General features: G+C 32.6%; 7 protein-coding genes and 1 long non-coding RNA gene across 8 annotated transcripts; 7 read left to right on the top strand and 1 right to left on the bottom strand.

Moving 5' to 3' along the window:
• Positions 1-14,253: 14,253 nt before the first annotated feature.
• LOC102656245 (centromere protein F) lies at positions 14,254-18,174 on the bottom strand. Its single transcript, XM_026440873.1, has one exon. It carries the CDS (start codon positions 18,172-18,174, stop codon positions 14,254-14,256), a length of 3,921 nt encoding a protein of 1,306 aa, XP_026296658.1.
• Positions 18,175-22,340: 4,166 nt separating this feature from the next.
• LOC113218792 lies at positions 22,341-22,634 on the top strand. Its single transcript, XM_026440914.1, has one exon. It carries the CDS (start codon positions 22,404-22,406, stop codon positions 22,632-22,634), a length of 231 nt encoding a protein of 76 aa, XP_026296699.1. The 5' UTR covers positions 22,341-22,403.
• Positions 22,635-24,629: 1,995 nt separating this feature from the next.
• Positions 24,630-33,079, top strand: LOC724515 (centromere-associated protein E). Its single transcript, XM_026440913.1, has 7 exons — positions 24,630-25,110; positions 25,570-28,311; positions 28,586-30,440; positions 30,775-30,888; positions 32,029-32,240; positions 32,482-32,517; positions 32,601-33,079. Exons 1-7 carry the CDS (start codon positions 24,634-24,636, stop codon positions 32,907-32,909), a joined length of 5,745 nt encoding a protein of 1,914 aa, XP_026296698.1. The 5' UTR covers positions 24,630-24,633; the 3' UTR covers positions 32,910-33,079.
• A 1,654-nt stretch (positions 33,080-34,733) lies between these two features.
• On the top strand, positions 34,734-36,844 carry LOC100577683. Its single transcript, XM_016912378.2, has 4 exons — positions 34,734-34,878; positions 35,492-35,647; positions 35,821-35,976; positions 36,636-36,844. Exons 1-4 carry the CDS (start codon positions 34,774-34,776, stop codon positions 36,780-36,782), a joined length of 564 nt encoding a protein of 187 aa, XP_016767867.1. The 5' UTR covers positions 34,734-34,773; the 3' UTR covers positions 36,783-36,844.
• A 965-nt stretch (positions 36,845-37,809) lies between these two features.
• On the top strand, positions 37,810-39,895 carry LOC113218796. The gene is made up of 3 exons (XR_003304715.1): positions 37,810-38,237; positions 39,665-39,777; positions 39,856-39,895. It is a non-coding gene; the product is annotated as an uncharacterized LOC113218796 (long non-coding RNA).
• Positions 39,896-44,931: 5,036 nt separating this feature from the next.
• On the top strand, positions 44,932-48,406 carry LOC550965 (probable cytochrome P450 6a14). Its single transcript, XM_623359.6, has 5 exons — positions 44,932-45,435; positions 46,167-46,689; positions 46,900-47,121; positions 47,311-47,562; positions 47,674-48,406. The coding sequence occupies exons 1-5, from the start codon at positions 45,097-45,099 to the stop codon at positions 47,844-47,846; spliced, it is 1,509 nt and encodes a 502-aa protein (XP_623362.3). The 5' UTR covers positions 44,932-45,096; the 3' UTR covers positions 47,847-48,406.
• Positions 48,407-51,178: 2,772 nt separating this feature from the next.
• LOC412858 (hemicentin-2) lies at positions 51,179-96,901 on the top strand. The gene is made up of 10 exons (XM_396310.6): positions 51,179-52,721; positions 52,855-54,004; positions 84,706-85,050; positions 86,341-86,652; positions 87,072-87,223; positions 87,321-87,465; positions 88,424-88,717; positions 88,920-89,309; positions 90,126-90,443; positions 94,573-96,901. The coding sequence occupies exons 2-10, from the start codon at positions 53,920-53,922 to the stop codon at positions 95,121-95,123; spliced, it is 2,592 nt and encodes an 863-aa protein (XP_396310.3). The 5' UTR covers positions 51,179-52,721; positions 52,855-53,919; the 3' UTR covers positions 95,124-96,901.
• A 6,232-nt stretch (positions 96,902-103,133) lies between these two features.
• On the top strand, positions 103,134-104,859 carry LOC107964417. Its single transcript, XM_026440872.1, has 2 exons — positions 103,134-103,200; positions 104,214-104,859. The coding sequence occupies exons 1-2, from the start codon at positions 103,134-103,136 to the stop codon at positions 104,492-104,494; spliced, it is 348 nt and encodes a 115-aa protein (XP_026296657.1). The 3' UTR covers positions 104,495-104,859.
• Positions 104,860-134,011: the final 29,152 nt, after the last annotated feature.

Genomic DNA, 134,011 nt, shown 5'->3' with positions numbered 1-134,011 from the left:
CGTAGTACGTACATATTTTCTTTTATAATTAGATATTATTTAATTTTCGTATATTATCATTTAATTAATATGTTTTTTTGCTGAAATATTTAATTTTATTTCATCTAAATTGACGCGTCATTTACTATCGATATTCATATTGATTGAATGTTCCTTCTCCCCTCGAGGAAAAGTAGACTCGTCCAATATATATGAAATGAATATGGCCTGTTTGCTGCGTAGTACGTACATATTTCTTTTATAATTAGATATTATTTAATTTTCGTATATTATCATTTAATTAATATGTTTTTTTCTGAAATATTTAATTTTATTTCATCTAAATTGACGCGTCATTTACTATCGATATTCATATTGATTGGAATGTTCCTTCTCCCCTCGAGGAAAAGTGGACTCGTCCAATATATATGAAATGAATATGTCCTGTTTGCTGCGTAGTACATACATATTTTCTTTTATAATTACATGTTATTTAATTTTCGTATATTATCATTTAATTAATATATTTTTTTTACTGAAATATTTAATTTTATTTCATCTAAATTGACGCGTCATTGTACTATCGATATTCATATTGATTGAACTGTTCCATTCTCCCCTCGAGGAAAAATGGACTCGTCTCGAATCTGTATAAAATTAATATGACTTATTTGCTGCGTATTATATTGTTTTTACTGAAATTTTTAATAATAAATTGAAGATTCAAATTATTCGTTATTTTTTTATTTTCTTATTTGACGATTATAATTCCAATTAGTTTATATTATGACTTTTTAAAATGATATTGTATCTCGAGTATTATTTTATTTTAATGTGATCGATTAATTTTTATAAATTTTATATATTTATTTGTTAAAATTTTATTTTATTTATTTATTTATTTTTTTTTTTTTTGAACAGATTATTAGCTGATTTATGGTCCAACTTCAAATGTGGGAAAAATTTCAATTACGGATATCATTACATTTTTCAAAGAAAAATATGATTTTTCGCTCGTATGTATTATATGTATTTATTCTGTTTTTATTCGATCGCACTTATATAATATACTTCATTTCGAAATATATTTTATACTTTTATAATGAACATTTACTACAAATATTATTATTAAAATTAATAAAATAAGTCTTATTAAGTTAATTTGAGAAAAAAGTAGCAATATTTTCTGAAATAAATATTTGATAGAAAAAAGAAGGAAAATATTTTATTCTTCTTTATGGATCTCCCATTATTATAATACAGTTTCATTTTCAGATGATTTTTGTGACCGGCGCAATGCGGTCGGTAGATTCAGTGTTTGCTCCGTAATAGTTTTTTAATATTTAGAGCATAATAGCTCGAATTAAATTTATTATAATCGCGAAATTAGAGTCAGTGTTTTCCCGACTATTATAAATTAAACAAATGTGTAAATAGTTTTTTATTTATAATTTTTTTTATTTTCTTAAATATATTTAGAGCATAATAGCTTCAATTAAATTCATTATAATCGCGAAATTAGAGTCAGTGTTTGCTCGCTATTATAAATTAAATAAATGTGTTAATAATAGTTTTTTATTTATAATTTTTTTTTATTTTTCTTAAATATATTTATATATTTCATATTCGGTATATAGTAGAGTCAGTGCTTCTCAAGAGAATAAGGCGGTCATCCATCACGCGAAGAGGTAATTATTGTATATATTTTCCATTCATTTTATCTTTTCAAATGGATGAGCATTGTATTTAAATTATGTTATTTCATGTTTTGATATAGATTCATTTCCACGTACTTGGCGATGACATCCTATGGGTCACGGCACTTCTTCGCATCTATTGGTGAGTCGCATGCATTTATGTTCCTCCGATCATTCAATCATGTCGTAGGATGAAAGATCCAAATCGACACGAGTGATTGGTTGTATACGTAGATTTTTGCACGAGCACAATGACCGCGGGTAATAATTATACCCGTGAATAGTAACACTTCTTTTTCTTGTGTTTTATTTCTTAGATCAGGATAGATCTTCTTGCACGTCGCGTTTTTAAAATGATATTGATAGTTAATTTTATATTAAATAACATATTAATATAATACAATACATGTAATTATTATGAATGATATAAATGATTAAGTAAAGAATCATACAATAAAGAACCATGTTCATATAATATAATATAATACATAGAATTCATATAATATAATACATATAAATGCATAAATGTATTCACATATAAGTGTGAAAGAATAATTAATATTCGCATAAATGGAAATGAAATAACGATGAAATGATATGAATTAAATCTCTTGTAGTATAGAAGACGGATATCCTCCGACTTCATTACTCTAGAAATATCAATTGCCATACAATATTAGGTATTTTATTTGAAATATAAAAATAATAAATAGGTAGTTTATTTTTCACGTAAAAGAATGTATGAAATATGTGCAAGAAGATACTTCGCGACAGGTAGATTTCTAAATCAAAGCAAGAAATTTTGTACGTTTGTTTTATACTTTTAAAAACATGCTTTGATGAAGAGATCGCCTGAGGTTATTTTCATTAATATTCCATTTTGAAGTCAATTTCTTATTATTAATATTCATACATAATAAATTTTTCATTAATATTATAAATAAATTCCTTATATTTTACATACATTTCTTTCTTAAAAATAATAATAAAGAACCATATACATATAAATATATAAATGTATTTTGAAAGAAAATTAAATTGGCATAAATGAAAATGAATAATTTCAATTAAATCTCTAAAATAAATAAATATATATATATATAGTTGAAATGAAGTAAGCAAATATTGAATTGAAAGAACATTAATCCGTTAGAAATAAATACATTAATATTTTTTTTAGCTCAGGATTTCAGGTTAACCCTTTCCATGTCCATGCCAGGATCCATTCACGGCCCAGTGCTACTTGGGTGAGAGAAAGGCGATGGTATGATGATCATAGTTCATAAGTGCATAATAATAATTTTTCAGCGACTGACGATGCGTAGTGTATCGTGCACGACGTATTTCCACATTGTGTGTGTCGTTAGGCTGTGGAATTGCGTCGTTTCGTATATCATTCTATGCAATTTTAAATATTAATAAAATAAATTAAATAATTTTGAAATATTTAAGATATTCATGATTAATCTATTCTTGTTACAATTTCCAATAATAATATATACGGGATATTATAATTTTATTTTTATGTTGCAATTATATCAAATTAATGCCTTAAAAGGTATATCTTTTTATGAATAAATATTGATGGTATTAATTAAAATTATATTTGATTGAAATCAAAATATAAATCCTTTTATTACACTTTCGTTATTTATTATTAATTAATTATTAAATTACATTAATATAATTTATATTAGAAATACATGCGTTTTTATCGCATTTTCACGCAATGGTCACTAGCTATCGTCAGTCGATTTCAGGAAAATGGTACGTAAAGTTAGAGTATGCGAGTAGTGTGCCAAGCTCGGGTGTCGGAGGCGTCCCGGGACGTTTCCCTAGTTTAGGCTTTTGCGCCCGAGTATTATGTGTGAGAATCGTGGAATGAGTGTGTTGGTGTGCCTGTTTTGCCATTTTTAAATATAGGGCTAGGTAGGATAGGTAGTATACTTCTGATACGAATGTTAATTTAAGTAGGTAGGGCCGGGCAGGTTGTCACAGTCTCTGGTCGGGTAGGCGCGTTTTCGCGTGACAATCTGTTTCAGGGAATAAAATTTGAAAAAACGAGGGCAAAGCTGAGTCGAATGGACGACAATGTGCTGTTCGTCTCTGGTTTTGCTTGTCGATTTTTCGAGTTTCGTGGTCGCGGTCGCGATTTACTTTCGAAACGAACGTTGCGCCCGAGATTCTGTGCATGTACGAAGAACGATCATTGCGATCGTTGGTCGTCCATGCACTTAGTTTTCGCGATTTAGTTCTTTTTTTTTTTTGTTTTTTTTCTTTGGTTTACGATTAGTGAATCTCGAGCCTAGATATAAGTTTCAGCGGGCATTGCGCCCGAAGGAGGAAGACCGAAGAGGCCTCGACAAACTGTCACGAAGAGGGGCTGCACCGAATGGCTTCTCATCTTTTGGATCTGTTTTTTGGGTCCAAAGGATGGGAAGTCATTGTTACTATTTTGTCATTGTGCTCGTTTAGTAATATGTAGTAATTGTTGTTGTACTGTCTGGCCGATTTGCATGCCGGCCCATCATTCGGATCCAGTCATTATGGGCAACGCGATTTTTTTTATTAGTGTTGCGAATGATTAATTACGGATTGAATTAGAGTTGCGTTAAAATGAGAATCGCGTTTGCATTAGTGTTGCGTTAAAATGAGAATCGCGTTTGCATTAGGGTTGCATTAAAATGAGAATCGCATTTGCATTAGTGTTGCGACTTATAAAATATCGCGGTTTTTTTGTTATAAATTATTCATATTTCTCTAAATTTTTTATGTAATTGCTTTTTCTATTTTCAACTATTTTTTAAGTATTAAATATTATTTAATTACACTTTATTTCGTCAGAAATAATAATTTTGATTGAATTCATTTTTAAAACTAGTGTTGCGTTGTTAAATAATCGCGTTTATTCAAATAGTGTTGCGTTGATAAATAATCGCGTTTATTCAAATAGTGTTGCGAATATTGAATGCCCAAACATCTTCCATTGGAATTGTGGAAGTACTAATGTTCCTGAATCATCTTGAGTGGCTAAAACAGCTGCTAAGGTGATTATACGAGAAAGCAGTCAAAGAGACTGCAAGATAGCAGTCAAGGAGACTGCACGATAGCAGTCAAGGAGGCTGCACGATAGCAGTCAAGGAGGCTGCACTTGATTTTTCGACAATAGTAGTGTTGCGTTATTTAAATTTGAGTGCCTAGCTTTTGTAAATAATTGATCATTTTTATTTTTCAATGTTTTTTTTTTTTCATTGTAAATTAGTTAATATTTCAAATATAATAAAGCACTCATCGCGGTTGATTTAAAAATTTTTGATTCTATAAAAGAATATTAGCATAATTAGTGTTGCGAACAAAATGAATATTCCACTCTCGGTTTTGTTGCTCGGGTTTATATCGAGTGGAAAATATTTTTATTTTAGTAGTCCTTCTGACTACTAGTTGTATACTATTGTTTTTTCTTTTCAGCATTTATTATCATTGCATTTATTGCAAAAAATATTTCTATGGTATTTATGCTTACATTTCTCAACGGTAAGGATTTAATCTTTTTTGAAAAATCGAATTTAAAATTTTTTTTTTATATTGTTTTGAACGATAATGTTTCCATTGTATTTTTTTTTCTTATTATATTAATCTTTTGAATAATTTTATGTAAGTTTTAAATTTTTCAGATATACTATCTCTTGGACAACGTCACTTATATATTTGAAGAAAATATTATAGTTGAATCTATCATCGTTCAATAAATAATTATACGACAAATATAATTTTATTAATTATTTGTTTTCTTTTGTTTCAGATACCATTGAGAATTGTCACTTATGATTTATCTTATATATATTATTGCCATTGTTATATAATACCTCTTTTATTTTGTTATAATACAGTTTCATTTCCAGATGATTTTTGTGACCGCGCGCAATGCGGTCGATAGATTCAGTGTTTGCTCCGTAATAGTTTTTTAATATTTTAGAGCATAATAGCTCCAATTAAACTTACTCAATTTATAATCGCGAAATTAGAATCAGTGCTTGCTCGCCTATTATAAATTGAATATATACTATAATAATAAATTTACGATAATAATAAATTTTTTATTTATAATTTTTTTATATTTTTTATGTGTTTATTTATTCATATTCGGTATACGGTGGTAGAGTCAGTGATTCTCAGAGGAATAAAACGGTCATCCATCACGCGAAGAGGTAATTATTTTATTATATTTTCCATTTATTTTATCCTTTTAAATGAATGAGAATTGTGTTTAAATTAGGATATTCCATGTATTGATATAGATTTCATGTCCTTCTTCCTGGCGATGACATCCTATGGCACTGCAAACTTCTTCGCATCTATTGGTGAGTCGCATGCATTTATGTTCCTCCGATCACTCAATCATGTCGAAGGATGAAAGATCCGAATCGACACGAGTGATTGGTTGTATACTGGTTGTAGATTTTTGCACGAGCATAATGACCGTGGGTAATAATTATACCCGTGAATAGTAACATTTCTTTTTCTTGTGTTTTATTTCTTAGATCAGGATAGATCTTCTTGCACGTCGCGTTTTTAAAATGATATTGATAGTTAATTTTATATTAAATAACATACTAATGTAATACAATACATGTAATTATTATGAATGATATAAATGATTAAGTAAAGAATCATACAATAAAGAACCATGTTCATATAATATAATATAATACATAGAATTCATATAATATAATACATATAAATGCATAAATGTATTCACATATAAGTGTGAAAGAATAATTAATATTCGCATAAATGGAAATGAAATAACGATGAAATGATATGAATTAAATCTCTTGTAGTATAGAAGACGGATATCCTCCGACTTCATTACTCTAGAAATATCAATTGCCATACAATATTAGGTATTTTATTTGAAATATAAAAATAATAAATAGGTAGTTTATTTTTCACGTAAAAGAATGTATGAAATATGTGCAAGAAGATACTTCGCGACAGGTAGATTTCTAAATCAAAGCAAGAAATTTTGTACGTTTGTTTTATACTTTTAAAAACATGCTTTGATGAAGAGATCGCCTGAGGTTATTTTCATTAATATTCCATTTTTGAAGTCAATTTCTTATTATTAATATTCATACATAATAAATTTTCATTAATTATTATAAATAAATTCCTTATATTTTACATACATTTCTTTCTTAAAAATAATAATAAAGAACCATATACATATAAATATATAAATGTATTTGAAAGAAAAATTAATATTGGCATAAATGAAAATGAAATAATTTCAATTAAATCTCTAAAATAAATAAATATATATATATATAGTTTGAAATGAAGTAAGCAAATATTGAATTGAAAGAACATTAATCCGTTAGAAAATAAATACATTAATATTTTTTTTAGCTCAGGATTTTCAGGTTTAACCCTTTCCATGTCCATTGCCAGGATCTCATTCACGTGCCCAGGTGCTACTTGGGTGAGAGAAAGGCGATGGGTATGATGATCATAGTTCATAAGTGCATAATAATAATTTTTCAGCGACTGACGATGCGTAGTGTATCGTGCACGACGTATTTTCCACATTGTGTGTGTCGTTAGGCTGTGGAATTGCGTCGTTTCGTATATCATTCTATGCAATTTTAAATATTAATAAAATAAATTAAATAATTTTGAAATATTTAAGATATTCATGATTAATTCTATTCTTGTTTACAATTTCCAATAATAATATATACGGGATATTATAATTTTTATTTTTATGTTGCAATTATATCAAATTTAATTGCCTTAAAAGGTATATCTTTTTATGAATAAATATTGATGGTATTAATTAAAATTATATTTGATTGAAATCAAAATATAAATCCTTTTATTACACTTTTCGTTATTTTATTATTAATTAATTATTAAATTACATTAATATAATTTATATTAGAAATACATGCGTTTTTATCGCATTTTCACGCAATGGTCACTAGCTATCGTCAGTCGATTTCAGGAAAATGGTACGTAAAGTTAGAGTATGCGAGTAGTGTGCCAAGCTCGGGTGTCGGAGGCGTCCCGGGACGTTTCCCTAGTTTAGGCTTTTGCGCCCGAGTATTATGTGTGAGAATCGTGGAATGAGTGTGTTGGTGTGCCTGTTTTGCCATTTTTTAAATATAGGGCTAGGTAGGATAGGTAGTATACTTCTGATACGAATGTTAATTTTAAGTAGGTAGGGCCGGGCAGGTTGTCACAGTCTCTGGTCGGGTAGGCGCGTTTTCGCGTGACAATCTGTTTCAGGGAATAAAATTTGAAAAAACGAGGGCAAAGCTGAGTCGAATGGACGACAATGTGCTGTTCGTCTCTGGTTTTGCTTGTCGATTTTTCGAGTTTCGTGGTCGCGGTCGCGATTTACTTTCGAAACGAACGTTGCGCCCGAGATTCTGTGCATGTACGAAGAACGATCATTGCGATCGTTGGTCGTCCATGCACTTAGTTTTCGCGATTTAGTTCTTTTTTTTTTTTTGTTTTTTTCTTTGGTTTACGATTAGTGAATCTCGAGCCTAGATATAAGTTTCAGCGGGCATTGCGCCCGAAGGAGGAAGACCGAAGAGGCCTCGACAAACTGTCACGAAGAGGGGCTGCACCGAATGGCTTCTCATCTTTTGGATCTGTTTTTTGGGTCCAAAGGATGGGAAGTCATTGTTACTATTTTGTCATTGTGCTCGTTTTAGTAATATGTAGTAATTGTTGTTGTGCTGTCTGGCCGATTTGCATGCCGGCCCATCATTCGGATCCAGTCATTATGGGCAACGCGATTTTTTTTATTAGTGTTGCGAATGATTAATTACGGATTGAATTAGAGTTGCGTTAAAATGAGAATCGCGTTTGCATTAGTGTTGCGTTAAAATGAGAATCGCGTTTGCATTAGGGTTGCATTTAAATGAGATTCGCATTTGCATTAGTATTGCGAATTATAAAATATCGCGGTTTTTTTGTTATTAATTATTTTGTATTTCTATAAATTTTTATATTATAGCTTTTTTCTAAAATATATAATAATAAAATTTATATCTTTGCTTTATTATAATTCATTATTTTCAAGTATTTTTTTGACGATTAAATATTATTTAGTTACACTTTCTTTAATCAGAAATAATAATTTTGATTGAATTCATTTTTAAAACTAGTGTTGCGTTGTTAAATAATCGCGTTTATTCAAGTAGTGTTGCGAATATTGAATGCCCAAACATCTTCCATTGGAATTGTGGAAGTACTAATGTTCCTGAATCATCTTGAGTGGCTAAAAAAGCTGCTAAGGTGATTATATGAGAAAGCAGTCAAAGAGACTGCACGATAGCAGTCAAGGAGACTGCAAGATAGCAGTCAAGGAGACTGCAAGATAGCAGTCAAGGAGACTGCACGATAGCAGTCAAGGAGGCTGCACTTGATTTTTCGACAATAGTAGTGTTGCGTTATTTAAATTTGAGTGCCTAGCTTTTGTAAATAAATGATCATTTTTATTTTTCAATGTTTTTTTTTTTCATTGTAAATTAATTAATATTTCAAATATAATAAAGCACTCATCGCGGTTGATTTAAAATTTTTTGATTCTATAAAAGAATATTAGCATAATTAGTGTTGCGAAGCAAAATGAATATTCCACTCTCGGTTTTGTTGCTCGGGTTTATATCGAGTGGAAAATATTTTTATTTTAGTAGTCCTTCTGACTACTAATTGTTGTATACTATTTTTTTCTCTTTTCAGCATTCATTATCATTGCATTTATTGCAAAAAATATTGCTATGGTATTTATACTTATATTTCTCATTGGTAAGGTCTTAATCATTTTGGAAATTTCGAATTTAAAATTTTTTTTTTTTTTGGTACTCTACTAATCTTTTGAATAATTTTATGTAAGTTGTAAGTTTGTTTCAGATATATTGTCTCTCGGACAACGTCACTTATTTATTTGGAGAAATTGTTATAGTGGAATCTATCATTGATCAATAAATAATTACAATGTTCAATTAATTCAAATAATTACAACAAATACAATTGTATTAATTATTTATGTTTTAATTTGTTTCAGGTACCATTAAAAATTGTCAGTTGTCATTTATCTTTTTTATTTTTCTTCACTTTCTATTCTCTATTAGTATTTTTTTTTTTATTCCAAACAAATTTTATATTTTTACATAGGGAGACAATTCTTCCTTTAGAAATAGAAAGAAATTAAGTAAATAGGAATTATATAATTGTACTGTAACTAATTGGTAAGTAATTATATTTTATAAAATTTTTTATTAATTTTTTGTATTCTTTTTATTTCAGAAATATTTATTATATATTTATATATTATATATATATATATATATATATATATATTATATATTATATATTTAGTATAGAACTAATAAAAAATATTTTTATTTATTGCATTATTAAGATTTTTCTTTACATTTTTAAGTAGACTAAACAAATTTTTTAAAATTATTATTGGTTATAAGTAGAAAGTATTATTTTTAAATACGTATATATTATAGTTACGTGTATATTATAGTTAACAAGAATTAAAATAAATATTTAATTGCATTATGCATAGGGACTAAAAAATATCGTGAGTTCGTATAAAACTATTTTAGATCAAGGATATTCCTTAAAGTTCATATTAAATTATGTTTGCAATTAGAATATTTTTAAATTTGTTCAAGTTCATGAAATTTTTTTTTAAATGAAAATCTTTCTAAACGCTTTAAAATGTAAGTAGTTTGTTGTAAAATTGCTGCTATAGAAATGGTTAAAGTAGAATATAAATTAGAAAATGCATGCATGGTAATAATAGTGGAAATAGTAGTGTTAAAAATGATAGTGGTCAGTAAAATAAATAAAAAACTCTAAAAAAACTCTGTGTAAAATACATTTTACTTTTATTTTTATTTATTTATTTTTTTGATTTTGAACCTCATAATTATCAATATTTTATACATTTATTGTCATTTATGTCATAAAAATATAAAATATTGATGATATGTCTTAGTAATGTATTTGTGTTTCAAGTAGAGTTATATCCAATTAATTTAATTTTTATTTTCAAGTTTAGCTCAAGTTTCAAATCGCGTCGATTTTTCTTAGAATTCCTTTTACTTTTTGTTTTGTACAACGATCAAAGATTGAACGTTTTGCAAAGCTATATATAATATTTATAATATATAAAGGAATAATATATAATATATAAGGGAGTATATATATATGTATATATATATAATATATAAAGGAATAAAAAATTAAATAAATGATTATATAAGCGAAAAAATGCAAGGTATTTTTAATATACGAAGTAAATATATAAGTAAAAAAATAAATAGTTGAGTAAATAAAAACCATATATCATAAATGAATAAATAAGTGAGTATATAGTAAATAAATAAATAAATATATAATAAATAAATTAATGAATAGATAAAGGAATAAAGCAATAATATCACGGGAACAAATGCTGTTTTAATTTTAAAAAAATATATCATTTTTTTATTATAATAAATTATTCAGATCATATATAAACAATAAATGTTAAAAAATTTAATAAAAATTGATAAATTATCAATCATTATATTTAAGAAATTAGTTTCGATATTATATTTTCGTTAAACTGGATTGTCGCGTCTTATAAATACGAGGCGAATTACGCGAGAGCGATCATTTCCAAACGAACTTTCGTGGCAATAACATCGATGTTATAACATTTTAACTAAATTTAATTAAATTTTCAATCATTTATTTAATTAATTATTATATTAATATTTAAATTCTAAATTATATTAAATATTTTTATAATAATAGAATAATTTTATATGTTATTTATTCATTTCATATTTTAATTATCATTTTCTTATTGCTTGCATTTTTATTTATTTACTAATTTTTTAAATTTATTTATTTTATTTTTTTTTATTTATTTTTTTTATTTATTTTTGTTTTTAACTTTGAATTTTATTTAATTTCTTTTTTTTTTTTTTTTACTTTTAATTTAACTTTTAAGTTACTTTAATTTATTTTGCTTTAATTTTTAATTTTTATTATCTATTAATTTAATATATCTATTTATATATACTTTATATACTTTCTGTAATATAAATTTTATTGTTATTTTGTATTTTGTTTTTTTCAGGTGGGTCTCGACGCGTAGTCACCTCCTCGTGGGTGAGACCTGGTAATTGGCATCGCTTTTCAAATTTTGTTTTATAAATTTTTTCTGTTTAAAAAGATATCATACAAATATTTCATAAAAAATTTCGAAGTATAAAATATATTTCATCAGTAATAATTTTCGAAAAGCGATGACAAGCTAAGAACTACGCATACTTGCATTTTAGTTTTAAACATGATTTCCATTAATTTACTTTTTTTTATTTGATATTGTAATTTTTGTTTTATTTTTAATTTATTTTGCTTAATTTTTTATTTTTTATTTATCTTAATTATATAATTTTTAATTGTTATTATTATTAATTTAATTTGTGTATATATATGTATAATTTATATAACCCTTTATATATTATATTTTTATTTTTTTATTTATTCATTTTGTTTTTTCATTTATATAATTTATGTAATTTAATTATTTGAATTGTTTAATTATTTAATTGAATTATTTAATTATTAATTTTTTTATTTATATAATATTTTATTATATATTACATTTTTATCTTTTTATATATTGCTTTGTTTGTAGATTTATTTACTTGTTTATCTATTTATTCATTGATTTATCAATTAATTATTTTTAATTATTAGTATATGATATTAGTAAGAGGAACAGAAAGTATAAAATTAAGAAATTAGTTCCGATTGCAATGCTTTAAATAATGTTAATGTAATAGACGAATTGTACAATTAATGTGAGAATAGAAATAGAATAGAAATGTGGTTGTCAGCGCCATCTTCAGAGTGTCGCACACGAAGTTATCACAGGTAAGGATAATAAAGAGAAAGATAAAGTTAAAATAAGAATTGATTATCAGTGCCATCTGTTGAAGACAAAAGATTTTTCCAAAGATAAGATAGAGTGTGAATTGAGAACTATCGACATCTCTTGAGTATTTTTTGGAACATGATTCTTTGAAGAAATATTTTCAACATTGATGGCGCTGAAAGTCACTTTTATTCATATTATTCTATCTCTGTCTTTTTCTTAGTATTTACTCTCCTTCTCTATCATTATTTTACAAAATTACCTGATTAATTTTATTGCTTTCTTTCTCTTATCTAGTAATTAAAAATTTTTATTTAGTCTATTTGATTCTATTTTTACGTTATAAATATATACTTAAATATATACTACAAATATATACTATATTTGATAAAAGATTTAAAGATATAAAATAAGATATTTTTACAAATATAATAGTATATACAGTTCTGTCATTCTTGTTATTTTATTTTATAATTGAAATTCGTATTTTACATTTTACATTTCTTATTTGATTAGATTTAATTTTTTTCATTATATTATATAGAGTATTAATATATTGGTAGATTTTTAAACGATCGATTGTTGTTGGCGTATAATTAACTGAAGCCAATATTTGAATTATAAGCAATTAAAGTTTGAGACACAAAATTGAGATAAAGTAGTTCTATCTTCATCTTGTTCTGTCTCTGTCTCGCTTCATCTAACACAAGCTTAAATTGGTTATAATTTAATAAAGTAACTTAAATTTAACCGATAATTTTGCTTAGCAGTTTTTTTACTTGTTTTGACTTTTAGAATATATTCTTCATAAGTATTTCACGAATAAATTAATGCATTATATTTTGAGATGGTTTATTGAAATAATAATTCTATAAATCATATATATCGATATATTTATATAATATTTTTCTTTCTTTCGCTTAATCAATAATAAGTTTGGATATAATAAAAGATATAATTTACTGCAAAATTAAAAATAAATATCTTCGAATTTCAATTATTCACTTGATAATTATTTTCACAATCAATTATTCATAAATTATTGGCAATTATTCATAAAATTGATATCGATTTCGTTTAATATTAAATATTGTATCTTAATTTTTTTTTTTTCTTAGTCAAGTAATTAACACTATTACTCGATTCATTAATATCTTTTGATCATTGGATTGATCGGTAAATAATTATTTTAATAGATATTTATAAATTTGTTACATTCATCTTTTATCAGAACAATGTTCGAAGTATTTGGAAGAAACTTTTCGAAATAAATTAGTAATTAAATTAATTGGGTCTTGAAGTTTTTCTCACGAAACTTATGAGATTCTTCAAAACTTTTTTTAACAATTTAAAAGCATCATGTATCAGTGCAGCTTAGTCTCGTTACATTAGAGATTCAAGTGATTAATTATTTAGATTAGAAACTCGTAAATTTAATATTTAAGAAATTATATTTTAAACTGTTTGATAAAGTTATTAAAATTTGAAAATTTTTTTAAACTCACTTTAAATATTACATTTCTGTTCTCTTCTTTCTTAATTTTCATCTTTATTGTAATATAATTCACTTTAATACAACTTAATTTTATCGATATGCATTACCACACAATTTATTCATGTCGTTTCTATATCTATTCTTTGTTCAATCGATTGCAAAATTTCTTCGTTTGATATGTATTTCTTCAAAAGTACCTTCAATTCGTTATTACCTTTGATTTGCATGTGATCGCATAAAGTATATTTCTCTATCTTTTTAATTGCTTTCACGATACAATTTTCGAATACTAAATTCTTCTCCTTCGATTTTTGATAAGTGCTGTGTAAATCGCTTATCTTTTGTTTGAAATCCGAATTAATGTTCCTTATAGTATACAGTTCATTCTTCAAAGCAGCTTTCTCAGATTCTAACAGATCCAATTTCGCATTAGTCGTATTGAATTTAACTCGCAACGATTCTCTTTCGTCCCTCAGTTTCTTCAATTCCGATTTCAATGCTTGAATCTCGTCCGTGGCTATCCGTAGCTCTTTCTTCTTCTTCTCGTCTTCAGAGAAATTAATAATCAAGTTGCATCTCAAAGAGTTCACTTCCATTCTCAAGGCAATGTTCTCCACTTTCAATTTGTTCATTATTTCCAGTAATTTTTCGATGTCTATGTCCGACCCACGATTCATACCTTCATACAGGCATAAACTCGATTGGTCTATGTGCGTTACCGCCTCTGTATTCCTCAAACCACGAGACGAATAACTGTTAATCTCTTTGTAATAAAGATTCACGATCTCCAATTTATTCGAGATAGGTTTAATCGTCGTTTCATTCGTCTTTTTCTCCACGGCATTCGACTTTTGCCTTTGAATCTCTTCCTTCGTTTGATTCAATTGCGTTTTAATTTCGTAGTTTTGACTCCTCAAATTCAATATCTCGAATTTCAACGATTCATTTTCCATTATCAATTTCTTTATTACTTCTTTCTCCGGTACCTTTTCCTTTTTCGGCCGTTTCTCAAATTTCCCCTTTTCCGTTTCTTCGTTTTGCTCGGTGGAAACTGATTCGCTGCCCGACGTGATTCCTTCCTTCTCCATCCTCTCTATTCTCAATCTCTGCAGAGCGTTCATATATTCTTTTTCCAATAATTCTTTGTCCTTCTTCAACGTGCTATTCATCAATTCCAAGATCTTCAACTGATTCTCCAATATTCTGTACTCGCTGTGAATTTCATTCAGTTTCATTTTCAACTCGTTGTTCATTTCCTTCAACATTTCATTACATTGCCTTAACTCGTCCAATTGAGTGGTATTTTCCAATTTCACGTTATCATATTCCGTCTTGAGTTTAATCAACTCGACGTTTGTCGTTTTACTTTCCTTCAATTGATTTCTCAACATCTGGTTTTCCCCCTCCAATTTGTTAACGCGCGTTGCGAGGTCGTGGTTCTCCGACAAAAGCGTTTGTTCACGGGTTTCAAAAGCTTGTTCAAGGCTCGTCTTCTTCGCAGTCAATTCGTTCAGATCGCTATGAAGTTTCGAATTTTCAACCTCTAATTGTCTTATCTTATCTCCAGTTCCGTCCAATTGCGACTTCGTCTCCTCCAATTTGATGGTTAAAGTTTCCTTGGTCACCTTAAGATTTCTCACTTCTTCGAGCAGATTGTTGCGCTCATACTTGTATTTATCAATTTTATTTTCGAACGTGCAACACTTGCTTTGAACGAGTTCTAGAGATTTCTCTATCTGTTCCTTCTCCACCTTCAAATTCGTGAAATTCACGTTCAATTGTTCCTTCTCCATTTTCAGATTCACCTTCTCGACGTCTAATTCGACGTAATCTGATTTCAACTTGGTGATCTCTTTCAGCCTCTCGTCGGCGGTCGTTTTCTCGGCCCCCAATTGATACACCAGTATCTCCTTCTTCGATTCTAACTGAGCAACGCTCGATTCTAACTTGGTCTTTTCATCGGATAAATGTTCCAATTTAATTTTTAGATCGGCGATCTCTCGATTCGCATGATTGAAATCCTCCTTCGAAATTTTCAAATTTACCTTCAATAACTGTATCTCGTTGTTCATCTTCTCCGTTATATCCTTGAGGCGTCTCGCACTCTCGTTCTCCTTCTCGACGTTCGACGCTTCCCGCCTATATTTCATCCGTTCCAATTCGTTCACCTTATTCTGTAATTTTTCATTCTCCTTCGAACTGATCTGAAGATTCTTCGACAAATCCGCGATTTTCACGTTGAACACCCTCTCCATCGTATTCTTCTCGGCAAGAACGATCTTCGTCTCCTCGTTTTTCTTGTTCAAGGCGTCACGAATTTTCTGCATCTCGTTTAACAACTCCTCTTTGTCGTCCTGAAGATTTTGCAATTTCTTCTTCGTTAAATTTGCCTCGTGTTTCACGTATTGCAACTGTTCCAACTCCTTCTTTACGTCCTCGTGTTCGCATTGAAGCTCGGACGTCTTCTCCTCCATCACGTTCGTCTTCTCCTTCAACACTTTGTTCTCCTGTATCAGTATCGTGATCTCTTGCCGCGCGTCCTGCAACGCCACCATCTTTTGCTTCAACATACTGTCCGTGTCCACTAATTCCTGATCGAGGTCGGTCATGTGCGCCTCCTTATTGCTCAACTCGGTCTTCAACCGGACGATCGACTCCTCGAGCTGGTCGATCCTCTTGAACACGCTCAAACGATCGCTCGACACCACGATCACTTCCAACTGCTTGATCTCGTGACACACTCTGCCGACGAATTCCTCCAATTTTTCAATGTCCTTCGACTCGTTCGACTTCCCTTTCGAGCAACGATTCAACCTGTTCATCGCCGATTGTATCTCCTCGATTATCGCCTCGAGCTCCACTATCTTGTTCAAATACTCGAGTCCCTCGGAATCGCCGATTTTATAATGCCTTTTCACGTGATTGCTCTTCAACTTGTCGATCTCGTTGTTGATCTCTTTCAAGATCGAGTCCAACTTGGAAAGCTGTTTCATGTATTCGTTGTGCTCCATCAATTTCTCCGAAGTTCTATGCTCCTTGCCGATCGATTTTGCCAGGTCGATGTGCAATTGTCGCAAATTGATCCGCAACTCGATGATTTTCTGAATGTACATGAAACAATAGGGATCACCGCCGCCGAGCAGAGCCTCGTGATCGTTCCTCAGCTTGCACTTCAAATCGTTCACGAAACGTTCCACGTTTTTCAAGTTGGTGGACCCGATGCTCCACGAGCTCTCCTCGTAACTAACCTTGAACTTGTTCACTTCCGTTTTCAAACGTTTCGTCACATTGTCCAGCTCGACTATCCTTCTCTGGTAATCCATCAAGTTGCCGTTCTTGAATCTGAGCATAGCTTTCAATTTATCGATCTCCACGTAAAGATTGTCGTTCCTCATTTGCGATCTGTGCAAACGTTCGTTCACGTTCACCAACTCCTCGGACAAATTCGCTATAGTCTCGGCCACTTTGTTAACTATATCGGTGAATATAATCTCCATAGTGTAGTCGACCATCATGAAGTGCTTCAGCTTGCATTTTAAGTGTTCCACTTCCGAACTGTGTACATGACCCTCCTCGACCTCGTTCAACCGACTTTTCAGATACTGGATCTCGTTGTTCAAACGTTCCCTCTCCATCAAATACTCCTGCTCAACTTCCACGAGCTTGTCGTCGGATTTCCAATCCGTTTCCTGCGTCACGTACCCTTTACAGAGCAGACTCGATTTAATATTGGCAATCTCCTTCTTCAATTCCCTGTTGGTCGTCTCCAGTCGTTTGATTTCCTCTTTCTGTTGCTCGATCAATGGGTCAGCGTGGACACTGCTGTCCGTCTCCCTTCCAGCAACGCGTAACGCAAGCTTCAGACGCCATATGTTGGATCGCAATTTCATGCGATCGTCCCGCCAGTCTTTCATCTGCTTCATTATGCTGTTCAACCTGCACAATGTGGCAGCAGCTACTTCCGCTATCCTCGTTTTGTCTTTGAACACGTCATCGTTAGTTGGCTCGATCGAGTGGCAATTGTCGAGAAATTCGTTCATCTTCGGATTCTGTCGGGTATCGGTCAGGCAGAAATTTTCGATTTATTATTATTATTTTTGTTTTGATAGGAATTTGTTGAGATAATTGTTTATAATTCGGTTGGATAAGAGTTGTTTGCGAATGATTTTGTCTTTAATCGAAGAAGGAATCGGGAGTGCTGAAAATTGAAAACAACATTTACGTGATAAATCAATAAATTTAGATATTTGATCAAATTAATTCTGCAATGATTTCTGTTCCTTCGAAATAATTAAATATAGTTATGGTATTTTTCGTATGTTGAAATTGTTAAAAATTTAACAATATAATTTTGGACGATTAACATATTTGAAGCATTGTTAAATAAATTTTATATTTGTAATTATTTTGGGAGAATATAATATGAAAATGAGCATTCTTGTGAAATACTTCAATGTATCGTTGCAGGATTAATTAATGATCTTTGTAAATTGGTATAATATTCGAATTAATTCATTATTTGCATATAATAAATCATAGGAATAAATGGTATTGGGTTCTAAGAAGTTATATCGAGAATTTAATTTTTAATTAATTTTTTAGGTTAATCTTGTACACGGAAAATTAAATGATATAATTATTTTGATATTAGTTATACAATATTGTACCTTGAAATCAAACTCTGCACTAACATTTGTTAAACTTTTTTTTGCAGATTTAAATATAATTGCAGTAAAAAGATATTTCAAATGTCAGAAGGAATTATTATTTATTGCATCTTTACGTAATAATTTTCATCCTCTGAATGAAATTTTCATTTTTCTTGAAGCATATTACATTTTTACGGAACTTTTGAAAAAAATTTATGGTTTGAATGTTTGTGGTTACGTCACTGAAAATTCATTTGACACATATTTGTAGTTTCAGGTCGTAGAAATGATACATGTCTTTTGTTTAGAATAAATTATAGAATAATATATATATACATATTTTCTTTAATTCAACATCAATTGCAAGAATTATTAGCTAATATTTTCTCTTTTTCATACATAGATATAAAAGGAATATTATTCATTTTATATACATGAATAGAATATTTCATTATATTTATATAAACATTAGATTAAATTTTTATAAAATATTGAAAGATGATTTCATTGTCAATTTATCTAAAGTAAACATATTATTAAAAAGTAGGTAAAGAATAGAATAATAACAAATTTTTATAAAGATAGTTTATTGAATAAAATTATCATAAATTTAAATACAGAACATTTGTATTGATAATTATATTTATCTAGATTTAATCGTTTCTTTTTTTCTTTCTTTCTTTTTTCTTTTTCTTTTTCTTTTTTTTTTTTTTAATGTCAAATATTAGTTTTGCTACACTGTTTTAAATTTTCACTCTGCAGATTTAATTAAAAAGATACTCTCTCGTGTAATAAATTTACGAGTATAAGTAATTGAACCGAAGATAAATCTCTTTGCAATTGTTGGAAAACTTTCGTATCGTTGTATAAGTTTCTTAAAATTGGAACATCCAATATAATATTCTTAACGAGAGTTGGTGAATTGTAATTCAATTATCAATCGTTTAAATTGAACGTGAATCAAAAGTTTCGTAGCTGTGAACTAACTTTTACACGAGAGTTTAACGCATATCGATGATTCGTTTTAGTAGCTAGTTCTTGTTATATCGACTTGTTAATTAAAAAATATATAACAAAATTAATCATTCGACACTATTCGAGGAGAAATACACATTTAATGAAATAATTTTACTAATTTTAAAATAATCGTATATAAATAAATTAATCGAACGATTTGACAATCAATGATATTCCAGAAAAACTTCTTTTTCATACTTTAAAAGAATTCTTTGCTCGTTTTAACCTTTGAAATATCGTTTAATCGAAAATATTAAAATATATATATATATATATGCATATCCATCCAGATGATTATTCAAAACTTTTAATACACGGTATCGTTATCAATAATCCCTTCTACGATTTCTCGCGTTTATTGCCAATTCAAGGGAATTAATATAAATTGTTCAACTTCTCGAAAGATCGAACATCTTTATATTCCTCCTTTCAGTATACAGAGTTCTCTCTACGAAACTAATCATGACAAAACGGAATCGTCGTTCGTTTCATCCAAGTTTTTTTTTCTTTTTCTTTCTTTCTCCCCGGAAGTTTCATCCAAGTTTTATAATAAATATGTAAAAGTTAATATCGAAGCTTTAATAACGAAATTCTAACGGAGGCCTCCCCCCTAATTTAATTACGCGGAACATGGCGGAACTCCACGGATGAGGATACGATTCGAAAGTTTCCGCTTTCTTTCGAAACTTTTCGCCAAATCTGGATGATAAGTAACTGCTAAGTCGTGGACCAACGATTCCCTTTTTAACAACTTTCCTCCCCGATCCTTTTAATTACGTCTACCGATCGCCTGTATCGGTTGTACAAAGCGAAAATGACGGAAAGGGACTCGCAGTTTTCGCGTTTCGAAAGATGAGCTCGGTCGACGAGTTGCATACAAACTGGAATGTATTTTAATAACGCGGTTGTAATTAGATCTCTCTCGGAAACGTGTGCAACGTTAATGCTTAGATACCGGGCAGGATTCGAAATTCCTGAACCAATCCGCTTCGAATTGATTAAAAAAGAGATATTTCATCGCGTTTCGACGAAATTTTCATAAATTTCGTGTTTATCGAGAATATGAATATAAATCTAATTTCGGGAAATGAGAATATGTAAATATAACGTGTTTAAAAATTAGTGAGAGAATGATTCGGGTAAGCATACGTGGAAATTTATAGCAGTCTTAATTAATTACTATAAGTAAATCCTGTAATAAATACAACACTGAAATTTTGTATCTTTCTAAATTCGTGATAAAAATAAAATAGGATCTGTTTTATAATAGCATTTAAAGAATTAACAGGATTCATTTCATATTCAGATATTCGTTTGATGAAGAACAATCCAATGTATCTAATCAAATTACGAGTTCGAAAAGAAACGAATATAATCAATCGCGTGCAAAAGAAAATATTTTTTGGCCGATGTTCTGTAATTTAAAAATCGTTGCGGAAGTAATCGTAAATCGTGCTCGCACACCGAATCAATATTTCCAATAAATAAATAATATCGGTGAATGAAAAACGTTATCGTACCTAACCGTCATCGAGATTTGAACGAATTTATTTACGCGGCCCCAATAAAACAGACCGGTCTGACGTTAAATCAGATTATCGATCTTCATCGATGACCGCGGTCGTGTGGCAGCAAAAGTGTGACTGCCGCTGTGAAATATACATCACCCTAACCTGGCTTCCCCTTTCGCGTATACACGTATCACAGGCTAAATGTTTTGTCCTGCGTTGGGGCAGTTTCGCGCTTAGGCGCGACGAACTGTCTATAATCGGTTTACGATCGTAAATTCGCTTACATCGATGACTCTCGTCGCCATTTGCGGCCGAGGAGGAACAGTTACGTTACGGATAACCTGTGAAAATATGATACGGCGAATGGACGGAATGGGAATTTAGAGGATCGGGAACGAAGTAAGGATCACGATTCGATCGTTCGAATGCCTAAACGCGGTTTTTTTACGCTCCTTTAAAAGTGGCAAGCCTTGTACCGTAACCGTTGATAATGGTCTTGATGCGAATTCATAGCCCTTTCAGCCGCGGTTACGTTCCTTTATGAACGGACTTATGAATTATGTATTTTATTCAAGTCAAAGCGTTTATCTTTCTTGTCGTTTTTTTTTTTTTTTCCCTCCCCCTTTAACAATGTTTGGCCATTATCATCCCTCGTGGAGAAACTTTTGCCGCGAACGAACGTTGTAAGATTAAATACGAGCCTGTTATTTTACACGCCTGAAATTGAATGTTAAAGTGTTACTTACGATGAATTTAATTTATAATTTTTTAATATGCATCGAATGATCTTGCTCGATACGTTTATTATAAATTAATCTTAAATGTCGGAAATGGTTTAAAATAGAAAAATTAATAAAAAAGAAATTATTCATAGAATAGTGGATAACTGAATTGTTTAACCCTTAAAATAAATCAATCTATATATTAAAATTCCTTTTACGAGCATTTCTTTCAAATATTTTAATCGAGCTCTCCTTCAGCTTCTGAACCTCGGCCCTCCGTTTTTCCTTCTTATAGGTACAGATCGATCTTAAAATTCTCGTCTCGGTTTGCAATTACGTTGAAAAACTTGAAAAGATTAGCCGTAGGATAATGGCGTCGTTGGAATCGGACGATTTCCCGAACGAGCCGTGCTGTTGCTGCAGTTACAATCCCTTCAAAGACACTTCCAAAGAGTCGGAGATCCAGGACCTCTCGTTCGCCCTGAGGAAGCTCACGATAATGAAGTGTCAGATGAAGAAGTGGCGGATGGAAAGACTTCAGCTCGAGAGCGAAAATAGGTCTCTGAAACAAACCCTCCAGACATTCGGTATCGATGTATGATATTTCGTATCTTTCCCATTCCCCCTCCCTCTCTTTCTCTCTTTTCCCTCCTTTCTCTCTCTCTCTTCCTGCTTCGACTAGCAGGTGGCTCGCGCGAAATTGATTAATTGGAATTCTGTACGGATACCCTTTCGTTTCGAGTTTCTCCTCGTTCCCTTATGAATTAGTCGTTTAGTAGGGGATAGTCGTTCCGTGCAATTAGCGCTGCAAAAAGCAGAACGGGTGAAATTATACACACCGGGTGTCTCGTTTAATTTGATTATCTCGAAATTGTTCCCGTGTTGTCGACAATGCAAATTAATGCCTCGAAATGAATATTAAGATAGCTGCGGGGATTTATGAGCAATGCGCGGAATTATGAGCGGAATATTTTTATAGATATCATTTTGAAAGTGATAATGTAGTTATGAAAATTGTACAGATCGCGTATTCCGTTATTAAAAAGGGTAGAAAAAAAAATTCCCCAAAAAGAGTACAAAAATAAATGGAATGAATAATTTTTCTTACGTCTCTCCCTCCTATTTCCTTCAAAAAGTGCAGTGATCTCTCCGCTTCCACTATTCTTTCCCGTGCTATTTACACAATTTCCCCCGTATATCATGGATTATCACACATTTATCCTACACACATCCGCCTAGTAATAGCGATACAAACCGTTTCTTCGAACGGCAGATTCGGAAGACTTTCTCGCTTCAAGGATTTTCGCTCGAAAATTCAGAGAGCTCTCTTTCTTCGAGCTGTGTTGTATATCGAGATGTGCACGTGCATTGTTCCGAATGTTGCTAAAGATTAGATGTGTTTTTGTGTAGGTGTAAATGCGGATGAGATATTGAAGCCCGATCCACTGGTGGTGCACTCCCGGGAAGAAATCGAAAGGCTGCAAAATGCAAACGCGGCGCTCGAAGATAAAGTGAGGGATCTGGAGGAAACTCTCGCCGAACGAGACTGTTGCGACGATCCTGGCGCCACGATTTTCTTCCTCAGGGAGAAGATGAGATATTTTAGGGAGCGTTTCGCGCTTGAAAAGAAAGAGTACTGCTTGCCACTTTCTCTCCCTCGTAAACCTCGTAGATCTCGTTTAATCGTTTCCTATTCCGGTCGGCGAATTATTAGGAAAACGACGCGGTGCAGGGTGATGCGTTTCGGACGAATTCGCAAATAAATCGGCATTAAGCATTTGTGTTTTGTTTAAAAGTAATTTAAAAGAAATTAAAACGTGGTTTTCCAATCGGATTTCTTTAATATTTTATAATTTTCTGGTAATGTGTACGGCGTATATATGTTTTATATATATATATATATATTCGAAGAGTTAATTAATTAACGAATATTTCAATGTTTTTTCACAAGTATTGTTAAAATTTTTCTTTGGTGTATTCGCACAACGTTCTCGATAAATCTTGTTTGATTCATTCTTATATGTTTGTATGATTTATTTATGGATTAGATTATGTAAGACAATTAATTGATCTCTCTCAAAGCTTAGTTTGTGAATGTGTAATCATTCTTATATTGTTCATTAATATTCGATATTTTATTTTCTCTAAATAGATCTATCGTTTTTTATTCGCAATCCGTGTTTTTATTTCTTTTTAATATTCAAATTTATTTTACAATATCAATAATTGAAATACATACCAAAATATTACAACCTATATAGTTTTAGAAATTAATGATAAAAATATCAATTTAATTTTTCTTTTTGAATGATCCAGGATAGCTGATCTCTTAGCATACAGTAATGCTTTGAAAATTTAAAAACATAGAATTATCCATTTTATTTCATCTCCTTTATAGATACAAGTAAAATTCACTGTCTTTCGAAATCGAAATCGTTTTCTAGAAATTAAACTCTCTCACTCTGAATCGAAAACAAGTTGAATTATAAAACTTTAGAGCGACCGATCTGAAACTTTAAAAAAAAAAAACCTCGCATCCCTTCATTTTTTCTAAAAGTGTCAAAGGAACTTTTTCGCCCTTTCCCGACAGATTGCGAGACATGATATCGGAATTGAAGTTGAAATTGGCGCGGACCGAGGAGGAGGTCAGCTGCCCGGCGATACATCGTCTAAGGGCGAAGCTTCGTGACCTGATGAAAGGGGAGCCAATCGAGACGTTGGTGTCCATCTCGAAAAGCTGCGAAGATCTTCGTTCCGAGAACGACAGGCTTAAGGGCGAAATGACCGATTTGAAACGCGCGTTGGCCCAGTGCGAGCAAAAGATGAAAGACATAGAGGAGCCGAGGGAAGTGAAAGTGGTCGAGACGGTCACTGTGCCCGAGTACATCGATATCGAAGATTTGATGAACAAATTGAATAATTGCGAGCAAACGGTGGCCAATCTGACCAAAGAGTTGGAGGAGAAGAACAATAAAATCGACGCGTTGAAGAAAGAATTGGAACAGATGGCTATTTTGAAAAGTCTGGAGGAGCAAATAGCGATAATGAAACAGGATCTCAAAAAGAAAGACGAGAAGGTATAATGTTGAGAATGGTAGCAAACTTAAGGGAAGATGAGTTTTCCCTTTGCTGGCTAGAATTGATTTTTTTTTCTTTCTCTCTCTCTCTTTCTCCTTCGTGTTACAATACGTTCGTTTGAGGGTTTGTCGTTTGTTGAGATGGAAAGTTGCTAAGGAATGGGAAGTGTAAGTTAATTAGTATTCAGAGATTTTTTTTCAGAGAAAGAGAGAGATGATGTAAAAAGAATACAATCAGTGCAAAAAAAAAAGAATAGTTTTCTTTGTATTTTTTTCTTCTGAAACATCAACGTAATGGAAAAGTTTAGATGCCTTTATGTGTACAATTAATACGAAGATTACACGATTTCATTTGGAAGAAATATTCCGCAAATTAAAAAATTATGCGTTACAAAATCTTGCTTGTCTATGATTTGTATTATTCGCAAAAAAAAAAAAGAGATCTCCCTCCTCTTTCAGATTTCGGATCTTCTGAACACGTTGAGACAGTCGGAGATAAACTTGCTCGGTTTGGAAGGTTTGAAATCAAAGCTTGAACATCTGGAGCCGGAATTGTACGAGCTGAGGGAGTCGAAAGAAGAAATAATGGAGGAGTTGAACATGATGCGCGACACGTTGAAGGAGAGGAACGATCAAATAATACAGATATTGGAGGACAAGGCTAAGCTGGAGGAATATTACAAGAGCAAGGTTGAGACGTTGGAGGCGAAGCTCGATGAGCAGGCGAGTTTGAGCGCGGAGCTGGAGGATCTGAGAAACGAGTTGGAAGACCAGAGGGCGAAGAACAAAGAGCTCGAGGCGTGTTGCAAGGACATGGATGCCCTCGAGAAGAAGCTATCCGAGTTGGAGAAGAAGAGATCCGAGTTGGAGAAGGAGCTGGAGGATAACAGGGGCGAGCTCGAGAGATTGCAAAAGGAGAATTTGGATCTGAAGGACGTGATAGAGGTGGAAAGGGCGGAGAAGGATAAACTTCGCGACCTGTTGGAAGAGTCGAAAAAGTTGAAGGAGGACAACGAAAATTTATGGGCTCAGCTGGAGCGGTTGCGAGGCGAGAACGATGATCTGATGGGGCAGAAGAAGGCGCTCGAGGATTTGAATAAACAGTTAAACGAGGATAACGAGAGCATGAAGCGAACGATGGGCAATTTGGAGGCGCGAATCGACAGTCTCTCGAACGAATTGAGCAACGTGGAGCGAGAACGGGACGCGTTGCTGGACGAGAATGAGAGTGTGAAGAGGGAGCTGGAACGAACGTTGACGGAGAACGAGAATTTGAAGACGGAGTTGGACAAGGCCGATGAACAACTCGACAAACTGAAAACGGAGAGGAACGAGTTGCAGAGGAATTTCGACACGATGAAACTCGAGAACGAGACGTTGAAGGAGAACGTAAAGGCTTTGAAGGACGACCTTGAAGAGTCGAAGAGGGAGGTGGACGAGATGAAAGCGGTCGGTGATGCGTTAAAGGATAAGGAAGAGTTAAAGGACGCGGAGTTTCGAGAATTGCAACAAAATATGCAGAACTTGAAGACGGAAAATGGCGAGTTGAAGAAAGAAAACGACGATTTGAGGACGAGAAGTTCGGAATTGGAACACAAGTTGGACAACGTCAAGAAGGAATTGGACAAAGTGGAGTCGGAGAATGCCGATTTACGTGCTAAAATCGATAATTTGGAAAAGGAATTGGAAAAAGATAAGAAAGAGATCGAGCAATTGAAATTAGAGATATCTTCGTTGAAGGATGCTCTCGATAAATGCGTGGACGAGATGGAAAAACTGAAGGTTGAGAACGAGAAACTTAAAAAGGAGGGAATGAAGGTTGAAGCGACCTGGCTGGAGGAAAATGTGAATTTGAAAGCTAAAAACACGGAATTGGAAGAAAATTTGGCCAACACTGTAAATGAATTGGACAAAATGAGATCGGAAAACGCCGATTTACTCAGCGAGTTGAATCGTTTGAAGCAGGAATTGGAAAGCGGTAGGAAGGAGATCGATCAATTGAAATCCGAGATAGGTTCTATGAAAGATGCTCTCGGGAAGTGTGTTGACGAGATAGAAAAGCTAAAAACCGAGAACAAGGATCTTAAATCGGAAGTTCAAGGCTTAGAATCTGAGAGGGATCGTTTGACGAACGAGGTTGCCGATCTGAAACCAAAAATTTCAGAATTGCAAGAAAAATTAACCGACGCTAGCAAAAAGTTAGATGAAGCGAAGACGGAAGATAGCGATTTGCGTGCCGAGGTAGATCGTTTGAAAAAGGAACTGGAGAGTGCTGGGAAGGAGATCGATCAATTGAAAGCCGAGATGAACTCCTTGAAAAACGGTCTCAACAAATGTGTGGAGGAGATGGAAAAGTTGACAAATGAGAACAGCGAGCTGAAATCTCAAGTCCATGGACTTAGGGGCGAGGGGGACAGTTTAGCCAGTGAATTAACCAACGTGAAGGACGAAAATTCTGCCTTGAAGGATGAGAAAGATCAATTGAACAAGCAATTGGCGGAGAATAAGACGGAAAATGAAAGATTGAAAAAGCAGAATGACGAGTTAGAAAGTGAGAACACGAAGATAAAGAAAGAGTTGGAATCTTGCAAGAATGAAAATAACAATTTGAAGGAGGAAAATAACAAATTGAAGGAAGAACTTGAAAAATTGGGAGAACAATTGAAATCGTTGAACGATGAAACGAATAAATTAAGACGCGAGTTGAAGGAAGCCGAGGATAAAATTCAGATTTTGGAACCGCAGTTGTCGCGTGCACGAAGCGAGAACGAGAAATCGCAAAATGAATTGGCGGTTTTGAGAAACGAGGCGAACGAATTAAAAGTTAAATTGGATAGAGAAATGCTCGACAATACAAATATGCGAAACGCTTTGAAAATATTGGAGGATCAAGTGCTCGACTTGAATAAGAAACTGGACAATTGTAGAGAGGAGAACGATGCTTTGAAAGAGGAAAATAAAGATCTTAAAACGAAGTTATCGGACACGGGACAAGTTGTATTGAATTTGAAGACGGAATGTGATAATTTGAAAGAAGATATTGCCAGTTTGCAGAAAACAATCGAACAACTCAAGCAGAAAATCGCTGATCAGGAAGCGGAGATAGACCATTGGAAAGTGGAGCATTGCAAATTCGAATTGGATAATGAAAAATTAAAAGCTGATCTCGAGAAAGTGTTGAAAGATTTGAACGAATGTCAGGTAAAATAAATTATTCGCTCAATAAGTGAATGTAAATTTAATTTTTTTTATTTAATATAATTTTATTATTGTTATTCATTCACGGGAAATATTATATTTCATATAAAATATTTTCATCGCGATTAATAGAATAGAGACGAAATAAAATTTTTTACGAATCTTTAAGAGAAAAATTTTCAAAATATTGATACGATCTTTCATTCTTTCTAAACTTAAAATTAATATTACACCCTATACGTATCACGTTTTCAAATTTAATTGTAAATTTTTACAGATTGCGAAAAAAGCCATTGAATCAGATCTGATCAAACTGAAGAACGAGAAAGACGATCTGAATAAAAACATGACCGATTTAACGTCCCAATTGGACCGACAGAAGAGATCATTGGAAGCGGAAAAATCGGCCAAGGATAGGGGCGATGTACAAATCGCTTCCTTGAATTCCGAACTCGAAGCGTTGAAGAAAGAATTAGAGAAATTGAGAGCGGATAACAGCAAGTACAAAAGCGAGATAGACGATCTAGGAAAACAACTCGCATCGGCGAAGAACGAGTTGAATGATTGCAGAGAGGAAATCGTTGTGTTGAAAAACGCCAATAGCGCGTTAAGATCCGAGTTGGACCCTTTGAGGAGTTTGAAGGATGATTACAGTAGGCTGACGACCGAATTGGACGGTCTGAAATCCGAGAACACGAAGCTTCTTCAAGACAAGAGAAGTTTGGAGGACGAGTTCGGGAAATTGAGAGGGGAGGGTGATGGGCAGAGGGTGGAGATCGACAGATTGAGGACGACTTTGGACGCGGAGAAAACGGCCGCGGAAAAATTAAAGTCGGATCTTCAAAGTTGCAAGGATGAAAATGATAAATTGCAAACGCAAATCAACGAGATGAAGAGGAGTCTGGATAAAATGGGGACGGAGAATGATCGTCTGAAGAGAGAGGTCGACGAGTCGAGGAAGAAACTCGAGGATATGGAGGCGAAGGTAAAGTCTCTGGAAAATCAGCTATCGAATTTGTCGGCGGAGAAAGAGGAATTGGTGAAGGAGCTATATCGTACCCGTGAAGATTTGAACAATCTCAGAAACGAATTGGAGAAACAAACGGGTGTCAAAGATACAATGGAAAAGGAGTCGACCAATCTGAAGGAGGAGTTGAAAGCGTTGAAAGAGGAATTGAATAAGACTCGTGATGAAAACGACAGGCTAAAGAACGAGAATGACAAGCTGAACGCGGAAATAGCGAGATTGAACAAACAATTGGACGCGCTGAAAGATGAAAGTGCGAATCTGAAGAATGACATCGAGAATCTGAACGAGAGGAACGCGGAATTGTCTAAGGAATTAGCCGTGGCTAAAGATAATTTGATGGGCATGGAGACTCGATTGAGCAATCTGAAAAAAGAGAATGACGATATGAAAAATAAGATCATTACTCTGGAGGATTCGATACAGGAGGTTGATGATCTGAAGAGACAATTGAAAGAGGCTAAAAAGGAATTGGACAAACCGAGCCCGGAATTGGATACATTAAAATCGACCAATAAAAAATTGCAAGACGATTTAGACAATGCGAGAAACGAATCGTTAAATTTGAAGAATGATTTGGATAATTTGCAAAATGATTACAATAACTTGCAAACTGAACTTGCCGATGTGAAAGAGGAGAGAGATACATTTAGAGAACGTGCTGCCGCGTTGGAAAAAGATCTGGTCAGGGTGAAGAGGGAAAATGAGGAATTGGTAGAACAAAACGAGACGCTTAGAACAGAATTAGATGATTGCCGGGGGGAGAACAATAGATTGCTTAAAGAATTGGAGAAGTTGAAGTCGGAGAATGTGAAGTTGCAAGACAACTTGATCAATGCGAGAAGCGAAGGGGAGAGATTAAAAGAAGATTTGAACAAATTGAAAAAAGATTATTCCGACTTGCGGACCGATTTGACCAAAGCGAGGGAAGACAGGGACGTAAGAAAGGAAAAGGATATGGAGCTGGACAAAGAGATTGACGAGTTGAAGGCCGTAAATGCAAAATTGAAAAGCGATTTATACGATTGCCAGAAAGAGAACGAGAAATTGCGCAAGCAAGTGACTAAATTAAAAGCGGAAAATGACAAACTGAAGAAAGCTTTAGGTATGATAATTAATATACAGTAGCGTGTTTCAATTGTTCGAACTTTTCGATGCTGCAAATTTGCTAGTGACAGAGATCTATCTTTGCAAATTCGAGTAAAGATATTAGTAAAAAAATTGGGATGAAAATTTTTAATTTCACGTGTATTTTTTTCTTTCTTTTATAGATATTGTATTTATTATTAACGTTATTTTATTTAGAAATGAACAAGATCATTCGATAAATTTGGTTTTCCAATATTTAAAAAAATTTGCAAATATCTCCAATATCTTCAATATGAAAAAATTATTTTCTAGGAATTATTCATTATATGTATATATGTATGTGTGTGCAGATAAAGATTTGGATCAAAAAGAGACGGAAATTGATAAAGACATTCTGGATGATTGCAACGAGTATGTTGAAGCAAACAAAATACTGCGGAAAAATTTTGAAAATCAGCTAAAAGGTATAAAGAATAGAATAAAGATTTCTTTATTCTATGCATATGTATAAGAAATTATTTTTGTCGCTTTATTGCTTCTTCATTATCATTATTAATTGAGATTATTTACAATTTTTAATCGTTCACAATATCTGATTCCTTTGAATATTATAGACTCGAAGAAATATTTAAATGCAACATGCATCATACGTATCATTATATTCCTTTTCTTTTTGTAGAATTATAGAGTTCGTTTTATAGAGTTTTCTTTTTATAAGTGAAAATATATATTAAAATTTTATATTTAGTTTCTTATTATAAATATCTTTAATTCTGTATTAATTCGAATGAAAACAAAGTCTTTCTATTTTAAAATTTTTAAATAGCGTTCTCTTAAATAGCGTTAAAGCAAGGATGCTATTTAAAATTTCTTCATTTTAAATATTTATAAATACCTATTTTTATCTATCTTCTAATATTTATTTTTATTAACGTTACGTACATATTATAAATAATTTTTTTTTATTGAAAGATAAAAATAAAAATTCATATATAGTTCAAAGTCGAACAATTTTTATCTGTCATTGACTCGCATTAATCTATGTGTATATACATACATGCAGTACATATTATATGTACATATTTTGTACATGGTAATAAGTTTGACGTAATATCGTGCTAATTAATTTGATCAGAATCGATCGATTAGAAAACATATTACACGTATTATCTTCAAGTGCGTGTAAATATATCCATGTTTTAATCGCAGTTTACAATATCTGGCTAAACGTATCAGCATATTACTAGCTTAATATTACGAGCTTAATATTATCTTATGATAAGACATTAAACGATCCTGTGGTTCAAGCTAAAAACGAGAAATTATGCACGTGAATTACCGGATGTACGAAAATTAAAAAAAAACACATTGAACATTGAAATTATTAAAATTAAACATTGTATCGATTGGTCGACTGAGAATAATAAATAATAAGAAATAAAAAATAATAATAAGTTTTTAATAAAGATATGATAATATTGTTTTCAAATATTTTTCTGTATTTCATCTTCAAGATTTATATATACATAATAGTTTTATTTTTTCATTGAATTACATTTAAAAAAAATTATATTTTCCATCTTTAATTTCTTTTTTTAAAATAGGTGTACAACGTCTTCGAGATTACATCAATTATTTAGATGGTAAGGGTACAGAACCCAAAATGGCGGATAAATTGGAAGAATCAGAAATGAATAATCCAGTAAATGCAAAAAAGGATATTGAGGATTTGTTGAAGATGTCTCAAGATTTAAGTATCAATATTAATAAGGCGGAGCAAGAAATACAAAATCTTGCTAAATTACTAAAACCTGTGGTATGTACAATATTCACGATAAATCAAAAACTGTATCATTATATTTTAAATAATTAATAGCCATTTTGAAAGCAATATATAACAATATAATTTATGAAATGATACATATTATTATTTAAATATTTAAATATAATATTTAATTATAAAGAATATCGATTAAATTTATTTATACATTATCAATATTTATAATATTAAGAAAATACATATTCCACATATAATTTAATTATTTTGATATATTCAGGAACTTGGTGCCTTCGATCCTGATGGTTGGTTAAATGTAAGTGAAAGAATAACAATCATTAAATGTATCTATGAATTATACATTCGTCTAAATGACTCGTTTATCGCGTTTCATTTCAGTCGTTGACACTTACGCAATTGGCAGAACTTCATGACAAGATATGTGAATTGACATCAGACATGGTGCAACAAGATTCCAAAGCTGTTTCATGTGAAGCACCTCAACGATCGGAGAATTCGACCGATATTTTGAACAAACGTATAGCTGCTTTGCAGAAACAGATTGCGGAGAAACAAATGGAAGCAGGATGGAAGCTTCAGGAGTTGAAGAGAGCTCTTAGAAATGAGCAGGCTAATTTAATTCGATTGTCCAATGAGATGAATTTGGAGAGACAACGCAATTTTAATCTTCAATCTAGATTGGATTAATCTTTTTGTTTGAAGAGATGTAATTTTCTTTTCAAACAATTGTTTTCCAAAATATTTCATGTATCGGCATGCATTTGATCTTTGTTATTTATGATTATATCGATAAGTCTGTGTAAGTATGAATTGTATATCAATTATATATCTGTACTTCGTTCAATAACATAGTAATCATCGATGTAAATGTATATAAATGAAAAGTAAAGATTTAAATTTTTTCATACATAACTGTTTCAATTTTTCTATCTGTTTATACTTATGTATATCTAGTAATAAATTTATAAATTCCAGTGACTGACTATCTATAAGAAATCACATACACGTTAATTAAAGGAGAAAAATTAGATCAAATGTTATGTTAAAATGGGGATGAAAAATTCTATAATTGGGCAATTAAAAGAGGAGTCATATACCAAACAGTATTCCAGAAAGAATAGTGATCTGGAATACTTTGAAAAAATATTCCTTCTGAACACAGTTTATTAAACTTATCAAAATAACCTTTACAATTCTTTTACAATTATTGGAAGAGCTTTTATTCAGAATTAATAATGAATTATATTTAAGAGAATATACCTACTTTTATTACATTAAATTAAATTATAATCATTTATAATCATACAGCACAAATCATACGTATATATAACAATGATATATTTGGAATAAGAAATGATTAATTAAATGCCAAACATCTTTTCCCTCTCCTCTTCTTGTAACATGTTTGGCCAACACGTTGATATTTTTTCAATCGTTCAAATCGAGAATTTATCCTGAAAATATCGTTCTGGACGATCAAGCTGCTTCGCCATCGAATAAATTACTTCTATTCCAGTAATTTAATCGCGTCGCACCGGTTACATTCTAATTAATGAAGCGCGGAAGAGGAGAAGGAGGAGGAGGAGGAAACGAGAGGAACAGGAAGAAAAACCGTGGCCGGGGCCAATAACGAGCAACGTTCTGGAAAACAGTTACGGCTAATAACGGCCAATAGATTCGGCGTGGCCGCATTTGCTCGATTTCGCGCGCGACAACGCGATTTCCTGTTTCGTTTTGTGCCGCGGTGTTGTTCGATCGAGATTAATTCAATTGCATCGTGGACCGCATCCACTCCCACGACTTTATCAGGGAAACGGTCGATGCGGCTCGTGCGTGCACACCACGGCCGGATACCATTGGCAAAGAGTACGCATATAATTGAAATGCGCGGCTAGATCAAGTGGTAAATGAATTGACGAAATCCATTTAGCCGTATGCCCGCCCAGTCGGAATTGGAATAAGCTCGTGAAGCGTCCATCCCTTGTAACCTGGTGTATATTATCGAAGTGACGCTGCGTTGACATATTCCATCCCCTTTGGAAAGTGAAGCGAGCACGTTTTTCGTTCAGAAAGAAAATTTTGATCTTGATTCATTAATATCGAGAGTATTATTCGATGGATATATTGTGGAAAGAATGATACAGGTTCGTATTTTCGAAATTATCTTCTCCATTGATCCCATATTTTAGATTTAAACTGGGGAATTGAATGATTGATTTAATGAGCACAATTCGTTTAGGAAATTTTGAACCGATTGATCATTTTTTATTTAGAATTTTAGAAAATTTCAAAAAAATTTATGAATAATAATAATGATTTTATTTGTGTTTTTATGTAGATCTTGCTTCATGATTTATTAACAGTATATATAATAATAAAAATAGTTATATAATATATAATAAAAACGAGATATTTCAAATTGTTGTTCTTTCGTGTCAGTAATTATACGAGACAATGATTTCTGATAAAATCACATCTGATCTAATCACGTTATATATTCTCAGCTTTTTTCCTACAAACTTAATAAATGAAAAAAAAAAAATAGTGTTTAATGATAAATCGAATCGAGTACTTGTGTATTAGAATACAATACGTTTTGTGGATCAAGATGTTCTTGTGGTTGTTAACAGTTTGTATGTTACAAAGCACCGTACAGGTAAATATAATTAATTAATTTTTTATTACAAATGATTTATAGAATATGTATTACATAAAAATAAATTTCCCGTGAAATATTATATTTTATTAAAAAAAAAAAACGATATAGGAATAAAGTATAATAATAAAATGTCAGTTTTTATGTTTAATTTTAATAAAATATTTGATAATTTAAATTTATATAATTTTTTTTTCTTTCTTATTTATATGTATAGTGTATAATGTTGACAATCTACATATAAAATATCTATTAATTTTTAAATGTTTGATTAAATTATTAAAAATTTGATTATTAAAAATATTAAATTTTTGTTTTTCATCTTGAGAGTGAACTATAAAACTTGATAACAAAATTTATCTATTACAAGATGTTATATATGTATATTTATAGATTTTTGTTCTGATACGATGATCATAAAGTATATGTATTTTGTTATGTTTTGAAAGATCTTAAAATTTATATTGTTACTATAATTTATCACAAATATCAATGATCATAATTATTTGTACTATTTAAAAAGAAAGAAATATTTTACTTTTTATAAGAAAGTTTTTATTCATATTTACATATGAAATTCAATAAGAAAAATAATTTTTATTATTAATAAAAGGCAAGTTACGAGGTAGTATTCGAAGATGCTGAATGTTTCGATATAAACGAAAAATATGTAAAGGAATGTGAAATAAATGTAGACTACGATAGTACATATGGATCTAAAATGGATGCGTATCTGGAAATCCTTGAAATTCCTAATAATTTTATCGAAGTACGTATGAATTACTCGTAACATAATAAATAAAAATATTATATCTTGAAAAATTGAATAAGAAAATAAAATTAGTGAATTGAATATACTATAGCAAATTTTAATTGTATTCTATATCCAGATAAAAAATTCGAATCATTCATTCTTATCGTCATGTTTTTTTTTTCTCATAGGTGACAGTTGATACGTTCACCACTCAAATGGGTGAATATACACTTCCTATGGCACTTCACTTAGAAGGTGATTTATGCAAATTTGCAGAAGACAAAAATTCTATAGGATATTTATTTATAAAGTCAATAAATATAAATACTTGTCCTCCACAACCAGTATGTAAATATTTTAATTATTAAAAATATAAAATATATTGAAACATATATATATATATATATAGTATTAAAATTATAATAACATCATGATTAATCTTTAATCTCAATTTTTTTAAGTTTATTGATACAAGTGGAAAATGACTTGAGACATCCAGAAGCACAAATATAAATATAATTTAATTAAATGAACAAAATAAGTATTTGTATGTAGATAGATTAGATATGATTATCAATAAGAATTTTTTTTTATATAAAAAAGAGAAATATATTACTCATCTATATTCCATGGCAAATTTTTGAAACTCATATTTTTAATATATTTTTAATATATATATTATATATTATTATTAAATATATATATAATTATATATATTTATTTTTAATATATATATATATATATTATATATTGTGTTAGATTATATTTAAAAAAACAAAAGAATATTTAATTTATTGTGTAATATTGTTAAAATCTTTAAAAAAATCTATGTTAATTTTTTGGAATATTCTATAAACGAATTAGTTCTAAATATATATATTTTTATATCTTAAATAATAAACTATTATTATTTTATTATTGTAATAATATTATAATGAATACAAATTTTACATTATAAATATTTTAATAGGAATTAATTAATCATTGTTTAAATTTATTTTAGGGAATTTACAAACAAGAAAGATATGTACTTGATAACATGGATGCTTTACCACCTTCATTTCCCGAAGGTCATTATTTATTAAATGCAACGTTATCATCTAGTGATATCATATTATTTCGTATTAATTTATATGTAAGAGTATATTAATTAATTATTAAAACATAATTGTACGAAAATACCAAAATAAATTGACAGCATATATTAATTAATATTTCAAATATTTTTATTATCTTTATAAAAATATATAAAGATTTCATAGCATATTTGACAATAAATTAAAAAAAATGCCTCAGTAAAGTTAACGATAGGTGTGCCAGTACATTTAATTACACAGTTGCGTGCTTGTAACGTATACTTGATAGAATTATCTCCAGCGATCAAGAGATTATTTTTCAGGATTAAAATAATAACAATTCATATATAATGGCATTATTAAATGAGTCATTATATTAGCACAAGATTAATGTGCTTATGTAAGTAAATTCAATAGAAATTGAATTATTGTATTAATATTTCTTCATGAACTTTATGTGAATTTTTTTAATTTTGTTAATTCAAGAATCATAGAAAAATAATTGAATAAGTCTACATACTTAGACACTCAAGATCATTGCTGATAATATAATAGAATATTGAAACATTTTAACTTTATTGATTCATTCAACTTTGAAATAGATATCAATGAACATATTTCATGTGAAAGTTTCGACAAGTTAAAATGTATGTATGTTTCTCGATTGATCAATCAAATATCATTTACGTAATTTTACTCTAATCTCATGATTATTTTGTCAAGAAATGAAAAAAATTCTATATGACAAAAATGACAAAATTATTTGCAAATAAATATCGAATGAACAATTATGTATAAGATATGAACATATGAGCAATTATGCATATTTAATGAACATATTAATCCTTTCGTTGTTTATATATGTATTACGCATATATTTACGTACAAAGCCTTTCAATTGTATATATACATGGCGTGTCGCGTTGGCATATGAAATATAAATTAACAAACAATGCTCGAGATTGAACAATACAGAAATTGAAAAAGTTTCATCTCATTATGGAACACTTGATTCTATCTGATTATGATAAATTTGATAAAAAACGTTAAGATATATGAAAAAACTACTATAAGGATATATTATCATTCAACAAAATTATTAATTTAATCATATGAAGTAGAATCATATAAATTCATGGTTACACGAATTAAAAATTATGGTTGTAAATATAATAGCTAAAAATTTGTTCGAGATTCTTGATTGTCATTGATGGTTGGAAACAATTTAATCTGGACAAAATGTGGTAGTGTTTATACTAATAATGGTCGTTTTACATCCATTCTGTGAGTACGGTTACTCCATTATGGAGGGATTTCAGGCACTCATACGAAGCAAAGCTCCGGATGTACCGTGGATCCACTGCATAATTCATAGAGTTCAGGTCTTGCATCAATGTATCTGAGCTCTTCGGCGAATCTGGACCTGGTACAAGTAGTGAATTTTTAAGATACAAAATTTATAGAAACTCGGTTACCGAAGACAGGACTTTTCGAAGTACTATTCGAGAAGATATGTGTGGAACGAACACGTAAGTTTGTTCTACTAGTGTAATCTACCGTGGTTGTCACATGACAATGTGCCATGCCGTGAATTACAAGTTACGATAGAAACTTTACACCTGTTACAAGCTGGAAAAACTTGGAATATATAGAATACTAAATTTTTTTAACATTATCATTTTCATAATTATATCATATCATATGATTTGTTTCAAGAGATTGAATACTTTGAATGTTTTGTTTTGAAAATTTTGAAAATATAAAAGAAAGATTTTAACATTCAGATAAAAAAGAAGTACAATTATAAAGAAGAAGAGTGAAAATCATTGTTACGAGATATCATTTTTCTTCATTATAGTAATATGTAACGTATAATAAAGTTTCCTTTTTTCTATAACATAAGATCAATTTGATTTGAATAATATTTAAAAAATATTTTTTGAAAAAAAAAAAAATATTAAGAAGTTCTTACTCAAAGATTTCTTTAAAAAAAGAAAATTAAGATATTTTGCAATGATATAGAGAAAAGAAAATTTAACAATCTAGAACTAGTTACTATTAAAGAATGAATAATTATTGCAAAATACTAAATAACATATAATATAATGATATTAATGATCAATATATAGTAAAGAGATTTTTATATATATTATGTTGTTTAACTTGCACTCATTGGCAAATATATCATTAAATTCTGTTTAATTAACCTCGTGAACCTTTAGATATGTAATCATACATTAAACTAGTTCAAACCGATTCATCTTGTGTTGGTATAAACATAGTGTAATTTATCTTAAAATGAATGAAAGTTTATTTCTTTTCGATGTTTATTGTAATTTGCCAATTATGTTGCATGATCTTTGTCTTTAGATAACTGCAGATATTTCTACAAGAATTTTTTCAATATTTGATCAACATTTAATTTCTAAAATATTTTATTCGAATCAAATATATCGTAGTTCATGTAAAAATAGATTTATTTCGTTACTTTTAAAATTGTTTAAAAAATACAAATCTTTGAAAATTTTTTATTAATTTTGACAAACTTGATATATTAATCTCTCTTCTTTTATTCATAAAAAATACTATTCGAGTATTCAGAAAAAATACTTATCTGCATATTTATTATCGAAAATATTATTGCATTTTATCATACAAAGAAAAAATGGTTTTTATTTTTGAATTAATGAGAATGATAAAAAAAATTCTGCGATAAGAAGAATTATCATTCTTAATATTTTGATATGAAATTATAATTTTTTCTCAAAAAGAGATCATCAGAACGTAATATCTAATATGCATATCAAACTTTTCAAACCAGTTAATACAATTCAAATAGTATTTTTCCGTTACTGATTACTTTTATCAATATTTGATACGTAATGTACTCCTTACATTTTTGAATAATATTATCAATATTTACAAATAATATTAATATGTGTACTTTCTTTTACAGAATACTTCCATCATGTCTTATTGAAAGTGAGAAAAATTCAATTTTCTATAGTAAAAGCTGGCAATAGCATATGTAATGGAGCGAAAATATGAAGAAAAGGAGAAAAATATCATGTATGTATAAATATAATTTTTTTAAAATTAATCAATATATATTTTTCAAATTTAAATGTTTTTATTTTTATATTTTAGTTGCAAAAAGAAAAAAGGAAAAGAAATATTTTAATACAATGATGACAATTTAAAATTTTCTGAAAACGAAATTTCATATCTATTTAATATCTTTACGATATATCCTATAAGCTGGAAATATCTTTTAAAAAATTATTGTGGTATGTTTAATATTTTAGACTTATTTAAATTTCAAATCTTTTATGCTATTTTATGACGTTATAAAACGTTATAAAAGTATCATCCAAATATCCATATATATATCTATCAATTCAAAAAATATAAGCTCATTAATTTTTAATAAAATGCTCATTTTAGAATTAGGATGGAATGTTAAATTGTTTGTTAAATATCAATTTAGTATTGCGTTTGAAATGAATACAGCGAATATCGCATAAGTTGGTCGCTAAATGATACTTTACGTCTAGTGTATATCATGATAAATACAATATACTCTCTAAACATCCAGCGTGTACGTTTTATCCGCACTAAAAACTTATTTATTTCGTGCAATTGCAGACGATTCGATAAAATATTATTTACAGGGATAACGGATATAATCTGTGCCAAAGTGACATGGTTTACGTGCAATAAATGATACTTTATCACAAGTGCGCGCAATTGGTTGAAATAAATTCTGTAAAATATTTTCCACTTGTTATACGAAACAATATTTTATCGAAATAGGGAATTTGCATTGAAAGATAAAGTGGTTCTTTTTGCATTCGCGAAATTTTGCCAGTGTTATCGAATGCACAATGTATAATTATAATAATATTTATATAGTATTTAAATGATCTTATTAATCGGATGAAAGTTAATACAATAAATAAATATTATGATATATATCTATACTGATTAACAGTATCGTAAGTATATATTATATTATTATAAATTTTCTTTAATTTGTTAAATTAAATATTATATTAGATTGAATTCACTGTATAATTAATTTCTTTATACATATTTTATATTATTGTTTACAATAACAATAATAGAAACAAATAACAAATTTGTAAAGCCATGTTAACCATTAATAGATCTAAATTTAAAATTAGCAAATATATTCTGATTGATCATCATATTATAATACAATTTGCATACCATTGTAATTATACAATTATCATAATCACCTTATATATTATAAAAAAAAAAAAATAAAATTAATATATAATATCATATTATAATGATACAATTCGTATTCGTAATAATTATTCAGAAAAAAATTATTATCCAAAATTAGCTATCATTTACATCAGGAAAATATTGTTTATTTTACAAATTGAAAATTCATACATAATCCTTGCCCGCGATTTATCCTCTTAGACGAAATTTCGCCCGCGTTTTCCACCCTTCCCCTTTTGTTTTTTCGTTCCACGCACGTACCAACAATGGGGACGAATTAAATGACAATGCATATTAATTAACCCCCCGGAACGGGAGAGGACAATCTACGATAACGATCTCGGTGGGAAGTCAGCCATGGCGGGCCAGGACAACAAGGGGCAATTAGAGAAAATCAATGTTGCACAACACGTTTGCATGTTGCATTTAATAACGGTGCTTGAGTGGAACTCGATTCGCCCTTTGATGGCATAACGAACCACCATCGCGCGCCATCGCGCTTTTTCCACTTTAAACTGCTCCGTTTCAACGGAGAAGGAAGACGTAACAACACGAAGCGCGTTGCTCGCCACCGGATTACTTACCCTTTATTCCTTTTATACCTCTTCGCTCTTCTCCCTTACCACCCTTTTTTCTTCTTCTTTCTTTTTTTCTTTTTTTTTTTTGTTCTGTTCTCCCTTTCATTCTTATTTCCTCAGTCGAACCTGGCTAATTAAATGAATGCTGCGTCGCGAAGCGTATCGATTTACGTTACGCAGGGTTGGACATTAAAAGGGAGCGCGAGCTGCTTCTTTCTTTTCCCTTTATTGCGCGGCAAAAGGAATGTTTGATACTCGATTTTGGATCAAAGATTTTTATACGCGTTTTTTTTTATTTATCTCTTTAAATATATATCGATCTGTTGTGATTACGTATTGAGGGAATTCTTGTGCAATGAGGATAGGAATTTGTGAATGGGATAGAAAAGAATGATGTTGAGCGATTGATAAGATATTTTATTTTATATAATTTTAAGTTTTAAATGAGATTAGAAAGATTTGTGGACGATTGCGTAGTATGAAAGTAAATTGACGATGGATTAAGTATGAATTTGTGTCATTAATTTAGCAAATTGATTTTACGAATTTTATATATTTCATTGATTCCATGAAAATATTTATTCTTGTTAATTATTTCTATCTTATCGAAGAATGCTAAATATATCCATGGAAAGGAAATTAATTTTTCATATTATTTAGTTTTAAAATTGCTCCGCAATAATCTTTGTATTATTTTCTTAATTAATGTATTTCAAAATTCCAAATTTTCTGAATAATTATAAATAGAAATACGAGGTAAAATTAAGATTTAAAAGTTCCAAAAAATAGATATACAAACATCAATTTAGATTTTTAATAATATCATTATTATTTTAATTATAATATCATTATCATTTTAATTATTCATTAATTTCCTAATATAATATTATCTATCTTTTTTTAATTCAGTATATACAGTGGTATGTCTCCAGTGAAATATAAGAAAAAGTACATAAAGAAAAAGAAATGATAAGAGTTTTTTTCTCTTGTGTTTATAAACAACGGAAATATTTAAGTGGTTCAATTTGCATATTTTATTGTATATTAAAAACATATTCAATTAATTATATACAAAACAAATTATATATATATCTGTATTACCAAATTGAAAGATAAGTTTCATCAATGATATATATAAAATAGAAATGAAAAAACAATGATAATGATATAAAACAAAATAAATTCTGTTTAAGAATATTTTCTTAGGAAATATTTCTTTTTACAATCTTCGTTAATTATCATTAAAGTATTACATAATATTTACGTAATAATTGCGTTTAGCAAATATTGATATAATTTTTTTTTTTATTATTTCTTATCTTTTTAAATGTAATACTCATTTTAAAAATTTCCATTACGCTTATTTCTATTTTAAAAAATAGATATAAAAAATAAAATAATTTATATTTTATATTTTATTAATTATATAAATTGTCCAGATAATCCTTACAATTTTATTTCTTTTGATAAAAGAATATCATCTTGATATCTTTTACATAAATATCATTAAGAAATTCGATATTTAATTATCGAATTGTGAGATATTTCAAATTTCTTCTAGTAAGATATTTTATTTCAATTTTTTTCATAAATATTAATTATTATAGATATCTATAAATAAAATGAAACTTATTTTAATATTATAATAATCTTCTTTGCGACAAGATAAATATATCTCTTTAAATAATAAAATATTTAAAATGAATCATGAATAGATAATGGAATTAAAGAACTCAACATTTTTTAAGAAATATCATTTTTATTAAATATACAATTTTTATTTATTAAATACATTTCCTGAAACATATTTATTATCAATGCAATAATGTATCAGTATCTATATTATATTATAATCGATTATTTTAAATAATAATAAAATTTTGTCAAGTTTTCATATTTAATAAAAAATAAAAAATAATTAATTCATAGATAAGATATATCAATTATTTTCAATTATTGAAATTAGTAATATAAATAATATAAATAAAATATTCTCAAATACTTATTCTTATATTGTCGTGTTTTGCCTCAATCTATGAGATCTTATGAGATCAATATGTGTAATTCACGGTTCTGCCAATTCACTGACCTTTTCTACTAGATGATGTAAGACGATACATCGAGAGGATCATTGATAAATTACGGATTATCATTGAATATTTTTGTCGATTATGTGTTCATCTTTAATATATTTACATCATTATACATCATTATACGTCATTATATTTTCATCGAATTATGCAGAAAAACATAATATATTATAATATCATATCAAAACACGATTTTCATTATTTTTCATGCATTTCATATTCGCTCTCACTTTGATAAATATTCTGGAATATAGTGTAAAACAAAATTTCGTCGTTTATTTTCACTATTTTATTAATAATATAATAATATAATTTTATTAATATATGATAATATATTTAAAATAATTCCAAAATATTTCCTATAATAAATAATACAAAATCTAATTGAAAATTATTATAATTGTTCAACGTTTAATATTTTACAATCTATTTTACAATTCTCACTCCCTTAACAAAATGAAATCGGTTCATCGAACTCGTTCAAAATTCACACATCACGATCGTCAATTTTACTCGATGCTACGCGTTATTAATACATTTCCCTCTTATTGATCAAAAACAATCTTTAATATTTCAGTAAAGTTCAACGAATATTCTCGAACATATGAAATTCGTCGCGAGCCAGGGAAGCAGAAACGTGAAATTATTCAAGAGTCGCCTATCAGAATCTCCATCGTAACCGAGTTCCTATATACCCTGCATCGTGGTGGAACTATCAAAGGACAGCTTCAAGTAAATATCTAGTCGCACGAGTTTACATCTAAGCAATTCCCAAATGCATATTCTTCGAGTATTTGCATTCCCTGTATATCTTTTCTTTCAGCTCAAGTACCGGTTCAGGTTGAATATAAATGGTGTCCATTAAGAATCGGTTCTCCGATCGGGGCAAAGTATTTGCAACAACTTGTTGCTGTTTCGATATTGGAAATATGTTTCCCAGGCTAAAAATATTGTAATACAAACGATCGTTTATTCAATATGGATATTCAACATGGACATGGAATTGAATGTGGAGATGGATTAGTCGAAATGAATAATAAAGTTTTGATTGAGGAATTTGTGGAATATAAATTTTCGAAATCAAAAATCTGATTAACATATTTCATTCATAAGATTTTGCAAACGTTATCTAGAGTCTAAAATGTATGAATAATAAATATGGTGGTTATTGACACTACTTAGGAACTGTTTACAACGAATTGAAATGAATACATCGTTTACACATTAAACAGGGATATCGTATATTTTGATAAACTTCGACACTCGCCTATATATTTAAGCTCGCACGTTATCGGGTTTGTATTCTTCATGGCATCGTCGAAGCGAACGTTTCGTTAAAAAAATTGAAGAATTGATTAAAAGACTTTATTATTTATTTATTTTCTTTCGATTCGTGAATATTCTATTCTCTATTTATGTGTATATGTACATATATTCGATTTTTGCACAGAAAACTTAAAGAATAAACGATGTCTTGGTTAATGATAGAGACTGTTGGCCTAATCGCCACTGTATTTTTCCTACTGTATTATTATTCTATGTCGAAGTTGGATTATTGGCGGAAACGTGGCGTCAAAGGGCCAAAGCCTCTTCCGTTTCTGGGTAATTTCAAAGATGTGCTCCTGGCAAAAGAATCGACTATGGATTGTTTTGAAAGAGCGTACAAAGAGTTCAAGGATGAGCCAATGGTCGGAATGTATGGAAGTCATGAACCGTTGTTAATTTTAAGGGATTTAGATTTAATAAAAGACGTTCTTATTAAAGATTTCAACAAGTTCGCTCAAAGAACTCAGGGTGCTATACGAGAGGTACGTATAAAATATATGTTTCAATTATGTTAAAATGAGTTATAAAGTGAATTTTTTTTTAATTAAAGATTTTAAAATGAATGAATATTTTATTATAACATAGAAAGTAGCAATAATTTTAATTTATATTGAATGTTCGACAAATGGTTAAAAAAATTTTAAGAGATAAAGATGAAAATAAGAAATTAGAGATAAAAGTACAGAATGAAAATGTTAAAACTATATTTGACATTTTGTTCTTTTGTTATGTATTTAAAATGTATTACATTTCATGACTTTTTTAAAAGTAAGTTTAATTATTATCTTCATAATTATTAATCTCTACGTGATTGAGATTTCTTTTTATTTTGACTATATAATCTGTTCGTTAGTTGCGACATTATTTAGATATTAATTATTACACAATATAGTGAGAACATTGTGTAAAAGCATTTTTTATTTTTATAATAATTTCTTTTTATTTATTTTATAAATTTATATCTTATATATTTTCTATCATTATATTTTCCTTTTTTAAATTATTATATTTAATTGTAATATTATTTTTATGAATATATTTCCTCCAAGAAGTTATACAAGAAATTTAATATTTAAAAATTATTATAATTTATATTTTTATTCCGTGTGAAATTTTCTTCTGTCCTCATAGTATCAAAGATGAATGACAAATTAAATTTTTATAATTTATAATAATAATATATATATAATTAATATATAATATAATTTTTCAGGTTGAACCATTATCCGAACAACTTTTCCGACTGGATGCAGAAAGATGGAGACCCTTAAGACTCAAACTTTCATCTTTCTTTTCGTCAGGAAAGCTGAAGGAAATGTTCCACTTATTCGTAGAATGTTCCGATAATTTTGAAAAGTATTTGGAAAAAATGGTAGAGAAAGGAGGATTGGTCGAGTGCCGTGACGCTGCTGCAAAATTTAGTACTGACGTGATCGGTGCTTGTGCCTTCAGTATTCATACGAATGCACTTACAGATGAGAATAGCCAATTTCGCAAGATGGGCAAACAAGCTCTCGCTACAAACCTCCAACAATTTCTTAACGATAGATTGAGAGAATATCCTTTTCTATTTAAAATCTTTGGACGTTTCTTCGTTGATCACGAGGTCACTAATTTCTTTGCAAATTCCATAAAGGACGCCATGGATTATAGAATCCAGAACAATGTGCATTTACGAGATGTCATTGATATTCTGGCAGATATCAGAGAAAATCCAACGAAATGTGGTCTTAAAGGTATAATAATTTCTATATAATAAAATTTTGTGATTCTTTTGTTTTAATTAAATCTTTGAGTCTTTTTAAATCAAGAAAATAATACATATAGGGTATGTGTATGTTATCAATTAATTAATTTTTTTTTTTTAATGATGAACGAAAAAAAATATGAAACTCTGATGGATTTTGAACATGTTACAGAATATATAATATTGTTTATATTCGCAGAAGCGGACAATTTATTCCTGACATCACAGGCTGTTCTTTTCTTCCTTGCTGGTTTCGAAAATGCTTCATTAACGATCAGCAATGCTTTGTACGAGCTGGCATGGAAGCCAGAGATTCAAGAGAAAGCTCGCGCGGAAATAGTGAATGTTTTACAAAAATATGACGGAAAAATCACGTACGATGGTTTGGAAGAAATGAAATATTTGGAAGCGTGTATTTTTGGTATAATTATTCTCAATTTTTAGTAAAACATTATTCCATCATTAATTAAATATATATTTGTAAATATATTATTTGATTATTGATTAATTTTTAAAGTTAACTTTTTCATGCATGTACATTTTTGCTTAAGTAATTATTAAGATTCATTGAATGAATATTTTATGTGTGAATATTGTTTTTATTTTTTAGAAACATTGAGAATGTATCCAGTACTGCAATGGTTGTCGAGAGAAGCGATGGAAACTTACACGTTTACAGGAACAAAAGTTACCATTCCAAAGGGTCAACAAGTCTTCCTGCCAATCTATGCGATACAAAGAGATCCGGATATTTATCCAAATCCTGATAACTTTGATCCTGAAAGATTCACCGATGACAAAATTAAAACTAGACATTCGATGACCCATTTACCATTTGGAGATGGTCCAAGACATTGTAGTGGTAAAACATGCTTTTCTATAAAAATTTTTTATCAAATATATAGAAAATATTCAAATATAAAATATAATATAAAATTATTATTATTTTTTTTTTTAATATAAAATCTTTCAGGAATAAGATTGGCAAAGAAGCAATTAAAGGTAGGATTAGTCACAGTTTTATCAAAATTCAAAGTTGAAGTATGCGAGAAAACCCGTAAAATATATCAAAAAGACAAGAAACCACTATTTCTTCTTCAACCTGTTGACGGTATACATCTGAAAATATCAAAAGTTTCAGTTTAAAAACAAGATAAAAAAAAATAAGATAAGTATAATATTTTCCTTTCTCCTTTTTATCCTGTATCATTTATGATTATTTGCTACACGATTATTGCTCAAGAATTAATTGAATAAAACATCAATCTCACAGCTATATCTTGTTGTTTAAAATTGTACGTAAAATACAAAAATATGTATGAATATTGATTCTTGATAAATAATGATAAATAAAAAAATTGAATTGGAAAATAAATTCTTTTATATTTATTATCAATTATTAAAAAATTATAATGCTGGATGATAATGTTGTGAGATTAATGTTAAATTAACATAAATAATAAATAAATAAATAAAATGGTTTTGTATATATATATATCGTATACGTTTGTACAATTCTATCTCTAGTCTAATAATTTTTTTGTAAAATGCAAAATGAAATATTTCATCAAATAAAATATTGATCATATTGTTTTTTCGCAAATATTCAACTTTTTATTGTTTCGTTTCGAATCCAATATTCAATGAAAAAGTCACTGTAAACAAAATTGCTGGTATAAGTGGACATAATAAATGATTTTCCTTTATATCCTCTTTGATATAGTAACCGTATTCAATCCGTTCCACAAAAATTAATATCTTTCGAACATTGTAACTGTTATATTTATTATCGCAGTTACATCGACCAAGATACCAGGAGGATAGATTATTCCGAGTAAATCCGTTCTAAAACCGTTATAGTTTTTCAAGAATAAAAATCGTTAAACGAAAAATTCAACAATAGATCGATCCAAGAAATCCATCGTGATTCCAATATTTACCTCGAATCTGGATCTCCTCGATCCCTAGAGTTCGATTCAAGAACGAGGATTTCGTGTCAGCAAATCCGATATCCCATCTAACTGCTTTCTTGGTTCAAGAAACTGCTTTGATAAACGCCATGAAAAATCTATTGTATCCTTGGATTCTTGAAATATTGAAATATTTCCCTTCACTGAATCGTACAAACGTATACTTTATCGTCGTATATTTCAATCATAAGTAACTTTTCAGTGTAGTGCCGTATTTTGATTTGTCATATATGAAAATGAAATGTGGAATTTTATAATATTGTAATTATAATATACAATCAAGCTTTGATAACTTGAATCACAAGGAAAGCTTCAAGTTCGTCTTATCAAAGTTTTTGAATATGGAAAGTTTAAGAAATTTTGTACAAGTGTTAATATTTTTCCAATTGTGACAGAGTAATTCGTAAGTGGTCTTACCTCGTGACAGTGACATGAATAGTCACAGTGACTGAGATAAAAAGGAGATGACATTCGAGGCTAAGGAGTTGAAACGAGCAGCTCTCATCACACGGTTTTTCTCTTTCTTAAAGCTTTCCTTAAAAAATTCGTTTGTTTCAGCTATTTTTATCATTCTCTCGTTCTCTCGAAACGTGATATAAAATCCTTTTTTTATTTAAATATTGTATATTGTCTCTTCATCGTTTGCTGTCTTCCTTCTTTTATTTGAAGAAGAAAACGAATAATTTTCAATTTTAGAAGGTGAAATTCTATTTGTATGTAAGTATGAACATTCTTAACAAATAATTTCTTAATGACTGAGTTTAGTTCTAGTCAGAGTAATTTCTACAACAATTATGAATTGCGGAATGTGAAAGTTTCTTGAAATCTTTAAAAAAAAAAATTAAATTCTTTCTTATATTTGTTTTTAGCCATCTTCTATTGATAATTTTCTATATCGAAGTGAAAACGAATTATGAAAAATCAAGCATCTGTTGTATTATCACAATGAGATATCTTAAAATTCTCAGTACCCCACATCGCTTAGCCAGTGTGTATTTTGAACTTAACCCCTTTCTTAAGGTACGTCCTAGAAAACTTATTGCGGAAGCAATAAACTTCCTTCTCGAGCAGTCCATTGTCGACTTTTCTGGGCTTTTAGCAATCTCGTCGTAATTATGACGAGCGTGCTACCTCCTGTCTCATTCAATGAGATTCTTTGTACTCACCTCGACAGATTACAATCGAAGGGATAAGGGATAAGGAATTCTTTTTTAAATCGATGACTTCGAGTTTAAGATTTCTAAAGTGATATACCAGTTATGATCTTGGTAAGAAGCAAAGAAAATCGTTCGAATTGAAATTTTTCGATATATTTTCAAGTTATACTTTGTTGTAGTTTTCACATCACCTTGATTAGAAGTTTTAAAAAAATATATAATAAATCAGATCACAAAGATATCATATTGTGACATAATTTTTAACAAATATCAATTCTTGTTACAAGTTTCTCTTAATAGCATAATATTCGAAATTTCTAGTATACATTTTTACAATGATGTATAAGTGGACATGCAACATTAATTATCCGTGATCCGATAATCAAACTTGAGGAATTTGTTTGTATCTCCATGCTGTTCTCTCTATTTTTAGGGTGACGATAAAAAAAGAGATTGGAAACGAAAAGATGGGGAGGGGAAAAAAGTGTTATTCCCTTTATTCACGGGTTTACGACCATGAAAAAAAAGGCGAGAAAGCATCAACTCGCGATACATATTTATGAAAATGTTCATTCGAAAGTTCGACATTCAAATGGGACGGTTTTCAATTGCAGGCGGGAAAGTTTTTTCTCGGGTGGATGGAAAAAGCTGGCCACTGTTTGGATAACGGCTGGCTCGACTTTTCCCTTCAGAAATATTGCAACATTTCGGGACATACGAATCCATTTTTGCCCTTTCTACCCTGTTTTAATAGGTTTCCAGGCTTGTGTTTGCGTTTCAAAGGGCGATGAAAGTTTGGTAAAAATCGGCTGAGCGTGGTGGCCCGCTGTTAAGTTCATCGCAATGCCGATGGAGGGTGGTAGAGTAGCCATTTCCGGCAAACTGATACATAGTTTGTAACAGAAAGGGTAATGGAAATCAAATGTTTGCTATATTTAGTTTTAGTGCATCTGTAAATTAGATAAATTTTGAGTTGATAATTTCGAATGATTATTAATTGAGATTAAAGCAAGTTATTTGCAATTTGATAATGTAATTGTATTGTTTTTCATTTAGTGGAAGGAAGAAAATTATCATTTTTTTTTAAAGTACTTTTTGTACTTTTTTAATAATATATTGCATGATATTATTATTATTCTAAAAATGTTTCAAAATCGTTTTCTTTTAATTTAATCATTCGGTGTGAAATACATGAAATATATGAATTCGTATAAGAAGTATTCATTATTTCATAGAATAAAGTAAAAAATAATTTCAAAAATCATTGACGCAGCTAAATATCTTAAATATCTATAATATTTTAGTCGTATAAAATAAAGTGTTAAAAATATATTTTCTTAAAATCAAATATTTTTTCGCGCTTTCAAACATTTTAAAGAAATACTTTATTTCGGTAACAGTTCTATTCAAAATTATTTACGAATGCAGAGATTATTGATTGCTCGGGCCAAATGATAGATATAAAATTAAGGTGGTTGAAAACTTTATATATATTCGAAATGAAAATTTTGATAAACTTTGACGAAAGTTTACTTGTATTTTGTTAATTCATGTAGCAAGTTATTGATTTTCCATTTCTCACTTGTTATATTTTGTTTATATTCCTACATTGATTTATACATATTCATATTTTTTTTACAAAATATTCGAAATGCTCGATATTTAGTTACACCTTCTTCATGTTACAATTGATTTACCGTTGTACGGTTTGTTTTACGCGTTGTTTTCATATTACAATAATAAATTTAAAAATAATAAGTTGACTAAGAGTGACATACGAACATGTACATTATTGTATATTATACGATATTCAAGTATTGCGTTGCATGGCAAGTAATTCGAACAATAAAGCGCGTTATCGAAAGATTTCAATGAATTTTCAACGTTATCAAATGTTTCGCGTATAAATTATCTCATTGTACGAGTAAAAAATTTCAAAACGATATTTCTGAAATATTAATCTTGATTTTTAGATCACACTTTAATAAATAGAGTATGAGAAAAATTACCGATTTAATTTTCAACCGGATCATTAATCAAATCCAATAGAATTTATTTTCTCTATATTTGAAAAGAGTTTGAATTTTCTCACGTTTTTTCCATGATGAGCAAGATCAACGTTCCTATCTATTTATCGTCGGTTCATCATAACATGCACGCGCGGTGTGCGCTGCCCAAATAATCCGTAATCGATTTTAAACGGTTCCCTCCCCCCCTAATCCGATGGATAATGAATGAATAGTAAATACGGCATACGAGTTTCTCACACCATTTTCTAACATTTGTCTGTTCACTGGGGGTTGAACAAGGGGAATAGCCTGTAGTGATCACAGCGCGGCAAGAGGGGGGTATGAAAAGTGGTCGGAGAATGCTTTAAGCTGGCGCCGAAGGGTGGCGAAATCGCACGAATCGTACCGAGCCGAACCGAAAGCTCGGTTGCCCCTGTCAGTAGGCCTGCCGCAACGCAGCAGTTAGCGCGCCTTCCACTACGCGCGGAGATTACGCGACTTTTTCCCGGAATTCTGTCGTTATTTATCACACTTACACCCTTATATTTTGCTACTAATATCCTTTTATTATCGTTCGTGAGCAAAAGCAATCGGAGAAATAGATCGTTCCTTGCCCTTAAAAACTCGCGATCGATCCATCATTCTCAGTCTCGTGCATTGCGATTCGGCATTTTGGTGTACGCTTTTAATCGCCGCATAGATCGATCTTTATAATTCAAGGTGGTGGTCCCCAGTGAATTCGACGAAAAACTAGGGCTCGAACAAAGGAGATATAATTAGAATATAATCGGCACGCTGGTTTATAAAAAAACGGTTGTCCTCGTTCTCGCAAGCTTCTCGGTGGGGCGCTCCGGGGAGGATGAGTGAAAAATTTATCGATTTCGAGTAAGCAAGTATCTCTTATCTCTAATCCACGAGAGTTATCAGTTTTTACCCGTAAAAATACCGTATAACGATCGTGTCGAGGATGAAATCGTGATTGTGACCATTCACTCGAAACGATTCGCCTTCTGTTCAGTGATCCTCGTCGTGATCGTGGCAAGCATCATCGAGAAGCTGTTGGAATCGGGAATAGGATGACTCCCGTCGTGCAACACGGTGCGTGATGAAACGGCTCTGACGACAACCTCTCCGTGCAACCTCCGACGCGATAACATCCGATGGACCCTAATGACACCGGCCCAGTGTTATCGTCAGCGTTATCGTCGGGGCCACCGTCTATTTCTATATCCCGTCCAACTCCTACGCGGCAAACTTTCTTTGAAAAGGACCCAGAAGGATTACGTCGTTATTGGCGAACGATGACGACACGAGCCGGTGTGTGCGATTGTGTGTAACCGCGTATGAGGCGGTAGAAGATAGTTAATGAACCGTGGACGGTGTGTACGATTAGCCGAAGCTCCATTAATAACCGACCAACGGGGTTTGTGCTCGCAACGGGGGACGCACGCATCATGCGGGGGGTGATGATGATCGGGCAACTTTGAAAAAAGACGAGCACCCTTGCCGGCGCCGCATTCTCGTTCGGACGTTTGGTGAATGAACCTCCCTTCCCCTTCGCACTCGATGCATCCGCTTCGTGTGCATCGTGTAGGGCGCGCATGTGTATGTGTACGTGTGTGTGCGCGCGTGTACGTGACCGTTCGCGGTCACGGTAACTGAAACACGACAGTTGATCGACAGTTTCTCATTTTACGAAGCTTATAGACATCATTTCGAACGAAATAAAAATCCAACTTGTCATATATATTTATATGTATTTATATGTGCGAGTTGATGAAGGAAGTAGCAGAGAATCGCGGTGTGAAGTTAGAGAGGAACGAGTGTAGTGTGAAGTTCTTCGTGTGACTCGCGTCGTGGCACACGACGGATAGCCAAGTTGAAATCCCGGAAGACGAAGAGAAGAGAGAGAATCGGTTTGAGAGAAGTGAAGTTCCAACCCATCGAGAGAACTAGATTCATTGAAACTTATCAGCTATCTCGGCCAACTTGCTATCCTGGAGTTAAGGAGGAGGAGGAGGATATTCGTGGGGGAGCAGGGGATTTGCCAGGACTCGGTTGTTCGGTTGCGCACGGTCCCAGGATGAGGGGGATGCTTTTGCTGATGAGCATGATGATGGCTTGGTTTGTCGCGGCGGAAGTTTTCCTCGGCGACGTCGACGAGCCGAGTAAGTGATTGAAACTTCTGATTTCCAACCGAGCTCACTCGAGAAGGAGGGGGGGAATGTTCAATTAAGATGCAAGAATAATTCTATTGTAATATCGTCCACGAGTATTTATTTATTTTCGTGATAATCATCCCGTTCGCCATATTTTCGTTACTTTAATTTTAATTTCGAATAGGATATCGAATTTATGTGGTTTTTTTGTGGTCTTTATACTAGTAACGGTAGAATGTAGATTTCCAAAATTGCTTTTTCTTTTATTCATTTGGATGTATGTGTAGCGATATTTAAACGTATAATATTTTTTTGTACGTATAGATATTGAATACATTGTCTTTGAACAATCGATGTGATGATTTGATATCGTACTTCAAAATTTTCTTTTACGTTGCATTTCGTTGTAGTGTTACAAATAATTTTACTAGAAATACACTACAATTGATACGTATTTACTATATGAAATGAATGTTTAAATTAACGTGTCATTTTTAACACGTACAACAACTTTTCACTATATGGAAATTTTTAAAATATAAATAGTTTAAATTCATTTGTAATTTAAATTATTTATTACATAATTTTCATTATAAAACCATATATTGTGGAAAATATTAACACCGTCATTCATTTTGCTTCTTGAAAAGCGAATGAATAAATTACTCATTTCCCTTTTGTAGAGGAGTTCTATTATCCTATTATTCTATTCAATCTATTCATTTCCTCTTTTGAGGTTTAAAATTTTATCACTAACCGATATGAATAAATGAAATAGTATAGGATACAATATCTTCTCGCTTTAAAGTCTTTTATTATTCCTAAGAAAAAGTGAGAATATTAATTAAAAAATATATTGTGGGAAGGAAATATATTTTTGTATATTTTATTTACATTCTATTAGGTAATTTAAATTTTTTTTATATTCAATTAATATTGAAATTTTGTGACACATTTCACTTCCTTCAATTTTTATTACCTCTAACGTTACACTTCTTGGATTATTATTGATCCAATAGAATCTCTCATCGTTAATAAATTTCTTAAGTTCGATGATTATGAATATGAAAGAATAGTAGTAGCTTTTAGAAGCTTTTACGTTCATTCAAACGTATAAATTTAAAGACCAACTTCCCCTTGTTGACATCTCTTCCAAACAATTCTTGATTTATTCACGTTGTTTTATCTCGCATTCTAAAAACTTTCGAAGAATCCCCTTTTATAATTCACAAATCGTTTCAACGTTCCACAACGATCATCGCGAAGACGGTAAATAGAATCGACGATTTGGTATTAAAATTCGGTGGAGCGTCGAGTCGCGGTTCACCTCGTCGATAATCGCGTCGAGGGTTGTCAACCCCCTGAATTGATCGCGACGAATATAACGTAATCCGTCAAAACGTAACCCGAATCGGGCGCGATCGTTGCAATTAGGGTTCCAATTAATGCGTAAAGACAACCGGCCACTGGTGTCAGTCATTCGTAATGACGCTGTCGGCGGCCTCATAATCGTTGTGAAGCATTTACGAAGCTCGTGGTCGAGGCGGGCGTGCACGATGACTGGCTGGCGGGATAGCGTTGAGAGGAAGGAAAAAAAGGAGGAAGGCGCGTTAATTTGAATGTGTTGGACGATTGATGACGATATATGCACGTGGACAGTGTGGAGAATTTGGCTGTCAATAGTTGTTTTGCGGCGGGCACTGCCTCGGTTTCCGTGCTCTACGACATTGGACGGCACCGCAACCCGTTTATTTAATCGATGCATTATGCAAATTGACATAACGGCTCCACTTCGGATGCAGTAATCGACCACCGTCTCTCGACTGATTCACAATGGGACAATGTGTACGTTGAATAATTGGCAGTAACGTGCTGCGGCTTCGAAATCAAAGCTACTGAACTTCCTGTCCGTACCTCGGGGCCTCAGAACGCGATGGACAGAATAGGTTCTGTTGAGTACAGATACCGACTTTTGCCGATGCCACGGAAGTTGGATTGTTTGGAATGTTCGTTTCTCGAGGATTAGGTTGGGGATGGTTTGGTTATATAATTGGTAGATTGCGGATGCTCTCCTCAAACTCCGTATTCCTTTTCAACAGGAAGAAAGGAATGGATCTTTAACTTGATTTACCTGTTTGTTTCTAGACATTGCGGATTTCCATGCAAATATATATTTTTCATATTATAGGAGTAACGCGAGATAAAAGCCGATTTTGATCAATCGACATAATTAAATTCAAATTAAAAATAATTCAATTCGCTTTACTCGAAAGAATTAACGCGGAAAATTTTTAAATCGATTTATAATCTTCAATACGTCGTTAATAAGATCGTTGTAAACAATATTATCCCAGAAATAAAACGTATTTATCGCGTAATTAAACCTCGATTAATCTGTATTAAAATTAAGAAAACTTTAAACCGTTATAATTTCAAAGATAGTGACTTTTAATCAACGAATCAGGGATCGTTAGAAGCGCTGAACTTTTCTCTTTAAAATGGTTTTTAATTTATCTTGATACGACCTCTGGTTGTCGAGATATCGTCGTGTAAAGAAAAAGGTAATTTTTTATCATTTATTCCTCTCATCCTTGTCACTTATTCAGACCTCTCGCTCGCACCTCCTCTCACTGACCTATCCCACACTCTAGATAAGTGAGAGACGCATTTCCTAGAATTAGTGCACTATTCCTAGAAGAACATAGTACTCATAGTTCCAAGAAAAAAGTATAGATAACGGCTCATTCATAGTTTTCACGCCGTTTTAAATATTAGAGCATCTTTAATGCATTATATCTTGGCAATTGATTGAGATATCGGGATGAAACAAAAAGCAATTTCAATGGCATAGCTTTCTCTATTTCCTCAGTAGATTTTGATGACAAAATATTTTATGTCTTCTCATGTTTTTTTATATGAAAAGAGAAAGTTTCATTTGTACGCAATGAACGCAATGATCTACGTTGTAATATAAAGTATATAAAAATATAATTTAATACATGTTTTATATATGATATACTTTTTGTATATTGAATAAGTTTTTACAAAATCTTGAATAAATTTATAACATTCGAGTCTAATAATTAAAAATATATGATCGAGGTTACTTTATTTATATTCATAATCGATATTAGAAATTTTAAGTAAAAAATATTTTTAGGCTACAAAGAAGGGTCTTTATATTTTCTACGTATTTTATTATATTGATCCTCTTGATGTACGTCATCTAGCTAAAATGGAATTCTTCAATATGTCAAAGTTGTAAAGGTGAAAATCTTGACAGAGTCAAAAATAGATAAAACTATTTTAATCATCAAAGGGAAGTAATTCGAGACTCGACGTTCATTAACTTGAAATTTTCAATACTCTCCCATTGATTCAAATTTTATTTCTGGAGATTAGTTTTTAAAAATTTCGAATTATTAAAAAGAAGAAAAATTAAATTTAATAATTATTAATTACACTTCCTGTAAATTAATGCTTAATGATAATAAGGAAGGAAAATATGTATGAAAATTTCATTAGCTTTCATCACAAATTAATCGATACGTAACAAGATTTAATTAATTCAGATAATGAAGGTAACGAGTAAAATTTATAAGCATTGTATATACGTGTATTAAAGGATGTTCGTCATCACAGGTGATTATTAGAGGAAGTTAAACGTACAAACAGCAATTAAATTGCACATATGATAGACATAATAATTAGTATATTATGCGTTAGAGGTTTGAAATACGCCTCTTTATAGATGCTTCAACATAAATTGCATGAAAATTGACACACCAGAGAATGAATAATTTCTCGATAGTTGAATTCATATCATCTCTATAACTTTGTTATGTGCAAATATAACTGTATTTAAATAGAAATCAAATACTGTTTCTTTGCTTATTTTCTTTGATATATAATAATTAAATATAATTTTAAAAATTTATCCAATAAAAAAAAATAGAAAAAAAAATCAAATTTCCAAATCAAGATTCTTTTTGTAAGATTTTTCAAAGATTAAAAAATTGAAATTTACTTTCACTTACTCTGTTGAAAAATTTAAAAATTATGATAATGTGATTATAAGATATAAATATTTTGTTCATTCTGTTCACTATACTTGTGTTTTGAATCAATAACATTACACCAATATTCACTTTTTCTACAATTTCAAGAGAAATTCTTGTATCAATAGATTGAATCGATAAGCAGAATATTTTTTCGAGTCCTTTTTGTACACGGAATCATTTATCGTAAAGACAGATTATGGTACTGCATATAACATGACAACATGATCGAAGACCTATCCTTCCTTTTTACACAAACGTGTATGCAACGACTTAAGGGACGAGTACTTAGCATTTCTGTCTGCTTTTCACGTTTGAAACTCACGATAGTACAGTGCTTGGCAAATAACGAAAAATCGTGCAGAAATTCGCTGTTTCTAGTTGGTATATTTGAATATATTTTACAAAATATTCCGCAATTTCTTCCCTATAAGAGCTTGATATCGACTAATTTTCGACACGCGAGCCATCTACGTTATCATGTACGTTATTCATCAGAATTTCATTATAATAACGTGGTAACGTTGTATATTTCAACAATGTTAGAATTATTAAATAGCCTGAATAATTTATTCTATTTCATATTAAATATATGTTGTCTAAACATTCTGACCTGAATATCATTCCATTCATATCAACATTTTCATAATGCAATTGAATATCTTTGATAGATAATTAATACAAAATTAATTCATTAAACAATTATCGTGTCGATAATATCGTTTCCAAATTTTTAAATATTTTAAATACATTTAAATACATTTTATATACACTTTAAAGAAAATATTTCTCGAAATTTTTTCATATCATACACAACATGAACGTATCTTATATTTAACTAAATCAAGATGGGAAGGAAAATTAATTAATTTATTAGATTTTTATTATACGAGTGCTCTTATTTCGATATTTCACATGAACAACTCAACTTCATTCATATCACTCTTTTTATAATAATTTTTCTTTCATTTATTTCATTTGCAATATATTTTTACGTTCGTCTTCACTTTCAGTCTCATTTTCTACTTAAAAAAATACGGATCACGAAAATATAAGCAGAAGAAATACAATACAATTCGAACAAAAGGCTGGCTGGCGCGCCATCCAAAATGTCTGGAACAACGTTCCACTTCCTGTCCCGGCATAAGCAGCGACAAATTTTAAATAAACGGGTGAAATAATTTCAATGGTTGGCGGACTTTCTATCTTTTAACTGCTTCCGCATCCGAAGTTTCCTGCCGGCGTGGCAACTACTTCGTGGTGGAACACGAACACCCGCGTTCCATAGATGTTCCTTGATTAGGAATAAAGAGAGAGCCGCGAGTACGAATCTTGGCGGAAGTGGCAGTGAATGCGCGGAAAGAGATGACGTTACTCGTGGGACGATGTTTGCGTGGTGCAACGTTGTCAGAGAGAGAGAGAGAGAGAGAGAAGAAAAAGAAAAAAAAAACAGAAGAAAACAGTTTGAAATATTTAATGCAGGTTGGTCTCGACGGTGAAATCGAGCTTTTATACCAGGATTCGTTGCGTGAAAATAGAATTTACCATAACGAGCTGCGATATTCTTTATATATATATATATAAAACTTATGCACGTTCCTGTTTGGATTAATTGTTTGTACATACGGAACGCGAGTTTTAATCCGTTGCAATGGAACATGCAAAGTATCTTGACTTATTCTTGTTGAAAAGTTTCCCCTTGTAAATTAACGAAGTTTGCGGTAAAAATCTCTGGTTGCGATAAAAGTTATTAAAACGATGTAAGTTATTTCTTTCGAGAACGTTGTTTAATATTTCTCTCTCTCTCTGTCTTTTTTTCTGATATCTCAAGATTTTACTTTACGCTTCAGAAAAATAACTTGGACGAGAATATTGTAATTTTAATTTTGTGATTTTACTCGAAGGGATGTTTACATTTAACTTCATCAACGATGGACGTGATATAGTAGAAACTTTATGTATATAAACATCTTCGAAGAATTTCATTTCTTAGGTAGAGCTTAGAATAATGGAAAGTAAGTTTTTGTAATTATTGCATCGAGAAAGATTATTAATGATGATCATATCGCAATTATATTTAAAAGTTACAATTTCATTTTAAAAAAAGATATCTTTATATTACGAGGAAAACATTTTCCTCGTAAAAAGAGTTCCATTCGATACGATACTGAAAATCACGTGACCATTATTTGATTCTTTGCCAGTTTTTTTTTTTTTTTTGAAAATAATAATATTGGTTCACATGGAAATGGTAATTTTAAGTGGTACACTATGTATGTTATATTTCGAGGGCGTTTTATGTACCTACAATTTCGCAGCAGTCACGCGTGTAAAAAACGCATTTTCGCGCTTCGCCACGTGATTTTTCGACCTGCCACAGGGTACGATTCGCGAAATTCAGGAGATGTACAAATGGTGTCGTCGATCGCTTTTACGTGATTTATGAAATTCGTTTTCGCGCCATCATTTTTGTACCTTGTGCTTTTTCACATTTTTTTTTTTTTTTTTTTTTTTTCTTTTTTTTTTTCCACGATCGATAATCATATTTCATATCTATCGTGACAAATTTTCAAGCATTAGCATCAAATGTTCGTCGTTTAAAGAGAGACGATTTGATTATATTAATTTAATGAGACAATATGAAAAAAAAAAAATAGAAAAAGTGAAATGCAGTTAATCTTTATGCTATTTGTAATCATTTTCGTTGAATATGAATAAATTTTGTATAAAAATTAATCGAGCAATGATTTGGCATATATATGATAGTGAACATTATTAAGGAGTAGGTAAATTTGTGAAAAAGAATTTGTTTAAATTATTTATGAAATGCACTATTACTTATATAGCTATGAACTTCATAGATAATATAATTTCAAACAATTTTTAACGTAACTTATTCTTTGTTATATCTTCTTTTAATTTAAAATTTTCAAAAATATCTTCATTTTCTTTGTTTACAACTCAATAATTAATTTAATTATCAAATTATAAAATTACTTATTTTGCTAAATTTCCTCTCAAACCCTGTCGAATAATAAAAAGAGATATAACAAAGAAAGAAGAAGAATATTGGAATAAAAAAAATAGTTTTATCATATTAAAATTTCTTTTTAAATAATATACAAATGATATAAAAATCTATCTGATTAAAAATCTATCGAAATAGAAAATATATTTACATCTACCAATGATACTAACTCCTATCTCGATATTCTAAAAATTTCTGCTACAACATTCGCTCACGGATATGACAACACTTTCAACGATCATTCTCTATTTCAGCGAAAATTATCACAGCAAGCGTTTCACAATTCCGTAATAATGTAATGTAAGAGCGAGTTGTAACAAAGCCTATCGTTGTCGACGTTATTAATTTGCAAACTGGGCGAGAAAGGTGGCGGAAACCGATGAAGAGAGGAGGTAGGGGAGGAGGAACGAGGGGATCGGTTCGTAAATCACTCCAGAGGATTTATTATCGAGTATATTCGCGAGGAACGGGTTGGTGCTCGACGACTGGAAAAAGAGTAACGAAATAAAGTGAAACGAAGGGGGAAGGTAACGCGCGAGGAACTGCGACCTCGCTTAAAAGGAAGACGATAGGGTAACGAGTATGGATCCGGTTAGAGCATCGAAAAAAATGTCGATACTATTCGCTGCGAAAGCGATAGGGCAACAAACGAGGGGGAAAAAAAAAAAGAAAAAAAAAAAAAAAAAAAAAAAACAGGGAGAACTCGATCTCCGTTTTCGTTCGAAAAAATTCGATTCGACCTGGACGAATGAGTTGGCGTGTCTGAAATTTTTCGGTGGAAGCATCGGCTGTAAAAATTCCACGTGAAATTGGCGCCAAATTGAGAATAATGTGTCGGTTTTCAGAATCGGTGTGTATAGAATTTTGTGTTTCTGTTTCGTTGTACTTTTAATGATCGACTCATTATCTCTCTTGATTTATTATAAAGGAACAGAAGATTTTTTATGAAAATATGTTTGCATAGAATTTTAGTTTAGAAGAAATGGTGATTTTGTATTATTGAATTTCATTGTAAAGATTTAAATTTAATTTTCTCTAAAGTTAAGCTTTGAGCTTGTTTTAGAATTAAAATAAAAATGTAACATCTGTAGACATCCATTTTTCTCTGAATTTATCAATTAATTTGGTTGAGTATAAATTACGAGAAAATATTCTTATAAATAATGTTTAGTAGATAATATGATGAGAATAAAATAAGAAAATTGTGTTGGAGAAAAGTTTTCAAGAAAAATATTTTCGAATGCCAGTCAAATGGATATGTACCTGTCTTATTCCCCAGTGAATATCAAATAATCAATATCCAGAGAATTTTTCGTGCAAAAATAAATGAAAAATGTAGAAAATTTTTTTCTTTAAAGCTTCGTTTTTTTAAAAAATTCACCGACTATAAATATTTCTGATTGAATCGTTGACTTTTCTACTTATAACGCATTGATCATCTCATCTGATCATAAATTATCCATCATTCGAAATGAACTTATTAAAACTTTATGTAAAAATCACGTATCTTTGATTATTTGTTCGTACATTTTCAATTTTTTTATTGAACACGAATAAATTGAAAATATTTATACAGCATCACCAGGACAAATGTATTGGATGGAGATATAAGAACTCTACCCTTGTTCAACATAGTCTGAAATATGTATAGTTTCCCCTATGGAAATATAGATAAACTAGAAAATTCTGCCATACATCAAATATCAATATTTTTCAAATATCGACACTTTCGAAGCAAAGAAATTCAAACTTGTATATGACATGTCTATTTCATTTCATACGACACGTGTATTCCATTTTATAAGGAATATAATTTTTAACGAAAGAATTGTAATCAATGAAAAAAATATAACACGGATTAGTCGAAAAATTATTAAATTATTTACATTATTCCTTTGTACAACTCTTACAAATTTGGAAAAAAAAAATAGTTGATAAATCAACTGTCGTAATATCTAAAATATTATCATAAATCATAAAGTTTACTAGTTTTCATAAAAAAAATTCCAAGAATACAATTCTCGAAAACACTCCCTCGCTTATCCGTTGATAGAATAGCTTCTTCTGGCAAGTCGATTAAAACGAAATGCAGATTTGTCGACGATCGATCCCCGCAATAACGGCAGGATTTAGCTATATAGTAATGGATTTAGATAGACTTCGGAGTACGATGTCGAGTTTCGTTGCCAATGCTTCCCATTCGGCGGAAACTTTCAAAGGCTGTCTCTGTTCACGGTAGCTCTAAAAATCGATCCATTAACCGCCTCAAAAATCCACTTTTATCTGAGAAGTATCTCGTGAAGTGATATAGATCTGAACTTCTTATATTATATTGATTTAATCCTCGATATAATACACTGTATCTCGTTTGACAATATCTAATAAATTCTCAATATTTATAGAATGAGTTTGGAATTCTAAAATTAATCACATCTGAATCGGTTTGATAATTGTATTAACGTAAATGATTTACATAAATCGGATAATTTTATCATTATTCAAGAATTTGATATGTTTCTGAACAAAAAAGAATATTAAAAATATTTAATATACATGTATTTTATTATATATTAATTAATTAAATATTTATATAAGTACTAAATCTGTTATTGAATAGAAAAGAAAATGAGAATTCTTGAATGCAAAAAAGAACTTTCCAAGATAAAAAAATGAATTGAGAGCTCCTTATTAGCATTTTCCTCCCTAATATATATTTTTATACAATTTCAAAAATTCTTTCAATATCGTTTAACATGTATATAAGATAAACATATCTATGTACACGTTTCATCTACTTCTTTACTTTCTTTGTCACCATCTTTCGTAAACATGTGTAGTCTCTTCTGAAAACGTTATACGTGTACACATATAAGGTCTGCCGAGTCTTTGTAAGTCCTCTTACGCCCAACTTATCTCTAACAAGTCGCTATCTTTTCCGCTCCACATCTTCGTAAGGCTGTCCCACATTGTTCCAAAGGAAATATATTATTGATTACTGGAGCAAATTAATATCTTCAATCAGTATTTCAGAGTGGAAGGAAGACCAATGTCTATCCCCACAATTTATATCCCCACCTTGCAAAAATATCGAACCATTCGGCCAACCTTCATTAATCTTTCATCCCCTTGATGGATCACTGACAATCGCGCCGTAAAAACTTCTCGTTTCTCTTGATGAAAATTCTTAAACGAGATATATATCTTCATATCTCTTTGCAAACGTGGTACTGATTTTTTCCCTAAATCGATTTAAACATACATTTTATTCAATTCTTCAATTTTATTCAGTAGTTCGATTCAGAGCCACAGACAATACATAAAATTCCAACCCTGCTAGTTTTCTGCCTTTTGCACTATTCTATTCACTTTTCATAGTAATGTTTAAGATTCAATAATTCCCTAGTTTCTGTATATTCAGAATTATGTGTGCTGTAATATAACAGATTCAACAGTCTTCAAATACTTGATTTTCTATTCTCATAGCTGGCCATAGCTTCATCCTTAGACATTTATAAATTCTGTACAGATCTTAAGATCTCCAATTCTCTAGTTACCCTTTTGCAGTTTTGTATCCAGCATTGCGCAGTTCGCAACATTGTAACCCCAGAGTTACAAACTCCAAACTAATAAATTCCTATTTTCTCTGTTCGCAGCTCTATTTTCGTAATATAGTAGCCACGGCTAAAGTTTTGAATCTCCACTCCGGTAATTTGGCTGCCCGGTACCTTTGCCCTTAACCGAGGGGTAGCCCGTGGCAAAATGACAAATTGAACAACGGTGTCTAAAACTGATTATCAGATGGATCCCAATGGCGGTGCCACGTGTTTATCGCGTGGCTATAATTCCGTCCAGGGTGAGGAGAGTAAAGAAATTTGCATATAAAACAAGCAATTTACTCGGTTACCATGGTATGCGGGGATGGAGGGGAGGGGGGGGGGGGGGAATCATTACTCCTGCTTTGAAGGGTAATGGAATAATGCGGTCGCCTTGTGTTCGTTTTACATCGTTATACCGGTTATCGGGAATTTGCTTTGATTATACGGTGGAAACGCACGGCAATTTCGGCGTGGCTATATTAATAATTGAAGATAATGGATGAACATAGGACACGGCCGGCCGACGTTCCCGATATTTAATTTCGTATCACGATGCTCGAACGGCTAACTTGCTCTCTAATCCTCTTTCTCGTGGTCCAGATATTTATCTATACCCAATGGATCAGGAATAAATCGTGTTGAATACAAATTGAACGTGCACGCGGTTGATAAATGGTATTGTTTCTTGGAAAATGACGATAACGATTTATGGAAATCTATTGGCGGTTTAGGATATTTTGGATGTGATAGGATAACATAAAATGGACGATTGATTTCAGTTTCTATGATTGCAGGTGGTTGTTTTTCAATTCATTTTTTTTTTATAGTAGTAAGATTAATATTATGTATAATAATTGGATATTGGGTAATTGTTTAGATTGTCCAGTTAGTTTATTGTTCAATATTTAGTACTTTATACATTAAAAATTATTATGTAATGCATATAATAATGATAAAATGAGTAACTAAATAAATAAACAGATTGAATATTTGAAACGGTATACATTAAAAAAATATTATCAAAAAGAAGTAGTAATCTCTTTTTCTTTTACACAGATAGTATTTTTATCTCTAAAAAAAGGGAAAAGCTTCAAAAGCTGTTGTAACTGTTAAATTGAATTGTAAAAAAATTGTCAAAAAGCCCTGGAAACAAATCAAAATATAAATTTTCATTAATTGAAACTGTTTGTAACATTCGTGTTGCTTTTGCATAGCCGTAAAATGGATGAGTCGCCTTTTCTACATATATCATAACGAATGAAATATATTTGAAATAGAATATTTGATTGTTTATTTGTTTAGAACTAAAAATTTATTAAAAATTTTTATTAAACGAATAGTTACAATTATAATTTAAATGATATCTTAAAAGATATATATAAATATATACAAAAAAATTGTATTTTATACTAAAAAATTATAAGAACTTGAAATTGATTGCAAAAATCTCAAAATAAAAATTCACTTTGTTATAAGCAACATTTATATACAATTTTTAAAGATATTCTATATAAATTCTGTACAAAAAAGCTTTAAAAATTACAAACATAATTTTGCCATTACATTACAATCCTTTAGAAATATTGTCCCGCCTACATGAGAACAAAAGTAATTAAATCGAACATTCCATTAACGTGATTTCCCCGAGTGATTTTCCAGTATCAGTGAAATTTATAGTCGTTGAATAAACAGCCGTTGAAAGGGATTACTTAGGAAACGAGGTCGCAAAAATGGGACGCATCAAGAACACCACGTTCTCTCCTTACCAACTGCAACAAACCGTGAAACACAGTTCCCCCTCATTCTTAATCTACTTTCCTCTTATTCCACTTTTCTAAAGGACAATCGAAAATCAGACTCTAACTTCGACGCCTTCCCTTCAAATCCAATCTGTTTCGTTTCGAGGAATCCGTCCCGTCTCGTGACAAAGTATCAAGCCCTCAACTTCCGCCGAAATCCGTATATTCCATCCACGTTTCTATTTTCCTGTGACTAATTTAATTCTCTTACTCGTCGTGTCGAAATTATTAATCTTATTAATCCATGGTGATCATGAGACTCAATTGAAACGTATAAATGAGTTAAAAATTTTGCATTGACACATTGATGATGATCATAGAGTATATTGGGTTGTATAGGAGAATAATGATTAAATATGTGATTGTTATTTTGTTTATTAGTGAATGGATTAAAATTTATTCTTTGTCACGAGTGATATTGTACTTGAAAGAATCTTTGAAGTGATGATTTTTGGTTTTTTTCTTTTATAGTTTTAGTGAATATTTAATATGCATAAAGGATGGAAAAGTTTTTTAACATAATGAAATTTTGTTGCCAGAACATTTAGATTAAATTACAAGACATTCAAACTTGTATAAATTAGTGGTAAAGTAGAAAGTATTTGGACGTTTCAATAAAAGTTAACATTAGTTTCAATTGTGTATACAAGTTTTCGTTGCTTCTGCAACAAGATTGTTAATAAATTCAAAACAAAATTGAAATGCAACCTGCTGCGCGCTAAGACGTTTCATTTTGATCTATAAATGCAAATTACTCGTAAACTATTCACCACTTACAATCTTCAAGTTACAATATCCTCTAATGATCTTTTAACAAAAATATCTTGAAAGATAAAACTCTTTGTAGAAAAGAGAACTACGTACATCTTTTTGTACTATACAATTCCACTTTAAAAAAACTTAGAAATTTATTTATGAAATCAATAGGGAGATTAATCATGTCCTCTCGAAATTACTCTATTCTCCCCCAAATTCATTACAAATTAAAATCGGGCAAAAAATTTTTATTTTTACAAATTTGTTTTTTAAAAAAAAATTCTTATCGTGTAAAAACCAGACGTTGATAAAAAAAAATCAACCAAAAAGCACGTCGTTGAATCATTCTCGCGTACAAAAATCGTGAAAATCTAAATATTATTCGACGATCGTGCATATACCGTGAACGAGAAGAAGAAGAAGCATGGATAAAATGTTGCTCGACAAAAGGAAAAGCGTGGAATCCCGAGTTTCTAGTAGACGGGATGGAAAAATGTAATATGGATGGTGGCGCGTAAACGATAGCGCGCAAGCACGAATTGTGCGCTCGGACAAAAAGCTCGACAATCACGGGACGAAAGATGGAATGCAAAAAATTCTTCAACCGGTAAACGTTCCTCCTTGCTCCGCCAAGAAGTGTCCCAACCGAGCGTCATTATTGCTTTGCATTTATAGCCTCATTCCGCGTCCCTTCCCCATTGTTTTCCTAGGGGCGCCCGATGGCTGGGGAGAGGGGGATGAACAATATTAACGGGGGCTCGTGGAATTTTCTCTTTGAGCGGAGTCATCGTGTTTACGCTGTTAAACGTCTGAATAGAAATTGAACGATTATTATTTTTTTGAGAATTAAGAAGATGGTGATATAAAAAAGAATTTACATAGAGAAAGAATTCGAGTTATATTATTTCGACTTGAGAGATTCTATTGTTAAATTATTTGTATTTTGTTATTCATAATTTTTATAACATGTGAAAAGTGCTATCCGTTGTACATTTATTTTTATTGGAATAATATGTAAATTTTTGTAAATTGTTATATTAAAATTACAATGTGAATACCTCAATACTTATATAATATAAAGTGTATGAAATCATCGCCAGTTTCAAATTTTGATGTAAAATTATGTAGTTGCAAAAAGTGACGGGAATCTCATTTATAAAATTATTCATGATTGTGTTGAGCTTGCATGAATATATTAAAAAAAATCCGCTTCAGCGTTATATGTAATTTTGTGTTATATAATCTTTTATAAAATCTATGGTTGAATTTAATAACTCATCCCATATAGTGTAATTTCAACACTAGTTTCATTCATAAATGAACAAGGGGGGAGGGGAAGTTAATTCTATTTTTCTTCCTTATATTTTTTGCAAATTAATTTTTGAAATACAATGTTCATATTGACATTAATCGATAAGTTGAAAATATATGTATTTTGTTATTTTAATATTCTTATGTGTAACAAATATTTTATTACGCGCAAAATATAGAAAATTGATAAAATTTGTTTATGAAATCCGTAACGAATCCGAGAATAAAGATAAAAAATAAAATTGAAAATTAAAATGCGTAAAAATGCAACGAATATACTATTAAAAAAAATTTTTTTTTTTTATAAACAAAGTACGCAGTCGATTGAAGAGCGTTATTTTTAAAATGATATATTGAATTGATATATTTATTCTTTGATGATCAAATTTTTATTTAAAACCCCAATTTATTTAAACAGGTACATAGCCGTATATCAATATTTGCCAAGTAAAACGTTTCTCAAAAAAATCCAATATTAGCTACTGAAATTATTTGCACATAATTTCTCAATGAAAATTTATAAAATTCTTATTATTACGTGAATGTACTACAAGAGTACAGTACCTATAATATTGTGCAAATATAATTTATTCTATAACAAAGACTATCATAAACAAATAACTATATTCTACAATTATGCAAATTATCAAAACATAAATTTTAGATATTTGATTATTCATATCATATATTTATATATATTTCGTATTTACTTTTCATTCAAATTTTTTTCACATTGCTCTAATCATCAATACCAATTCATCAGAGATCACGAGTCGTGAGTAAAGCCAGTCAGAGCTTAGCCTGAGAGTTTTTAGAGAAGATGAATCCCAGTAGATAGGAATTGTTAAATGATCGCGGCGAGTAGACTTGTGGACGGCACGTTTTTCCTTTATCTTTTTCATGGGTCAGTTATATTTCAGTGTCCAAACTATCGGAAAAGCGATCTTAGATATCGAGATCGTTCTTCATGGATCGCTCTCGGTCTCTCGTTGTTCTATCTTTGACACGCTTCACTGTATTCCCCTTTCCTATCGTTTAGTCATCGAGAAATTGTCCGCTAGAATTAATCCTCGTATTAAAATTGTGGCTAAAAGTGCGGTGATTTCAAACTTTGACCGCAGTTTTGATCGATGAACCTTTATTGTTTAATCCTGTTTAAATTTTCTCTTTTTGTTTAAAATTTATCACGATAGAATAAAAGGATAGAAGATATTATACGATAGAATAAGGAGAAAAAGAAATAAAAAAGAAAGAGACGGGGATAAAAATCGTTAAAGAAGATGCGTGAGTCGTCGTGTGGGCAAGTATTGGGCAATACGTGTAGAAGATTTACCGTTAAAGATAAAAAGTAGGTAAATGACGAGAAACATAAAAAGTAGAGAGAGGAGAAACGAACGCACGAATACCAATTTCAAAGACATTAATGTCCAGGATTATTAATGGAAATTATTAATGTGACAAATTCACGAGCGACGTGAATACGTCGGTTTAACATTGTAACATGTACGCCAACAGTGAAATTATTCCTCTTAATCCATTTTTAAGGGAGTTTCAGTTTTTGCGTGAAGTATACGAGTGGTGTCCCAAATTTAATTTAAACAACATCTATGTACTCTCTAAAAACGACCAGTGGCAATCAACCGGTCTAACCGGTTAATCCTTCGCCTTGCGAATTTAATCAAAAAACGTTGAATATCATTACATCTCGTCAAAATGGAATATTTTTCGTAAAATTCACGAATGGAATATTTTTCGTAAAATTCACGAATAATTTTCAAAATTTATACATTACAAATCTATCTATATTTCGAAGATATCGAAATGCTCTCTCACTTATACATTCCACGCGATTCTGCCCCTTTTATATTAACCATAGCCATGGCATCACAGTTTCCTCCCTTTAAGCCGTTTATCGTTAAACCGTGGTCTCGTCCTGGCGACCGATCGAAGGATGAGATTGCCAGAGAAGCGCGTCACTCGTGACCCGATAAACCTGATTTTAGGTCGGTTGCACGGGGAGAGGATCGTCGTCGTCGCCTCCACCCCCATCCCTTCCTTTTTTCCGCTTCCCTTCGTGCGCTTCCTCTTATCTCCAACCGTGATCCATCCCCCTTCTCTCGCGTTTCTCTTCCTCGCGTGTGAAACCAGCGGGGAAAAGAGGATGGCCGGAACTCAATACGCGACTGATTGGCCCCCACGATTGTCCGTGGCCCGCGATTGTCTTCTGGCGCACGTCAAAGAGCTGGTTTCTTCTCGAGAAACGGAAGAAACAGAGAGGAAATATGGGGGATGAAAGGCAGGGGAGGGGGTGGTGGGAAGGAAGGAGTGGCGTTCCTTTTCTTACGTTTTATCCGTTGGAACGCTTCTTGAGCCCGGATCTTCGCGCGTTTCATCCGGAATCAATGCTCGGTAAAAAAACGCTGTCGATATCAATCGCGTGATTGGATCCGATGAATCCGTGGACTTCTCGAAATAATTACGAGATTGTGCTCTTTCGTGATATCGATTGGTGACACGGTTTAAACGGAATGATTTCGAGCGAACGGTTTCAGTAGAATTAAATTTTTGTTAAAGTGAATGATTTTTATTCAATCTGTTCTTGTTCCTCTTCGAGTTTTTGTGAAAAAATATTTGTATGGTTTTCAATCCTTGAGCAAAAATTCAGGAAGAGTGTAGTTTCATTTGTTTTAAAAAATTTTATCAATTTCTTTTTGCTATCTTTAAATACAAAACTTATGTATTTTTTTGTTTGTATGAGCAATGTATTGTAGCAATTCATCAAATGGATAGTTTAATTGTAGCAAACAGAATAATTCAGGAAAAAGACAGACTATATTTTAAAAAATGTTTGAAACAAATACTTTAAAAATTTATCTGAATTAATAATTAAAAACTGAAAATAAAATCATTACAACTTTCGAATCAAAGTAAAATCAGTATCAATTTAAAGAATTATGAATAATTTATCTTATCTTAAATATATTTAATAAGAAAATATTCTTTAAAATACATTAAGGAAAGTATTAGTATTTTAAGTAATTAGAATAAGGATGAGCAACGTTTGTTGTCTAAAATCATCATAAGACTTATAATCTCCTAGCTGTGTCATGTTATGATATCAGAGACTAAAATTGCTTTATTAGATAGCAGTATTACAATATCATAAAGTGGGATCCTTAGACACTTACACACCGCATTTGCTCGATTTCGACTAAAGTCTCTTAATCCTTTACCTCTACCAAGTTCCAAGAATTTCATGGTAATTCTTAGAAAGGTATACTCGAATTATTCTGGAACATCTCTAAACACAAAGCCGCAAAATATAATGGATACTTATAATACAATTTCATGTTATTATTTTATCACGTGTTAATATTCCAACTTTTTGTTTTATTCTTAATTGAAATTCGCATAAATTTATATTTGAAAAACAAGTGGTATCGTATCATCGTGAAAAAAGTGAAAATTTATTACAAAAAAAAACATTCTTGTTTTATATCTTCATAAACGTAATATTTTCCTATCAATTTACAATATTGTACCTCCAACCATTGTACAATATAATTGGTCATCAACTCACGTGTATTAATTACGCGTATTGGACAAACAAGATATTATTTACATTCAATATATATTACGTTCTTTCGTGAAGCGTTCTGTTATTGACGTTTCAGACGTTCCATTCACTAATTAATTTCTAGTTATTATCAATTCATCATGTCAATAAATATTATTTCTTACAAACGGGGACTCTGTTTTCCTGATGTTTTTAAATATCACGAAAAATATTATGAAAAATTGTAACGAATTTAATAAAGATCGTAATGAAAATAAAAATAAAGATAAAGGCGTGATATGAGAGAAATGGTGGATTGGAAAAAAGAAGAAGGAATTCTTCCCTTTCATTTTATCCCTTGGGTCCGAATTCCTTCCTGGTTGGTCAGCCGGTTGGCCATCGACTTCCTGTAACGTCCCGACTTTTATACGTTTCTTGGCCTCGAATGTTCGTGAAGAAACATGGTCGGCATCAATCGTGAGGAACGAGCGTGATTTTCTTCGATGAAACGGCTGGCCAAGCCACGGAACCATCAGATCTTCGAAACAATGATCTACCGTATATAGTTCTTTGTCATCGTGTCCTCCTGATGGAAAAGAAAATCCTTGTTCTGAAAAGAGTATCCAACTTTCGAAATTCCTTTTGTCTTATCCAGTGTCATTCGATTTCTTTAACGTGAATATATTCGTTATTCGACTCGAACTTTTCCTTGGATTCGTTTGAACAAAAGAGTTTGTTTGTTGGTTTAATGAAAAAATAAAATAAGTTTATATTTACGATTTTAAAATATCTATCTTGATATGTAGAATCTATTTTTGTGTTATTATTATACATATAAATGTAAAGATTGAATTCGAACGAAAAATAAATGAAAAAGATATTGATAAATAATGCACGTATGAAAAGTTGTTTTCTTAAATGAAATCTTAAATATAAACTTATAAATATTTTGATGTTAACAATTAATTCGATTAATCAATAAAAGAAAATTTACTACAAAGCTTATAAGCTATTTTAAACGTGATCGATAAGCTTCAACAATATTTCAACGATTTATATTAAAATATTTCAATTTCGACGATCACTTTATTTCATTTTCTTGAAAATTCCAATATCCATTTGAGAAATTCAAAACCTTTGAAACTTTGTTGCTGAAAGAGCATGCGTAAAATATATATATATACTCGATAAAAATCGATTGGCAAGTTTACCAACAGGTTAGTGAGTGGTATTCTTGGGTGAACAAGTACTTATATGCATTTGAAAAGAATATCGTGTTGCATACAAACATTATATTTCTACTTTTAATTTTTTTTTCACGAATAATCTATTTTTTCTTAAAAAGAAATGAATATTTTTTATACTCATTTCTTTTCGTTAAAACTTCTATGATTTTCGGTTTTCTTAAAACTATTATTTTCATTTCTTTTTATTTCTCATTATATCTTTCCAAACTTTTTGATTTCGATCAATATTCCAGATTAAATTATTTTCGTTCCTCTGCATTATTAGTTTCAGCATTTCTTTTCGAAATGAAATACTTTGTATTATTTAATCTGGATTAATATTATTTATTATTATATATATTTTTTAATCTCATGTTTCAATATGTGACAATTTCATTTATTAATGTAATAATTTGGAATATTTTATCGATCTAATATTTTATTGAAGAAAATTTAAATTAATTAAAGAAAAATTAAAAATTTTTTTAATATTTTTTTCGCTCTTCTCGGAAAAGATAAAATTAACAAAGGTTTTTCATACGAATCTTTTAATTAATTTTTTATTTAACTAACACAGTTAAAAATACATGCAAAGAGAAAAGAATAAAAGAGAATTTTGCAAATAAACATAACCCAAATTATAAGATTATATAAGATTAATTATTTAATTAAAATATTTTTATTAATTTATTTTTATGTATTTATAATTAAATTTCTTTCGTTCTCAGAATTTTTTTATCACGGATATTGGATATCAATATGTGAAAAGCTGAAATAATGATTGAAAATTTAATATAAAACTTTTATTATAAAATTTTTAAAAGAACAAATTTTATTTTCTTTATTTTATATTTATCACAGTATTTTCACAAAGTATTGCTTCATATAAACATGATTCGTACCTCGTTTGCAACCATTTTATTTTCTACACGTATTCTATATATTTTCATTTCTAGAAATATCCTCTTATTTTCATATATAACTTCCTTATCCTATTTTACACTGCATACTCTACGTTCTTATATTTTGTTTTCCATGTATTCCTTATTTTTATCGTTGTCCTATCAGCTTTCCTCTGCTTCTTCCCACAATTTTTCCTCTTTATCACTACCCTTTCTTATTATCTTCCTTGTTTCTTTTAGTTTTATAGAAATATTTTCGACTTATTTTTTTCTCCTTTGTGTCATAGTTTTTCTCCTTTCTTTCTTATCTTTTTTTTTAAGGTTTCTTTTATTTCTTTTCCTTTTATTTTATTTTTTTTATTGCTTTTTTTCTTTTATTTTTGAGATTTTATACCGTACCTCTTGTATTTTTAACTTTTCTCTCTCTAATATTTTTTCTATCTTTTCTTTGTCAAGTTTGTTTTCTCTCTTATTTCTATTCTTCAAATTTTTCTATTTTCGTTTGTCCAGGTATTTTCGTTTCGATTTCTCTCCACAATATTAATCTATGTCAAAAAATTAGAAAAAAAAAATATTTCAATTCTGAAAGTTATCAAACGATAATAGTAACTTTTAATTATTACAAAAGTAAGGAAATAAGCACTCGTATTTTCTTATTTTGTATGAATTAAATTTAACAAAATTAGAATTACGTTTAATTATATCTGTTTTAATAAAATTTAAATTAAAATTATTAAATATCTTTTTTTATATAATAGGCTTCACAATTTGTTGCAACAAATAATATGTTTTTTTTTAAAGATATATAAAATTATAAAATTTAAGGGATTCAAAAATTCATCAAAAGTCTATCTTCTCCTATCCGTCTTATTTTCTTCAAGATATTTGAAGTCATAGATTAAAATCGAACACACTATATACATCTTCTATCTCTCTTCCTCGATGCTCTTCCTCTCTCGCCATTTTTGGTCCCCGCACTCCTCTCCATTTTCCATTTGCCACACTGTCTCCATCGTTTGTTATCCGGTTCCTTGAATGGGCGCATATTCTAGTAGTACACTCAAGCATTGGCGCACCTTACGATAGAGGGAGCATATGTACGGACAAACATGGTTTCACATATCGTAAGTAGTACGACTATTGCATTAGGCAAACGGGCGCGAATACGTGCAACGTGTAATGTCTTGGAATAAGGGGATCGTATGATTCAAATTGACAATTTGAGCCCCTTATATCATCTCTCATGGCTTTAACCAGATACACGCCGGTTTATCGCCGACAAATGGGATACCGTTATTTACTTATGCATAATTTCGCCGAATTCCCGGAACGCAAAGTGCAAAAGCTGGGCAAGAATCAATTCTTGATTTCAATTTCAAAGATGGATATTATTGTGAATGTATCGAATGTAATAGATAATTAGAGATCAGAAATTGTGAATTTTTATAAATTCGAAACTGAAGGAAAGGAAATTAAGAAAGAAATAGAATTTTGGATATTTATATATACAAAAAGAAATTAATGCTTAATTAATTAATCTCCTACACTAATAAAAAATTTAGTATCTTATTCTCAATGCTATTATTACAAAAGGAAAAAAATATTAAGAATAATTTGTTTACAATTCAATTTATCAATCGTAAGTGTAGCATTTAGACTAGTTGTTGATTTGTCACTTAGCCTAAATCGCTAATACATCATTGTACATCGTATACTATCCTCTCTAACCGCTTGTTCACGCGTTGTTTATCCAGCAACCCTCTATGTTCATCCCTTATCACAGACCTGACCGTCTCAGTTGTGGACATTTCTACCCAATCGTAGGCATATACAGAGATAATGTAAGAATATTTACAACAAGGATAATCATTTATGCATCGTTTGCATTAGAATGATATAAAGCTTTTGTTTGGAATCACAAAGGATTTAAGATTTGAAAGAAAATTGATTAAATTGGATCAACTTTGATTAAAGTAATCAGATTTCGCGATGAAAATAGGTGTGATTGGAAAATAAACTTATTATATTTTAATTTAATGATTTAATAAATATTCTCGTTGAAATGAAATTTATGTTTCAAAATTTGGAAAATATATCAATCTCTTTTTCATGAACTGTAAAAAAAAAAAAAAAAAGAAAAAAAGAATCGAATTAAAAGTTTCTTTTGTGAAACTTTTATTTGTTGAATTAGACAATTTATCATTCTTTCCCATCTTTTATTTATTCTGTAACTTCCTCGTCTATATTTAACAGAATCTTTACAGCTTTAATTTAAATTGCTAATTGAAAAAATAAATTTGTTTAGAATTTACAAGTTGAACGTAGATCGATACAATTAAACAGCGATGACTGAAGCGCTATATAACTTTGACAAAACTTCTTCCTCGTTCGATATACCATATTCCATCTTTCGTAACACAAAAAACATTTCTCCTGAAAAGTAATCCGCTCCCGTTTTTATTTCAAACATTTCAACCCCATAACTTGGAATTTTTTACAAGGGAAGCCTCGTGAAACTGGAGTATCGCCGATGAAAATCCTACAATACAAAATATCAAACAGCACACATCTCTTTCTCCTTTTCTCTCTCTCTCGCGTATTCTTCTCCCATCAACATTTTATGCATGTTTATACGTGCTATCCCGAGGCTAGGGCGCAGAGAAAGGCCGACTAAAAATTGCCGACTGTGCAAGGGGTGTAATATGAAATTGTGTATCGCGATACCCTATAAAAGGGTAGCCTGTAAGTCTTTCGATCCGAAGTTGGAAACGGTGTATGCAGGCCGCCGCGTGCATAATGGCGGCGTGTAACGCGAGAAAGAAAGAGCTGGGGCGCTTGATGCGGCGTAAAATCCAATTGTAACGGGGGAGAGGGTGAAACTGGAGAAGAGAGGACGGGGAAAAAATGTGTCATACGTCGAAACGGACCTGGTTATTCTCTCCTCCCTCCTCCTCGTCCGCTTTTACAATTCTAACCTAAAAGCCTTAAAGTTGATTCGTTCGTTTTTCATCACCCAAGGATCTCGGTTATCGCTGCACTGGGTGCACCGACTTCTACTTTCGGGCATCGACCCCTTTTTACGCCTTCGGGGTGGAAATTACTCTGAAATTTTCGCGATGCAAAGTGGCGAGCCCACTTTATTTGACTTTCCTTTTAAATCAGCTATCGGCCGTACTCCGTTTCCAAGCAAGCGTGCTGGTTTATACCGTATACCGATTGTTGACAATTTACTCGAGCTCGATGAATAGGAGAGGTGTGTAGGAACGTACGATGAAAAGGGGAAGTCGAGCAGATCTTTGAGAGATTTTGGTATGTAGCGTTTAATGAATGTACCGAGTGGAGGGAGCAATATACTTTTTTTCTTTATTGAATAATTTTTCGATAAGATCGGATTAATATTTTAATTTTAATGCAACGATATTCGTTTTTATTTAAAAATAAGAGATGGACAGAATTCTTTGGAAAATATAGTGAAACACAAATTTTCACTGAATGTCTATAATGACATACATTCTTATTTAAAAGTTTTAGGATACTTTATATTTTTAATAATAATTTTAATGTTATACATTTGAATTGTATCATGTAGCTTTTTTATTGTGCAAAGTAGTCTTCAGGATCTTAATTTTATTTATAGGTTCATAAATCATAACAATATGTATGCCAATATGGAATAAGATAAGAAAGTTTGAGAATATAAATATGTTGATTCACAATTTACAGATATGAATGTTTTATTCAAATGGAAAGGAAACTTTTCAGATATCTCTGTTGTGAAAAAGAAAATAAAGTTTTGATAGATATACTATATAATATTTTGTTGTATCCTTTCCTACAAATTATACTCGTTATTAATTGAATGCAAAATTATATTTTATATTTTTTCTAAAAATTCTATCTTTCTTTATGTTTTCCAATTATTTAATTTTTTTTCATAAGGAATTATTATTACATTTAGAATTTCCACTATTACATTAGGATTCCAATTATATATACTCAAATACATTTTTAATAAGGATATATGGGTAAGATGGCCAGCGTTTCTTTAACTTGAATTTTCGTTTATATTGCGCACGAGATGTTAAAACTTTTATGAGAAAGTGTGTCGTGAAGTTGCATTTCCAAACGCAATCCATTTATATAATGTAGGTTACGTGGAAAATAATGTGCAACTCTCTTTTAAAGAAATTTTAACTCGTAATGTTTTTGAAAAATTCTGTATTCTTCTTATTCGAAATTCTTTATGATAAGTGGCCATACAAACTGCATTCATTCTTTCAGAATAGTGAATTCTTTGAGAGTAGTACGTTAAGTGACTTCAAAAAAATATTCCATTTCATAAAATTAATTTTTAAAGCGTAACAATTTCTGATAGTTACGAAAAAGAGAAAAAGGAAACGACGAAACATTTTTATCACGAGAGAAAATTTAAGGAAATCGAGTATATTTCCCGAAACAGGATGAAACAATCGTTCAAAATTGAAAATCTTTTTATACCCGAATAATTTTTAAAATATATAAAGTAAAATAAATTTTGAATACGCGTGAGATGGAATATATGGATGTGTATTACATCACTTTAATATTTATACTTGATGCTTAACTGAAATGGAAGTTATAAAGAGAATGCGAAAACATAAGGATGATCCACATGAATAACCTATTCCTCTTTCGATTGGAAATTGAAATATAAAAAAATTCGCATTAATAAAAAAAGTATAATTTCCTTCCATTCTTAACACCAAATTAGAACGCAATATCAAACCAATCATTCCAATATTTCACTTCATCCACTTCATCCTTCTCACTCTTAAAAACGTAGAATAAACGCAGAATCGATCCAATTTCTTCGACACCTTTCCAATTATATTCAAAACAAGAATCATATACGCCTTAATTCCAAACCTCTCGATTCGATTTCTTATTCTCCTCTCTCGACGAGTAATTTTGTCAAGGCCCCGCCATTTCTCGACGGTTGTTTGCCGTGGCGACGTTGTTTTCCAGGTGTATCGTTGGGGGTTGTTACCGCGTTTGCACAAATTGCGCTGTTTACACACATAACCGTCTCTCCACCATCTGGAACCAAGCGTCGCCGCCCCGTTTAAACGATAACAATCGCAAGAACGCGAGCGCCTTTTGCCACTCCATGGGAATTCCGATGGAATTCGCTGGACGTGTTTTATGGGAATTCTCGCGATATCCATGGTGTAACTGCTCGTTATCAGGGTCAGAGAGGCGGCCACGGTTGTTCTTATTCCTGGGGACGTGATTCGATATCGCGACGTGTTTTTGCGGGGCGACACGAAATTCAACAGCAATGGTAACGATATGAAATATGGATACGGTTTCGAGGCGCGTCGAAAAGATGCTGTTTTAAATGTGATATTTTAACGTCGCGTGAAAGAATGATGGATTATTGTTACTTTTTTTCTTTTTTTTTTATTGTGTATTCATTCGTTTCATTATGTGTTTGGCTTTTATGCGCCTAGTGTCTAGTTTTCGTGAATCGTTTTTCTCTTTTCTCTTTTTTTTTTTATTTTTAATTTTTGGAGAATTAAAAGTTGCATGAATTTTTTCGGATATTGGGGATTATATGTAACGCAATATTTGATGGGATTCGATTTTCACGAATCCTTCGATTTTAGAAAAGCCAATTCGTTGTACATACAATTGGTATTGTGAAAAAGTTGCATCATATTTTTCATCAGTTTTGTTCGTTTTTAAAATCGGAAATTCATATTTATAACTTTAATACATTATATTGTACAATAAAATATTCAAAATAGAAAGTATTTAAATCTATATCATTCGAGAAAGAGAAATATTCGTTTCTATTTTTCATTCTTCTTTTTTTAATTCTATTTCAAAGATCTATAATGTATTAATATTAATCCTAATATGTGACAATACTGGAAACTAAATGCTCGACTTGTGCTACTTTTTCTTTTTAGCCCCTCGTTAAAATTATACCAATTAAAAAAAAAAAGTCAATAAAATACCCTTTCTTTATTCCCTCCCTGTTTATCATATTTCGCTTGTTAAATTCTGGAAACACGGACAGGGGGGAGGAGGGAGGAAAAACCCCATTTATATTCTTCTATTCATTTATGTCAAGTCACATTTCGTTTCTTCGCAAGCATTGTTGTCGACAACTCCCTAATTCCATTCGAAGTTCCCTCGAAATCCGATCAGGTCGATTTGCATTTCCGTCCCCCGAATAAGATCACAACCCTATCCTGCGCACTGTGGTGCCGCCTCTCGCGGCAGACGGTTTGCGCCTGTTGAGATCCTCGCACGTGGACTCCTCGTACATACACAAAAGCGGATAATGCGATGCATTACCGATCCGCGACACGGGGGTCGCGTTTGCTTTGAATAATTACCCGGGATACGACGTTGTAGCCGGATACGGCCTGAGATCTATGCGACTCCCTCAAGTAAACGTTTCCAAACCTGGCCAAATACGCGTGTCGAATCCGTGAACTGTTCGACCGTGTTTGCGCGTCGACATATGTCACGCTGATAAGACGGTGACCGGGTCTATCTGTTTGCGGATTTATCCGATTCCCTCGAATGATAGAAGTTGCGTATCGATGACACTTTTGATAGAGAGGATGCGTGTGATCCTTCGAGGAGAAAGGAGATGGAGATTTATATAGGAAAAGGATGAAGGATGAAGAAGGAGGAAAAAAGTATCGTTTTTTCCTTGGAGTTTCTTTAAATTTTAGTTTAGTTTCTTTAAAATTGAGAATTTGTCGAATAATTCGTGAATGGAAATGTACATACGAATCATTTCGCTGTTTTTTCTTTTCTTTGTCTTATTGTATTTATTATTTGTCAATTTTGTGTCGTATACATATATACATGACGTTATGTGAGACTATTGAGCCATAATTTCGTAAACTCTCTGATACAACATGGTATGGAATATGTTCTATATCATATAAATTCATGTTATATGGGTCACTGGAAAAATATGATACATTCTTAAACACCATGTATATTCTATGTTATACGTGTCCTTCGATGCTATGTTATACGAACATTGCCGTATTTCTTGGGTATATGGATCTTATATGGATCTTATGAATGCATGTTAAAGAAATCCTTATTATACAAAGATCCATACAGCGTCTTCCTCTATAAATAATTTAATAGGATATAATTAAATATATATTTATTTTGCAAAATTAATCATCAAGTTCATCTTCTTGAATTCTTTATAATCTAGAACCTGTTAATTAGGATTAGAAATAAGATAAAATTACTCCAAAATCTTTGGAGCGCCAACTTCAATGGCATTATTATTTTTCAAGAACTTGTGTTAATTTAAAATATCATTTTTCAGAATTGTTTCAGGATTTTTTCCAAAGAAACTATGAGACTTTTCTATTTGCCTATGTTTTTAGAAAGTTCAATATCTTTATCGTATTGGGAGAACAAAAATGTCAAATGGATAAGATAATTGACTGGTCGAATCGTGACCGATAATTTTCTTTACTTTTTTTCCTCAAAAACTTTAAACTTTGAACCATCGATTAAATCATTTATTGATCGTTTTCATGCATTTGCGGCCTGGTTTATCGATTTGTTTGATTTACATGAACATATTACGTAGATTATTTAGCGTTTGACGATGTTCTGTATTTGTCGAGACAATATTACTCGGTACCGTTGCTAACAGGTGTTTGTTTTGTTCGGACGAGAATTAGATTGGATCCAATAATTGGATATCTTGTGTTCCATGTTGTCTGCGGATAATATTGTAGTTTGCCGACTTTGTTAAATACCGATTCGATGGATAAATGTAATAAGTTATAAATATACGTATCAGAAATATATATATAAAATAGATGTTTTGTGAGTAATGAACGTTTTTTCAATGATTTGAAAAGAAGAGGATTTAGAGGCTAAAATTTAAGGATAATTTGATATACAGGACTATAATGTTTTATATTTTATAGGTATAATTCTGTGTTATAGGAAATTTTATAATCCCATCAGTTTTTATATAGATATACCGGATATAAAAAAATATTATTCAGAATAATATGAGAACGATGATAATGTCATTATTTAGCTTCGTAATCTCTAATCAATCTCTAATTAATGTGTTTCTGCTTTCCAATCCTTATTTGCTTATAACGAATTATATTTATTGATCATCAGATAAACCAAATTTAATTACGCTTAATTACTAATGATTGAATATGCATGTCAATTATATCAATAACGTAACGATACGTTGCTATTTCTATAATAAAATTTTGATTTCATTAAATTTTAATTAATCAGACATTTATTATTCATTCTTAAATATAAATAATTGATCTAGAAAAGATTTGTTTTCGAATGATAGAATATATTGTAACCATGCTTCAACAAATCAAACAACCATTTATAAATAATTTTACTTCTATCCTTCTCAATTTAATGATATATATATAGTATAGATGTAAAATTAGTTATATACAAAATTTTCGAATTGATACAAAATATGAATGACGCAACGGAAATGTTCAAATTTATTATTAGATGCAACCGAGAAACTCAAACGATAATTAATATCTCCTGACATGTATTTTCCAGAGTAATATTAATCATTGTACTAAATTCTGCCCGCAGAGATAAAATTTAGATACCTATACGAAGTTGAATTTAATATCAAGATTATATCAAAGCCACGCTTTAAATAGAAATTTTAATACTTATATTTATTCCTCGTAATATAAAATTAATCAAAGATCATGTTACAAATTATGTCATTATTACATTAGCATATTTTCTCTTAAAATGAACCTTAAAAATAAATTCCTCTGTCTAGATATCGTGAATCGTGATCACTTCTAAAAATTGCCTCGTACAAATCGGTTAACTGTTTAATAATTACTCTCTGACTTGATTCTAAGAAATATCCATTTATTCTGTTCCTCGAAATTTCTTTACGAAGCAACGACACTTTTTAAATTTCGACGAAATTTCGAAGAATCATTCCATCGTTATCGAAACTTCACCTCCCCCATCCCGAACTGCTCAACGCTTTCCATTTCCTTGTCAGTTTCTTGCTTGTCGTGCGCTCGGTTCCGCGACGGAAAGAGCAAAGGACGAAAAAAGGGAAGGACATTCATGCAGCAAATCGATAAGGCAGCGCGTGATTAATCTCCGCGTGCAAACCAATTTCCCGAGTCATCGTTGTATCTAAGGTGAGGGAAAGGATAACGAGCACGAGGGGTGGCGAGGTGGCGAAACGATGGATGAGGCGGCTATGAAAGCCAATGGAATCGCGACAACTACTACGTGGACCCGGGGGGGAGGAGGTATAAATCGGCAAGTAGATCGATTAATTGCCCTCTCCACTCTCCTCCACCTGCGCTACGCGCTTATCGCCGCGCCCTGTACCAACTTTTGTTTCTCGGCCAATTTGCAGTAACTCGGCTCTTGGTCAGTGACTGACTAAAACTGGAAATTTGCGGTTGCGGTAAGAAAATATTGGGAGGAGGGGAGAAGTGGCCTGGATTTCAGATACCGTTTCCTGGGCTGTGCAAGTTGAATTAGGAAGAAAATCTATGAAGCCGGCAGTGGCTCGTGGTTTTACCCGGGAAGGAAGAAGGATAGTTTTTAATCGTGGTCGAGATTTAATTGCAGTTGTTCCTTTTTTTCCCCCCTTCTTTGAAAAGGATTCTTCTTTTTCAAGCTTTCTCTCTCGACTTGAGATCGGGTGAGAATTAAAATTAATGTGAAGTATTAAAGTGAAGAAAAAAAAGGATATTAGAGGGGTGAATGGTGAATATTTTTTTATCATATGACTTATAACGTGTTCTTCATTCCGTACTTTGATAATGCAAAAGCAAAACGAGGCTCGCATTAATATTCATCACAATTCGCCTTTGTCGAAATATTTTATATCCACCGGGAAGGGATCGATTCGTAAAATTTCACGCGAAATGTATAAGACTCCTTTCATCGAGTCGCAGAATTTCTGATAATATTTTCCAACGCAGAGGTTCACCTGTGCGTAAAATAAAAATCCGGTTACAACGAGATCCCGTGAAAAACGAGTGAAAATCATTTACTTTTACCCTTATATTACATCTTCGCCCCAACGACGAAGCGAAATGACAAGAACTAAATCATTCCCCTATATAACGGAGTGAAAACAACATCGGCAAAGGGGACGAACTCTTCACCGCCCCTCGGCCTCGAGCTTAAAACGCGGAACGAAAGAATTAAAAAACATCAAACAAAGAGGGTCGTTGAAATCCCACTGTGTACATGGATAAGAGTTTTCTGGAGGAGAGATTGTAACAGCTTTCAACGCGACGGCGTTCCCGTAACTTGGAAATCGTTGAAAGCGTTGTTAATAAAGGATCCATTAGGATACATGCGCAGTTTTCGAAAAAATCACACCAAATAATCGCCAAATAATTGTTTCCTTTGTAAACGGCGTTGGACGAATAATATTTGGGGTAATTTTTCAGTACCGATGCTGGATGTGTCGGCGGTGGCTGGTTTCAAAACTCAAATACCTTGCGACATCGATCCGGTGAGCAGGAGCGAGGTGGTGAGCATGGTTTTTTGGTACAAAGACGAGAGGGGCGGCGAGCCGATATACAGCCTGGACGCTCGCGGCAAATCGATAGCTCAGGCGAAGCTTTGGTCAGATCCATACGTGTTCGGTAAAAGGGCGACCATGAGGACGAGCGTAGAACCCGCGAAATTGGAGATCGATCCCCTCGAGGCGGCCGACGTGGGGGTGTACAGGTGCAGGGTGGATTACAAAAATAGTCCAACCAGAAATCAGAAGGTTAACCTCACGGTGATAGGTGAGTACGGCCCTACCTTTATATTTTCTTTCTTTCTTTCGCTCATCCCTGCTCCCTTGATAATCAATCGGGATTAATTGCTCTCGTTCTTGGAATTTGATGGTATTTGGACCGGTTGTCGTCGCTTTTAATTCCCAACTTTTCATTTTTCTTTTTTCTTTTTTTTTAATACAATCTCCTTTTGGATTCGTTTTTCGAAGCGTGTGATGAGGTTCGGTTTTGATACCTGTGATTAAAACTTCTGTAATCTACTGTAATATTGGAAAAGAAATTACATTCTTTATTATCTCGGTGGAAAGTAAGTGATGGATTGCGTAGAGATGTGAGAGTATTTACTTTAGATTTAAATCCAGAGAAAAAGATTGATTAATCTTTGACCGATTAAAACGGTATATTCTAAGAAAAGAGAGGAATATATCCATGATAAAATTGTTATGATAAAATATAAAAAAGTAATGAAATTAAATTGTTGTTTAATCCATATTAAAAATTTCTTTTTTCCAATGTACAAAATGTAAAAAGTTAAAATAATAGAGTTTCTCATAGAATATTGAATATCAAATTTTGATATTCCAATTTTCAATTAAAAAAATATTATTTCTGTTCCTTTATCATTATTAAATTAAAGTTGTTAAAATAGAGAGAAATTTTCTTCTTCGTTTTGTTCATGGTGGCATGGATTTTCTTTCAAAATTAACGATGAAACACAGTGCAATGGTATTATAAATGCATGGGACAGGATAATCTTTAGTTAACTGTAAGAACAAACCGTGTTATTTTAACTCATTACATTATGAATTTCTTGTTACGTTTGTCCAACGGTGCTAACGTGATTTCAAATTAATTAATCGTGCGAGTTTAACAGGAATCGTGATATTTTCTTGCCGTTCTAGAGATTAAAAAATTGTACGTGTATGTTTTTTAAGTGACGTGCGTTTCACGAAGCGTCATTCCCAACAGTTTTATCACGAGAGCACGCAGCATGTGCTTAAACAAAATTTACCTCTAAATTTAGTATTGCTTTGCGACGATCGTTTATAGCGTTTAATTACAATTCATCTAACACAAGATATTTTACAGCTCTTTGTTTTTTGAAACGGATGATAAACAATATCTTATATCTAATGCGAATAGATAAAGGATTGCATCGAACGGATATAATAAATTATTATTGCCGAAAATATATTTTGTTGGCGAGAAAATATCGCGCGCATCAACTTTTATCAAAAGATTTAAAAGGAAAGTAAATATCCATGTTATATGACGTACATAAATCCACTCTTACGACAGTGCCACCAAACAAACCTGTGATTTACACCGGAGCCGGTAGAAGTTTGGCCAAGATATTACAGTCCTTCAACGAGGGTAGCGAATTGTCCTTATTGTGCGAGGTAATCGGGGGTTCACCACCGCCGAAAGTCACGTGGCATTTCAATGGAGCGATGGACGACACTTACACGTTGGAGCATGGTGATATCACGATAAATCGTCTCGATATCTCGAACGTCACCAGGAAGTTTCTCAGGGCTAGGCTAATTTGCCGGGCGAGCAACACGCATCTCGTGCCTCCTCTCACTTCCGAGATTATTTTGGATATTAATTGTGAGTGAGAAACTGTTTCGACTTGTCAAATCTCTCTTATCGAATGTTTACTTCTCTGTTAAAGAGAAGGGAACAACAACTTAATCTCAGTTTAAAAGTTATTTGTTAATAAACTGCTGTGGAAACTTTGAGATGATGTGAATATTGCATGTATTTTTATATCTGCTCTCAAATATCTACAAATCATATTTTCAAATTTTATAAAGAGCTTTTCAAAAAAGTGTCTGAAAATTCTGAAATTACCTTGATTTCATAAAGTATATGTGTCGTTTTATTATTGTTGATATTCTGCATTTCACTGGAATTTAATAAAGAGTATATTTTTACGTAAAACAAAAATCGAAATTGGATTGCTTTTGTATCCGAAGCATTACTTTTTTTACTCTGGTATCGATTCAACGACACCCTTCGAATTCCAGTGAAACCGTTGCTAGTGAATATTACGAACAAAAGAGCCCACTTGTCGGCGTTAAGAACGTACGAAATTGAATGCACCAGTTCGGGTTCTAGGCCAGAGGCTGTGATCACCTGGTGGAAGGGGAACCACCAGGTCAAACATATGGCCAGAAATGTGAGTATAACATTTTTGAACTTACGATTGCCGTGTTCTATTTCCACGATGTTTACGCGACAGTTACGCGTGATCTTAGATTCTGAGTTCTTCGTAGTTTGCAGATAGTCCGAACATTACGAGAAGCGTGCTGAGTTACGTGCCCACCATGGAGGATGATGGGAAATATCTGACGTGTCGGGCAGAGAATCCAGTTGTACCTGATAGCGCCCTCGAAAATAGATGGCGATTATTAGTATATTGTAAGTGAAACAAATTTTATTCTAATCCTGTAAATATTTAAGCAGTTATTGCAAACATGATGAATAGAAAGCATTTAATTTTAGATTAATATGATTTAACAATTCGCCATTCTGTAACACTGCATCGATTATCCAATTCAAATACAGAATTTCAAGAAGTGACAGAAAAAAACCTCGACTTTTTCGTGTAGAAAGCATAAAAAGAAACAAAAATTTTGTCATCGAAATTCATTCAAAAGATAGGGGAAACTATACTATTGAATTTGCTTTTTGTTTTATCTCGATATCTCAATTCGTTACCGAGATATAAGGACTTAAAGTATCCAGCGTTTATGTGAATGAGTTCGCGACCTACATATTTTCCTGGAAATGCGTACTATGCGTCTTTCCAGGAATCGCGTCTGTCGCTTGTCTGCAGTTTGGGATAGGTCAGTGAGACGAAGTGCGAGCGAGAGATCCGAGTAAGCGACAAGGACGGAGATAATAAACAGTCAAAAATTACCCTTTCCTTTACACGACGATATCTCGGCAACCGGAAGTCGTATCGGGATAAATCAAAAAGCGTTTTAAAGGGGAAGGTTCAGCGCTTCCAACGATCTTTGATTCGTTGATTAAAAGTCATTATCCTCGAAGTTATAGCGGTTTAAATTTTTCCTAATTTCAATAGAGTTTTAAAGTAAATTACGCGATAAATACGTTTATTTCTTGAAAAATATTGTTTTTTACGATCTTATTAATGTTATGTCGAAGGCATTAAGTTGATTTTTAATCTTTTGCTCGAAACAAGTTAGATCTTGATTAATTCAGACATTGATTGATAAAATCTTTATATTACAATTATAATATCGTGCAATATTCCCTTATCAATTTTGATAATATTGATTTCATTTGTATTCACTTGAATTGTTACATAATATAACATTTAGAAACATTGATTCATTGGGCACAAAATTCTCAGATTCACCAATAGTGACGATCAAGCTAGGTTTGAGTCTGAAAGCAAACGACATAAACGAAGGCGATGATGTCTATTTCGAATGCGACGTTCAAGCGAATCCGAAAGCGTACAAGCTTGCGTGGTACAAGGACGGAAAGGAGCTACATCAGAACATGACTGCTAGAATTTTTCTCCCCAGCGGGCAATCTTTGGTTTTGCGAAGCGTGACTAGAAATTCTGCGGGCGAATATTCTTGCATGGCTGTCAATGTCGAAGGGAAATCTACGAGCAGACCCGTAACGTTGGAAATAATGTGTGAGTAGTTTTATCCTTTCTCCTCCCATTCATAATATTCCTCTCTAAACAAACGTTATTACGTTTTCATTGTTCCAAAAATGGCCTCGCAATTTCAATATCCTCCCCCCAACTTCTCTTTGGAACGAACAATTGTCATAATTGAAAAACGAAAAACGGCGAGCAACTCGAACTTCGCCAACTCGTCCACTTGAATCTTCAGACGCGCCTGTGTGCAAGGACGGGTCATCCACCCAAGTGGTCGGCGCCTTGAAGCACGAGACCATCTCCCTTGTGTGCGGTGTACAGTCTAAACCGCCGCCCATCACTTTCCATTGGACCTTCAACAATTCCGGCGAGCTGATGAACGTGCCGTCCAACAGATTCACACCGGTGAAACCGCTCAGCCTAATCACCAGCCACTGGCACGGATCCAGGTTGAATTATACTCTGGCCAACGACATGGATTACGGGACGGTCGCGTGTTGGGCGAAGAATCGGATAGGGGTGCAAAAGACACCCTGCCTTTTTCAGATCATCGTCGCGGGGAAACCCTATCCCCTTCAGAACTGCACGGCCCTACAATCGACCGGCCCGTACGCGTATCGAATGGGTAAGTGATACTGGAACCCTTCTATCAACCTAAACGCACCTAACTATGTCATTACGTATCCTCCGTGTAGGGATGGTATGGTAGTAGCTCACAACTCGATAGACCCCCGGTATTGTGTTCAACAGCTTGTTTTCCGGCATACCCTCGACCAAAGAGAGACAGAGAGAGAGAGAGAGAGAGACAAGGTGTTCGACCGTGCGTGAAAACGATCGTGAAATTAGGCGATCCCCTTTGGGGATCGATTACCGCACGCTTCGAGGGGTAGCCGGTTTTTCGTTACAGGAAAGTGACACTGGGGATGGGGGATAGGGGGATGTTTGGTGTTGGCGAGACGGCACGTTAAATGTTGTTAAAGGTTGCTTTCTAGGTTATTTTATCTACGTTGAGGATAACGTTTTCTTGCTTCTTTCGTTCAGGCAAATTGAGGAAAGTTTAAATAACGTAATATGAGTTTGAAAAATTAGAATCATCGTTATTTGTATATACTTACATTCGAGGAATAATTTAATTTTGGATAATGTAAGATATATCGGTGATCTCTGAGCGAAATTTGATATTTCTGAATAGCAAATGTAAAAGGATAGATCAAACTTTGGAAATTAATAATTTTGTGTATTTCGATATAACGAATTCAAATTTGCAGAAGAAGATATAATATAAAATATCGAAGGAAAACAATGTGATTTATTCAAAAAGTAAATATTTCTTCATCAATATATATATCAATTAACCAACAATATTCTATAATTATATTTCGAGTATATATTCCGAGGATATCCTTCCTCGAGGCTTCCATCACGTTTTTCTGTGAAATAGGTCACGAGGACTTGAAGGCTACCGACTCGAGGGACGCGGACTGGTTGATCGTCAGATGTTCGGAAGGGTTTGACGGCGGTTTGCCCTTAACTAATTACGAGCTGGAGGTCTACAGCGAGGAGAACGTTTATCACGTCAATACCATCTACCTGAACCACACAGAGAGATCCGGCTCGTCCGGTCCCGTTTTTGAGGTTCCTGGCTTGGAGCCTGGCCGTAAATACAGGCTTCATCTCTACGCTGTCAATGCAAAGGGTCGAAGCGATCCTGTGGTTCTTGAACCGGTCACGCTGAAAGCAGTCGCGATGTACACAACCGGTAAGTTCCTCTCGAATGTCTGTTTCTTAAATCGGCATAAAAAATGTGACGCATGCCTTTTTTTAGAGCCTTCTTGTCTGTTGGAACTAACTGTAATTTTGTATATTTGTTGGACATAATAACAAGAAGAACAAGTTTAAGAATAGTAATTTATAAATTCTAAATGAAGGATATAAAATTGTAGAAGAGAAATTTATAATCTACTTACGTGTGATCGATGATGTAATTGAACCATGATTGCTTAAAATTTCTTATATATTTTTTGAAATTCAAAGGGAAGGAATATATTTTAACTAAATTACTAAAATATAATACAAGTATAGATGTTGCTTTAATTAATATAGTAATCTTTATATATATATAAAAGTATTTAAAAATTAGTAGAATAAAAACTCGTTTTAATTAAACTATAATATAATACTCTATCTTCTTTAATTTTAGCGTTAAAAATTCTCTGTTTGTTGAAGATTAAAAGATTAAATTTCAAATGAAGATGAAAAAGATTAAAAACAAAATATCAAGAAGGAATATAAAATAGAAAAATCAATTATGATGTGACAGTATCAGATTATTTCTAATTCTTTTTCATTTTATCAATATCAGATAATATACTATTTCCTAATTAAAGGTATTATTATTCTAATCTTGAAACACAATCAGTACAAACCTATAGCTCCAAAATGACAATATCAACAATCCATTTATATCAATTCAATTTCTCTGAATACAAATTCATTTCCATTCTCGGAAAACTCAAGAGACAAACATCATGACGAGGAATATAAAGAAAAAACCGTAAACATGAAGTTCTTCGCCAACAGGACGCAATGTTTCTTATGGATCTCAATTAACCGGAATTGTATCACGAGTTCAACAACCCGTAACATTGCGTGGACTTATCTTAGATACAAGCAATTTTCACGATCGCAATTATACTCGTATCCACGATAATTTCAACTCCCCCTTTTCCAGAGCCTTCGCCTTTTTCCTTTCCGTATGACACGTTTCTTCGTACACTCCTTTCCACGGAGGCTGAATTAAAATCCCATAAAGTCTTTTCCTCGCTGCTGTCTCATTCGAGGCGCATTTATCGCCTTTAATTTCCATCCTCATGATTTATTCATGTCGGCTCGTGGACGATCTCGGCTTGTGTGTGTGTGGAAATGCTTCTTTCCCCACGCGTATATGTGTATGTGTGTGTGTGTGTGTGTGTGCAAATGTCGCGTGTATATGTACGTAATATATATATACGTGACACAAGTATTTGCAACACGAGCCCATCTTTGGATCTCGGTTGTGTACGTTCCACGGATAATGCGGACCTGGACCACCTCCAACCCTGTCCCCAATCTTTGAGAACCTCTTCGAAACCGTTTCAACCGGTTTCACCGTGTCCTTGCCATTTCATACTAATACGCGTATTCCCATAAGGAATTGAAGATTTTATAAATTTCCATTGAAAATGAATTCGTTTGAAAATATTTAAATTACGTTTTTTTTTTTTATTAAAATTAATAGCTAAATGGGAATGTATTGTAATAATTACAATGGATAAATAATGAGAATAATGAAAGTGTTAGATTGATCTAATAAAAACTTTTTTTCGAAATATCGTATTATTATCAAAATAATTTCTACGTAATTTTATCTGATGGAAATAAAATTTATCAGAATGATTAATATTTCTGTAAGATAAATGAATTGAATAATATTACTTTGATGATAATATTCGAATTTATCAAAATTTACCAAAATAATAATATTTTTTTATTATTTGTCAACAAATAATACGAATTTATGATATATATTCATGTTTCATTTAACACATGCATCCATTTATAATGAAATGGATATTTAAGGTGCATTCGTAAAAATTGGGAATCCATAGATGGTTGTAAATATAACTATTATTTATGTTTATATCTTTCATTCATAATAATTAATTTTGTCACCGTAGAAATATAGAAATTTTTCGAGGATGCATAACATTTTAGAGAACACAAAATATTCATTTTTCTGCAGAATTCAATTTATAATAAAACAATCTTATAAAAATTATCTCTATTGAAATATATAATATAGCTTTTAATATTATTTAAATATATTCAAACGATATAACTTAATTTTCACATATAATAATTACGTAGCAATAATATATATATATATATACATATTTTTTAATTATAAAAATTTGTATATATATTACTATTCATTAATATTCATCGAGACTTTCATTATCTAAAAATATTTTAACGTAATTACGTAGAAGCTGTGATTGAGAGAATAGAATGTACAATTTAATCACATAAAAGTCTCACTGAAAATGGAGACAAAAGTATAATATTGACAAGAATATTCTATAAGAGAAATGAGATAATATTTATTCAAGAAAAAAAAAATATACACAATGAAATACTAATATAATTATTCTGATGAAACTTTGCAGATTTATAATCCATTTAACAATAGCTTCTTTATTATTGCAATGAAAGTCATCCCCCTAAAATGAATTAATTAAAAGTATTTTCTGAAATTTTCAAAAATTATCCGTTTAAATATTCTTAAAAAATTACAAGATTTCGTTATTCTTCTGATAATAAAATTTTTTATACAATTCTTGTATAATCTGCACAACTAATCAAATTTACAACATTAATTTAATATTTCCTTTTAAATCTAATCAATTTTCTTTCGATTCATCCTCATCATCCCCTTTTACAAACAAACGTATCACGTAGCTTGGAGTCACTTTATATGCAAAAACAACACTTGCGATTCTGAGCTTTTCTTCCCTGATCTCGTTTAAAGTTAAACCGGTGCATTAGAAGTATTTACCCTGATTACAAATTTCCTGTAAACGTTAGCTATATACAAATCAAATTATCTCGGTATATGTTTACCTCGCAATGGATACATACACATCTGTATCAGATGCGCGTAGGAGGGGCGTATACGTACGAAACGTTCGTTTAGCTAACGAACCAAAGCGCTTTCTGAATGCCAAAGAGCCTCGTCGGCCATCGTCGTCCTCTTCCCTTTCTTAATCTTTGCTGCTACCGAAAGTTCTTTACGTTTCCCTCGTGATCCGATAAATAAAGGAAAAAGAAAATCTCGTTTACCGGACACGTATAAGATACTCTTCAAGTTACGTTGTCGTTCAAGGACAAAGTCACGTTCTATTTCGAATTCTAATACAATCTTTTCACATTGATAATTGACACTGTTTCACTTTGAAATATATTCTAAATGACATCTCAAATTAGTAGTACGATATTTTAAAATTCTAATCATCTTTGGAATTTTTTCTTTTCATTTGATCAACCTTTATTGTCGGCTTCTCACAGATTTTATTTTATCTTGAAGATAAAATAGATTATTTGCTTTTCCTCGATATTTTATATCCCTTTGTTTGAAGTAATAGGTAAATAAAATCAGTCTTCTTCGTAATATAACAATAATAAGAATATTTTATCGTTACTTAAAAATACGTGTTATTAAAATATACAATGTGATTCATATAATATGCATTTATCTCCGAATAAAAAGAATCCTTCAAGGAGTAAACAGCGATTTAATTATTCAGCAAATAGTTCCAACTTCTCATTCGATTCAAATTATCAGTATCATAAAGAAGAAACTATCCTCAAATAAAAAGGGACAAGAGAGAGAGAGACAGAGAAAGAGAGAAAAAAGTAAAAACAAAAAAAAAAAACAACGAAATTCCAATTCCGACCGAAAAACTTTCCGGAAGCGTAGCTAATTAAGTCGCCGGATCTCCATTACAAAATCCACCGAGTCTGGTCGAACGAGTCTTAATTACATTTCTAATTGCGCGAACGTAGCTGCAGCTTGCCGGGATGAAATTTCGAAACTGGCCGCGGTTCAATAACGAAATTCAATTATCCCCGCGAAACTCGTGCCGAAGTTACGTATCTGGGGCGACATCTATGCGAAAGAAAGAAAGAAAGAAAGAAGGGAGCACAAAATGCGCGTCGACTCGAACGGCGCACGTTAACGATCGTCAGCGATTTTCAGAAGCCTCGTTTAACAACCCTTGCCGCAACTGTACGTCCCCTCGCGCGACAACGATCGTCTTCCACGTTTGAGTCACGTTTCCTTCTGTCCCCAGATCGCGGAACATCCGACGACAGCCCGGATTACAGCCTCCTGGTGGCGTGTTTCGCCGGCGGCATAACGGCCGTGTGCATCCTGATAGTGGGTATCACCCTGACCCTGTATCGCCGCAGTCATCCGTCGATGCAACCGATCAAGGCTCACACGGAAGTGACGCCGCAGTACGGCGGGGCCAAGGAGGACAGGGGGATGGTGGCCCCGTCGAGCAAAGAGGCGGGGGGCGAGGCGAAGGGTGAGGTGGGGAACGATGTGACCGACGAGGATCCGGACGTGATTCCAAGCAAGATGGACAAGAGGCCGGATATATTCGAGCCGGGTTACGAGGCCGTGAAATCGGAGAGGACGAAAGATTTCGATCGTTTGGAGGAGTTGGATTATCCGTCCCCCTCGTCCGTGCTGCATACGAAAGATTCGTGGATATATCCGAACGGGTACGTGAAGAAGGTGGAGAGAAGCTTGAGCCCGTTACGGCCGAGCACGCTCCCGGTTCATCGTAGCCACGATATTTACACGAGAAGTTCTCGCGTCCAGGAAAGCTGTATATAGATGGCTCCTAGGGGGGGATGGTTGGTTTATCGACGATCGTGGCGTTACGACTGATGTTGACCAAACTAAGAGGCCGCGATTCGTTTTCTCTAGCCATTGGATTGATATTTCGTTCGAACGGTTATTAGTTTTCAATCGTCTTCACGCTTCAATGATCGGTTTCGATGATGATTTTCGTATTCCTTTTGGGAAGGGGGGAGAAGGTAAATATTGGAATATAAACATCGTGAATTTAATCCTCTGTAACGATAAACGTCGCTTATTTTATAAGGTTTATTTATTCATTCTATTGTGCGTTGTATTATCGAGTTACGTTACTGCGTATAAAATGGCCAACTTTGAAAATTATTCAAGAATTATTCTACCGGCTTGTTGAATAGTTATTAAAATGAAACGTAAATAAATCCGACTGGTTTTTAAATTCAGATTTTGATACAGTACGGCGAAAGCTGCTTGTCATGTTAATACGGCTTTTGGAAAAATATTTTAAAAAAAGAAAAAAAAATGAATAAAACTAGTGTGAAAAATTTATATTGAAGGATCGAAAATGCATCGAAAAGTTATAATAATTATAATTTCGTTTCATAATGGTTAAGTGTAATGAAACTGTTTAATCATATTTTAATATTATTTTTAATAAAATTATAAATGTTGAAGGTTTTGTTAAAAGTTGAACTATTTTATCTACAGATATTTATTATTTTATATCTAGTTATTAAAAAATCAGAAAGCAAAAATAATTCGGGCAGCTTTAATTAGACAATATATATATATATCTATTTTAATCTGTTTCAATCTATATCAATTTATCGTAACTCATTTTATAATATTTATGCTTTAAAATGAAAATTTCAATAAAATGAAACGTACATATATTTTAATGGATCTTTCAGACAGAAATCGTAATTACTGAAATACTTTGATCATTCAATTTGCATCGAATCTTTCGATTGAAAATTTTTAAAAATTCATCAAAAGAATAATTTTACCATATGCTTCGGAGATTCATGATTGATCACGAAGCGTCGTCGTGGAAATGGCATATATATTCCATTTTAATTTAATCATTTAATTTTCGCGTATCAATTATCAAATAGCCATCCATAATAATTTCTAGGCTTCGATTCTCGGATTATAAAAAATTAATAAATTAATAATTTCTCTTCTCAAAACGTAAAACGTAAAGAGGGTTAAATAAAACGAATCGTTTGATGTTTAAGGACTGACATAAAATTTTATACAATACTTTACACACAGTTAAATGGAACAAAGAAATGATCGTGGCTCACAATTCAATTTGTCCTGTCCGCGAAACTACGATTGATTCATGCCAAAAATACGCCAAGCATGACAAACAAAAGTTTTGTAAATAGACAATAAGTATCGTTAAGATTCCATCCCGAACTGTCGAGGTCTTGATCTTATTTTTCACCTAGTTTTTAAGCTAGTAATTAATCTTAAATTAATAAAGAGAAATGATAATAAAAAGAAAGAGGAGCGTCTTGACGATCACGACGTTTGTACATAGACAATAAAATTTTCTTCCTTGAATGTTCGTCTCCCAATCGAAAAGGCTTCCCGTGTACCCGATGTCATCGTCGGTAAACGTGGTTTCGTGTTGAACATTGTTTCGTGTGAATACTTGATGTATCGTGTGAGAATGAGCGCGTTTCACTGGCGAACGCGTTAACGCTTGGTCAATCAATTGGTCGAACATTTTAACGAGCATGTAAACGTTTGTATATATGAATAATAAACCTTGTTGTTTAATAACTTGAGACCGAGTTTTTCAAGAGTATGCACCATACGATGTTGAAGACGATGAAATATAATAGGTAAGTAATAGTTCTATCTATAATAATTGATTCAATTAATCGATAAATTATTTGTAGAAAGATAGATCAAGATAAGTAAACAACTTTTAATAAAATTAATTTCATTTCCCTATAATTGAATGATTTTATCCTTGGAATCGATCTTCAAGTTTGAGATCTGATAAAATAATTGTTTGTTTTCACCCATCGCCACTCTTTTTCCTCGACGTCGATCTAAATCTAATTTTCTATTCTTTCGTTCGAACGATTATCGATTGGCGGAAGATAATAATCGTCAAACGTCAATTTTTTAAAGCTTTGAACGGCAGAAAACAATTGGTTCGCGATGAATACAGCTTTATATAAATTCGAGATGCAATACCCACTTGACAGGGAACTGTTTCTCTTCCATTAACTGTTCGACGTTTTGGGATATTGTTGACTGATTTCAGCAGGCAAAGGCAACGATTTGCTGGACTGGCAGATATTTCGTTAAGCCGCTTATCCCCCAGCCGCGAATCTAGAGATCTCTCCCAGTGGCTCGTTTAATGTATAGTGTCGCGATACACACACGATTCACGCAACAGAGATTTTGGTCTGCACACTGGACTTGACGTTCCAACAGAGATCCAGACGATGATGGCCAACGATAAATCACATCGTTAGGACAATGTTCGTCCAGTGAATCTTGTTTCACGCTATCTGGAAATAAATTGCTGGCAATCTGTTCCTTCTACGGGATTCCCCGAGTCGGACACATCGCGCGATTTATCGTTTGTTGCATCGTGACGAAAAGGAAAATATAAATATGATTCGAAGAGGAAGTTGATAGAATTTTGTAATTTTTAATCATTAATTTCCGAGATAATATGTTTATACTCTTGTAATATAGAGTTTCAAGAATTCGTATGATTCAAAGAAATTAATATGGGATATAAATTTGCAATATGAGAAAAAAGGATTTTGTAAATTAAATTTTGCATAAGTAAATTAGATTGATTGGGATTTAAATGGAAATTTTTGACAATATAATGATTTTAATGATACGAGGAATATTTACTTTTAGAATTATAGATTGATGAAAAATATCTATAATTAAAATTCCGAGTTTGAACAAATATTAAGTGAATCGTATTGAATGTAATGCGAATTAAAAAAAAAAAGAAAAGAAAAATTTTCACCAATGCAAATACACATAAATAAACATTCTATATTTTATTTAAAACTTTCAATGCATTATTCGCAAAACCTTTGTTTCACTGCGTGTAAAGTTTTACGAGAACGAAACGAAATGTTTCGTTAATTCAGGATTTTTTTTCATTAGCAACTTTATTAGTTGGCTTGTACCATTATCAACTTATATCGTATATACGAAACGTGTATTACAAACTCGTTCAGTCTTGCAATTAAAAGTTTCGTTAACGTTTCAAGTACATTAGGAGAATATGGCATAATTAAAGTTGATAGGATTAATTAATTTTTCAAAATATAATCTTCTTTTATCATCGCGATTGAGTACAAATATGGATGCTTTCCTCTATTTAAAAAAAGAAGCTTATTCTCTGCTCTTATTTCGTTTTCTCTTATTTTATCTTATTTCATGTTGGCATATTAATATTTTATTTTAAATATTTATAATAATTCTTGTTTGTCTTTTCTTGTTTCGTACAAGATTAATTATTTTAAATTTTCTTGTTGTTTTATTTCCTCTAATTGATCAATTTGTTAAAAATACGTACAGCATAATAATTTATTTTCCAGAAACGTCCACTTCACATTTTTAAATTTCAATCTTTTATATTTTTATAATCACATTCGATTCGTGTTTTAATTTTTTTTTTTTTTTGAAATGATTAATGATATTCAATCAAAGAAGAAAAATATTAATTATTTTTTGTGCATCAAACTATTATTGTTGTAAAATATTTCTAGATCTCATATGAATAACTTAGATAGATATAAATAATGGGCTTATCATCGACTCACGACAATATTTCTAGGGTAAATCAAGACGCTGATATAGCGGCTGGTTCTTTCATGCTCGTTCCAAAATTTATGACGGACGCCCTAACGTTTTCGAACCTCGTAAATTCCGTTCTCGCCCGCGAGGAGAGAACGCAAGTCATGTGTTTTTCTTTCGAGAAAATGATTTTCGCGATTGGTCAATGAAAATTTCTGCACATATTCTGAATCAGAATAAACTATTGATCCAAATTTCTTAAATTTTGGAACGAGTAATGGAAAATTAGATAAAATGAGAAAAGAAGTTAATTCGAAAGTCATCATATTCCACAATTCTGTGACTATAAAATAATTTAATTTGTGTTTTATTATTTATCGGTGCAAAAAGATTGCAGCATCATTTGCAACTTAACATTAGTCATTTATTAAATTTAATGATAAATATAATTCGAAAGAAATAGTCAGAAATAATGAAATATTTCAAACAGTCTACGTTTTATTTCAAAGATGTGGCGTTTAAGTCAGTCTATAACTTATATTTGGTTGATTCAAACAAACAACGAAGGAAAATTTAGTTCGTGGACAAGTCGGCCGAGATATTTCGCCGTTGATTTGGAAATTTAATAAGAAACGGGGAGGAAGAAGGAAAAGGGGAGGCAAGACAAAGAAGGGAGGCCACCGGATCGTTCCTCCGGTTTTATCTCCGTTTCCATTTCGCCGCTTTCTCCTTTTTGCACTCTGTGGATCCTACGTCCACTCTGGCAGAAGACTAATATCCGTGCGTTTCACATTAAAAACTTAATTATAAACCTGTACAGAGTGATTTGTTTCTGCCTTGGTGGTCGAGTTAAGGATAATGTCTTGATGACGATCGTTAGAAACGTTGTGATTTAGTAAGATGTACTAAGAGATAGTTTTTTATGCGAATTGTTGAATGAAAAATATTGCTTTTAACTGAATAATTATTATACCTGTAAATTGTCTGTAGTTGTATTTTATTTATATTTCATTATACAATCTTAATCTTCTTCCATTCTTGAGATAAAACTGTGAGGTAAAAAATAAAATTATATTATATTTCTGCAATATATATTAGTATTATTATAGTATTAGTATTATTATAAATTGTAGATATTCTCTTAACTAAGATGATTTCAAAGAGTTTTCAACGTTTTCAACCCATCACGATTCGTAAATTCTAAATTTTGCTTTTCTCGAGGTTCGAAGGAGATTTATCTTTTCATTGATGCAACTCGACTCAAAACTTGCCTGGACACCGTTGTTAAGGATTTGTATCAACTACGAAAGAATAGACGCAGAGAAAAGAATGAGGATACACAAGGGAAAAGTCTTTCTTTCCTCATCCGATAAATTTCGACGTTAACAATGGGAGAAGAGCATTGTTGAAGCTCGAAATCGGAAATATTAAGGATATAAAATTGTACGATGCAATTTTGGAATGTTAAATTTTATGCAAAGAATTTCCTCTTTAAAAAATATTCTTATCTTTTCTCTATCTATTATCTTATTCTTTCCTTTATATTCATATTAAAGCAAAGAGATTTCTTGTACGAGATCTCTTACACTGGCAAATTATATTTTTATGGTTGGACAAATTATACGAGTCTTCTTTTAGTAAACACAATTATTTTAAAAAGCAACGTGCCATTACGTTACCATTTTTCTTCAAATAGAACTTCACTTTGTCCATCTCGAGGAACGTTTAATACAAATTTTACTTAAAAAGGTGAATAATAAAAATAAAATGAATCTTTTTTTTTCTTACAAAAATTTTTCACCAGGCATTCACGTAGGCGATAGACGAACTTTATAGTTATTTTCGAGTGTATCATTTATGCATTATATATTTATTTTACTGATCTTCCCAGGTAATCTATATACCCGAAGCTTTAGTCGCGTATATTCGAATACTCGTAAGAAAAATTGTATCTTCTTAGCTTCCACTAAGATGCAATATCACGTCGTGGAATAGAAACGTTTACGTGACTACAATTTTAATACTACATGACGTACGATAAATATTCTCTATGTTTCATACACGAATAAATTTTACTTTTGTGGCTTCCGATATCTAGAATTTCAATTGTCCCATGGTCGAATCATAATATAATATTTTATTGAATTTTTTTTTTTATATTTAAATCATCTGGAAGAAGATTAAGATTGTTTTTTATTTATCTGTAAACATAAATCAGCATGAATATCATTATATTCGTTGTATATAGAAAGAAACTGATAAAATTTAATTTTTTTAAAATAAAATGATTTATAAATGGACATTGGGAATGCTAAATTTCCAACATTATCAAAATTACTTTTTATTTGACTACTTTAATTATTTTATTTATTTAATTTTTCTGTTTCTGTTCTTTAACTTCTCTCCTTTCTATTTTGACTTTTCATATACAGATACACATTCACATATATTTTCGATATTCTATGAATTTGGTTGCAAGTCAACCAACAGTATGTTATTTGGACACACATGTAAGGACGTAAAATTTCATACAATCTATAAATTATTTCAGGCGTAATGTTTTAACAAAAAATATTTATAATTTTTTCTAACAAAAGTATGCGTCGAAAGAATCTTCCTACACGGAACAAGAATAAACATCCAGCAATAAAAAGAAATACAAGTAAGCGAACACATTGGAAACATATATATTAACCTATCGAAGTTTCAAAGTTCTTGTAATAGCCACGAAAAAGTTTAAAAATAATTAAATGATTATAACAATCGATTAATCGCTTCATATTCTATTCAAGCAAAATTAATACATCTTTGTTCATAATTTTGTATTTATTGTCATTAATATAAAGAAAAAAAAGGCCAAAAAAAATAAGTAATTAAAGGTTAATTCATAATATTATACATTTATTTAATTAGATACGATGAAAATTTATTTAAAACATATATCTTTAAACTTTTATAATATTATACATTAACATATAACAGTTTCAAAATTATGAAATGTTTTATTTTCTTTTGCTTTTTATTTTTTTTTATTTTTCTTGATTTATTATAAAAAAAACAAATAACAGAAACAACAGCTTTATATATATGTAAATTATTTGATTCGTTGTTGTATTTTCTCAAACAGCCAATAACAAATTCTTATCATATAAATGTATGATTTCATCTTTCATACATTTAAAAACTATACAGGATATTTATCTTGCTCTTCTTAACATCATTATTTATGCAGGTACAATAAGAAGATATTTTTGAAACATTTTTTTATGTTTTGTCATCATATTAATATCATTCCATTAATACAAAGTCACAAATGAAACTTTGCCTTTCTATATAAAAAATAAAGAAAGACATATCTACAAAATTACTTTCCATTTTATCTTGTTATCTCAATCGATTACCGAGATATAAGGTTTCAAAATGTCCATAGAAAGTGCAGAGATTATGAATGGGCTCGTAATCTACATTTTTTCCTGGAAATACGTACTATATTCTTTTTGGAATAATATACTATTAGTATACTTTTCTAGGAATCGCGTCTGTTACTTGTCTGGAGTTTTGAGGATAGGTCAGTGAAAGAAAAAACGAGGAAAAAATTCGAGTAAGCGACAAAGACAGAGATGATAAATAAATAAAAAATTATCCTTTTCTTTACACGACGATATCTCGGAAACCGGAAGTCGTATCAACATAAATCAAAAAGCATTTTAAAGGGAAAATTTCAATACTTCTAACAATTCTTAATTCGTTGATTAAAAATCATTATCCTCGAAGTTATAGCGATTTAAATTTTTCTTAATTTTAATAGAGTTTAATCGAATTTTAAAGTAAATTAGCCGACGTGTTTGTTTCTTACATCACTTAATGGTATATTTTTTGATCGAAGCAAGTTAGAGAAAGAAATATTCAAAGATTTTATGGATCATACTCTTATACATCATACTCATTATCGTTATAAATCCTACGAAACTCTTATTTCTTCTTTTTCGTTCGTGACGTTCGAAGAACATCAGAATAGATAACTATTCCGCGTCTTAAGAAATTGTTCAGAGAGAATAGTCGCGAAGGGTGGAGGGATATCGCACTGTTCTTCTTCTGTTGAAACAGTCGGCGAAACGCTTGCGAGGAGGGGAGGTGGTAGGGCGAGGGAGGTTGAAATCACGATAAAAGGAGAGACATAAGGGTTTAGATGCCGATGGAAGGGTGCCAGGCTGAAGTGGTCTTGCACTTTACGAAATGAGATACACCCACGCCTATAAAAAGCCAACCACACCTATGTGTATACGCGATATGCCGCCATCCTGTGAGTCAACGCTCAAGGCTAGCGGTTTCAATCGCGATTGCGGTTGAAAATCATCGACGGTCCCCCGATTTGAAAGGAATCGTTTCGTGCTATTTTCTTCGTGGATCGCCGCTTTTCCTCGCGCTTTTCCGACATCGAAATGAAAGATCGTACGGTATGAAAGGTGACTTCGTGCATTTCTTGAATATCGTAATGGGAAAAGTTTTCGAGGAAAGTGTCGCGGGCATTTTGATTTGGCATTTTGAAAATGTATTAAGAGATAGGGAACTCTTTATAAAAGTTTTTCCTTTTTACTCCTTGTACTCTTCAATTCGTATTGTTGTGTAAATGCATCAAGAGTATTTTCACGCGGAAAAAGATAAAGTGGATGGATCCATAGATCATGATATATAAAGAGGATAAAATAAGGAGTAATGTGCACACGATTAACTGTACTTATATTATTAGTATTAATTAAAAAAAGACACTTGCAATCAGTCGGAAAGGGAAGTCAATTCTCCTTTTATTACTCAACTCCTCAGACACTAAAAGTTTCGTGTTACAAGTTTGTTTTAAAAAACTTCCACGATCTCGCGATCTAGCTGGATCTACTCGCGTTCTTATTTCTTTAAAAACTTTTCCAATTCTGAAGAAAATGTATTTTTAATATAATAGTAAGGAACCAAAAAGTGCATAAATTAAAGAAAAAGAGCCACGATTAAGTCGTGAAAGTTTCAAATATTATGAGATAACAGAAACTATAAATTATTATTTTCTCTGGGAAAAAAATATGCGTTTGAATTAACCACTTTATCCTCTGAATATCACTTTAACCTTTATCGATTCTATATACAAATCTTTATGGAAGTAAAATTTTTTTCCATATCCATAAAAGTCACACGAATTTTATTTGAAATGAAATGAATTTTTATTGAAATTAATATTTTAAAATTTCCTTCGATACGAGATACTCTTAGATGATCAAAACTCCTCGACATCTACTAGCTAAACCCTTGGATCTCTCACTTCTTTCGATCATGCAGATCAAACTTACATCATCTCAAAGAAGGCAGAGGCTATTCTTTCGACGGTTCTCATAGACATACTCGAGGAATCATTGGAGGATGCAAGAAATCTAGCGGTGACCGCTGGCAAGCACAGTGTGACCCATAAGGAGATGGAAAGGTCGCTGAGGAACCTCTGCCTACGTTTGAGTACGGTGCCGGCATACAACGCGCGAATTGGCCCCCGGAACAACGACGAGGACAAGGATTCCGGCAATTCTTTCAAGGTTTGTCGAAAGGAGAAAGATTAAAAAAAAAAAAAAAAAGAAAAGAATAAAAATTTTCGCTCGAACATCCAGTTAGAAACTGGATTGACCCTCGTCGATAAACGAAATAGATTGTTTCAGAAGGTTCACGGCGTCGTTGCAGCACCTCATCACGCGGTCACGGGGACTGTAGTCACAAAATAGTGACAATCTATCGAAATCTCCGTTTCCTTCGATAATCACAAGCTGCCACGGTGATCAATGACGCGCCCAAAAACTTTCGTTAATGTACAATTTATCCCTTAAATGGTGATCTTTCGTTTAATCGATGTATCTCTGTATTTTATGGGAAATAAAAAATGTTTTGATATAACGATCGAAGTCGCGTGACGAATTTCTCTGCAATATTATATATACGATGATAATAAGATTTATTATTTTTTTTTTTTTTTGGAATTCGAATGAAAGATTTCCATATTCGAAGATGAAATTTTTGTAAGATAGAATTTGGGAATAGAATCGTTTAAATTTATGCCGAAGGAATTTCGAAAATTTTATCCCGTAGAATTCGAATACGATGAAATTTCTGACGGAATTTGAATGAGATATTTCAGAATTGAATTTGTTTTAATCAGGAAACGAGTTTGAAATATAAATTTTTATAAAAAAATGTAAATTTTTGTGATTGATATAATACATGTATATAATGTATTATTATATGAGTTTGAATATAGTGAAATGTATAAAGGTTCTAATATTTAAATAATTATTTAATATCGTTCGAATAATAGACAATATGTGTAAACAATTATTGCTAAATTTCAACGCTGGAAATATCCATTTCCATTTCCATAATATCAGTTACAAAATAAATAACCTGATAAATAATAATAGTATATTTTGATCTTTTGCATGTTGCAAATTAATGATATTTCAAATAAATTAGTTATCACGGATCGTTTGATAAAGTCTATAAAATCATAATGGTTAATATAGTCATTGTCAATGTACATAATAAATTTTCGAACATACTAAACATTTTGCATGTAAAGGATCTATTTTAAAATATATCTGATAAACAACATATATATCCATAAAATATATCTTAAATATAGGAATAGAATTTTATCAAGATTGTTTATTGCAAATTGCATCGGTGAAACCAAAGTATTTTTCCAATTATCAATATTTTTCTGATCTTTTACCTGTTTTCTGATTCTTGTTCAAAATATTTTATACCATGAACATCATTCATCGTTATAAAACAAACTTATAGAGTTTATGCAAACGATTAATAGAGATTATTTCAGTGATGAAGTGGCTAACAATTTTGAGAGTCATTTCGTTTCATGATAGTGAGCACTATATCCTGATATTTTTTATACGAAATGATGAGAGGATTTGATCCATGAAAAAACAAATACGATAAAAAAATGCAACTAGAAAATATACGAAAAACCATTAACCAATCAAAAAAAATATATTATTCCTTTTGAACTACATATCTCTTTTCTCTAATATTTATTACTTTTTCAATTATAAATATAGTTCAACTTGCTTATATCATTTTATAGATAAGATAATTGTATCAAATAATGTAATTGTAAACGTTTTCATTCACGAACAAATGATTCACGCGATTACAGTTCAATTAAGAACATAAAAATATCTTCTAAGTAATTTCTCATAGCACGGTTATATTCGAAGACGGAACAAACAATATTATTGTCCAATTTTATACACAAGAAACTTATTTATCACCTTTTTATATCTCTTTGTTTATCGTTATCGCGAACACAAAACGATAAAAACGAGAAAAATCCACTGGATTTCATAAATCGAGACTGATGTTTGGCGCACATTGTCGACTATAATTTTGAAGATACAGCAATTATAATATCAAGTTCGTTCGCGTGCCTTAACATAGATGAACCGGAACGGACAATCGACAGAATTCATTAAACGATAAGCAATAAAGCAAAAATAATTTCTCCATTGTTATGATGGCCACGCTATATTTTCCTCCTGTTTCTGACTTTCCATGCAGGCAACCATCCGATTTTCACGCGTCAGACCGTGAGTCATCGCGAATAAAAAAGACAATGGCACCCCCAACAGAAATGGACAAAATTGTACGTACGCGTGCATACATACAGTGTGCCTGGTTTTTTCCGTCGAATAATACTATTGTGCTCTCTGATGATTAGGAAAAAAATATTAGGTGAGTATAATTTCGCGAATGTTTGTTAAAATTTTAAAAACGCGAAATAAAAATGGAGTAATTTCTTTTTTTGGTTTATTACGTGTACATTTATTTTCTCTCTTTTGTTTTTTTATCCGTTGCAAGTATGGTTTATTTTGTTGTTTTTTTTCGTTATCATAATATTCTTCTGATCGAATTCAATTTTCATTGATAGATATCCTATTTTCACTTTTATTATTCGTATTTCAAAAATAAAGAACTTTGAAGAGTCCAAAGAAATATTTCAATTTTGTTTTATCAAAAGAAACATTTAATTTTAAACGAGGATATATTATTGACAAATCAATTAGAAATTACTATTTTTATGATTTTGTTTCCACTATTTGCCAGTGGCCAAACCCACAATTAAAAATCCTGTAATGGAAAACCTCTTCTACTGAATTATTCAATTTTAGAGCAAGTAAGTAAATGGGAAGAAAAGAAAAAGAAATTAATAGAAATGATCAAAATTTCTTTCAAATTTTTATCCTCTACCTCATCGATCGCACTTGAAACAACGACTTGGAACGAATTATCTAATCAAAACGTCGTGTAATAGAATATTCTCTTTTTCAAAGCGGTGCCCCGCTGTGTAGAAGATTGAAATGAATCATTTAGCCTTTCCGCCCGGCAATTAGTTGCAATCGTGTTCTAATTAATAACCGCTTTACAGAAACGTCTACTTATGTAAGGGCATGGAGCGGCATCAGACCAAACAATCTTCGAAGCAATCAAGGTGGTCCGGTTAAACCTGAAATTAACTGAAAACAAATTAATTTCAGTCTCACGTCGGCCTGGCCGTGAACCCTTTCATATCTAAAGACTACGTGAAATCCTGTAACCACGCCTCCTATGCTTTCTCTAAAATAATTACACTAACTTGATCAGATCCTAATTAAATAGTAAACTTCTCACCCGCATTTATCAAGGCGGCCAGGCCACCTACAGAAATATCGTCTTTGATCTTTTAGATCCTTAGCTCGTAAAAGAGCTGTGTTCTACGAGCTAGAAAGTATTTTCCAGGTATAATCGGATATCTCTCCAAAGAAAGTCGATACTTCATTTATAAATTATTTTTTTTTATTAATGATCTTTAAAACTACAAATCATTTATTATTTTGAGTAACACATCGAAGGATAGCAATAATGTTTGCATGGATTTGTCGTATCATTTAAATTGGATGTAAATAATTGGATCCAAATATTTTGATACGTCAAATCAAAAGTTTGAAAATGATTCATTGGAAATTATCTAGCACATATATAACTATTTAGTCACTGTAAATTTAAAAACAATGAAATATTTAAATATGTATAAAAATTAAATACATAACCAGTTATTGAAATTTAGAAATTATTCTAGAAAGAATCTACATATTTCAAAGCAATATTAAAACGCACAATTTTAATTATATTAATATTAGAATTACAAAATTAATTATTTCCAATATATGTTCATCTTTGATAAAAATGACGAAAAGATATACAGATATACTTGTGCACAATATTTCCTTCCGCACGTTCCAACCGTTTCCATTAAATTCCAAGACGAGAAGGGGCGAACAATCAGCCTGCCGACAAGTTGTTCGATGAACCAACATTTATCGTGGCCGGAATGCCTTTCAAAATGAACTCGTACACCCCAACCCCTAACCCCTTCTCGCCAGTCTCGGGCATCTCGACGCCGTCAGTCGCGCGTCGAAAAGTTCGCGTTCCCGAAATTCTTCAAATTCGTCAAGGCGGCCGGCCGGCCAGGCGAGCCGGAAACGAATTAATTTCGGCTTCACGCGCGGTTCATTCGAAATGAGTTTCCAGGTGGGTCCTAACCTCCCCCTCCCCCCTCACCCTATATCCCCGAGGGCTTCGTAAAATAATAACTTTATGAAGGCGGCACACGGCACGAAGCCCTGAATGAGACGCTTCGAGGCGGAGAAAAAGGTCGGGACAGAGAGGGAGCGAGAGAGAGGGGAAGAGAGGAATGAGCGTGTCGTGAGGTGAAAGAATAGGAACTAAAATAGTCTTCTCGCCGGCAAACGGAGAAAAACTCATTCCGTCTGCTCAACCCGCAGCCCGGAGCTGCTCCATTGTGAAACGGCCAACTATTGTGTAGTTCGTGGTAACCGTGGACCACTGTCGTCCTCTGGATCCCCTTTCTCTATCGCGCTTCTCTCCTTGCTTTCCACTCCTTTTTTTCTTCTCCCTCCCCCCCCTTTCTTCTTTCCTTCTTCTTTCTGTTCCTCGCCGTGTCGACCGTTTCGCCGTTTCCTCTTCCCTCCCCTCCGCGCACCCTTCAACCCTTCGAGGAATTTCATCGACTTTCCACGCGGTCCTCGTCGTCGTTTCGTCGTCGTTTCCTTTTTCTTTTTTTTTCATCACGCGTCGATTTTCTGAAATTGTCCACGACCGACGGCTATTTGCGACCGGAAGAGGGTTGATTGTCGCTTTATTGTGGCTGCTTGGCAATTCAAGATCAAATGAATTTTTGATCCGAGGGAACGTTCCAGCGAGTTTATCCAAGGGATAATTTTGTATAAAGAACAAAGGTATGATAAAATAAATAATAGGAATAAGAAAGTTATATAGTTCTCTTGTTTCTGAAGATTTTTACAGATGCTAGTTTTCTTAATTTCTTTTTTAGCAGTTCCTTGTCAAAAAATGATTCGAGCATTTCGTGACGAATGGAACAAATGAAAAAATATCTTTCTTGCGGAATTGAGCAATATGAAGATAGACGTTTTCAATTCTAATTTCCACCCTTTATTAATCCCACTCCATTCGGAGCAATTCTTCCTTCTCTGTCATTAACGTCGTTTCTCTTTCCTTCGACCCCCTTATCGAGCTTCTCTTTGCGAAATTTCATCACCGATCTCCCCTGTTTCCGTGAAAGGAGAGCAATTTTAAAGAATCGTTTGACGAAGAGAGGAGAAAGAAAGAATCAGGAGTGCAGAAACGGACAAGGACGAAATATACAAGCTTAAAGGTGTAGAGTTCACGGTGGAAAGCTGTTCCCCCGCAATATTTGGAATATGAGTTCGATTCTTTCTTATTGCTACTGCTTTTCTCGAATACTGCGCTTCCGTATCGTTCCCTGTTGCGTTGTATTATTAAATTGAATTTAATATTCGATATCTGATCAAAAGGAAAGCGGGAGGTATCGTGGTACACAGAGTTTCCAGTGATGCTTTATCCGTTGGAAAAGTCTTATTGGTCGGCCGTAACGAAAAACCATTGCAACTTCCGGATGTAGGCACGTAAATAAGATTTATTTGCTGAAAACGTTTCTAATTCGTAAATTAAGAATAACGTGCCGCATTTTCCTTTTTTTATTTCCCTTTTCCATTTCTTTCTCGGCTTTTGGAATGTGTTGAAGATCCTCTCATGGTCGAATTAAAATAAATAAATTCATAGATTTATATTCTAGAGATTTAACTATCACTTGCCAATTAATTTCGTGTTAATCTTGATTGAAGATATGGAAGAATATACGTTTGATTTCTTGTAGAATTATAGGACAAATCAGAAAACTTATATTAAGGTTTTAATTTCAATGATGAATCATAATGAAATAAAATTAATTAATACAACATAATATAATTCTTCAATATAAAAATTTTCAATCGACTATTTGATTTATTTTTTCTTGAGAAAAAAATTACTGAAATTTAATACGAAGTAGATATAATGTTTAATTTATTACATCATAGGGCTAAAAGTTACCGTAATTTGATTGATGAAGTTGAATGTTTACTTCGTGTTCCAAATACATGTACTCCACGAGTTGCTACATTAAGTTGAGAACATTCGTAATATAATTATATTATTCGTAATTCAATAATTAAACGTAACAACGTAACAATACGTATAACAAAGCGGTGTCTCATGCATATTAAAATGATATCAACATTCATCACATCGTAGATAAATAATTACATTACAAAGTTGTTAATGCTCGTCTCAAAGGAATAACATTCAGTAAGTTCGTGGCAAGAATAAACGAAACACAGATTATTTTTCACAACATTATTCCAATTTTCCACAAAGATTAATATTTCTATTTCCTAAATAATATAATTCGCAGCATTGATCAAACCAATGAAAATATATTTTAATATTTCCAAAAAAACTCGCAAGATATTTTTAAACGATAAAATTATATTATTATTTTACTCAGTCCCTCGCACGAGAAATAAGTACAACGATGGCCTCGAATTGTTAATTAATCAATAACGAGTCGCGCCGACCGGTCGAAGGTTCGGCCATTGTAAATAATTAATCGATATCAATTAATTATCCGGTTGTATTTAGCCGTCGGCCATCGAGAACCAATAACCTCCCCCCGTCCCTCGTTTCCTTCAGCGCCTTCGATCCTGCAAAAAGTTCCATTGTTAATGAAATATTCCAATAGCCCGGCCTTACATTAACGAAGGGGGAGGTGGAGGGTTGGGGGTAAGGATGGGCAGAAGAATGGGGAAGAAGGGTGGCTGTCACCGGCTACGAGTCACTCGTCGGACTTTTAATTTCCCGGTGGGTTTCTCGAAAACTTCTTCCGAGAGCGTTCCAACGACGATCGAGGGCGTTGCGGAGGATGAGCGACTGCGTGAAACAGAAAGAAAGGAGGGAGGATGAAGGAGGAGGTGGTGAAGTGGGTGATAGGGAGCAGGGTAAAAGCAAAGCTCGATATTCCGCGGAAAATAATATCCGCGCGGATGACGATGATAGAATTTAGCCGGATAATTCGTCCCAGCCATCCGTGCTGAAAGATTCGGGAATGGATGTGCTGTAATGTGGCCCTTATAGCTCGGTGCATAATGCAACGGCTCGCGTGGAAATGCTCGTGAGAACTCGTCGAAGTGATGAAGGGTGCTGCGGATGCATTGGGGGGAGATGTAGCTTACTTTTCAGAGAGAGAGAGGAATCAAGGTGCTTGAAAATGTATGGATGTGCGGATATATATGTATCGAGGACTTGAGTCTTCTTAATTTGTGGAAAAAAGTTTGTATCGTTTCGAGATATTATAGATTTTATAATAAATCTGGAAAGATGTTAATTAAAAAAAAAAAAATGAGAAATGAAAATAAGATACAATAAATAATCAAATAATTAATTTTATATAATTATGTAATTTTAAAGAGAATTTCTACTCTTTATCAATTATCAGTTATTCATTAAATTTTATCCGAAATCATTTAATTATTGCGAATTATTAATGATGAAAGTTGGTAAAAATTTCGAAATAGTTAGATTTTATTAAGATACTTTTAGTATTTATGTGAATTTATATCTAATATATAATTAAAAGTACAAAAATTTTCTTCTCTATATTTTTAAACGTTGTTATTCATTAATATGCATAATTTAGACTTTTAAACATCGGGAGAGTCATCATAATGCCAATTAAGAATTTTTAAAATTATTCTAGATTCTTTATTCAGCCCCGGTTCTGAACTTTTATCTTATAAAAAATTCATTGTACATTTGAATTCGAGAATATCTTTCCCCTAACTTTGTTGGAATAAAATTGAAAATTAAACGATTTTCTTGAAATATTTAAAACAGATAAAATCTTGATATTGGGAGAAATTACTATTTTTACATTAATCCATATTACAATTAAATTTTAATCGTTTATAAAATTCGATTTATCGAAGCAAGAAAATCCTATTATGATTTCCAATTTCCTCCTATATTTCGAGGAAAAACACTGAAATTTTTTTATTGGTTTCGTTCGAACGAAAAAGCTTATCACGTCGCAAGAAAAATACGAAGATGTTAAAATTACGACCAATCCACAACACCACTACCTTAAGAAAAAATCCAACATGGTCGCATTCCATTTCCATTTCAAATCCATCGTCCAGCTGGTACACGAAGAAATACGCGCAGATACAAGCCGCAGCTGGAAGCTGACGATGTTGCAATTACAATACTCCACCGGTCGCGTGGTGGCCGAGGCGTTTCCCGTCGACACGTCACGGGATAATGCTTTTAGCTACGGCCGCTAAACTCTTTATTTCCGCTTGATATACGAGTGGATTCCGCTCGTGCGCTCTGTGCGGATTAAACGAGCTGGATCGGGCCGCGTCGTCAATGGACTTTCGTTTCGAGGATCCTTTCATTATTATCCCGGGGAACACGGAGGAAGTCTGGCTCTGGAATGGAGGAGGGCTGGAAGGAGCGTGGTGTTCGCGCCCGTCAGACGACAGGGGGCGAAAGAGACGAGGGAACACGGGGGATGAAAGCAGGGAGGGAAGGGGTCTGGAGGCATTAGAAGAAACAAAAGGGGTATTTTCGCCGCGGTGAAATGGCCGGACTTTTCTCCCGCTGCTCGAGCGTGCTGCCACCTAGGGGCCGCCACCTTTGTGCGCTCCCGTTCCCCGAGGATTAATGTCGCGCGGCACATTGCCAAAAGTGACACGGCTGACCCGCGCGCGATACCCGACACTTCGGTTTCAGAGCCGATAAACTTGGGAATTCGGGTCAGGCCGGACTCTTGGTAATTGTTGGTTGCATGAATCGCAATATTTACGCGTAAAGATAATTCGCCTCGTGGCTCGTAACGTGCTGATAACGCTCGAATTAAGAGGGCGTGGAAGAGGTACGAGGAAGGGTTGAAAAGTAGGAGAAATTATCTCGTGGTCTCGCGTGTAATAATAAATGGGTTATACGCGATTCCTTTTCACCGATAATAAAGAGGAACGTAGAGGAGGAAGAATATAATGAATGTTGAAAATTGAAAATTTTTCTAATTTATGTGTGATAATACGTACGATCACGTCGGATCGTTGTAAATTCCGTGGATGGATTTTCGAACGGCATTTTCGACGATTATTTTTCAAAATTGCCGGTGACTTGAGGTAAATACGGGAAGAGGAGAAATTACTTCTTCTCGTAGAGGGGATCAAATAAATACGGTCGATAATGAAATTAAAGGGAGAAACTTTATATAAGAGAAAGTAATAGATAGCTTTACCAGTCACGCAATGCGAACGTGTGAACGAGCAGAAGAGGAGGAGTAATATTGTTTCTCTTGTGGAAAGTGATTCCTTTGGACGACCATCCCTTCAGCGATCTCTGTTATCCTTTGAATCCTCAACCCTCCTATTTGCTCGGAGCAAAATTGAAAAATTCTGCTACACGTTTCCAGATAATCCCACCGTGCAATGTTCCCAACGCGAAAACGCTAAAAGTGTCCTCCCTGTATTTTCATCTTCTTACGACATCCTATATTCTCCACTCGGTATTTCATGCTGAACGAAACGAAACAAAAAGAAAAAAGAAGAAGAAAAAAAAAGAAAAAAAGAACGTCGGAAAACCTCGCGAGGAAATCTCGCGAGGGAAAGGAAAAATGGCAAGGTTTAAACTATGCCTGGTATAAATTTCACGAGGGAAAATTTGCCGACAGAAACTCTTACAACGGAGAACGAGAAAGAATTCGATGTTTATTGAAATTTAAACGGACGTTAACGCGTCTCGCCATGTTATTTCCCTCGAATTTCGATGGAACGATGGTAATGGCCTCGGCAGGGAGGCGAAAATACGACCAGGCGGAGTGAAATACCTTTCTTGTTTGTCTCAGAAACCGTTTGCAAACTACTAGGTTCCTGGAAAATATAGGTGAAGCCGGAGGATCAAAGAGCCGCGTGAATCTCGCTTTCATAGGGTCACGTTCCCCTATGGTCGAATGAACGCGTTTCGCGTCCCTGGCCGACGAGGAGGAAGAAGAAACGAGAGAGAGAGAGAGAGAGAGAAGGAGAGACAGAGACCTCCTGTTTCCTCCGTCTAAAAAATTTATTTCGACTGCCTTCCTTCTCGACCGGTCGTTTGGATACGTAATTTACGTCACCGACTTCAAAATGCAAATGAACTTACAATGTTGGCGCGAATAAATGAGGAAATTCATTTTTCTTCGAGAAAAGGCATTTTTTAGTTTTCACTTCGCCCTCAGAGAAATTCTTAATCGCGTTAAAACTTATTTTCTCCAGTTTTCCAACTGTTATCGTGCTTCAGCACTGAACTATTCGCTCTCTAGATTCGATGAATTATAATAATTTCCAATGTGATAATACAAATCAAGATTAATCTTTCGCAGTTGAAAAAAAATCGCCAAGTCTAAAAGAATCGTAAAATGGAAAACGGGATATTTCATGTATTATACACGTCGCGCAAACAAGCGAGGAGGATAAATGAAATTACGCGGAGAAGGAAACGTGGCGAAAGGAAACGATGGATGAAGGAAACAGGGCGCGCTGCATTTGTATAATTAATTTTTCGCATGCTCAGACAGGAACGTTTTCACCGGGGTGAAAAAAAAAAAAAGAAAAAAGACGAACGGAATCGTGACGCCACGTGTGACGAGACATATCGCGCCAACTTTTCTCGAAAACGTTGCAGCAATTGTGGCCGGGCGCGAAAACAGGTGACTCGAAAGACGAGGGGCCAGATTAGCGCGCAAATGTTGCACGCGATACGCGCGCGAAAACGGTCGAAAAGGAACAAGAACAATTTTTAATGGAACACCGGGCAAACGGAGACATTTTGTTGCGAATTTTTAGTTTGCAAAACGAGAGGATGAATTTGCGTGTGAGTTATGCGCGGCAGAGCGCGAGGACTTTTTGAAAACATTGGAAACGTTTGGCGTATAGCGTGTAGTAAGCTGCACAGATATAAACGAAAAATGGAATTGAAAAATACGGATAGAATGGGAGTTGTTTTTTCAGATTTCGATGGTCAACCATAGAGGTGGGGGACTTTCAATGGGAATCGTCCGCCGTTTTGGAATAGCTTAAAGTTAGTTTTTATTAAACAGAAACTTGTTCCGCGTATTTTCATTAGACGTGCAAGGAGTGCAAACTTAAAATGGGTTAAATTTGTTAACTTTTATGTTGGATGTTATAAAAACACCGTTGAAATTACTTTTCTAGATTAAATTAAATTTTAATTTTTAGAGTTTTTGAACACTCTCAGTTTATTTGACGTTATTTATAAGTATCTCTTTCCGAGATGTTATAATTTTTTGAAGTAATCGTATATAAATCCGAATTATAACCAGTAATCGAAATAAGGGAATGAAAATAGAAAAATTTATTTCTTCGACATGCCTACTCTCTTCTAATATCGAATTTTCTCACACTCTGTGTCGAGAATCTTTCACGACTAGAATACAATCCGTGTCGGTCGACATAAAACGTAGACGGCGAGCGTTCTAACTCGTAAATATTTTGGGACAATCTTGCAGAAGAAAAATAGGAAGGAAGAACGTGGTGAAACAACAGAGAGGATGGGCGACAGAAAGGAAGAGAAGGGTGAAATTACAGAAGCAACCGAGTCTCTTCCCAACGTTGGACCGAGTGAAAGTGACGTAGAACCAGAAAGGAGTGAGAAACTTCTATACAACGTTAAATAATCTGTGAATTATACGAGAAAATCGTGTTGGTTGAACCGTGTGTATGCTTCTACCAACGTGTTGACAAGTTTCAAAAGAATCATGCAGAGACTTTTGATTTGACTTTCGAGATCTTTCGAGAAGCTGCCCGAAATAACTTCGAAACTATTAAGAAACCGGTTGTTGCTCGAATAACAAAATATTTAATTCCAGGCATTCACGGGCTGGCTGGCTGCGGTTTGTATTCGATGCATTCCAACATCGGAAGAGAAGGGAACGACCGTGTTTCCCAAACATCCCTCCACTACGCTCGCGGAAATTAATTTGCGCGCGTGCTTTCTCCACTGTGTTACTACTTTCTGCAAAGTATTCCGTACACTGTTCCTCGGGGGCAAATTGAATGCCTGGATGTAACGTGTATGTTCGGATGGAAAGATTATATATCGGATGGAAAAATATATACACGCGTGTGCAGCAAACAAACAGGTTGAAAGAAATTTCACTGTGTTAATTGAATTGAACATGGATATACAAATTATTCTTTGTTGAAAAAAGAAATTTGTAGGAATAATTACTAGATATATGGCTCTTTTACACGTTCACAGAATTAAAATTATTAACAATCCCGAAAATTAATGACTAATATAGCTTTTAGCTATATTTAACACCATATTTCATTGATAAAGCATCTAAACAGATTAATTTCATATTTATTTAATTATATTACTAATAATTTGTTTACTAAAGAATCCATTACATAGTTGATAACTGATTTCATCGTTAATTTAATTAAATATAGATGAACAGATTTCTAACAGATTTAAATGTGAAATTAGAATATACCATGCACGAGCCACGAATCAAATTTACCATGAATTATTAACCCGATCATCTGTCAAAATTATACATCGATTCAACATCTAAACAGCCAATGAGTCATGACTCTTCTTCTCGATGATCAAGCATCTTCCCTTTGATCACAGTGCATTATAGCGAGATTGTATCAAACGAGCAGAACACAAGCGGCCAGTTTTCGCGCCTGGCATCATGACGTCTTCATGGTCGGTTGCTCGTTGTTTCGAACAGGTTGAGCCTGACCCGCTGTCGCTGTGGGCTAACCTCTGTCGCCTGGAGATAAGAGGAATTCCGGTGAAATTTCTAGGGAGGAGGGAACGTTTGCGGAGGCTGGTGCGGAGATGATGGAAGGGAGGAAGAACAACGCGATGCAGACTGACACTTCTACAAACAAGAATAACACTGCCCTCTCTCGTCCAGGGTAATTTGATACAGCGAGTCTGGTCGCGTTTCAAACAACTTGTCACTTAGAGGCCTTGTCGATGCACTTCCACAGCCTAATCCCTCGTTACAAACCAAGTTCCATTAAATTGGCATCTAAGAAGTGTATATATCTGGCCAACTTCCGTTTCATCGATCTTCTATGTTCCTTCCTCAGATAAGAGATAGCGAATGAACGTGTTTGCAATTAATTTGGTATCTTCCCAATCTTTTCGGATCTGATAAGATTGATATAAAGAAGGCCGAAAAATCATTGATCCTAAATCAATGAAGTAACAATTTTACAAGTTATTTATTTTTGAATATCAATATTTTGAAAGATTGAGTACGTTTGAATAACGATTCCAAGTGACGATTTATTACATATAAATGAAAGATAAATCCATAAGCGTGTAATGAAATTCTTTTGTAAATCGAGAGTCTTAAAAATTATTATGGTTGGATATAAAATATTGGATTTCAATCGGTAATTTTTTTTTTATTCGTTTTATTTTTGACGCGTTGAAATTACGTAGCTTTGATTTCAGGCCAAATACTCGGAACATACATATCGAAATTTCCATCACAACCGGAAACTCGCAACCTCCCGCGCGGATCTTTTGAATTTCAAGCACAACACGAACAGAAGGTAGTAATTAATATATGCTATGGTACAGGACGAACTCCATTGCGGCCTGGCACGATATCTCGACGAGAAGCCACGATTACACCAACTCGCTTTAACTTCTATCCAACTAATTACTCGATCCATAACTTTGCATTTATTATACCATAATTGGCAGACTAACACCGACACTTCTACTTTTCCCTCTGGTTTCACGCTCTGTTTGCATCACGAATTAAAAATCGATTATTATCCATTATCAATGCTTACGTGATTATTTGGAGTACACAAATTTTTACTTACAATCAATTTTTCACTCGGAAATAGTGTAATTAAAACTCGTGTAAAGTAGACACGACTTCAAAAATTATTGTGATGGATTGATATTTTAATAATTCGATAAATTATTTTGAAAGAGATTGAATTGGAAAATTTTTCAAATTCCAAAATTCCTATCTTATTATGATTCTCCCTCTATTTAAAAAAAATCAGAATTTACATTTTTTTAAAGATTTTACAAATTAACTCGTATGATTGTTTACACTCGTGACTTTTCAATTATATTTTTATTAATCGATTTTGAAAAAAATCTCTTTTAATGTGATTTTTTCACAACGAAACAAAACGGTGGAGTACGGAAAAACACGTAGTGAATGAAATTAGCACGAAATTCCGCAAAAAGCATACCACGAATTCGTTTCTCAATTGGAACTTCAGAAAAACATTGAGTACAATAAAATTCGCTTTGTCGTGTTTCCATTATACGATTAAAAATTCGAAAATTCATCATATCCATCGCAGACAAAGCACACAATCGAGTTAAACTATGCATTTTATCCACCTTTTAAATAATGGATAAAATATGTTTGCTACGCGCTTTGCAACATACTTACGTTACGTTACATCCTGCGAAAATTCATTGACATACTTTTCAAGCATCCAGTTTTTCCGATTATATATTCAAAACAAGCTTATATAAATTTCAACATCCCCAAAGTTAGCGACATCACGTGAAACATTTCGATCGAATCTTCATCTCCATCTCCACCCACTACATTTTCCACGAACATTTTCCAGATGCAACACAACTGGAGAGAACGTGGGGAGAGAAAAAAGAAAAAAAAAAAAACATGGTTCGCGACGCGTTTTCTATAGCCGATTCAAATTATGCGATGGTCATTATGGTAATAACCGTTCGCATATCTCACCGCCTATTAATTCCAGCTACGGCATAAGCCGCGTATTTACACGCATCCCTGCAACGTTGCGACAACAACATCGAGCCGTTGGAAAACAGCGACCCCGGCCGTATTAAAAGCCGGGAAATTGAAAGCGAAACACCGTAGACTCGTCGGTTCGTCGTTCAATTGGAGACAGAGAGAGAGAGAGAGAGACATGGCTGTGAAATAGAAAAAAAAAAAAAGAAAAGAAGAAGGAAAGAAATAAATTGAGACGAGAGATAAAAAAGAAAAAAACGAATCGAGATAGAATTGGGAGAAGAAAAAGTCGGAGGCCCAAAGGCGAAGAAGAGGGGGGTTGAAACGTGAAAAAGTGAACGACAGAGAGGAGGAGAACTGGAGGCATTTTTCGATCGGTATCTCGTAAACTTTAATCCAAATTTTTTTCAGTTAACACGCAGGAAAACCGACCGGTACTTCCGCGGTTACGTACCGGATACACGGCTAATGGGTTGGTTGCTTTCAACCGATGCTCGACGTTTGCACGATGCGGTTACTCTCCGAGCGTGGAAAGGTATCGAGGAAATCCGGGATTTTGTTCGTTCTCCCGGCGTATCGAGGAAAAAGTTGTCTATTTGCAAGCTTTCTAGGAACGTATATTCGTGGTGCTTTTAATTCGCGAAAGGATTGCCCGCGGCGGATTGTTACTTCCCTTTTTCTCTCACGGTTTTATCGGCGGATGTTGATGATTTGTGAAACGTTTTGCGGTATTCGTGTTTTTTTTTTTTTTTTTTCTTTGGAACCGGAATAATGTTGTGATAACACGTTTACGTCGAAGAATTTATCTTGATCTTTGTATGTTATAAGGTTTTACATTAAATACTAAATATTAATTTTCATAATTTCCATGATAAATGCTGTAATTTCTTCTTCTCGATGCGTGATTATATTTGAAAATAAATACGGTTGATGAATTTCGAGGATTGTGGAGAGATTTGATATTCGAATATAATAGTTACTATTTATTTTAATTTGATTTTAAATCTAAGTTAAATACTTGAGAAATGACGAATTTACTTAGGGAGATTTAGAGGAATTGGAATTATTTCCCAGCTTGTTAATGTTTAATTACAAGAATATTAAAAGGATTATTTACGTTCAACGGAATATTCAGAGACTTAACACTATGTAATTATTATCTTCCATTTCTTTTGACAAGACTAAATACAAGATTACGTTACGAAAATTTATATTCTTCATACTGATTTAATTATAAATAAATCGACCCTTGATGATTCCCTCAAAAAAATCAATTCAACACGTCTACGAATTCGACGAACTGCAACGATTTGATAAAAAAAAATAAAGAGATAATAAAAAGGCGATAACAATTTCTCGCAATATTACCCAATAGAATTGTCCAGAAAGTTGCAGGATCACCGGGAAACTCCGGTGACTAGCAGTATCAAGAATCTTGCTCGAAAACGGAGACGAAATCCGGAAATTTCACGAATCGAATTTCTCGGTTCTACAGGGGGAGGAATCTCCGCTCGTAACCTCCCCTATTGCACAAACAGGGAGACGCGCGCAAACTGATCGAAATGGAAAAACCTGTTCCATGTACGAAAGCAATGGTGCAGCTAGAAAGCGTTTGAGGGTGTAACAAGGAGAGAGAGAGAAAAAAAAGAATTCTTCCTGGCAGCCGCGTTCCTCTTTCCAATCTGTTATGGCGCCCTTCCTCGATCGCGTTCGCCTGGTTTGGTATCACCGCTTCACGCTACAATGGACACCGAAAATACGGGAGCGTAAGAGAGAGAGAGAGGGGGAGGACAGGGTACGGAGACAGAGAGGGGCCCTTCTCGCTTGCTTTCGACCGATCCGCAGGATTTCATATACAGCTTTCTGTGTTGGTGTGTGCGCGCCTCTTCTGCTTCGTGGCCAAAATCGATCGGCTATGAAAACTCCTCCGCGGTTGCACACCCTTCTTTTCTCGAGAATCCTCTCTCCTCGCTTCTTCCGTGCGCAATATTCATACAGACGTAGGAGGGTTAAGCCGCCCGCCTTGGTAAGCTAGCCGGCCTGAATATTTCAGAATGCTACCTATCGCGGCACAATGGATCCTTAAAAATGAATTTCAACTTCGAGGAATTATGAATTGTTTGTTTCTGTATAGAAAGGGATTGAAGATGGAGATATTGTATCGGGGATGTGGATCAAGGTTTGTTCATCGTTGCATTGCGGCCGCTGTTTACTCAACTTCTCGAGCTTTTATACACCGTGTAATAACCGACAAAGGGAAGATGCCTCTTGACTACTGTTGTGTCCCTCGAGTATTTTAAACGGACGTCTTTTAACGGACATTCGTCTGGGAATGCGAGTATAATTCGAGGTATAATGGGATTTATGGAAATCTCTTTTGTCAGATCGTAATGCAGTGACGAAACTTTTGAATGGAACGATATATTCTTTTTACGATATTCTCGATGATTCGTCGATCCATCCATTCGATTCTCAGTTTTAAATCATATTACACGCTTCTTCGTAATATTAGAATTCATTCTTTTTTAAATTATTCATTCATTTATCAAATATTTATTGTTATAAATTGAAACATAAAGGAAACAAATATATCATCAATATATCAAAAACAATATGAAATATCAAATATTTTACATTTACATTTCCATATATAAAAATAAAAGAAACTCTTCACCTAATCTCTATTTGTAAATTCAACTGTAAATCCATTCCTAAGTATTAAACTTCCAATACGTTATATCTGTATGAATAATCCTATTCTCGTAAAAGCATTACCATATCATAAATCCTCATTATCCTCACGATTTACGAGCATTCGAGTAAAAGGAACAATACAGATTTACAAACGCGTGAACAGAAGCGGAGGAGATCCAGTATTGTAACCAATAATTTCTTCGAGTCGAAAAAATTCGCAGGGGATACTTCTCTTTCCAAGAATCCCCTCCCCCTCCCCCACGCGAAATGGCGAGTTCGTAAAACACGTTTATACAGGGGCTCGAGTAAAAAAAAGTGGAGGGGTGCCAGGTTCTTTTTCTTGAAAACTCGTTGTCGCCGTGTTAGATGCACGTCTCGGTGACAGTTTTGCACGTGCCGCATAAAGAGAAGTGTCTTTATCCGGCGAAAGCTTTTCCAGGGAATGCGGCAGCTTTTCTCGCGGCGTGGGGGAGGGGAGGGGCCGTGAAAAGAGACGACGGATTTTACCGCGAACAGGCGGTAAAGTCTCCCTTGCCTATCATCCCTCCCGTGCCGCTTCCTCTTTGCTTCTCCTTCGCCTTCTCTTCCACCACCTCGCCTCGGCTTTCTTTATGTTTTCCCCTTTCTTACACTGTCGTTTACCAACTACCCCACCGGGCTCATATTTTTGCCAGCAGGGAAGGAGGAAGGTTACTGACATATTTTTATGGAGTGCTCTTTGAGAGAGGGGTGTTTGGAAGCTTCTTAACGCTCGAAACGCACGTTTTAATTGGTACGAATCGCGTATATATTTTCGTGACTCTTTGTGTAAAAGAGACTAGCTTTAAAGAAACGTAGCTTTTATTAAACGTATCAACTTGTTCGATTACGAAGGTAAAAGTTTAGTTTCTTTGGATAGTAGTAATATTTCATGTTTCAATGCAATTCTTAAAACTTGAATGAAAAATTTTACATACGAACGAACGTAAAATACGATAAATTATTTATTTTGATAATATCTTTAGTTTCCCTTTAATTCTAGCAAGAAGCATTGAAGCATAATGATTTGTATTATGCACGAGATTATTTGTTCTATTCCTGAATTTAAATTTATCTTTTGAAGTGTGACAGTGCAGCAATTTAGAATCAACCCCCTATAATAGAGTTGAACTTCGACAAATTCATTTCGCTAATTTACTTTTCAGAAGTTTCCGAGAGTTGGCGACGACGTATTGTTAAGAACAACATTAACACAGATCGCCCCGGGTTATTTAATTTTCTCCGTACGCGATTTACGTAGAAATTAAGAAGTTGAAACCGAAGGAATCAAAATATTGTTTGCATCGTTACTTCTTTTCAATTGAAAAAAAACGATTGAAAAAAATTCACTTTGCTTGCCTATACAGGTATTTATATATATTGCGTTTACTTATAGCCGTGTTTGTTTACACACGTCCGTGTGTTTTATTTACGTTTCGCAAGGAAACAGCAGCGTCAAACGATTTCTATTATCAAAGATAATTTTGGTCAGCGGCAATCGTTCGTCGTGATTAAACTCTGATTGTTGTTTCCGCGGTCGGATCCACTTCTGTTTACGCGTAACAATGGCGTTGTCCATTTCTCTCTGCTCCACGGACAAGTTTGCGCGCAAACAACGGTGGAACGATCGTCGTTCCAGTTACAAATTAAAATTACACGGTAATTAGAAAGGCTCGTTATGCAATTAAAATGCGCTTGGCAAACGGCGTCCTTCATTCTCCGTCCGGACGTTTCCTCCCGTTTCTTCCAATTACGCAGGAAGAAGCCAAGAGAACGGAAACGCGACCCGTGCGTAAACTTTGATAATAAATTCGTGCCCCCGTGCCGCACGCAATTTTCCACGGTTAATGCCGGCAAAGGCTTTTCCAACTTTAACGGAGACGATATTTTTTCATTTGGGACCGGACATCGTTCCGCGGATGAGTTATCATCCCGTGGATGCTTCTTGGATCTACGAACACGATCGACGCGTGATCTTCACTTGTATGGGAAAATTTAAAATTTATAGGAAGATAAAATTTTGGATATATATCTGAATTAAGGATCAGGAAGAAATTGGATCTTTTACTTGTTGACAGTATGTTCAGGGATGATTATTTTTTTCTCTCAGGAAAAAATAAAATGAAATAAATCTGTGATTTGTTTTTATTAATGTGTAAAATTTATTTTATCTTTATTTCATGACAAACGTAAAATTATTAGAAATGATTAATTGCAATCGTCATAACAAAATTTGAGCGTAATATTCTTTCTGCAGAATTTAATAATAATATGAGCTTTCAAACTTGAAAAATTCAAGGAAAAGAGAAAGGGAGGGGGGAGAGAGATTTTTCAGAGAACCAGATGGAAAGAAAAAGATAAGATGCAGTGTGTTGTTCCGATAGGCATGCGATGCACACCCGGCTTCTCCTCGTTCGCCGCTTCTTCTCTGATTCGACAACTTTTCTCATTAAAACGATCGATGTCGATCCAATTAAAGTTAACTTTCCATCGAAATAAAGGAAGTTGAACGGGAGAGAAAGAGAGGGAGAGAGAGAGAGGGAGGGAGGATGCCCCAGGGAGCCTGAAAATTTCTCTCCGCCGTGATGCAGATGACGCGGCCGTTTCGAAAATATGGAAAAAGAAGGCGGAATTATTACCACAAAGGAAATCGTATTTCCAGCTTGTAAATCGTGTAATTGAAGAACCGTTTGAAAGACGCGTCCTCGCATTACCGACGTCCCGGCTAATCCGTTTTAATTAATTCCACCGTGGCTATCGTTATACCCTTGTCCGGATTATAATTAAAACGCGGCAGAATTTTCCGCGATTAAAAAAAACCACCCGTTGCACGTGTGTTATCATTTGAATGGCGAATTACTCATCGAGGAATCTCCATTGAGCAATTTCCACGATTACGACTGTGCTATATAGATATATATATATATATATATATATATATATTATTTGACGAGTGGAAGAATTGAGTTTTACAATTGTTTAAATTATAAAAGTGATAGATCGTATATAGGTATCTGGTAACAATTTTTTCGGCCAAATATATAACGATAGAAAATTCTTCTCGAGATGCAATTTTTCAGATATAAAATGGAACGGTAATATACGGTGAAATATTTGGAAATTTTAAATCGCGATTGCTTGGAGGAAGTTAAATTTCACTGTGTCGTTGGATCTCTGGATTATAATTAAAGCGAGAATTTTCCACGAATGGAAACCGCGGTGTGTTATCGTTTGAACGATAATTCGAAGAATTTTTATTCGTAACTCTCGCGACTACGTCCGTGGCCGTTTGATAGCGGAAGATTTTTGTTTTAATCGAATTTTAGAAATAATCGTTGAAAGTAATAAGCGATTATACACGCCTGGGAAAAAAAGTTTTTCGCCGAGCAAAAACTAGTCGAGAACTTTTGAAAATACTTGATGCCGAATTTCACGAACTTTTAACTTATCGTATCGTTGCTCGAACGAACGAATAATCGATATAAAATTAAATATAAAATATTTTCCAGGGAGCATGCAGCTCGTAAACAGTTGCAGTTAATTACGATAACGAGTTGATTCCGGATCGATTCGCGACATCTGTAATAATATCTCGTATCTATGTAATTAATTTCATTCACCTGGGACCACCAAATGGCTAACTGTACAATCGTATTAATGGGTTCATTAATTTTCTTAATCAAACGTTCAATTACCTTTACCGTATTGCCAAATTCAAACCGCAGGCCACATGTAAATAATTGATGGGTACAAATTGTTTTTGCGCAGGTGTGAAACAATTTCATTTTTATTAGATAACAAAATCTCTGGCTCATCGGTGATCAAACTATTACTTTTTCAACGAAAACTATTTGTAACAGTGCCTCATCCAACGAAATATATAAAGATAATCTAAAAAAATATAAAAACAGATGATTTCATAAAATTCGTATAATTTTGAAAAATCCTTTGAGAAATAATCTCAAATATATATTTTCCAATCGTTCCTTGCCTGGAATGTTTCCTCTGTGGCGCCACTTATTTTATTTAATGCAAACAATGGCTCGCGCGAAACTGTACGCATCGGCGACACCAGCTTAAATCGTTGAATTCCATGTTCGTTTGACGCCAAATATTTGTAGATACTATCGTTGCAACGAATCTTATTTAACGCCTGTACATCTGTCGCATTTGCATGCGAGGAGCAAGGCGTGTGTGTGCGTATATACATACACGTTCAGATAATGCAGCACGATGGAAGGCGCACGCGCTTCAACGCTATATTCTTATTCATTATTCATGGATAACTGTGTACACTGTAAAGAGTAGATACGTACCGGTTATTCTGTGAACTCTGTTAGAAATTGTTGCGAGCTGATGTCGGCGTGATATTTTGTTGGAATTCGGTTGATGAAACGTATCGTGCATGAAACATTGTCTTTCAAACCGTTTTCAACAGATTCGTTTCTGAATAGTTTTCGTTTTCATGGAACGGCGCAGTGAAAGTTTCAGAGAAAATGGGACGATATTTCCAAACTCTTTTATGAATTAGACTTTTTCTTTTTTTTTTGTTTTTTTTATAGAAAGAATTATTACAACGATTTGTGCGTAGAGACGAATATTTCGTGTTGATATTTTCGTATGAAACTTATATATAAAGTTTGTTATGATTCAATTAATAATGAAAACAATTTTAGAATCTGAAATTATTAATTTATTCATGCAACATTTACAAGCAATATTTTAACTGTTTTGACAGTTTTTAAAATATTGTTTACGTAATTATTACGCAATTGCAGATAGATAAACGTGGAAGTATATATTCATAATACATGCAAGTGAAAGTAGACCATCTATTATCAGACGCCGCTTTACAATCAATACAGAGAATCGTGTAACTTTGCATACACGTATATCTTATGATATTAATAATTTTTCGAAAAATTTATTTAAAAAAAAATATATATTCAAACGTTCATTTTACAAAAGAAACCATGTATATTACATATTTAACATTTTCAAGGCATCGATATATTTTAAACACGTTTGATTTCTATCCAATAAAACTTAACAGTTACTTTTTTCATAAAATATGCATTATTTACGTTATCCTATTCATAAACAGAAATACACGTAAATATAGAAATTGATCTAATCTCTGGTGGCTCGTGAGCTCGTGAAAGTCATACATATTTCATTAGCTAGAATTTTATTCTAAACGTATTTAGATTAAAATCAATGTCGAACGGAATAATAATGTCATAGATACTCACGCCGTTGAATCTGTTTTTACACGGGATATTTGCATGCATATTTGTACTTAAAAATCGCAAGACAGAATGCAACCACGAATGCAGCGCGCGTAATCATGTGGCGCATTGTTGTTCTAGCGGTTGATAACGTTGATTGATTGACCGTTCGGGTGCAAACTATATTTGTAATTTGTTTGCTCGTTACAATTCCCTCGAGTTCGCCCGATAATCGATTGTGGTTCGGCGAGTTCAACGTTGCAATTGCGGTTCACTTGTTAAAGGTAAACGATTGTTTTTATTTGTTAAGGATCGCGATCCCTTTGGGCTTTGAAATTTTAATTAATTGGTTCGTATGGAAATTACCGATTCCAATTAAATCAGAAAAATCGTAGAATCCAATAGTGCTGGAGATATAGAGAAGGTGAAAAATAACGATGGGTGTATGATAAAACGACAACTCAAAGAAATAGATCGATTATATTTAAACATCTTCGAAATTATTTTTCGTTCAAAAATATTCTCGAAAGTTTTCGAGTAATTATCGATTTATAAAAATTTTGAATTTATTTGTGTAATAGAATATTGTTGACATATGATATTACAGTCTCGGTAAAATATTATATGAGAATAGTTGCTTGCTTGCTAGAGAAGAAAATTGATATCATTATCATAACGAGAACAATATATCAAGCATCGAAGGTAAGAAAAAACTAGAAATTGGGAAAAATTTTGTATAGAAAAGAAGCGTCAAGATATTGGATATGACGTGAAAAAATTAAAAATTTATACTCTTGGAGAAATATTAAAATGTACACCATTATTTTAATAATAGCTTTTTTTATAATCGAGATGTCAATATTTTATTTGTGTAATGGAAAGGACGGTGTATTAATTAAAATTTTTAATCAAAAATTTATATATATTTTTAAAGTCCATTTTGTAAATCTTTATTTATTCATTTTGTTACTCAAATGATTTTAATATATTATATTACGGTGGCGCAACTTGTTTATATCTTGACGTGATAGATTTATTATTATTTTAAAAATATCAAGGAACTTAAACTTTGTTTTATTAATTTCTCGATACTGTTGCATATTTTAATTATATAAATAACAACTTGTTATTTTCTCCAAAAAAAAAATAAAATTGTTTATCCTATTTCTCTGGATAAATAATTTAACATTCCTTTATAAAAATTGACCAAGCTGAATTTATTGATCCATTAATATTTCCGTGATTTCATTAAAAAAAAAACGAATCAAATTACATTCTTCTCGAATCAATTATTTTTCTCAATATCAATAACAAAAATTTCAAAATTATTTCGATTTCTAGTTTTCAAATATATTTCATATTTCATATTAATTTACGAAAACAATCCTTGCCCAATTTCAATCACAAGACGAAACCATAATTTCCTGATTTGATTGGTTACAATATACGTGCATAATTATTAGAAACAACATTAGCATTCATGTAACTGCTAATGAATATTCCAATAATATAAACAAATGACATATTCCATGGAGGAAAATTAAACAAACATTTCTTCCCCAAAGAAATTAATACTGTTTTTTCGAAACAAATCTTCGATCAATAATGCATCCGTTCCCATTTAATCCCACAGATCCCCTCGCGCGAAAGTAATCTCTCGCGCGATCATTATGCGTTTCGAGATGGAAGTTTTCTATGCGAGGAAACAGGGAAGGTATCCCGGACGCCTGGGAGATCAGTTTTCCTCGTAATTAGATCGGGATTGAATTCAGACTGCTCGACGGACGATCGAGCCGGGGGTTAATCGACGGGGGCGCAAAAAAAGGAACAGAGCCAACAGAGCGGAGGGGGGAAGAAGGGATGGGAAAAAATAGTTACGTAGACGGAGGCCATTTTGTCCCCGAACGACGGCCGAGCAATCGGCGGATCCATCGTAACCGAATAAACTTAACGAGCGCCGATACCGTGGCCGCGGTGGTCGCTCCCAAAACCAATTAGCCCCCGATATTTGATAGCGACGGATAATCGGTTAGTTAGCCGGACGACGCGTTTCACTGCTTTCCATCTCGTACGCAGGAGGATCGACACACGTGAAACTGCACGATGATTTTCTGCCCGCGAGTGGTTCCGGATTAAAGATCGTGTTATTGATCGTGTTCTTCTTTCCCTCTCTCTCTTTCTCTCTTCTCTTCTTTTTTTTTCGAAGGGAGGAGGGGGAGCAGTTCTTTTCACGTTCGTTCGATTTTGTTGCGAGTGGAAATAGTTGATAGGAGATTCAATCAATCGATGTTTCTTTTTTTTCTTTTTTTGGAATTCGATACAATTGTTTTTGCTTTCGTTATACTTCGAAGTGTTACGACAAGTGTTATGAAATGTATTAGAATTCAATTGGTTTTGGTTGGTTATTCGATTATGACTTGGTTATGCGTATAAAGGGATGATTGGAGGGAAGAGTGAGAATGAAAATGATTTGATTCCTTTATTTTGTTATCTTTTGGATAAACGGGATGTTAAATGAAAAATGAAAGATACGGAGCATGATTTACATGCTTGTAAATATATTGGCTATATTGTACTAATTAAATAATTAAAAATTTTTAGAGTTATTCGTAATCATAAATCTTTGTATACGTTTGGTTTTAAATAACATTATATTTTATAAATTATCCAAGTAACTGTACTTATTTATTATGACCAAACATTGATCTCAATTTAACATCTCGTTCGCATATATCAGATTATCCAGATTTCGATTATCCAAATTAAACGGAGAAGTTTAAATGAAGTTTGAAGTGTGCAAAAGCGCGAAACGTCACACCAACACACGGAAGACGTACGTATCTCGTTCTATCATTCTTATCGAAGGCGTGAATGTGGAACAAAAGCTGATAGGGTGAGAGTAACAAATGAAAAAGGGTGAGGGTGGAGAACGAGCGCGTGAAGATCGAAGACAAGGAAGAAGCTTTGGGTTACGAGGCACGGCCCAAAGTCACATCTGGTTACAGGCAATAAAAAGAGATTAAGAAACTTTATTTCGCTCTCCCCTCTGAAGAAAAATACCATTGGGGGATCGTTTCGACATTTTCTCCTCCTGAAAAAGAAGGAAGAAAAAAAAAAAGGCACGATCTTTTAAAACGCGGATGAAAAACATTTTAAGATCCTCGTTCGGAATAAACGGTGTATGAGGATGTTCATTGTAATTGAAAACAATTAATATATACGCAAGATATACACGTGTATCTTTTTTCTTTTTTCTTTTTTTTTTTTATGTATGGAGTACGTGACTTTTATGACGATTTTAGCTTTCAATCAACCACGATCCTTTTACAACGAAATGATTTTTTATTGTTCCACTGGACTCACGTTGAATGCTAGTGCTTGACGCGTGATTGATGAGACAGGAATCTCTGCGTTCGTATAGTTGGGCGTGAAGAGATATTGTGGAAAAAAATGTTTTTCGTAAGATTGAAGTAACAATGTTTGGAATTGAATCAAAGAAAATATGAGACGTGTGTAATAGTATATCTATTTGTGAGATTATCTAATTCTAAATATTAATTCAATTAAAAATTATTTCCAAAATAATGTTAGAATATCAATCAAGTTATCAGAATCAACTAAATTATTCTTTCTAAATAAAATCATCTGTTTTGCTATTAATAAGCGAAACTTATTTTAAAAGTATCGAATATATTCAAAATTGTACAAACAACTTATATTATTGATTGAATCCTTGATCATCATATTGTAAAAAAGGAAAGGAACATTTGAGACAACCCAATACAATTACACAAACTTTTAAATTAGAACAATCCTCTCCACATTCAATCCGTAAACTCGAACATCCGATTCCAACAGACCCATTAATCCACGCTCGTACAATGCTAAAAATGTTCGCGCTCGAACGATCCGATCGATCACGAAGAAAGGAAGAGACTCCTTTCCTTTCTCTCCGGAGGCTCTCGCAATCGCCATTTCTACCGATTCCATTTTTCATCCCACGCGGTCCATTAACGTCAAAACAAGCGGTGCAACGATCGGGATTGCGACTACCCTCCGCAGATAATAACATGTCCCAAACTTCTGCAAAGGAATCCGGTACAACGATGGCCTCATTGAAAGTTTTTCCACGCGATTGCCCAGAGGAGAACCTCGTTCCAAGGTAAGGGCACGTGTACGCCGAGGTTAACCCGCTCGACGATCAAGCCAGATCGGTGGCGATACGACATCGATCCAAAAAGAAAAAAAAGAAAGAAAGGAAAAAAAAGAATGTTGAGTGTAAGAAAAAGAGAGCAAACGAAGCCTCGGCATCGTTGATGTCGGTTACGGAATCCGTAATATTGAGGAAAGACTTGACTACCAGAGCGGATTTGACAGACGCAATTTAGCCCGGCGAGGGGTGGCAAAGCCATTCGACGTATCATCGAGCAACGCCGCCTTGGAAATGGAGAATCTGTTCCGGCGTAATCCGTGAACGGATGAATCCCCGCTGTTCCGGAATGCGCTTATTGGCACATACCCTTGACTTCGTTTCCGACTAGTTTCCTTATCCAATTTTTCGACGCTTCATCGTTTCCACGGCTCTCGAAGGGAACTTCGTTTAAGCCGGTGATCGGCGTACCGATTACGCGGATAGAATGGATAGAATGGGGAAAGGGAGGAGATGCGATCATAGGTAAATGGGGGAGGTTTTAATTTATTTGGTATCGAACGTGGCCTTTACATCTTGAAATTTTCTTCCCGTGATTTCACCTGGAATATGATGAATTTTAATTTCGTGAACGGGGGATGGATGCAGGTGTCGATATTCGAACTTTACCTTATTGCGGGTTAAATTTATAGAAGAGGCTATGTATTACTTGTCCTCTTTGTAATATGATGGGGGAAAAAATGTTTTGTGATAAAACTTTTTTTCACGCGAATAAAATTGTTTACTGACTTTACTACTAAGTCTTTAATTCGAAGAACTAGTTTCTCATATCAATTTAATGGCAAGATATGTTAATTTCGTTAATGTGCAAAAATATTTCTGTTTGATATTTTGCTTGAACGAAGAATTATTTCTATTGCGAATTTTGTTATGAAATATTGTTAATACGATTAAATAGACGTTAAATGGAAGAAGAAGGAAATTTTCGGTATTAGTCGGTGGAAGTGTCGTTTCTCAACGATATATGACGATGAAAACTTGGTATGTCGTGCGCATGAATGATGAAAACTCGGCAAAAAATCTTGAACATTAGTTTGGAATGTTGAACCCCATCTGCTGCATTTACAAGATACGCGTATATCATAGCTCGACTATCATCAATTCTGATCTTTACAAGACTTTCTATACCTGCAAGAAATTGAACATGCTATAAGCTTGTAGAAGCTGGTTCAAAGACGAAACATTTTTCAAAAAGGCGATCACTGAAACTGTCTAATAAATTGTAAAAAGCTATCAAAGAAAGTGCACCGTAGTTAAATTTATATAAATGCACAATGATTCTAAAGAATTATAATCTTTATATAACTATTTCCTTGAAAATCAATAATAAAACAATGTTGTGTAACAATTAACTAATTATTCAATTATAAAATATATTTTCTTTTCTCAAATTTTAATAAAAAAAAAAGAATAATATAATTAAATATTTCTCTCATAGTAACTGATAGAAAAGAATTTTTTTCTTATCCATAAAAAACTTTTTGGAAATATTAATAAAAAATTATAGACAAATATCCATATCCCTCGTCTCATACGCATCTACATCTCGATTTCGATCCTCTTATGGCATTTTTATCTCCCGATCCTTGAATCATTTAGGCAAACATAAAAGAAGATGCGAAGAATATCACTCGAGTAAAAAAAAAAAAAAAAATCTCTGCCTCGCTACGCGAGAAAAAGCCATGGTTTCACGCGTGACGATACCAGATTTATTGGCACGCGGTATATTTCCAATAAATCGTTCGGTTCTCGACGTAAACGTGTGCGATCTGTAAATATGATCCCAACGTGGCGGCGCCGTGCGATCTGATCGAATTCGACGAGAGTTTTATTCAATAGGGAAAAACGGCGGACGACACGGGTAATCGTGGCAAGCGTCGTTGTTGTCATATTTCTGAATTGGAAACGCCGGAACTCGCGATTGAGTCCTCGGAACTCGATGCTTTTCGCCCGATATTTTCCATTATTAAGCGAAGGTTTTCCATCGTTGGTGTAAAAAAAAATTATACAGCTACGACTTAGTTCAATATATAACAATAATAATATAACGTCGATAATATTCGAAAACGAGAAATGATTTTAATTAATGAATTATTAAAAAACTTAAAATCCAGATTTAATCTAAATATTCTTCATACAATACACATTTTTTATTTCACTTGTTATAGCTCTACTTTAAATATGTGTTATAAAAATAAAGAAACGATGAGAATATTTATCAATAAACAAAATAATTCCGCGAACAAATATAATCATCGTCAACAGCTGGTTGTCGCGTATCTCGCCTCGAACGAGAAAGGATTTCTCTTCTTCCTCGCCCCGCGATCTTGGTACAAACTCGTTAGTCGAAACTCTGGAGAATTAATTCCATTGTAACTGCAAACGGGAGAGCTATGTTAATTTCAACGTTTTAACAACGGTGACGTGCGTAGCCGATTTTGCGCGCGTGCACGTTTTCTATGCTCCGTTAATTCGTTTCTCCGGGACTTAATTCAGTTTCGTATCGTCGCCCAAGGAATAACGCTTTGGAAACTTGGATCCAAGGGGGGAGGAGGGTTGAAAGGGTGATTGTAAATCGCTGTTGAAGTTGATCGGGGTGGCCGCGGTGGAAGATTAATGATTATCGCGTGCCGCGGTGGACGGTCGAATAATTTTCGATGATTGGATCCCG

Source organism: Apis mellifera, linkage group LG5, assembly GCF_003254395.2.
Source record: "Apis mellifera strain DH4 linkage group LG5, Amel_HAv3.1, whole genome shotgun sequence".
NCBI classification, from domain to species: Eukaryota; Metazoa; Arthropoda; class Insecta; order Hymenoptera; family Apidae; genus Apis; species Apis mellifera.
Note: the sequence above shows the minus strand (reverse complement) of the source record. Positions and strands in the feature narration are given on the sequence as shown.

Excerpts from the sequence above, each read along its gene's own strand:
- LOC102656245 (XM_026440873.1), bottom strand. The coding sequence starts at position 18,174 with ATGAACGAATTTCTCGACAATTGCCACTCGATCGAGCCAACTAACGAT.
- LOC113218792 (XM_026440914.1), top strand. The coding sequence starts at position 22,404 with ATGGCGTCGTTGGAATCGGACGATTTCCCGAACGAGCCGTGCTGTTGC.
- LOC100577683 (XM_016912378.2), top strand. The coding sequence starts at position 34,774 with ATGATAAATCGAATCGAGTACTTGTGTATTAGAATACAATACGTTTTG. Across the intron at positions 34,879-35,491 it reads TGTTACAAAGCACCGTACAG|GCAAGTTACGAGGTAGTATT; the intron begins GTAAATATAATT and ends TATTAATAAAAG. Across the intron at positions 35,977-36,635 it reads ATACTTGTCCTCCACAACCA|GGAATTTACAAACAAGAAAG; the intron begins GTATGTAAATAT and ends AATTTATTTTAG.
- LOC107964417 (XM_026440872.1), top strand. The coding sequence starts at position 103,134 with ATGAGATACACCCACGCCTATAAAAAGCCAACCACACCTATGTGTATA. Across the intron at positions 103,201-104,213 it reads ACGCGATATGCCGCCATCCT|ATCATGCAGATCAAACTTAC; the intron begins GTGAGTCAACGC and ends TCACTTCTTTCG.
- LOC412858 (XM_396310.6), top strand. The coding sequence starts at position 53,920 with ATGAGGGGGATGCTTTTGCTGATGAGCATGATGATGGCTTGGTTTGTC. Across the intron at positions 86,653-87,071 it reads GATTATTTTGGATATTAATT|TGAAACCGTTGCTAGTGAAT; the intron begins GTGAGTGAGAAA and ends TTCGAATTCCAG. Across the intron at positions 87,466-88,423 it reads ATGGCGATTATTAGTATATT|ATTCACCAATAGTGACGATC; the intron begins GTAAGTGAAACA and ends CAAAATTCTCAG.
- LOC724515 (XM_026440913.1), top strand. The coding sequence starts at position 24,634 with ATGATATCGGAATTGAAGTTGAAATTGGCGCGGACCGAGGAGGAGGTC. Across the intron at positions 25,111-25,569 it reads TCAAAAAGAAAGACGAGAAG|ATTTCGGATCTTCTGAACAC; the intron begins GTATAATGTTGA and ends CTCCTCTTTCAG. Across the intron at positions 32,518-32,600 it reads ATCCTGATGGTTGGTTAAAT|TCGTTGACACTTACGCAATT; the intron begins GTAAGTGAAAGA and ends GTTTCATTTCAG.
- LOC550965 (XM_623359.6), top strand. The coding sequence starts at position 45,097 with ATGTCTTGGTTAATGATAGAGACTGTTGGCCTAATCGCCACTGTATTT. Across the intron at positions 46,690-46,899 it reads AACGAAATGTGGTCTTAAAG|AAGCGGACAATTTATTCCTG; the intron begins GTATAATAATTT and ends TTATATTCGCAG. Across the intron at positions 47,563-47,673 it reads TGGTCCAAGACATTGTAGTG|GAATAAGATTGGCAAAGAAG; the intron begins GTAAAACATGCT and ends AAAATCTTTCAG.